This window comes from Gossypium arboreum, chromosome 5 (assembly GCF_025698485.1).
Source record: "Gossypium arboreum isolate Shixiya-1 chromosome 5, ASM2569848v2, whole genome shotgun sequence".
NCBI lineage: Eukaryota > Viridiplantae > Streptophyta > Magnoliopsida > Malvales > Malvaceae > Gossypium > Gossypium arboreum.
Genome location: NC_069074.1, coordinates 29,818,132 through 29,962,310, shown reverse-complemented (window position 1 = coordinate 29,962,310; position 144,179 = coordinate 29,818,132). Strand labels below are relative to the sequence as shown.

General features: G+C 33.1%; 8 protein-coding genes across 21 annotated transcripts; 3 read left to right on the top strand and 5 right to left on the bottom strand.

Moving 5' to 3' along the window:
* The first annotated feature begins 24,510 nt into the window (after positions 1-24,510).
* Positions 24,511-26,068, top strand: LOC108450493 (uncharacterized protein At5g39865-like). Of its 2 annotated transcripts, none has more exons than XM_017748146.2 (2): positions 24,511-25,544; positions 25,677-26,068. In XM_017748146.2, the coding sequence occupies exon 1, from the start codon at positions 24,708-24,710 to the stop codon at positions 25,509-25,511; it is 804 nt and encodes a 267-aa protein (XP_017603635.1). In that variant the 5' UTR covers positions 24,511-24,707; the 3' UTR covers positions 25,512-25,544; positions 25,677-26,068. The 2 variants fall into 2 exon arrangements, with proteins under 2 accessions (XP_017603635.1, XP_017603633.1); XM_017748144.2 differs by having other exon boundaries at positions 25,640-26,068.
* Positions 26,069-66,245: 40,177 nt separating this feature from the next.
* On the bottom strand, positions 66,246-70,980 carry LOC108452091 (probable ADP-ribosylation factor GTPase-activating protein AGD11). Of its 3 annotated transcripts, XM_053027700.1 has the most exons (12): positions 70,789-70,980; positions 70,578-70,655; positions 70,453-70,500; positions 70,247-70,372; positions 69,467-69,580; positions 69,210-69,294; positions 68,470-68,545; positions 67,714-67,877; positions 67,392-67,623; positions 67,053-67,169; positions 66,810-66,905; positions 66,246-66,722 (listed from the first exon to the last, which is right to left on the bottom strand). In XM_053027700.1, the coding sequence occupies exons 4-12, from the start codon at positions 70,317-70,319 to the stop codon at positions 66,441-66,443; spliced, it is 1,239 nt and encodes a 412-aa protein (XP_052883660.1). In that variant the 5' UTR covers positions 70,320-70,372; positions 70,453-70,500; positions 70,578-70,655; positions 70,789-70,980; the 3' UTR covers positions 66,246-66,440. The 3 variants fall into 3 exon arrangements, with proteins under 3 accessions (XP_052883660.1, XP_052883662.1, XP_052883661.1); XM_053027702.1 differs by lacking the exon at positions 66,810-66,905; XM_053027701.1 differs by lacking the exon at positions 70,453-70,500.
* Positions 70,981-74,125: 3,145 nt separating this feature from the next.
* LOC108450447 (uncharacterized) lies at positions 74,126-77,855 on the bottom strand. Of its 3 annotated transcripts, none has more exons than XM_053027471.1 (6): positions 77,435-77,855; positions 76,811-76,872; positions 75,996-76,086; positions 75,505-75,601; positions 74,710-75,420; positions 74,126-74,498 (listed from the first exon to the last, which is right to left on the bottom strand). In XM_053027471.1, the coding sequence occupies exons 1-5, from the start codon at positions 77,647-77,649 to the stop codon at positions 74,719-74,721; spliced, it is 1,167 nt and encodes a 388-aa protein (XP_052883431.1). In that variant the 5' UTR covers positions 77,650-77,855; the 3' UTR covers positions 74,126-74,498; positions 74,710-74,718. The 3 variants fall into 3 exon arrangements, with proteins under 3 accessions (XP_052883431.1, XP_052883430.1, XP_017603566.1); XM_053027470.1 differs by having other exon boundaries at positions 74,717-75,420; XM_017748077.2 differs by having other exon boundaries at positions 74,126-75,420.
* A 2,329-nt stretch (positions 77,856-80,184) lies between these two features.
* LOC108451452 (receptor-like protein EIX1) lies at positions 80,185-81,758 on the bottom strand. The gene is made up of 2 exons (XM_017749140.1): positions 81,364-81,758; positions 80,185-81,262 (listed from the first exon to the last, which is right to left on the bottom strand). The coding sequence occupies exons 1-2, from the start codon at positions 81,756-81,758 to the stop codon at positions 80,185-80,187; spliced, it is 1,473 nt and encodes a 490-aa protein (XP_017604629.1).
* Positions 81,759-82,341: 583 nt separating this feature from the next.
* LOC108453854 (E3 ubiquitin-protein ligase DIS1) lies at positions 82,342-86,365 on the bottom strand. Of its 2 annotated transcripts, none has more exons than XM_017752201.2 (5): positions 85,855-86,365; positions 85,528-85,601; positions 84,480-84,709; positions 83,422-83,808; positions 82,342-82,850 (listed from the first exon to the last, which is right to left on the bottom strand). In XM_017752201.2, exons 3-5 carry the CDS (start codon positions 84,684-84,686, stop codon positions 82,530-82,532), a joined length of 915 nt encoding a protein of 304 aa, XP_017607690.1. In that variant the 5' UTR covers positions 84,687-84,709; positions 85,528-85,601; positions 85,855-86,365; the 3' UTR covers positions 82,342-82,529. The 2 variants fall into 2 exon arrangements, with proteins under 2 accessions (XP_017607690.1, XP_017607691.1); XM_017752202.2 differs by having other exon boundaries at positions 85,535-85,601.
* A 7,961-nt stretch (positions 86,366-94,326) lies between these two features.
* On the top strand, positions 94,327-99,789 carry LOC108453458 (uncharacterized). 5 transcript variants are annotated; one of them, XR_008283084.1, is made up of 11 exons: positions 94,327-94,469; positions 94,565-94,653; positions 94,751-94,905; positions 95,591-95,878; positions 96,105-96,234; positions 96,627-96,734; positions 96,877-96,979; positions 97,057-97,182; positions 98,535-98,705; positions 99,046-99,165; positions 99,356-99,789. XR_008283084.1 is itself a non-coding variant. In XM_017751568.2 (11 exons), exons 2-10 carry the CDS (start codon positions 94,601-94,603, stop codon positions 99,140-99,142), a joined length of 1,254 nt encoding a protein of 417 aa, XP_017607057.1. In that variant the 5' UTR covers positions 94,327-94,469; positions 94,565-94,600; the 3' UTR covers positions 99,143-99,165; positions 99,356-99,789. The 5 variants fall into 5 exon arrangements, 3 of the variants coding, with proteins under 3 accessions (XP_017607057.1, XP_017607056.1, XP_017607058.1); XR_008283085.1 differs by having other exon boundaries at positions 99,345-99,789; XM_017751568.2 differs by having other exon boundaries at positions 98,535-98,728.
* A 9,358-nt stretch (positions 99,790-109,147) lies between these two features.
* Positions 109,148-112,417, top strand: LOC108450598 (probable mediator of RNA polymerase II transcription subunit 26c). 3 transcript variants are annotated; one of them, XM_053027727.1, is made up of 10 exons: positions 109,148-109,632; positions 109,706-110,016; positions 110,102-110,170; positions 110,275-110,357; positions 110,623-110,696; positions 110,945-110,991; positions 111,092-111,125; positions 111,374-111,492; positions 111,949-112,042; positions 112,135-112,417. In XM_053027727.1, exons 2-10 carry the CDS (start codon positions 109,789-109,791, stop codon positions 112,242-112,244), a joined length of 858 nt encoding a protein of 285 aa, XP_052883687.1. In that variant the 5' UTR covers positions 109,148-109,632; positions 109,706-109,788; the 3' UTR covers positions 112,245-112,417. The 3 variants fall into 3 exon arrangements, 2 of the variants coding, with proteins under 2 accessions (XP_052883687.1, XP_017603777.1); XR_001866244.2 differs by having other exon boundaries at positions 109,148-110,016; positions 111,939-112,042; XM_017748288.2 differs by having other exon boundaries at positions 109,148-110,016.
* Positions 112,418-120,314: 7,897 nt separating this feature from the next.
* On the bottom strand, positions 120,315-130,447 carry LOC108453779 (protein LNK2). Of its 2 annotated transcripts, none has more exons than XM_017752073.2 (9): positions 130,052-130,447; positions 126,621-126,963; positions 126,400-126,529; positions 125,572-125,869; positions 125,385-125,474; positions 123,954-124,673; positions 123,718-123,872; positions 120,850-121,229; positions 120,315-120,720 (listed from the first exon to the last, which is right to left on the bottom strand). In XM_017752073.2, exons 1-8 carry the CDS (start codon positions 130,073-130,075, stop codon positions 120,872-120,874), a joined length of 2,118 nt encoding a protein of 705 aa, XP_017607562.1. In that variant the 5' UTR covers positions 130,076-130,447; the 3' UTR covers positions 120,315-120,720; positions 120,850-120,871. The 2 variants fall into 2 exon arrangements, with proteins under 2 accessions (XP_017607562.1, XP_017607563.1); XM_017752074.2 differs by having other exon boundaries at positions 126,400-126,526.
* Between the last annotated feature and the right edge of the window lie 13,732 nt (positions 130,448-144,179).

The following is a 144,179-nucleotide window of genomic DNA, read 5'->3' as shown; positions in this document are numbered from 1 at the left end:
TCCAGCCACCTCTTTTGGAGAAAGAAACAACACTGCTTTTCATCAATACTCTGAAAGCCCCGTTCATCAACCATATGTTGGAAAGAGCTACGAAAAGCTTCTCAAATATAGTAATGTCTGGTGAAATGATTGAAAATGATGTGAGGAATGGGAAAATAGAAGCGGGGAAAAAAGTCAAAAGATTTGCCCCGAGGAAAAAAGAACATGAGGTTAATAATGCAAGCATATATAATAAAGGATATTCCAAACCAGTCACTATAGACTAGCCAAGAGCTATAACTACCAACCATCAGGGCCCCCAAGGTAAGAATCTAACTCAAGGCCAAACATAGAGAGGCTCCAGTTCACACATATCTCAATGACATATAGGGAGCTGTATCAAAGTTTGTTCGATGCATATATGGCATCCCCATTCTACTTAAAACCCATGCAACCTTCATTCCCAAAGTGGTATGATGCGAATGCTCCACGCGAGTACCATGCGGGAATAATGAGACACTCAATTAAAAACTACATCGCATTTAAAAAGTTGATTGAAAGATTCATTAAAATGAGAATTGTAAAGTTCGACGACCCATTAGGACCTAATGTGGCAGGAAATCTGTTACCTATTCATTCTGATAAATGGGTAAATATGATAATTAAGAGAAGAGGTAAGAGAACCAAAATTGATGTGACGGAAGTAAAAACCCTATTGAGATGGGTTTAGAAAAAGATGGTAGAGAGAGGATTAATCGTGCAAGATTTAGAGGAGATACTCAAAGGAGTGAGGAACTACTGTGAGTTCCATGATGAAAAAGGTCATAAGATCCAAGAGTGCATTGAGTTCAGGGCCCTGGTGTAAAATTTTATGGATAATAAAGAAATTGAATTTTATGAAGATGTCAAGGGTTTGGAAGGAGAAGATGTTTATGCTTCAGAGGAAGGATCAATGGAGAAAGTCCATAAGGTCAATCACCCGAAAATGATTATTTCACGACCAATAAGCAATGGCACCAAGGGTCATAATTCAAAGACCCGTAGTTTTTCCCTGCAAGGACAGCAAAAGAGTTCCATAGAATTATGATTTCAACATGAAGATCCTGGGAAAAGAGAACCCGGTTACCACTTTAGAAGAAAACTAGGATGTGAGTTTCTACATGTACAGTGGGAGGCGTTATGATCCATCAAATGCAAGAGCTGAGCCGTTAAAAGGAAAAGCCTTGGCAGTTGAACAAAAGAAAAAGAAGACGGCCAGATTTGAATCACCCGTTAATGAGCCTGTAACTAAGAAAGAGGCTAAAGAATTCTTGAAATTCTTAAAGCATAGCGAGTATAGTGTTGTAGAACAGCTACACAAACAACCAGCTCGTATATCAGTACTAGCCTTACTCTTGAGCTCAGAGACTCATCGTAGCGTGTTGATGAAGGTGTTGAATAAAACTTATGTCGCTAATGATATCGCTATGAACAAGCTGGACCGTCTGGTTAACAACATAAGTGCTGACAACTTCATCTTTTTCATTGATGATGGAAAACCTCCAGGGGGCATGGGATTCACAAAGGCCCTACATATCACTACCCGCTGTAAAGGATATACATTGCCAGAGGTGCTAATAGACAATGGCTCTGCACTGAATGTCTTACCTCTATCCACGCTGAACAGATTACCGGTGGATAGCTCTCACATGAAGACATGCCAAAATTTATGAGAGCATTCGATGGTGCAAAAAGAAGGGTGATAGGAAGGATTGGGATACCCCTTTTGATTGGTTCAAACACGTATGAGGTAAATTTCTTGGTGATATGCATCAAGCTTTCTTATAATTGCTTGTTGGGGAGGTATTGGATTTACTCAGATGGGGCAATATAGTCATTACTGTACTAAAAACTAAAGTTCATAACAAAGGGTTGACTGGCAAAGATAAATGCAGAAGAAGACATTATTGCATCCGTAACCAGTGACACGCAATACACAGAGGCAAACAATGAAGCGATAGAATATTCTTTCTGATCTTTGGAATTTGTGAATGCAACTTTTATCGTTGAAGGGAACAAGGTCCCGATGCCCATAATATCTAAAACTACGAGGATGGACGTACAATTGACAGTTGGAAAATGAGCCTTGTCTGGAATGAGACTCGGGAAATACCTCTAAAAGAGAGTCGAGGTACCAATTCTGATGAAAAAACGAGATCATTTTGACTTGGGATATAAGCCAGATGCGAAGTAAAGGAATAAGGAGCTAGAAAAGACGCAAGAAATGATAAGAGCGCGATTAAATAGGGGAGAGGTCAAATGGGAACCAATGACTTTTCCTCATATATCTAGAACTTTCATGTCAGGAGGAACTATTCACCCTGAACGGAAGATGTCAATAAAAGAAACCGCAAAAGAAATATTGTGAAATCTAAACATCAACGCCACATCTGAATAAGGAATTGAGGGAGAAAATTTATCAGGTATCTGCCCCTATGTACCTGGAAGTGTTCTGAACAATTGGACTACGGAAGAGATTCCTGTAATTTTTAGAGCTAATTCAAAGTAATGTTCAAAACTCGCTTATTGTTCTAAGCCTAGGAGCAATAAGAATCATTTTCTGAAATAGGCTTATGTCCAACATATTTATTTCAATAAAATACATCTTTGCGTATCATCTTGAGCAAATATTCTTTTACTCTTTCCATTTCATTCAAAATCATACCATACAAATAATTATTCTTAGATTCTTTTGTTATTTGGATCTTTTTTCATCCGTATAATAGGTCTCCAAATATCAATGATATGAGCGACGCTGCTACTAATTCAGAGTCTCCTTTTGAGCAAGATATGTGTATAGAGGATTTTCAGGAAGATGATTGAAACTGTAACCTATCTGTTGATTTGTTGAGGATGATAGAACAAGATGAGAAACAAATCCTACCTTACAAAGAGTCAGTGAAAATTGTGAGCTTAGGAGAGGAACAAGAGGTGAAGATTGGAGTTTGCATTGCCACAGAGACAAAGCGAGACCTCATTGAGTTACTCCAAGAATTCAAGGATGTCTTCTAATAAACCGTAAATTATACATATTTTTACCCCATGTTTAATGCATTTTATAGATGATTTCTCATTAGAATTGGTGAATTCGATACTCCTAATGCTTTAATTTCATGTTTTGTACTCAGGAAAGCACCAAGAGTCAAAAGGAGCCAAAAACGAGCCAGAATGGGACAAAACGGACCAAATCGAGAAGATGACACGGCCATAAGCCTTGCCACACGGGCATCTCACACGCTCATGTCTTTTGAGGGTGTCGACCAAGGCTTTCACGATTCACACGGCCTGGCCATTGACCTACACAGCTGTGTGTAATTTAACAGATCGAACACGGTCTGGCAATCACGTCACACGGCCGTGTCACATGGGCGTGTCCCTGTTGAGCCCAAGTTAAGTCCAATTCAAAAAAGGCCACTTTTGAGGGTTTCTAGGCATTCTAAAGCCTATAAATATGCACTAGAGGAGGAGGAAAAAGAGACGGAGAATAGGAGGTAAGGAATTACTCCAAAGAAGCCGATTGATCCATCTTAGAAGCCGAATTCATCATCAAGACTGAAGATCTCTCATCAATTTCCCTTCAGGAGTTTTGGGTTTTCTTTATGTTTTGTATTCTTTATTCTTCTGAGATGTTTTCTTATTTAGTTATGAACTAAACCCCTAAATACCTAAAGGGAATGAAACCTAAGACGAATCTTGTTATTATTTTCTGAATCGTATGATAAATATTTAACTTGTTCTATATTATGTGTTCTTAATTCTTGTTTTGATATCCTAGGATACTGATTTAAGACACACTCTTATTCAGAGGAGGAATAGACCCTATCTAAGAGCACATTTGTCATAATTAAGCGGAGTTGATTGCGCGCCTAGAAATAGGGTGACAAGATTTTGCCGGATTAGGGTGAAACCTAATAAAGGGATCCATAGATCGAGTTAACGCAACCCTAGAATGTTAATTAGAGAAAAGTCTAGGGATTAGACGTTATTAGTCTTGAATAGGGATAATAACATAACTTAGGGATCCCTACGGAACAAGTTGAATGAATAAATCGTCCGATTGGGGGCCAGAATAACAAGTAAAGTCTAGGTGGATTTTTCCTTAGGTATTGTTTTCATTCAATCGATTTTCCCAAAAGCAATTCCCCAATTCTTTTCTCTGTGCGTTCTTAGTTTAATTAGTTAATTAAAACAAAACCTCATTATTTTTAGGCTAGATAATAAAAAGACAACCATTACTAGTACTTTTGGTTCCCTGAGGTACGATATCTCGGTTTTGCCATTACTATACTATTGTTCGATAGGTACGCTTGCCTTTTCATCATGATAATATTTAGTCTAAGTTTGATCTTCATTATAAATATTTATTACTTGTTACGAATCACGCGATCATCTTCGCATGGTCATATCAAGACATACTCGGGTTAAGTACTGATATCATGGTACACTGGCTCCCTATAAAGGAAGAGTGTAAGCCAGTTCAACAGAAGCTCTGAAGGATGAGGTCCGACGTTTTGCTGAAAATAAAAGAGGAGGTCAAGAAACAATTCAATGTTGGTTTCTTACAAGAGGTTAAATACTCAGAATGGGTAGCCAATATCGTCTCAATCCTTAAAAAATATGAGGAAGTACAAATGTACGTAGACTACAGGGATTTGAACAAAGCCAGCTTGAAAGACAATTTCTCATTGCCTCATATTGGCACCTTAGTGGACAACATGACAGGTTATCACTGTTCTCCTTCATGAATGGTTTTTCGGGATACAACTAGATAAAGATGCATCCTAAAGACATGGAGAAGACCACATTCGTAACCATGTGGGGAACATTTTGCTATAAGGTAATGTCATTTAGACTAAAAAATGCAGCAGCAACGTATCCAAGAGCCATGGTAACCTTGTTTCATGACATGATACACAAAGAAATTGAAGTTTATGTTGATGACATGATTGCAAAATCCAAAACCGAAAAGGAGCATGTGCAAGTCTTAAGGAAATTGTTCTTAAGGTTGAGAAAATTTTAGCTAAAGCTCAATCCAGCAAAATGTACCTTCAGGACTAGGTCTAGAAAATTACTAGGATTCGTGGTCAATAAAAAGGGGATTGAGATTGACCCAGATAAAGTCAATGCTATACAGGAGCTACCTCCGCCGCGTACTTAAAAAGAAGTTCGAGGTTTCTTAGGGAGGTTAAATTACAACTCTCGTTTTATTTCACAACTAACGGAGAAATGTGACCCCATATTCTATCTTCTTAATAAACACAATCCAGGTGTATGGGATAGGGAGTGCCAGAAAACTTTTGACAAGGTCAAACATTAATTAATTAATACCCCTGTACTGATGCCACCTAGTCTAAATAAACCACTAATACTGTACTTGGCAGTATTTAGAAATTCCATGGGATGTGTACTTGTTCAACATGATGAGTCAGGAAGAAAAGAAAGAACAATATACTATCTTAGTAAGAAATTCACTGAATGTGAGATAAGATACTCACCAATTGAGAAGTTGTGTTGTGCCTTGACCTAGATACCCCGAAGACTGAGACAGTACATGTTGTACCACACAACTTAGCTTATCTCAAAAATGGACCCTCTAAAGTACATGGAGTAGACTGTTTTGAATGGAAGGATGGCCTAGTAGTAAATTCTACTTTCTGAATTTGATATAGTCTATGTGAATCAGAATGCTATAAAAGGGAGCACAATAGCATATTTTCTAGCCAGTAGAGCTCTAGAAGATTACGAGCCTTTGAACTTTGATTTCCCAAATGAAGATCTAATGTATGTTGTGGCTACTGAAGAAAGCGCTCAAGAAAAACATCCTTGGAAACTAAATTTTGATGGAGCTTCAAATGCTGTAGGTAACGGAATCAGGGCAGTCCTGGTATCCCCAAACGGAGATCATTATCCTTTTACTAGTAAATTGGATTTTAATTGCACGAACAATATGGTAGAATACGAAGCATGCATCATTGGTATCCATGCAGTCATAGAACACAAGATCAAAGTGCTAGAAGTATATGTGGATTCTGCATTAGTGATCTATCAACTCAAAGGTGAATGGGAGACTCGAGACCCTCAATTGACCAATTATCGAAGGTGGTTCTTGAGTTCATTAAAGAGTTTGATGACATCATCTTCTACTGCCTCCCATGAGATGAAAATCAAATGGCTAATGCTCTGGCTACTTTAGCTTCCATGATCAAAGTGAACAAATAAGATGATGTAAAACCTATCCAAATGAGTGTTTGTGAGGCTCCGACTCATTGTTACGACATTGAAAAAGAAGAAAATGATGATCACCCTTGGTACCACGATATACTGCGATATGTGAAGAATCGTTAGTACCCTAATCAAACAGCCAAGAATGATAAAAGGATGTTGAGAATACTAGCCAATGATTATGTCTTGGATGCGAAGATCCTATACAAAAGAAGAAAGGATCAAGTGCTACTAAGATGTGTGGACACTGTTGAGGCTAAGAAAATCCTGGAAGAAATTCATGAGGGTGTTTGCGAGACACATGCTAATGGTTTTACAATGGCTAGGAAAATCATGAGATTCGAGTATTATTGGTCCACCATAGAAGGAGACTGTACTAATTACGCCAAGAGATGCCATAAGTGTCAAATTTATGGAGACAAAATTCATTTGCCTCATTCACCTCTTCATGTTATGACTTCTCCATGGCTTTTCTCTATGTGGGGTATGGATGTCATTGGGCCGATCTCGCCAAAAAATTCTAATGGGCATTGATTCATCTTTGTAGTCATTGATTACTTTATCGAGTGGGTAGAGGCAACTTCATATGCCAACATCACAAAGTTGGCAATCAGCAAATTCTTAAAGAAAGAGATCATATACCAATATGGGATGCCAGAAAAGATTATATCTGACAATGCATTGAATTTGAACAACAGCATGATAGCGAAAATCTGTAGTCAAGTTAAGATCAAACACCACAACTTGTCACCACATTGCCCAAAAATGAATGGTACGGTGGAGGCTGCCAATAAAAACATTAAGAAGTTTATGGGAAAAATGACTGAGACTTATAAAAATTGACATGAAAAGTTACTATTTGCCCTCTACGCCTATCGAACGTCTGTCAGAATCTCTATCGGGGCAACACCTTTCTCTTTGGTTTATAAAATGGAAGTGGTTTTGCTCATTAAAGTCGAGATTTTTTCCCTCTGAGTTTTGTCAGAACTAAAGTTAGATGAAGCAGAATAGATCTAGTCTCGATATGATCAGTTGAACTTGATCAAAGAAAAGAGGCTAAGGGCTATCCGTCTTAGTCAGATGTACCAAAAATGAATGATGCGAACTTACGACAAAAAGATTTGCCCAAGAGAATTCCATGAGGGGGACCTGGTATTGAAAAAGATCATTTCTATACAAAAGGACTTCAGAGGAAAGTGGATGCTAAACTGGGAAGGACCTTATGTGGTAAAGAAGGTATTTTCTAGAGGAGCACTGATTTTGAACGAGATGGATGGTAAGAACCTACCTAATCTTGTGAATTTAAACTCAGTTAATAAATATTTCACTTGAAAAAAAAAAAGGGGAGAGGCCAAGGTAAAAACTCGCAAAGGGCGCATTAAGACCAAAGGGGTTTTGAGTTGAAAATCGGGAAAAGAGCAACTCAAATTTTGATCGAAGATGGGGCATGTGGTGGTCTTATCCCCTCAAAATTAACAAAGAGGAGGAACGCTACATCTTAGGGCATAAAAAAAGTACTCTAGATCTCTTAAACACATATCAAGCTCAAAATGATTCTCAAGAAGTTTGTGCAAAGAAGCTCATGCTGCGATATTTGGGGCACCTAATTTCAACTTACACATTTTGTATTTTAGCAATGTTTGCTATTTTGATTAATTCATTTCGAGATTTTCTCCCAATAAATTTCAATCTTATCTATTGTTATAATATTTTTCAAGCATTTTTACATTGAAATAATGATTAATGTACTAACAATATTCAAGTAAAAGGATTTCTTGCATATTGCTCTTAAAGTTTTCTAAATAGTACAAGGACTTAAAATAGGACCACTAGTCAGAACAAACCAAATCTAAGAGTTGGAAAGCTTTGGGAACGAATAGTTTAAATTATGATTATTTCCTCGAGTATTCTGTCAAAGATACCAGCTGAACAAGAAGGTAAGGTAATGTATCAGTGAAAGAATCTTGATGAATAATGAGCAATGTCAACCTAAGCATTAAAAGGGGATCATTCTCGAAAAATGACATTCTACATTCATGCAAACATCATTTATACATATCTAATTAGGAGTATTTGATTCATCCTGATCATGACATCCTAATCACTAGGCATAAATAGGCCCATGAAATGGATTTTACAGATCATGTTCCTCAGAAAATGGTGTAACAAATCAAAGAAACCTTAAATCCTATGCCCCTGAAGTTGCAGTGGGAAGGATTGAGGTTACAGTGACGAATCTTATCTCCTTAAAGTTGCAATGGAAAAGATTAAATTCATAAATTTTATCTCCCTAAAGTTGCAGTGGAGTAACTACAAATCTCATCTCCCTGAAGTTGCAGTGGAGCAGATGGAAGATAGCAAATCTTATTTCCCTAAAGTTGCAGTGGAATAAATTAAAGCTACAAGTTATAAATCTTATCTCCCTAAAGTTACAGCGAATCAGGTTGAAGATAGCAAATCTTATCTATCTAAAGTTGCAGTAGAGCAGATTAAAGCTATAAATCTTATCTCCCTAAAGTTACAGTGGAGCAGATTGAAGTTACAGATCTTATCTCCCAAAAGTTGTAGTAGAGTAGATCGAAGATAGCAAATCTTATCTCTTTGATGTTGCAGTAGAGCAGATTGAAGCTACTAATCTTATCTCCCTGAAGTTACAGTGGAGTATATTGAAACAACAAGTCCTATACCTCTAAAGTTATAGTGGATCGGATTAAATCTACCATAGCAAGTCTTATCTCCCTGAAGTTGCAGTGGAATAAACTAAAGTTACAAGCTATGAATCTTATCTCGTTGAAGTTGTAGCGGAATAGGTTAAAGATACTAATATCTCTCCGAAAATGCAATAGAGTATATTAAAATTACAATTCCTATACCCCTGAAGTTGTAGTGGGTTAGAATGATGCTACTTGAAGAAGAGGAGTACCAAAAAAGTTAAGATTCTGCGAAACGGGGCAAAATTGGTCATTCTTAAAAGTAATTGCTCCATTCTCGTTACACGGCAACGAGTAAAGAGGGGCAGCTATAATAGCCTATTTTCGCTCGGGCCCTAGAACAATAACCAAAATAAAATATTAATAAATAAAATATTAAAGTCCACAGTCAATTATAAAATATTAGAGCCCAAATTTTCAATGGCCCAATATGGCCCAAAACCAAATCAACCCTAGCCCACAACACATAAACATTTTTATAAAAAAACCTAAACCCTAATCCATGTGAGCCGCACCCCCTCCTCGTGCCTCCGCAGCACACTCGCCACCTGAAGTCTGACGTGCGTCTGTGGCCTTGCACCAAAATGGTAAAGGTCAGCCTTTCATTCTTCCGTTGACTTCGCTAGAGATACCTGCAAAGAAAAAGAAATGAAACAGAGACAGAAGAGCAGCAAAAACAACGAAAGAAAGAAGAAAATATATGTTGTAAATCGAATATAAAAGCCACCACCATCAATATAACATTTTACACACAAGATTAATAAAAAACTGAACTCAAAATTCCAAAAGTTTTTTTTTTATATATATTTTAGTTTCTTACGAATTTATTTGATAAATAAAATATAAAACAAGAAGTAAAAAGGATTGAAGCTTACCTGCCTCTTCGTACCACGCTACCATTGGAGGTTTCCTCCGTTCACAAAAGCCATGGAAGCCCTTTAGGGTTTCGTTCGGGCTTCGTAAAAAAAGGGTACACGAGAGGTTGGAAGGTAGAAAAGGGTGTCAGCCGAAAATTTAGTTTTCTTTTTTATGCTTTCGCCTTTAGATTTAAATCTAGGTTTAAAAAGGGCAAAAAATGGCTATTTTCGGCATTTCTCTGCCACCGGGAACGATGAAGCCTGTTGCCGGCAATCGGTGACCGCCGTGGGACTCGCCGGAACCCTAAGCCGAAGGGGGAGAGGGTTTTGAGAGAAAAGCAAAAGAAAGAAATTTTTTAGAAAATGAGGGTAAAAGTGTTTTTTTTTCTGATTTTTGCTATTTATATAGGGGCCTATACGGCGTCGTTTTGGACTTAAGCATCAGTTGCCAAAACAACGTTGTTTTGCTTAAAACTTGAAATTCGACCTGATTCGCCCAGAGGATCCGCGTGTTTTTAACTAATGGTCTATTTACACGATAGGTCCTTCTACTTTTGAGACTTAATGATCAGGTCCTGTCATTTTTTTATTTTTTTATTTTGCCACGCATTTTTATTTTGTTTCAATTTGGTCATTGGACCGTTTTAAAAGGGAAAACCCTTGAAACGGTGTCGTTTTGACATGACCCGCCTCTGACCAATCCTTCCCCTAGAATCCGCGTGTTTTTGCTAGAAGGGTTATTTGCGCGATAGGTCCTTCTACTTTTCAAACGGTTTGCAATTAGGTCCTAGTCCTTTTTTATTCTTTAGAAATTATACCACATGATATTCGTTTTCTTTAATTTAGTCCTCAGTTTGCTGATCTCCTGGAGAAGGGACGCATGTCCGTAGGATCGGGATAATTACTTATTTGGCCCTCGTTTGTTTTTGTGATTCTCACTTTGGTCCGTTATTTATTTACTTTATCTTAATTTAACCTTTTAATTTGGTTTGGGTTATGATTAAGTCCCTCAATCAGTTTAACTCTATATTTCATTTACTTATTGGCTATATTCAATTTTTTATATTTTCTTTTCACCTAGCCTTTGATTATTTATTTATTTTATTATTTATTATTATTTTGTTTATTCATTTATTTATTACTCCTTTTTACCTTCCTAATAATTTATTTATTTAATTTCAGCCTTTTTCATGGATTTTTATTATTTATTTATTTACCTATTTATTATTATTGCTTTGCTTTTACTTTAAAATTCATATTGTTCATATTTGTACATATTGTCATTATTATCTTTTTTGTGTGCTATTTTAGTATTCCTATTATTATTTTTGGCATCTTCACATCGTGTCTTTTCAATCATGTATTTTTCGTTTATTTTAAGTTATTTTATCGTTTTAAATACACATCGTTTTAAATATTACACTTTTTATTTTTCAAAAAAGGAAAATTTAAAAATAGGCAATGTGTCGTATTTGGAGATTCAAGAAGTCGTACCCAAACTTACGAGGTTTCAATTTTCTCGTTGAACTTAAATGACCGAAAATACTTTTAAAATCAAAATATATGAGATTTAATTAAATAATAAAAAGGCGAGCTTATTTTTCGAGATTTCAAGGTGTTGTATCCTAACTTATGGGATGTGACCTTTTGTTACCTCGAGATAAGATGGCCTTTAACATACGTTTCGATTTATTCAAGTGATTTATAATAAAAGTAACATTAATAGAAAGAGGGGTCGTATTTTAAATTCTTTTCGAGTTTTCAACTTTCGACACTAAAGACATCAAGTAATCAATTAGGTACCAATTTTGGGCGTAACGAGAGCGCTAATCCTTCCTAATGCGTAACCGACTCCCGAACCCATTTTCTGAATTTTTGTAGACCAAAAAAATTGTTTTAATAAATCAAAACTCTTATTAAAACGACCAAATTACAAGATGGCCCGATCACACCTCTTAAAAGTGATTGGTGGCGGCTCTCATTTTCAATTTAAAATAAAAAGTCGATCTTTCAAAAAAAAAAAAGTTTCTGACATTACTAATATACCTTGCCAACATTTCTATATGATACATATTATGATTTTAAACTATACTCTAAAATTTCATGTGATCATCTTATAGTCAAGGGTATTCACCGTTCCAGGTGAAATCTAGATTCAAGTCACACTAATTATGTTTGATGTTTGGACTTTACTTTATTATTATAATTAAAAAAAAAAAACTATACTCTAAAACACATTCCTCATATGTTATTAATTATTTATTCATTATAAATTCTTTGATCTCTTACTTCTACTTTGGTTATTTATTCATTATAAATTCTTTGATCTCTTACTTCTACTTTGGTCCTGTTACATTTGCAAATCTTTTTATTAGATCCACTTTTCTTTAAATATTAATGGTCAAATTATACTTCATGTCTTCAGTTCCATTTTAGTCCTATTGTCATCTTTCACTACTAGTACTATTATCGATGTGACGATGTCGGAATTTTGACAACATTACATTTCAATGTGAGTTCAGAAAGCAACGGTGCCCGATTTGGTGGCCTTCTCAATCGGAGATGGCGGCACTGACAATAGAGAATAACTGTGGCACAGAGCAGTTTAGGTTATTGTTTTGAGAAAAGCTTTTTCCTTTTTCTTTAGTAGGTGAAAAGAATGAAGAGTTAGCAGAAAAATGGTTACTTCAGTCTGTAATTCTTTGCTTAAAAAAGGTGGAAGTGGGGGGTTTTTTTGCCAATAAAAAGAAATTAGTAATTTCTTTGACCTAATTTGCTTTATTTTTATTATCTATCATTGAGATAATGAGATTTGGTTTAGGAAAACGTAACTGGGGGTAGGAGAATAAGCAATTAATGCATTAAAAAAAATCAAATTTAATAATTTCCTCAATTTAGTTAATTTGCTTGCAAAACGGGAGGGGTAGGTGAGGTGTAAACTGATTTGCATGATGAATGTTCAATTTATTTATTCAGTTAATTTCACGACGTTTTGCATGATTAATTTTATTTGGAATTTTCGTTCAACCATTAACTTAGTATTAGTATTGGTATTGTTGTTAAATAAGTAAGAGTAAGTGATAAAAGAAAATCAAAAGTGACAGAAAATTAAAGATGGTTATCGAATTAAGAAAAATTTCAAACGTTATTTTTAAAGGAAAAGAAATGAAACATCTCAAAAACATCTTAGTCGTAAAAAAATATGTAATAAATTCTTAATAAAATAAGGTATTAGACGTCATGAGATACTCAAGAAATTTAAATCAAGAAGTATGACGTGACTTATTAATTTAAGATATGGACTAAATCGTAAAAATATAAAAGTATTGTGGTTATAATGTAAATATTCAAAATTTATGCGGTTAAAATATAAATATGGAAAAATTGAATGACCAAAAGTGAAAATGACCTAAAGGAGGAAAGGACTAAAGTGTAAAATAAATTGGTAAACGGGGACCAAATTGAAAAGGTGGAAAAATAAAAGGGACTAAATTAAAATTTTACCAAAAGTGAGAAATGACACCAAAGTGATTGTTAAGTGATTACAAGGGCAAAATCATCATTTCTCAATCAATATCAATTTCATGAATTCTCATTATAATAATTGTTGAATTTAGATATTGAAATATAATTGATGGAATATTTTATTATAAAATATTTTAATATTTTAATTAACTAAATTAAAGGATATATTTGTATGGAAATATGAAGAAATTCCTTCATACTCTCCATGCTCCAACGTCGCCAGCACCATTATAAAAGGGGAGAAGTTCTCATTTTCTTTGAAAAATTCCATAGGACGCAAATCGGAAAGATAAAGTAGAGATCCTAGAGAATATGTTCCAAAATTTATAAGCAAAAAATTATTATATGGAAATGGAAGTTAAGAAAATTAAAGGAAAAGAGAAGGATAGTGATGAAGTTGAGAAAGAAATGGAAGAGAAGCAAAAGAAAAATTTTTGTCAAAAGAGGTAAGTTTTCATATTAACTTTAATTGTATTTTTATGAGCTGAATTAAATATGTTATGAATAAAATGTATGAGATGTGAATTTTAATTGAAATAGTCGAGATAGAAAGTATTTGATGAAATATGGTATATAGAAACACTAAGTTTTCAAGTGAAAGAGAAGTATATGATTTGTATTATGAGAAGTCTAAATTGAATAGTAATCATAATGATTATGTATGTATAAATGAAAGATAATACAAAAATCACGGAAAAGTAAATATTATCACTAAAATAGTTTCTGGATAGCAACAAGTAGCTTAACTTTAAAAATTCACCAAAAAATGTAGAAGGTGAGTCTAATTCAAGAGAAATAAACAAAAATATTATACGAATTTTGTATAGAAAGATAAATAATATTTAGTAGAGAAGGGTCAGAACTGCCTAACAGCAAAACATGGAAAGATTTGAAGAAAAATTGGTATTAATCTACTTTGAACTAAATTCTGAAATTTTGAGTTAGTTTCAAAAACAACTGGCTAATCTTAATTTTGATTTTTTTAGGTCGAGATAAAAATAATTTAGTGATTGCTATTTAAGTAGACAACTCTGTTAAGAGTATAAGGTAATTAGTGAAAGAATAATTAATATTACATATAGGCATGTTATACTAAAAGCCAAAGATTCTTATATATATACATGTACATATAGGGTTTGGAATGAGAAGGAGGAAGAGGAAAATAATAGAAGATTTGTAATGCTAAGAAGATGTTACAAGTGATGAAATTGCTAATACATAAAAGAAGTTTAAATGAGGTTGTTGGGGCATTAACTGATAATTGTTATATGGTGAATTAATGAAGTTTTAGTTGATAAATTGAAGTATTATATAGATTTAAATTGATTGATACACATGTGGGGGATTATGTGATATTGATCTTAACACGAAAATGAAAAAGTTTTGACTTATTTAATAAAAGAAGACTCAAGGTTGCGACATTGGTTACAAAATGTCGCGACATGAGCAATCAGAAAACTTAGTGTCACAACAACCCCATGATATCGCGACATAATGTATGTATGTAAAAGATGATAATAGAGAATCTTTTAAAAAACAATATTTATATAAATAAAGAAAAGACGAAAATTACAAATTTAGTTGAAATGGATTTTTCCTAAAAATAAAAAGATAAAAACAACATTATTGTTTTAAACTCAACTAATAATTTCAAATTTCAAAAACTAAATGATCAGATAATAAAAATAAAATTTAAAAGAATTTTAAATTTCAAAACCAAATAATAAAAATTGAAAGGAAGTAAAGAGCTGCCGTGGCCTATAAAATGAAGTTATTGATGAAAAATAACAATCAAAAGTGGATTGACTTTTGGTAGAGAAGAAAACAAAGACAATGAGAAAAAGTTTAGTCATTACGTTGTTAGTTTTGGTGTTGTCGACAGCATGTTTGAAGGCTGACGCTGAAGCAGATTGCGGTTGTCATTGTCATTGTTCCTTGTCACAAGAGGCCTATGTTATACCACAAGAAGATAAATCTTGTGTATGTTTGTGCTGTACGCCACCACCAGCCTCGGCTAAACCAGTTTCACCGCCTCAAAACAAACCACAACCACCCCCATCAGTGGCTACACCGAATCTTTCCTCTGAACCAAAACCACAACCATCCCCATCAGTGGCTAAACTGAATCCTCCCTCTGAATCAAAACCACAACCCCCACCAGTGGCTAAACCAAGCTCTCCATCTAGGGAGCCATCGACACCGGCAAAGCCAAGTCCGTCATCGCCCAAATATCCGAATCCTTGGGATTATTGCCACGTACCAAAATGGGCTCCGTATATTGTGAAATATCGTGCACAATGTTGGTGTTCATTGGAGAAATTCAGGGGTTGTTTCACCGAGATTTGGGCAGCAGCATCGAATGATTATATGAATGTGGGTAAACAATGTTGTGAAGCCTTTAAGAAGGTGGATGAAAATTGTCATCGTCTAATGTTCGGTCGAAATAGGTGGTTTGCTTATAAGCTCAGGCAATATTGCTCTCAGTTTTAGTAGAGTTGAAATGATAGGGTTTTTAGATTATTTTAGGCAATCGGTGTAACTAGTTGTAATAAGGTTTCATAGTTTTATGTCATGGACGCATGCGGTTGTCGTGGACATGATATATTGGGTAGCGGTCGACGTATAGAACTGTGTTTAAGCCATTTCAGTTAAATAAATAAAACGAGAAACTTATTGTTCTATATTTGGTTTTTATAACAAAATGCACCATTAATTTTTTAGTTAAATATTAAAATTCAAATAATTACATAAATTTAACGAGCAAAATAAATATTAATTTTTTCACATTTAATTACTTTTAGTCATGTTATTATGATTAAAATTCTTATCAAATTTATCGAAACTGTTTTATCTTTATCTCATTGTATAGAAAATATCTTTGATCATACATGTTAATAGCAATTAACAGCTCAATAATTAAAATATTACAATATATTAATGTAACCGACTAAAATAATATTTTAAATATAAATAAAAAATAACTATTTTAATAGCTTCTACTTGTGTCTAATATAACTACAACATTAGTTTTTGTTTTTGTTTTTCTTTTACTTTTGTTGTAATTGATGAGTTCAGGTAAGTGCTTTTTGGTAACACCCCCTACCCGTATCCATTGCCGGAATAGGGTACAAGGCATTATCGGAGTTTACTGAACATTTTCAGATAATTCTGAGTCATTTATTATTCATATTTTAGAAATAATCATAACGTCTCTCTATTGGGCCCTCGAAGCCCCAAACATACATTAGAAACCAACCGGAATTAAATCGGGATTATAAAAAAAATTTCGTAAAATCTTAAATTTTATTTTCATCTAAGTACTTACTATTTCAATACTCCTTATAATTAAACATGTTACCGTTCAATCAATAGTTTGGCACTTGTCTAAGCATCAAACAACATCACTGTTAGTATACTTGCACACATTTCATCTAAATTCAATATTGATATACTTATTTTCTCTACATATCGCACTTGAGTTTAATAATAGTCTCAACTTACATAATTTCCTTGTATCAACATATCAAAGATAATCATATATGTACATGTCATGAAACATATCATGCTCTTACCATTTCTTCATAAGCATATATCATTCATTTCATTATATCAATATTTCATGCTCCATCATTTCCATATATTTTATGTATATTTATTCGGTAATAGTTTATATCAAACTTGACATAAATTATATTCCATGTACTTATACTTATTTTGTTTATTTATCTTCATAATTATTCCATACAACTATTTTGTACATATATTTCCATATGACCAGTTCTTGTAAACATTTCACACAACCATTTCATATAACCATTCGTCATCTGATAAGTATTACCTGAATATCAATTGTTCAATAGAGGTCATAGCGTCTCCCATCCACGGTCTTATTTATCTTTGACATGATGCCATAGTGTCTTTCAACTATGGTCTTACTCATTCATTTTCTGTCATGTTGCCATGGTATCTTTCAACCATGGTCTTATTCTTTTCATGTCACATTGCCATGGTATCTTTCAACCATGGTCTTATTCATTTCATATCAAGTTGCCATGGTATCTTGCAACTATGGTCTTATTCTTTTCATGTCACGTTGCCATGGTATCTTTCAACCATGGTCTTATTCATTTCATATCATATCACGTTGCCATGGTATCTTTCAACCATGGTCTTACACATTTCATATCAGGTTGCCATGGTATCTTTCAACCATGGTCTTACACATTTCATATCAGAGAGCACACTCCCGCGAACCTCATCCTTACAGTGGAATTACCAGTCCAGGCTAAATCCCCTGTAATATAAACTCATAGAGTATTGTCGGGATTACCAGTCCAGCTAAATCCCCTACAATGACAATTACTCTAATGAGCTTGATCCAATTACATCCAAAGCTAAATTTAGACCCTAATTCGGATTACCCGTCCGGCTAAATCCATTTTACACGTATTCTTCGGGAGGGTTGTATCAGAATAGGATCACCCGTCCGGGCTAGATCCTTTTTACCGTCAATTCCTTTTTACCGTCAATTTTCCTTTCATTCAACCGGGCTTTATTTTCAATTTATATCGAGTATTAGCAATATTTCATCAATTATCATGAATTGAACATTCAAATCATATTTTCATCACATAACCACATATTTCAAGTATTTAAAATACAATTCAAGTTACACAAACTTACCTCATTGCTTGTTTGTGTTTATAATTTCATTAATCCGATATCTTTTATTTTCCACGATCAAGTCTCATTTTTGAGTCGTCCGGATCTTTATAAATAAATTTGATCATCATTTTCATTCATTTCATATTCTAATGCATTTAATTAATGCTTTAGGAAAAATTACCATTTTGCCCCTAAACTTTTAATTAATGACGATTTCATCCTTAGGGTCAGGAAAATAAAATTCTTGCAATTTAATCCTTATTTCTAGATATTATTCTCATACATATTGATAACAATCCATGAATTCTATAAAATATCAGAATTTTCCATAATTTCAACACTTTTCAATTTAATCCCTAAAACATGTTTTCCCCCAATCTTGAACTAAATTAATAATTTCATTCAATTTTGTAATTTAAATAATAAAATAATCCATTTCATGCAATTTGGTTATTTCTGACATTTTTACAAAATTACCCATAAAGTTTTACTTTTATTCAATTTAGTCCCTGAGCCTAAAACATGCAAATTAGCCATGCTAGATGAATATTCATACATATTTTTCCTCCTCCTCCTCTCCATTCCACATCCTTAGTGTATATAACACACTTGTAAGTAACATTATCTATAATTTTTATTATTTACTTTTATGAATATTCAAGCTGTCCGTCTGTGTCATAGTCACTAAATTATTTATAACTCGAGCTACGGAACTCCAAATTAAGATCCGTTAATTTTTCCTGAAACTAGACTCGTATATATTCTTACCATAAAATTTTCAGAATTTTTAGTTTAGCCATTAGGTACATTTTATTCTTTAAATTCACCCCTATTCTGTTGTCTGACAGTTCCGACCCTTCTTCACTAAAAATTAATTATCTCACAGTACAGAACTCGGATAATATTCCCATTGATTTCTCCTGAAAATAGACTCATTATGAATTCTGAAAATATAACTTTAATCCTCTAATTATTTTTATTCAATTTTTGGTGATTTTTCAAATTCAGAACAGGGGAACCCGAATTCATTCTGACCTTGTCTCACAAAATTCATTATATCTCATAATTTACAATTCAATTGCTTACATCGTTTCTTCTATAAGAAACTAGACTCAATAAGCTTTAATTCCATATTTTATTAATCCTATAATTCAATTTCTAAAATTTTTGGTGATTTTTCAAACTTAGACTACTGCTGCTGTCCAAAATAGTCTTGTGCAAAATGTTGATTTTCTACTTTTAATTTCAATTTAATCCTAACTAAATTCACTTACTTTTCTATCTTAATTCATACTTTATTTCTACTCAATTTTAACTAAACTCATATTTAACTATTAAATTTCCAGCATATTTTCCTAATTTCAAAATTTCATCAATTTAGTCCCTACAACATAAAACTTATGAATTAATTTACAATTCAATCCTTATTTTATTTCTAACTTGAATTCCTATCAATCTAACCCCTAGTTCATCTTTTTATTCAACATGAACAATATTTAAAAATCTAATAACTTTCAAAATATTCACTTAATTTCATCAAAACCTTGTCCCAAAACTTCCAAAACATCAAAACTAAGTAAAAAGGACTAAATTGACTTACCTATTTAACTTTCAAGCCTTGAAATCCCGATTTTTCCCTTTTTCCTTCTTTCTTTTTTTCCTTCCTTCGTTCTTTCCCCTGCTCTCTGTTTCGTTTCATCCTTTCTTTCTTTTTCAATTCTTTTTCTTTTTTATTCCTTTTACTTTATATATATATATATATATATATATATATATATATATATATATATATTATATAATAACTTAATAATAGCTATAATAAAATATCTATTTAATATCCAATATCTATTTTACATTTGTATACACATATATTATTACATTTGTCTTTCTTTAATCTATTTATTATATAAATATTTTTACTTAATAATAATATATAATTTAATAATATACTTATATAATAAGTAAATATACATGTATTTTACAAATGTATGTATACTAGTATCACACATGTCACTATACATACCATACAGTTGTCAACTTTTTATTTATTTATCATATAATATTAATTTAATAATAATAAATACATTAATATTTACTTAAATAATAAGCAAATAAATATATGTATTACAAATGTGTGTATTATATTTATTATTCTTGTATTTTATTTTTCCATACACTTGGCACACTTTTGGTTTATTTACTTATTTAGTCCTTTTAATTTTCTTTATTTTATAATTAAACTTTCACACTTCATTCAATTTAATCATTTTATCTAATTATCCTTTATTTAAGCTAATTTGCTTCATTAAACTTTAATTAATCACTCTCTTAACTTCGTAAATATTTTTAATAAATATTTACAAATCTATTTTTAGAAACGGAGACCGAAAATATACTTTTTGATAACTGTAAAAATTGGTCATTATATTTTTTCGTTTTTTTTTCGGTGATACTTACTTATATCAAACATTGAATTTCATTTGTTAAATTAATTAATAATTTAACATTTAATATTTACTTCATTTTATTAAATGTAATCTGTTAAACAATTTAATAATATTTATATGAATTTAAAATATTAATTTAGTTGTTATTATTATTCAACGTTAATAAATGAAAAGTAATACAATTATATTTTAAATAATTTCTCTTGGGTGTATTTCCTATAGTAACGTTTTTTTTTCTTACAAATAAAATCCTTAAAATGTAAAAAAAAATTAATTAGGCCTTTGTATTAAATTCGTACTCAATTAAGTTTTTATCATTAACTAAAATAATAAATTATGGCCTGCAATTAATGTAAAACTGGTTCAACTGCTCAACTCCAAGTCAACCGATTTAATGGTTTTTCCGGATCGATACCCTTATTGATTTTTAGTATTTTTTACAATTTTATTATTTTAAGATTTCTAATGTTATTTTTTTTATTTTAAGCATTTTAACTTTTTTAAAACTTATTAGTTTTTTATACTTTTATAATATTTAAATTTTTCATAATTTTAATAAGTTTATATCAAGGTTTTCAGAACTAAACTGGTGATCAAACCGATCAAGCCACTGGTTTACCAGTTAGACTAATTCATCCAGTTCAATTAAATAAAAGATTAAAAAAAATCAGTTCAATCGTATGATTCCAGGTCAACCGGTCTAATAGCTTTCTTCGGACTGATACCCTTACTAATTTCATTCTAAATGGTCCAACCGGTTGATCTGGTCTAATTTAAATTTTTGCGATTTTTTATATTTTTATAAGTTTATATCAATCTTAATACTCTTTATATTTTTCATTATTTTTATAGAATTTTAATAATTTTTTATAAAATTTTAGATATGTTTTATAATTTTTTATAAATTTTCATTTTTTAATATTTAACAATTTTTATATTTTTTAATATTTTTTATGATAAAAGATTAGATTAAATCAAAAGTGACACATGTCACCATTTTATTAGTTCACCAATTTATTTTAACGGTCAACATGTTCAATGAAAAATTATTAATTGATTATTTTAATTAACAAAATTTTTAACTAAGTGTAATATGAAGACTTAATTGATTTTTTACATTTTTTTAAATTACATATAAACCTTTTTTCAAGGTATTTTGTATCATAACTTAGGCTGAATTACTAGAAAAGGTCCATTTTTTTTTCAAAATAATGGAAATAGGTCACTTTTGTTAAAATTGATAGAAATGGGTTGATTTTACTAAAACGTACCCTGGTGTCATTTTCATGGAAAATCCAAAAAAAGCACATTCAACTGAAAGTACTTTTCCTCGTGTTTTGCCACATCAACACTAAAACTAACAACACCAATTTTATTTTTAGTGTCACCTATTAATGTAAAATTAAAACTTACAAAACAAGCATTTATATAGACCCAAAGTCTCATTTCTTTTTTTTTCTTAAGCAATGGGAGATATGAGATATGTGTATATATAGAGTCATGAATAGATTTGCAGCTTATTCCTAGACGATGTGAAATTGCTTCCTTAAATTGTGATATATAGAGAATGTGTATATATAGACTCATGAATATGTTTAATTATAAAATTAAATTTAATATAATTGTTCAATTTACGATTTCTTTTTCATGAAGACATATGATTATAAAATTTAAGTTGTGATCAATATGTGAATTGATTTTTGTTAAAATACATTCCTTAAGAATCATAAAGTGATTAAATTTATACGATTAATAATAAACTCGATGTCTTTTTTAATGTTTAACTATTGTATTTAAAGTGATTGATTTATATAAAAGTGCAAATTTAAAGTCTATATCTAATATATTAAAGAAACAAAGTTAAAAAAAAAATATATATATATATATATATATATATATATTTTAAAATGAGTATTTAGAATTATTCCACATTGCATACTAGTTAAAATCTATATTTAATATACTCAAAAATAATTTTAAAATTTTTCTAAATATATATTTAAAATAGTTGGGCTTAATTTGAAGATTTATAATTTACTCGAAAAGAGTTGTGATTTAAGGATAATGCTCTTTCTTTTTTCTTGCACAACTTTCAGTTTTATCTTTTATTTGATATGATTTAGAGCTACATGTTGGAAATCAGAGTCCAACACTTGTCACAAAATCTAGAATTGATTTGAATTTTTTATTTAAATATTTTTAAACGATTAAATTTAAAATCGATGGGTTGGCCAATTTAATCATCAATCTAGATGTTACAATATTTGTAAATTTTTTTATTTAGTCACACCAATAAATTTAACAAAATGATTTCAATAATATTAACAATTAGACTTGTATTTTAAATTCAAAAATAGAGAAATTAAATTATTTGGAATAAAATAAAAGGCTTAAATTCCAAACTTATCAAGAATACTGGGATTTCAATCTATTTTAACAAATAATAATAATATGTATGGACGAAAACAAAAATCAAGATTTGTCTCTGCACAAAGATAATAGGGGGTCATACTCTTCCAAATTCTTTAGGATTTGGAACTGCGATACTCAAAAATTGGTGAAAAAAAAGATTTAAATTAAATAATTTTGGTTTTTATCTAAATAAAATAATTATTTAGGCATTGTGGTGGAAGACCCTATTCATGTGTTTATATATACACATAATCTATATATTACAATTTAAATAAGCAATCTAACATTCTCTAAGATTGTAAACTTATTCATGAGTCTATATATACAAATATCTTATATCTCATATTACTTAAGAAAATAAGGGAAATGAGATTTTGGATCTATATAAAAGTTTATTTTGTAAATTTTATTTTCAAGGTGGCACAAAAAATTAGTATTACCATTTTTAGTGCTGAATGACAAAACATGGGAAGAAATACTTCTACTTAAACATAATTTTTAGATTTTTCCTGAAAATAGCATTAATTGAATGCGTTTTAATAAAATTAGCTCATATCTGTCAATTTTAATAAAAGTGGTTTATTTCCCTTATTTTTTTTAAAAATGGTTCTTTTATGATTATTCAGTCCACAACTTTCATGAAGAAAAACAGTATAATTATTTTGAATATCTATACCACTATATATAAGCGCCTTCCACAATCGACACCAACAATGGACACCTGTCAACTATTTTTGACACGAGTATAATGGGTAAATTTGAATTCCAAACCTTTTACTTTTTTAGATTATAAAAATGGTTAAATTTCAATTTTATACTTATATTATTCTCAAATTGAAGATTTAATCTATACATTTTAATTTTGACATAATTTGGTATCTTAATTTTATAATATCATTAGTTTAAATACTTTATTGTAATTAAAATGATTAAATGAATCTTTAAGAATTATTAGCATCGTTAAAATATTTTATTAAATTTAGATACATTGTTATTTTTTATTACATAGATATCAAATGAGTTTTTTATTATTTTAAAATTTCAGACTAATAAATTTAATAAAAAATTAACAATATTATTAAATGAACCTCAAATTTTAAATTAGAAAAGTATACTAATTAAATTTTTATTTTATAAAAATTAAATTTTAAATATCTGAAGAGTATAAAATTTTGAGTAAATTATAACATTTAAAATCTTACTCTATTATTTAATAAATAAATGTATAAGATAAAAAATTGATTTTGTTTGATTGCAAATTTAAATCCGAAACTTGGTTTTATCCTCTGGTTAATGAATAGATTTTTATTAAAAAATTAATTTTTTTCAACGGTTGAGATGTATCCAAAAACTTATCTAATGGTGGCGATAGGCTTTTCTAGAAAATTCCCAAATGACAGACAACCAAAAACCGAGTCATTCAGAAAAGGCGGTGAGTCGGTGGCCGCTGCCGCTTTCTTCATTTTATTTTTAAACTATTAATAATCCGACCTACAATTTATTTAATTAATATTTAAATAATAAAATGGAATTTTGATCAGTCAAGTTTGAAAAAGGAAATTAAGTTGAGATTTTATTTTAAAAATAGTATTGTGTTTTTAATATTGAAAATTAAATATATTAAAATGTTTATAAAAAACAAAAAGGAAACAAATATTCTTGCTTTGATGTTACGTTCGCATAAAGCAAAAGCTCATTCCCACCATTTCCTTCTTTATCTAAAACAACAAAAAGAGAAAAACTGACAAAGAAAATAATAAAAGCAGCCGTTAATTTCCATCCATTCTATTCAAGAAACTGATGTTCCTTTCACTCATTTCCCAAAAGCTTGAATTTTCCGATCTGGGTCGATGGCAGAATTGGACAATAGCAGCACCAGCTCATCATCGGGATCGACGCTCTTCAATCGCTCCTTCACGATGCACGCAAACACAGCTGAACCTGATGCCCCCAAAGTTCATCTTCTTCTCAACAACCCATCGTCTCTTAATCGAGCAGCTTCCATTTCCAAAATTTACAATTCAATCGATTCAGTCAAAGGTAAAGTCAAAAAGCTTTGCAATTTATTCGAGTCCGCGAAATCTTCATTAACCAGTAAAGAACTTTCCCCTAAAGTTGTTTTAAGACCCACGAAATCAATCGGGTATTCATCTTCGTTTTCTTCGAGTTTTAATAACCCATCGATAAGATTACCCGGAACTGAAGATCGGATCGTTGTTTATTTAACTAGTTTACGAGGGATTAGAAGGACTTACGAAGATTGTTATGCTGTTCGGATGATATTTAGAGGGTTTAGAGTTTGGGTTGATGAAAGGGATGTTTCCATGGATTCAGCTTATAAGAAAGAGTTACAAAGCGTTTTGAGAAAGAAGAACCCGAGTTTGCCTCAGGTTTTTATAAAGGGAAAGTATGTTGGTGGTGCTGATGTGATTAAAAGCATGTTTGAAGTTGGGGAATTGGCTAAGATTCTTGAGGATTTTCCAAGGATACAACAGCCTGGGCTTGTTTGTGATTGTTGTGGGGATGTCAGGTTTGTGCCTTGTGGGAATTGTAATGGGAGTCGAAAAGTGTTCGACGAAGACGAAGGGTTTCTTAAGAGATGCTTGGAATGCAATGAAAACGGCTTGATCCGGTGCCCCAATTGCTGTTCTTAACACTTTGATTGCTGCTGCCTGCAGGATGTTAAGGTATATATACATAATGAGCTTGGTTTTTTTTTTTTTTCGATTGCCGAGGTATATCAATGATGGTCTGATGTGTTCTGTATGAACCCTTTCATTAGTATTTAGCTGATGATCGTTTGTTGATGACGAAATTAGCATCACCACGTAATCGAAATGCCGTATTTGGAGATCATGCATTTTTCGGCCACCAGGCAAATCGGGAGAAGATGGCCGGGCTCTGTAAGCTCAACCTTATCGTGTCCTATGGAGTAAGGGAGGTTGTTCCATGCCAGAGCCATACCATAATGCTGCGGTCGGGCGTTTGGGCATTCGATAGTGAAGGAGATCTTTTGGTTCTCCTATCCTATATGTTGCTGTAAATATTTATTTAGTGCTATCTTAATGTAATGCACTTGCGTCTGTTGCAAGTGACTGTGAGAATAGACTAAAATTTATGCTTATAGAGTTATTGTTAGAATTAAGTGACCCAAATTCTTATTTAAATAAAATACGATGGAAAATAAAATAAAAGTAAAATCCATATAGAACTAGACTTCTTTTATTTTATTTTAGAATAAGGTTTTTAAACCTTATTAAACTCCATCTATTTTATATTGATTAGGATAAGGTGTTTCAATCCTACTAGAATATGGCTTTGCAAGCCTATAAATAGACATAGTCTATTCCTCTTGTATTGGAGTAAAAATTTTTCGACATAGTGAATTTTCTTCTCCTCTGCCCGTGGTTTTTTTCCCGAAAGGGTTTCCACGTAAAATTTATGCGTTCTTTATTTTTATTTTTATTTATTTTATTCTATTTTATTTTTCACAAATTGGTATCGAGCTTAGGGTTATTCATCTCGATCACGGTAATGGCGTCTTTGAAGTATGAAATTCATTGTTGGATCGCAACACCGATTTGCGTTGTGGCAAATTAAGATGCAAGCGGTTCTTGCAGATGGATCTAGAGGATGCCCCGCTAGGATAGATAAGATGCCTTCGACATTAATGATGAAGAGAAGAAGCGTAAGGATCGAAAGGCATTAACACAATTATATCTCGCATTTGTCCAACGAAATTTTGCGAGGATGTGATGAAAGAGAAAACCGCATTGCATTATGGAAGAGGCTAGAACAAATATGTATGTCGAAAACTCTAACAAGCAAGTTGCATATGAAGCGGCGTCTTTATGCTCATCGTTTGGAGGAAGGTGCGTCGTACACGAACACTTAATGTTGTTTAAAGAAATTCTCTCAAACTTGGAGGCCATGGAGGTTCAAGATGATAAGGAAGATCTAGGGTTGATTCTACTTTGTTCGTTGCCCCGTCTTATTCAACCTTTAGAGACACGATTTTATATAGCCATGAGTCTCTCACAGTTGATGAGGTTTATGATTCTTTAACCTCGTATGATAAAATGAAGCATCTTGTGGTTAAACCCAACTCTCGGGAGAGGGTCTCATTGTTCGTGGGAGACAAGACCGGAATGTTGATGATGATCGTGGTAGAACACGAGAAGAATCCTCGTGGTAAATCTAAGGGTAGATCGAAATCTTCAAACAGAGGTAAAACTTGCAACTTCGCAAGAAGAAAGGGCACATTAAATCTGAGTGCTATAAGCTACAAAATAAGATTAAAAGGAGGTGCGAATCAAAAGGAAAACAAACGGAAAATTCGGTGAAGGCGATGTTGTAGAAGACTACAATGATGGTGAACTTCTAGTTGCTTCATCAATGATTCTAAAGTAAGCGAGTGGATACTTGATTTAGGCTGCACCTTCCACATGAGTCCCAATCGGGATTGGTTTACAACTTATGAAACGAGATCTGAAGGTGTTGTTTTGATGGGAAATAATGCTTCATGTAAAATCGCAGTGTTGGAACAATTAAAGTTAAGATGTTTGATGGAGTTGTCGAACACTTAGTGACGTGCGGCATGTTCCGAATTGAAAAGAAATTTAATTTCGTTGAGTACTCTTGATTCAAAAGGGTGCGGATACACAAATTGAAAGTGGAGTTTTAAAGATTTCCAAAGGGTCCCTTGTTGTGATGAAAGGGCAAAGAAAGATTGCCAAGTTATATGTTTCTGAGGTTCTCATCATTCTTGGTGATCAATTGCCGCTTCCTCTTCCTTGTCGATGATGATATTACTAAACTTTGGCATATGCGCCTAGGGCATATGAGTGAGAATGGCATGGCGAATTAAGCAAAGAGGACTTCTTAATGGGCAAGGAATTTGCAAACCGAATTTCTGTGAGCACTTGTGTTTTGGGAAGCAAAAGAGAGTTCGATTCACTAGAGGAATCCATAACACGAAGGAAACGTTGGAGTATATCCATTTCGATCCGTGGGGCCGTCGAGTGCCTTCGAGAGGTGGAGCTAATTATATGCTAACCTTTATTGATGATTTTTCCGAGAAAAGTTTGGGCGTTCTTCCCAAGCGTAAAAGCGATGTGTTTTCCACATTTAAGTCTTGGAAAATTATGATTGAAAAAGCAGACGGAAAAGCAGATAAAATACCTCCGCATGCACAATGGCTTAGAGTTCGCTCGATGAGTTTAATAGATTGTGCAAGTCGGAAGGATCATGAGACACTTGACGATTCGTCATACTCCACAACAAAAGCGGCGTTGCGAGCGAATGAACGTAGCGATCATGGAGAAGGTTCGATGTATGTTGTCAAATGCCAACTTACCAAGTCATTTTGGGCGAAGCGACCTCATCTTGCATGTTTTTGATCAACCGATCTCCATCCGTTGCCATTGAGAAAAGACTCCACAAGAGGTATGGTCCGTAATCCCGCTAATTTTTCCGATTTAAAGATTTTTGGGTGTCTGCGTATGCTCATGTTGATAATGGAAAATTGGAACCGAGATCCATTAAATGCGTTTTCTTGGTTATAAAGTGGTGTAAAAGGCTATAAGTTATGGTGTCCTGAAAATAGAAAAGTTGTGATTAGCGAGATGTTGTTTTTGATGAAACCGCTATGCTACCTAACTTATCTCTTAAAGACTCTTCCAATAAAGAAAACCAAAAGCGGTGGAGCATCAGTTAATCTGAATCAACTCCTCAAGCCAAGATACAAAATTGAGAATAGAGTTGCTTCTTCACCGCAATACTCTATCGCCAAAAACAGGACAAGAAGAGAAATTAAACCTCCAAAGAAGTATGCCGAGGTTGATCTAGTTGCTTATGCTTTAAATGTGGTGAAGATATAGATGCGAATCAAGAGCCATTTAATTATTCGAGGCGATTAGTGTGAAGACTCGAAAAGTGGATGTTTGCTATGCAAGAGGAGATGGAATCACTCCACAAAAGCAGAACATGGGATCTTGTAAAACTTCCTAAAGGTAAAAAGGTCATTCGTTGTAAATGGGTGTTTAAAAGAAAGAAGGGACTCGGGAGTTGAAGAACCCGGATATAAAGCAAGGCTTGTTGCAAAGGGTTACTGATCAAATTCCGAGTGGACTTCACAGATGTGTTCTCTCCGGTTGTTAAGCATAGTTCGATTCGAGCTTTGCTTGGTATTGTGGCCATGCATGATTTGGAGCTTGAGCGATTAGATGTAAAAGCGCATTTTGCATGGAGAACTTGAGGAAGATATTTACATGCAACAACCGAGAGGGTTTTATAGTCTCGAAAAAGAGGACTATGTTTGCTTGTTTGAAAAAGTCCCTTTACGGTTTGAAAGCAAATCACCAAGACAAAGGGTACAAGAGGTTTGATTCCTTTATGACTTCTCATGATTTCAAAAGAAGTAGTTTTGACAGTTGTGTCTACTTTAAGAAAAACAGTGATGGTTCTTTTGTGTATCTACTTCTTTATGTTGATGACATGTTGATAGCGAGAAAAGATAAAAGAGAGATAAGAAAGGTTAAAGCCCAACTAAGTGAAGAATTTGAGATGAAAGATTTAGGACCAACAAAGAAGATACTTGGTATGGAGATTCTCGAGATAGAAAAGCAAGTAAATTGTACCTAAGTCGGAAGGGTACATTGAGAAAGTTCTTTGCGGGTTCAATATGCAGAGTGCTAAGCTCGTTAGTACTCCTTTAGCGACCATTTCGGACTTTCATCGGCCTTATCTCCTCAATCGATAATGAGATTGAGTACATGTCACATGTTCCATACTCTAGTGCGAGAGGATCTCTCATGTATGCTATGGTTTGTTCACGCCCGATTTATCATATGCACGATCGGTCAGAGTTAGCGAGATACATGGCGAATCTCGGTAAAGAACACCTGGAAAGCGATTCAATGGATTTTAAGATACTTACGAGGCACTACTAATGTTTGCTTACAGTTTGGAAGAACTAAAGATGGAGTTATAGGGCATGTTGATGCTGATTTTCTTGGAGACCTTGATAGAAGAAGATCTCTCACGAGTTACGTCTTTACAATCGGAGGTTGTGCAATTAGTTGGAAAGCCACTTTGCAAACTACGATCGCTTTGTCTACCCGAAAGTCGAGTACATGGCGATTCTTGAGGCTTGTAAAGAAGCTATTTGGTTGAAGGGACTATTTAGTGAACTCAATGAAGATCTTCAAATCAGACAAGATTTTGTGACAATGAGTGCCATCTTTCTTACAAAAGATCAAATGTTTCATGAGAGAACAAAACACATTGATATTCGGTATCATTTTGTTCGTGATATTATTGCTCGTGGTGATATTGTTGTGAGCAAAATTAGCACTCATGAAAATCCTGCAGATATGATGACTAAGTCACTTCCTATAACCAAGTTTGAGCATTGCTTAGACTTGGTTGGTGTTCATTGTTGAAGTTAAACCCTTAAGGGGTTTTTGGAAGAGGTGAAGAACTTGTTTATTGAAAGTTCGCGATGAAGAACTTGTTCATTGAGAATTTGTGTCAAGGTGGAGATTGTTAGAATTAAGTGACCCAAATTCTTATTTAAATAAAATACGATGGAAAATAAAATAAAAGTAAAATCCATATAGAACTAGACTTCTTTTATTTTATTTTAGAATAAGGTTTTAAACCTTATTAAACTCCATCTATTTTATATTGATTAGGATAAGGTGTTTCAATCCTACTAGAATATGGCTTTGCAAGCCTATAAATAGACATAGTCTATTCCTCTTGTATTGGAGTAAAAATTTTTCGACATAGTGAATTTTCTTCTCCTCTGCCCGTGGTTTTTTTCCCGAAAGGGTTTCCACGTAAAATTTATGTGTTCTTTATTTTTATTTATTTTATTCTATTTTATTTTTCACAGTTATGGTCCTGAATTCACTTTGTAATCGAAGAAACTTGAGTGCCAATATATAAAAATTCATTCGTTGGTACCCATTGTGGCAATGATTTCTGGTTTGTTGTTATCTTAATGGAAGTGTTGACGGTATGCAAAATCTGGTTTGAGTATTGAGTGCATACGTGGTCCCAACTTCTGCAAATGTCAACTATCTACTTTAGAGAATGAATTGAACTGATATCTACTTTGTCCCAATTTCTATCAGGATTTAGAGAGATGTTTTAAATGGTGGATTATTTTAGGTTGTGTTATTCGGATTCAGGTGTAAGTGTCTACTACGAATATGTCCATACCATGTTTAATTAATTATTACTTGAAAGAATAAGAGTGAGGTCAACGTAAATGTTGGCAAATTACAAGTGGATGATGAAGAATGCTATCTCTGTTTTTTTTATTTGTTTAAGAGTCATGAGTTACATGAGTAGTGCTAACTGGATTTCTGCTGGTCAATGATGTATTTTTCTTTAAATTTTAGCTCCACTTTGACTTTAAATTTTGCTGTAAGTCAATTCCAATTAGCTGTTCTAGTTTCCGGTTTTTGATTTTTTTTTTTTTTTTTACTTTTGACTCTTCAATTCTTTGGAAATGCTATCTTTTATAACTTCTTAAAAAATTAAAAAGGGTTAATGTACTACTTGCCTCCAAAATTGTATCTAATTATCACTTTGACACTTAAAAGGATTCTTTTATCAATTTGGTACTTGAAGTTCCCAAATTGTGATATATGTTACCTCCAGCCGTTAACGCATGATGAGGCATGCTCTTAGTGTGCCGCATCATTCAATTCATGTTTTCTCTATAAATTGTCACGTTCAATAATCACCAAGAATGGGTATAAATTGTCACGTTCAATAATCACCAAGAATGGGTGAATTGATGTTTTAAAATTATCAAAAAGAAAAAATCAAAGGAGATTCAAGAATCTTGAAGAAATATTGGGTAGAGGGGAGGGGGTTCGACGGTGGAGAGAAAAAGGAAAAAAAAGTATATTTCTATTATATATATATATATATATATATATATATCTTGTGAGTTGTGTTGATATAAATTTGTGTGTAATACTTTCAATGATAAGAAATTATTCCGACATTAATAATGGTTATAATTTTTTCTCATGTTATATATACACATTAAGAACATTTCGAGACGATATATGAGAATAACACAAACATAGAAATGTTTTATTTGCTTCATCTTCTCTTGTATACATTCATTGTGTGCTGTATTTTCTGTATTAAATTTTTATATTTAAAATTTCAATTTGCAAACACTCATTGCTAGTTTGCTCATCTTCACTTTGTTACAAGAAGCACGCTTAAGGTCTTTGGGGTATAAAACCTTAAATAGATTGTAAAAAGTTTCTAGTTGAGTCACAAAATTTTAGTTAAGTTATAAAAATTAAGAGAAATGTTCTATCTTAGACTTGTGAAAGAAATAAGGTATAATTCAAGTATAGTAAATTGAGAAATTCTTGATTGAAGTATATCAAGGTAGTATAGGTAGACAAATACTACATTAACCCAATAAAAAAATAAAGATATATGTATTGGACAATTTGCACTCAAATACAAGTAAATTAAAATTTTGAAATTACACCTAAATATTGGATGCTTATCACCTAAATTCTTCCCAAATACGAATAACAAATATCCAAAAGGTTAATATTCATATTTGTTGCATTTGGATTTTTTTTAAGGTAAAAACAAGAAGGGTAAATTACACCAACAGTCACCCAACTTTGGGGTAGCTTACAAAACAGTCACCTAGGTTTCATTTCAATTACTCAACTTTTGAAAAGTTACAAAACAGTCATTTTTGTCGTTTTTCGTCATAGATGTCACGGAAAAGTGACATGGCAGGTGACGGCGTCCTTGGTGTCAAAAAATCGTCCAACTGGCCGGTTACTCTTACGTTAACAGCCCTACCAGCATTGTATAAGTTCGAAAAAAGTAGGAATCGACTTTAAAGAAATGAAAGTTTGGAGTCGCTACCAATCCTTTTTGTTTAGGTCTGATCGGGTCACCTTGTGGTCGATCATTTTAATAAAGCATTTTGGTTTATTAAAACAACGTTTTTGGTCTACGAAAAACTAAAAAATGAATTTGGGAGTCGGTTACGCGTGAGGAAGAATTAGCACCCTCGCAACGCCCAAAATTGGTACCAATTGATTATTTAATGCCCTATCGTTGAAAATTTGAAGAAAAAAAATGCTAAAATACGATTCCTTTAAAAATGTGTGAACAATTCGAATTGGATTTTAATATTCACTCGTTCAAAGAAATAAAATACCACATCCAGCACGTTTAAGCGATATGCAATAATATATGATTGTTTAAACAAGGTAAGTGATATGCAAAATAATATATATGTTGGAATGTATCAATGAAATTCCAAAATAAACAAGGTAAGTGATATGCAAAATAATATATATGTCCATTTAGGTAAAATATATACATGAAATTAAGAAAACTTAATATAAATAAAATATATAAACTCCAATAATATATGAAAATATTTGGGGATAAAATGAATATATGTATATATATCAAGGTAGGAAAATAAATATCATATAAATCTCTAAGGTATAGAACTATATAAAAGAATTTTAAAACCAATAAGTCATATAATAAATCAATGAAAAAATATACAAAAGGAAAATAAAACTTAACAATATGTAATTAATTAAAACAAGATAAAAGAAAATAATATACTGAAAAAGATGGATAAGAAATAAATTATAAAGAATATAAAATATGAATTAAAAACTTAATTGAAAAAATAGGTTAAAATCAAAAGGATAATTTGTAAATAAAAAAAACTGTAGGTCTAAAATGCAAGGCGCATAAACTAACGAGGGCTAAAAAAACAAATAAACCAAATGCCTAAAATGAAACATTTAAGCGCGGAATGATTTGTAACGGCACGCAAATTCTAGGGACAATTTAAAAGAGTCAAAAAAACATAAATAGGGCTCAATTGAATGTTAGTGTGAAAGAGGGAGACTAATTGCGCAAATCCCCCATTTATAGCCAAAACACGCGGTCGGGCTAAAAAAACAAATAAACCAAATGCCTAAAATGAAACATTTAAGCGCGGAATGATTTGTAACGGCACGCAAATTCTAGGGACAATTTAAAAGAGTCAAAAAAACATAAATAGGGCTCAATTGAATGTTAGTGTGAAAGAGGGAGACTAATTGCGCAAATCCCCCATTTATAGCCAAAACACGCGGTCAAACTCTCTCCTCCCCCAAATGTTGTTTCATTTTATTACTTAAAACCTGCTTTAAAATTTTTCTTTAAAGAAAACCTTTTAACTTTTGTTTTTTTTTTAAGAAAGAAAACCCTAAATGCCTTGCACATTCTCTCATTTCCCTCACTCTCCCTTTATTCTCCAGCCGAAAGGCTCATTTCAAGCCTCAATCGCTCCCAAAATTTGATCGTGACCAACACAGCAAGGCCCTCCGACGTTGTGAACGCGATATAACTCCGATAAGCACCTCGTTCTCTTTTATATCTCGTATTTGTGTCGAATGAAAAAAGAAAAGTAGAATAAAATTGCAACAAATAATCACTTTTGAAGTATTCTTGGTTGCTTTCTACTGATCTTCGTGTATATTTTGTATTATAATCTGTATTCTGTTTCCCTTGAAAAGAAGGGAAAAAAAAGCCCCATTTACAAATAAAATTTGAAGGCTTTATAGCCAAAATACAAACAGTTTCCTGTTGTTTCTTTGCTCATGTCGCAGGTCACAAAGACGTGGAGGAAGAACAGGCATGGGACGTGCAGAGCGGACGTGTGAGTGGAGTGCGTGAACTGCTGGTGGCTGCATTCCTGTGGCAAATGGAAACTCCAAAAACCTGGGCCTATTGAGCTTGTTTAATTTGGGTCTGTATTTGGGGCCAAAATTATATTTCAGGCTAGCACTTCAAAATTTGTAATGGACTATTTTAATTCATACGGCTTGGGCAAAATTTGGGCCTTACAGCTGCTCCTCTTTGCTCATTATCGTGAAACGAGAATGAAGCAAAGACCACAAAAAGGCTAATTTTGCCCGGTTTTGCCATATCTCGACCTCTTTATGCTCATCTTCTTCAAGTAACCCCATGCCAACCCACTGCATCTTTAGGGGTATAGGAATTGTGTTTTTAATCCCCTCTACATCCTCAGTCTGCTCCATTGCGACTTCAAGGAGATAAAATTTGTAATTTTGAGCCTACTCCACCGCAACTTCAGGGAGATAAGGCTCACTATCTTCGATCTGCTCCGCTACTGCTTAGGGAGATAAGATCTGTAATTTCCAGCCTGTTACCCTACTGCTTAAGGGGTTAAGGCTCACCGTTTTCGATCTGCTCCACTATTGCTTAGGGAGATAAGATCTGTAATTTTTAACCTGTTACCCTACTGCTTAGGGGGTTAAGGCTCACCGTCTTCGATCTGTTCCGCTACTGCTTAGGGAGATAAGATTTGTAATTTTTAACCTGTTACCCTACTGCTTAGGAGGTTAAGGCTCACCGTCTTCGATCTGCTCCACTACTGCTTAGGGAGATAAGATCTGTAATTTTCAGCCTGTTACCCTACTACTTAGGGGGTTAAGGCTCACCGTCTTCGATCTGCTCCCCTACTGCTTAGAGAGATAAGATCTGTAATTTCCAGCCTGTTACCCTACTGCTTAGGGGGTTAAGGCTCACCGTCTTCGATCTGTTCCGCTACTGCTTAGAGAGATAAGATCTGTAATTTTCAGCCTGTTACCCTACTGCTTAAGGGGTTAAGGCTCACCATCTTTGATCTGCTCTACTACTGCTTAGGGAGATAAGATCTGTAATTTTCAGCCTGTTACCCTAATGCTTAGGGGTTTAAGGCTCACCATCTTTGATCTGTTCCCCTACTGCTTAGGGAGATAAGATCTATAATTTCTAGCCTGTTACCCTACTGCTTAGGGGGTTAAGGCTCACCGTCTTTGATCTGCTCCACTACTGCTTAGGGAGATACGATCTGTAATGTTCAGTCTGTTACCCTATTGCTTAAGGGGTTAAGGCTTGAAATTTTCAGTCTACTTCCTTTCTACCTCAAGAAGATAAGACTTGTATCTTCGACCTGCTCTCTTGCTACCTTAGAGAGATAAGGCCGATGGCTAAAATTTGCTTCATAGCTGATACATAAAGATAAGACTCACCATTTCCAATCTGCTCCATAGCCGATACATGGAGATAAGATCTGTAATTTTCAGTCTGCTTCCTTACTATCTCATGAAGATAAGACTTGTATCTTCAACTTGCTCTCTTGCTACCTCAGAGAGATAAGGCCGGTGGCTAAAATCTACTCCATAGCCAATACATAAAGATAAGACTTGCCATTTTTAATCTGCTTCATAGCCGATACATGGAGATAAAGATTTGTAATTTTCAGCCTGTTACCCTACTGCTTAGGGGATTAAGGCTCACCGTCTTCGATCTGCTCCATTACTGCTTAGGGAGATAAAACCTGTGAATTCATCAATGTTGCCACACTGTCCTCTGGAGAACATGCCTTGTAGACTCAGTTTCATATGCCTATGTTTATACTAAATGATTAAGATGCTATGATCAAAATAAATCAGAATGCTCCTAACTAGGTGTGTATGAATGATATTTGTATGTAATGCAAAATGTCGTGAGAATGGTCCTTTTTAATATTTGGGTTGTCATTGCTCTTTCCATCAAGGTTCTGTCACCAATATATTATCCTGTCTTCTCTACTCAGCTAGTATCCTTTTATAGAAAATCATCTTCTTCAATTCATCCCACTACAACTCAGGGGTATAGGATTTGTACCATCTTCTTCAATCAAATGATCTACTACACCTCTCTCTGGGTAACATGACCAGATGCGTATGCAAAATATCAATTTTCTTTTTCGAGCTGATCCCATTTAATGCTTAGGTGAATATTGCTCGTTATTCATCAAGGTTGTATCACCGATGCAACATCTTGTATCTGATACTTTTGAAAAAAATCTAAAGAGATAGTTACAATTTAGACTTCTCTTTCCAGCCCTTAAGTTTGGTAAGTTCTAAACAATAATCTTGTTTCAGGTTCTTGTACCATTTAGAAACTTCCAGAATAATATGCAGAACCCCTTTTGTGAAGGTATTATTAGTCCATTAATCATTATTTCAATGCAAAATGCTTGAAAAAGATCATAATAATGGATAAGAGAGAAAATAATTGGGAGCATAGCTCAAAACAAATATGTTAATCAAAAGATAGCAAACGTAATAATAAGGAAATTTATTGAGACTTATCTTGAAAAGAATAAGGTAATCAAAGATAGCAAATTTAAAATGGGCAAAATGTAAAACTAGATGCCCCAGATATCGCAACTTGAGCTTATTTGTACTAACTTCTTGAGGACCATTTTGAGCTCAATTTGTGTTTAGGGAATCCGGAGTACTTTGTCGATGCCCCAAGACGTAGCATACTTCTTCATTGTTAATTCAGATATAGCAAGACTATTGTATACCCCACTTTGATCCAAATTTGAGCAGCCCTTTTCGGGATTTCAACTCAAATCCCCCTTGGTCTCAAGGCACCCTTTACAGGTTTTCGCCTTAGCCTCTCCTGTTTCCTTTTCTTTTCTTTTTTGTGTTTTTTTTTAAACTATTAACTGTGACTGAATCTGAGTTCACTGAATTGGGCAGGTCCTTGCCATCCATCTCGGACAATATCGATGCTCCTCTAGAACAAGCATTCTGTACTACATAAGGTCCTTCCTAGTTTGGCATCCACTTTCCTCTAAAGTCCTTTTGTATAGAAATGATCTTCTTCAATGTCAGGTCCCCAATTCTCAAGGATGAACCCCCTTTGTCACAAGCCAGCATTATCTGACCGTGACAGATATCCTTCAAATTTGACTGATCATATCAAGATTGGATCCATTCTACCTCATCCAAGTTTTAGTTCTGGCAAACTCGGAGAAAAGAAATAATAGACAAAACACTTCCAAAACTAATGATAAAGGTGTTGCCCCGATGAAGGTCTTAGCCAACGTTTGATAAGTATAGAGGGTAAACGGTAACTTCTTTATGTTAATCTTTACAAGTCTTGGTCACCTTCCACAATCTTTTTTGTTGTTTTTGTTTTTATTTTTTCTTTCTTTTTCTTTCTTTCTTTTTGGTTGCCTTTGTTGCACTGTGATATAGTGTCTAATCTTTGAATAGACTGTAATCTTTTGACATTGTGTAGTTGTATTAGACATGATATTTTCTGATATTACCTTTCGGTACCCTTTTTTATGACTATCGACCTTGTAACATTGGCATATGAAGCGACCTTCACCCTCTTCGTGAAGACATCGACGACTACCAAGATGAGTCGGTGTATATTAGATGAGAATAGCCTGACAACATTTATGTCCCGCATATAGAAAATCTGTGAAGAAATGGAAGTGTCACATAAGTCTTGTCTTCCTCCATTTGGCATTTACGTTATTACTAATACAATCCCCTTATTTGGTGGATTAGCAGTACCCGAACCTCATAATTAGCTTAGCTAACGTAAAATTATTAGCATGTGTCCTTCTAACACCTGTATGGACCTTTTTAGCATCCACAAGTCTTAGTAGCCCAGGCATATCTTGATACGATCATGCGAAAACATCTTTGAATTCTTAAAATAACTCCATGATGTCTCGCTTTGTCTTTGCAGTGATGCTGGCTTCAATCTTTGCCTCTTTCTCTTTTTCTAAGCTCACTGACCACTGACTTTTTGTAGAGTAAGATCTTTTTTTCATCTTGCTCTACCATTCTTAACAAATCAGAAGATAAATTACAATATCTGTCATCCTCAAAGTCTTGAGATCCGCTTAAACACATATCTCACCCTAAAAAGGGAGTCAGTTACAGCGTTGCTCACGTCGTTGATATTTGGGGACCTATTGTAGGTACAAAGGCATATTTCCAAAGAATAAATAATTCTAAAGATGATTATTTGTATGATATGATTATGAATGAAGAATAAAAGAATATTTAAAAGACAGTTCAAAAAACAAAAGAATGTGTACTATGAAATGGAAAAAATGATAGTATATTTGCTTAATAAGATGCATTTTATTGAAATAAAAATTCTAGACACAAGCCTATGTCACAAAAGGATTCTTATTGCCTCTAGGCTTAAAGCAACAAGCGTGTTTTGAATATTACTCTAGATTAGCTCTAAAAATATAGGGATCTCTTCCACAGTCCCATTGTTCAAAGCACTCCCGAGTATGTAAGGATTTGGAAACTTTTATTCCCCGATTCTCTCTTCGGATATGTCATTCAGATTCTCCGATATTCCTTCTTCATAATCTTGACTATTGGGTTTACCCCATTATCATTATGATTGGGTAACGGATTTCTTACGCCAGGTGCATCATCGAATTTCACAACACCCATTTTAATGAGCCTTTCGACTACCCTTTTAAAAGAGGTGCAGTTCTCTATCGAGTGTCCCGTGACTCCTGCATGATATTCACATTGGGCACTTACATCATACCACTTGGGGTATGGGGGTTACAACGGTTTTATGTAAAACGGGGATACAACATGTGCATTGAATAGACTTTTGTACAGCTTCCGATATGTTATTGAATGGGAGTAAACTGGAGCTTCTCCGTGTTTTGCTTTGTATTGAGCTCTTTTCTTGACGAAGCTTGCTGGCCCGTAACCATCGTTCTTGGTTGATTTACCGTGATTAGTTTTGCATAACCCAAGCTCACATTGCTAACCTCGTTTTCTCTCTTTTTCGGGGCTGACCTGCTGGTGCTTTCCCCAGCTTCTATCTTTCCACACTTTATCGTATTCTCTATCATTTCACCGGACATCATTATGTCCATGAAACTCTTAGTTGCACTACCTAACATGTGATTAATGAAGGGTGCTTTCAAAGTATTAATGAAGAGCATGGTCGTTTCTTTTTCCAGCAATGGTGGTTGGACTTGTATAGCAACTTCCCTCCATCTCTGGGCATATTACCTGAAACTTTCACTTGATTTTTTCTCAATATTCTATAACATGATCCTGTCAGGCCCTATGTCCGTCAAATGGTCGTACTGCTTCATGAAGGCCTGTGCTAAGTCCCTCCATGATCTGATTTGGGTGCGATTCAACTGATTGTACCATTTAGCCGTAACCCCAGTCAAACTGTCCTGAAAGCAGTGAACTAACAACTGATCATTGTTGACATGACCAGTCATCCTCCAAAAAACATCGTGATGTGGGCCTCAGGGTAGCTGGTTCCATTGTATTTCTCAAACTCTGACATTTTGAACTTCGGAGGGAGCACTAGATCCGGAACCAAACTTAACTCCTTAGCATCTATTCTGCAATGATAATCAACACTTTCCAACGCCTTGAATTTCTTCTCCAACCATCTGTATCGGTCTTCCAGTTGCTTTGGGAATTCCGCTCTTGCCTTTCCTGCTTCTGCTGCATCATCGAGGTTAGGGTCTATAGGATTTGCCCGATTGTCTTCAAGGTTAGAACACGAGCTCATTGAGACATTTATCAGTGCTGAAGTACCAGTCTGATATTGCGATTTGACATTGACAGACACCCCTTGTGGTGGTACTGGGGTATTTGTTGAGGTGAAACCTGGAGGGTTAGCAAGGATCTCACTGTCATGCTCAGTATTATCCATAGAACTCTTCCCTTTTTCTGGCCTTCCCATTAGTAGTTGAGACAATTGGTTCATCATATTCTTTTGAGTTTCCAGCATATGATCCTTCATATCCTACTGAATCTTGGCCAACTGTTCTTGCATCTGTAATTACAGTTGATCCTGTATTTCCTTCTGCATCTGTTCCAGTTTTTTAACCTTTGATCTATAGCTTTGGTTTTTTTCCGTGTGTAGTATTAAGGTTCCAGGGTAACTATAACATGTTTCCTAATTAATTAGGGTTCTTTTATGAAATTTAATGCACATGATCCGATGTAATGCAAATGCATGAAATGAATGCAAAGAGAAAGAGAGGCATTGATTCTGAATTCAATTCCATTTAAAGAACTTTTCTAGAAAAAAATTTCTTTACATGAAACGGATTACACATGCGGCCTTACCCTCATATTCTAAGCGAAGACACCGGTCAAATTTTGTAAACTTTTAATAGATCACTAGCTCATTTTTGCTTGATTCAGGCCACGGTCCATTGCTCACTCTTCCCCACGATGCTTCGTTAGCTTCTTTAAGGAAGTTGGCGGTTCTCGAATAATCTTTGTCATCTTGAATCCCTGGATAAAGACACAAAGTCGTGTATTCCTCCACGAACTATTAGCTTTCTCTCTCGTTGTGCTTGCTTGGACCATAGTCGAGCGACTGCATTATAATCCAGTTTATCAAGAAATCCGTTTTCCATAAAAAAAAACTCTCCATTTAGGAACCAAACATAAATCAACACCTCTTCTCTATGATGATGCAATGCAATACATTTATAAACAAAACAAAACAAAACATGTTTGCACAAATACATAAATAGCAAATAGAGCACCTACTTAGGTAACTACTAGTGTTTGGAGGCTCTACCTAGAGTGGGCTCTTAAGGCTCGCTATATGTGGCTCGGTTCTAAAAAAAAGGTACTTGAACCAGCAGATTTCCCAATCCTCACCCATTATAGGCTCATACAGATTGAGTTTAGTTCAGGGGAATACATTTCCCTATGACCATGCGAAGGTGAAAACTTCACGAAGATATAGGTACGGATGTATCCTAAAAGCAGTCCACTAGCCCATGCAGAGGTAAAAATCTCACTTAAAAGGTGTGACCACAATAGTCATGCAATGTAATGCAAAAGTATCCTAACAAACACAAGGATCACAAATAAATGCAACAAAAGAATCGTGATTTTCAAATCAGTTTTTCAATTTTCGACAAAAGGACAGAAAATAATCAATTTTATGGCTTGACTCTCTTATTGGTCCCCAGTGGAGTCGCCAAGCTGTCAAAACCATTTTTACGTTTGAAAAAAAATGGGGATCGACTTTAAAAAAATGAAAGTTTGGAGTCGCCACCAATCATTTTTGTTTAGGTGTGATCGGGTCACCCTGTGGTCGATCATTTTAATAAAGTATTTTAGTTTATTAAAACAACGTTTTTGGTCTACGAAAAACAAGAAAATGGATTCGGGAGTCGGTTACGCGTGAGGAAGGATTAGCACCCTCGCAACGCCCAAAATTGGTACCAATTGATTATTTAATGTCCTATCATGTGAAAATTTGAAGAAAAAAATGTTAAAATACGATTCCTTTAAAAATGTATGAACAATTTGAATTGAATTTTAAGATTCACTCGTTCAAAGAAATAAAATACCACATCCAGCACGTTAGGACACGATATTTTAAGCCTTCAAAAACTGAGATTACCTCATAATTTCTAGAACACACAACGAAATCTAAAAAGGGAATCTCGCTATTTGGCCAAACGAAGAAAATTGAAACCCAGCACAATTGAGCACGATTTCTTGAATTTCCAACACGAAACATTGCCTTGTTTTGAGGAATTTCCAAATAAGAAATTATAAAACCGGCTCCAAATTCTTTTTATTTGGTTAGGAATACCATGTGAAAACAATATGTTTAAACCATTTCACAAATACTAATATTAACAGGCTAATGAATTAAAAACAGATTAAAAGAAATTCGAAGCAAAAAATACAAATAACATGTAACAAATTTTGAAACAAGTAAACAAGTGAATGATATGAAGGAAACGCAATTTAGAAATACCAATATACAAAAGGAAAATAAAAACTTAACAATATGTAATTAATTAAAACAAGATAAAATAAAATAATATACGAAAAAGATGGATAATAAATATTATAAAGAATATAAAATATGAATTAAAAACTTAATTGAAAAAATAGGTTAAAATCAAAAGGATAATTTGTTAATAAAAAAAATAGGACTAAAATGCGAGGCGTATAAACTAACGAGGGCTAAAAAATAAAATAAACCAAATGCCCAAAATGAAACATTTAAGCGCGGACTGATTCGTAACTACACGCAAATTCCAGGGACAATTTAAAAGAGTAAAAAAAAGCGTAAATAGGCTCAATTGAATGTTAGTGTGAAAGAGGGGGACTAATTGAGCAAATCCCCTATTCATAGCCAAAACACGATGTCAAACTTTCCCCCCTTCCCAAATGATTTTCATTTTATTACTTAAAACCTATTTTAAAATTTTGCTTTAAAGAAAACCTTTTAACTTTTGTTTTTTTTTTTAAAAAGAAAGAAAACCCTAAATGCCTTGCACATTCTCTCATTTCCCTCACTCTCCCTTTATTCTCTAGCCGAAAGGCTCATTTCAAGCCCTCAACCGCTCCCAAAATCTAATCATGACCAACGGAGCAAGGCCCTCTGACGGCGTGAACGCGATATAACTCCGGTAAGCCCCTCGTTCTCTCTTATATCTCATATTTGTGTCGAATGAAAAAAGAAAAACAGAATAAAATTGCAACAAATAATCACCTTTGAAGTATTCTTGGTTGCTTTATACTGATCTTGGTGTATATTTTGTATTATAATTCGTATTCTGTTTGCCTTGAAAAGAAGGGAAAAAAAAAGCCCCATTTACAAATAAAATTCGAAGGCTTTATAGCCAAAATACAAACGGTTTCCTGTTGTTTCTTTACTCACGTCGCAGGTCACGAAGACTTGGAGGAAGAACGGGCATCGGGCATGCGAGGCGGACGTGCGAGTGGAGTGCGTGAACTACTGGTGTGCTATTGTGGAAACCCAATGATGCGATCGTTGAGAGCACCAAAAATATCCTATCCCTATAAAATAATAAAAATAAAAAAATAAAAAATAATAGTATAAGGGAAGTAGGGTCAAATTCTCAGGAACTTGATTTGCAGAATTGCTTGTTCCTTGAAATCTTGAACAGAATCGTGCCCAAGAAAACCTGCGTACCTGAAAAAAATAAAAAAAAATAGAATTAAAATTTTTGATCTAGAAAAAAATAAAATAAAAACAGAATTAAAAGTTTTGAAATTGCGAAAATTTAAATTAAAATAGTAGCGATAAATAGAGTTGAGAAAAAGCTTCTTATAAAGAGACTCTAGCCTCCGGTTGTCTCGATCCGCCTTGGGTTCAGTATTTAGCTTTTAGGTGATCATTCTCAAACAGAATAAGCTAGTTATAGTGGAAGAGGATGCCTACGACCACCAACTCCAAGAACTTAGACTTACGATTTAGAGGAACTTGACTCTAGCCAACAATCACTTTTGTAGGATCATCTTATGCTAGATCATTACTTCTCAATGGCGAATCCCACGCCATTTTGTCTCTTAGGCTTGACAATCTCTGACGCAGTAAGCTAACGAACCGACTATGCAGCCTTCCCAAAACATACAAAGCGGTCGCCTTTGCACACATTGAAAAGTTCACCTTTTAAGGGACATTGATGGAAGCGTCAGCTTCGTAATGCGGAGAAACAATGAATACTCGTCTAGATAGCTCAATACGAATTCTAAGCCTCATGAACCCTTTTTGGGGAACTTTAACTGTAACGGCCCAAATTTTAGTGGTGTCGGAACAGTGATTCGAGATCACTAAATCTGACAAATGAGTAGAAAATATTATTAATTTAATGAAAATAAGTTAGATGTGAAGTTAGGAAAATGATTGAAATAGTGAATGGTATTTTATAATAAATACTAAATAATTTGGAAGTGAAAACGAGGTATTGAGACCTCGAAATATTAAACCGAGCCATAAATATTTTTATAAATATTTATGGAGTGTTAGTAAGCTATTGTTAAAGTTTCGTCAAGATATTTTAAGGTTTCGGTAGTCAATTGGGTAAAAAGGACTAAATCAAATTAAGTGTAAAATTGTGAAATGTGATTAAATAGCTTTAGTAATAACTAAAAGAGGACTAAATAGGCAATTAAACACCTATTATTGGGCTGGACGGCATGTGTGTGCTGGAAATATTGAAATTAGGTGTGAACAATGGGTAAAATTGGAAAAGAAGTAAAAATTGAATAGTTAAAAATGGAATGTAATTGGAAATCTAGAGATTTCTTCAATTTTCTTCATCCTCTTCAATTAAAAACAGCCATTGAAGAAACCTTAGAGCTGGTTTTTCATATTTTTACTGCAAGTAAGTTCTAATCTTAATTATTTCTTGAGATTTTTGTGTTTTTGGGATTTTTACAACTAGGTCCTATCACCTAATCCATTAGTTTTTGATTTCATGGTTGATTTTGAAAGTTGTCATGAATAAGTGCTGGAAGTTTATGATGATTTAACATGGAATTAAAGCTTTAATTTGTTTATATGTTGATTTTATCAAAAGAATTATAAAGAAAGTGAATATTTGGGGACCTAATTGTAAAAGAGATTAAAATTAGGGTTTTATGTGGAAATTTTAAATCTAAATGGTTGTGAAATAACTTATAATGTCTTGATAAAGTGTTATTTGAGAGGAATTAGCTCAATTGATGAATAAATTAACCAGGGATTAAATTGTAAAAATTAAAAAGTTTGGGGTAACAGTATGATTTCAAAAATTTAAGGGCATAAATTATGAATTAGAATATAATTGAAATAGATGCTAATGAAGGAATGATTTTATAATTATAGATCAAGAAAACGAAGTGAATCGTGGAGAGGAAAAATTATAAGAATAGTCCCTGAATTTCTACGACTTTTGCAAATTAGCCCAGGTAAGTTCATGTGGCTAAATTTTAGTGATCATTTTTATTCTTATGAATTTTATAATGAGTTATACTATATGATTATGATAAAACCATGAGCAATGTAAAAATATGAAATTGAAAAAATGATCATATTGAGTAAAACATCGGATTGAGTACTTTTGTCCAGTGTTAAGCAATATCCGTATAAGACCATAGGATTAAAGTGATACAAGTGATCCGTATAAGACCATAGTTGGGCTATGGTATCGGAGAAAAGTGATAAGTGCTCCCGTGTAAGATCATTTTCAGGAAATGGCATTGGTATGATATATGACTCGTGTAAGACTATGGTTGGGCCATGTCTTCGGAAAGTGAAACGTGATCATGTGTAAGTCCATAGTTTACTATAGCAAGGTAAAGACGAAGTACTCAAATTCCATATAGTTTCTTAATTAGAAAAGAGATGGTAAGCGATAAATGGGCCCAAAAGAATGAAGTTTAAGTGTGAATAATATTGAATAATACTAAATGAAACTGATTTGATTTGTGAATGTCAGGAGAAATTAATGAATTATATATGATATGAATGCTTTACCATTTTTGATAAGTTTACTTTCTAAGTTTATAAACTTACTAAGCTTTTACAAGCTTACTTGATTGTGTTTGATCCGTCTTGTAGATTAACGTGAAAATGGAGGATCGGATCATCACCGAAAATCACACAATCCAAACGTTCTCCGGTAGTTTTTGGGTTATTATCTTTTGATTTATATATCATGTATAAGTATTTGGTTGGATAAAGTTAATGATGGTTAAAGTATGTAAAGGGATAGCATAGATGTATGAAACTTAGTTTAATGGTTAAATAATAGTTTATTAATATAAAATGCATATTCTGGGCATAAATTGGTTGATTGGTTGGTTGTAATTTATGTATAACTGTGTTTAAGTGCAGGTAATGGATGAACAGGTGAGAAAAGTAGCCTAAAACGACCTATTTTCATCCACACGGTAAGCCACGGGCATATGATATGACCGTGTGTCCCCTGTATCCTTAATTGTAAAGTCAGGATAGTATACGGGTAAAAGACACGGCCGTGTGTCTTGGTCGTGTGAAGGACACGGGCTTCAAGCATGGTTATGTGTCAAAATTGTATGAAAATGGATTAAAAATGGTGAAAAATCAGTTTACCACACGGCCTAGCCATATGGGCGTGTGCCTAGGCCGTGTGCACCTTTGATACTTAAGAAATTGCAAGTCAGAATTCTAGACGGGCTAGCCATACGGCCATGGGATCCCACGGGCTGGCCACATGGCCATGTCCAAGGCCACACAGGTGTGTGCCCTTATCTTCAAGGAAAAATTTCCAAAGTTTCCAGTTTAGTTCCGAACCACTTCCAAAGCATATATTGGGCCCCGTAGGCCCATATTAGGGACTTTATGGTGAAGTTTGAGAAGAATTGATTTGGTATGTAAATTTTATGACTCGGTTCTGTATAAATGATGTGTATAAGTCTGGTAATGCCTCGTAACCCTATTCTAGTAACGAAAACGAGTTACATTTAGTGGTATCAGAGTTCAGTTTAGTCGATTCTCGGAATGATCGTGTTGTGTAAAGTGATTAGAAATACATGCCATATAAATATATGATAGTGTGATATGTATGATCCTATCTAACTCCTGATTATAAAGATGTCAGATAGACCAGAACGTACAGAACAAGAAGAATAGGTAAATAGTAGAGTACAGACTTTTGAATAGGGGACCAGTAGTGAAGTTCCGATTTCTTTGATAAGGGAACGAGAACTTAAAGATATGATTTATGGAATTATGAATCAATGGTACAGTGAAACAATGTAAGAAAGAAACTCAGCTCGACAACCTCCTCCCCTACTGCACCACTTGTAGTTCCCTCGGTTGCCCCTCCACCTCCTTCGACAGCTGAATCTAGTAAACGTACTCTGTTGGAAAAGCTCAGCAAACTTAGGGCCGAAGAATTTCGAGGAAGAACAGATGATGATCCTGTCAAAGCTGAGTATCGGTTACAAAATATAATGAGGATTTTTAAACAAATGACATGCTCACCAGATGATTACTTAATATGTGTTGTGTCATTATTGAAAGAAGAAGCTTATAACTGGTGGGAAACAATAGAAGCTGTGGTACCAGCTGAGAAAATCACTTGGGAATTTTTCCAGAATGAATTTAAGAAGAAATATGTTGGTAGAAGATATTTGGATAAGAAGAAAATAGAATTTCTCGACTTACGACAGGGAAATAAGTCAGTGGCTGAATATGAGAGAGAATTTATTTATCTCATCAAATATGCATGAGATATTGTACCCACTGAGGAAGAAATGTGTATCAGATTCGAAGAAGGGCTAAATGTTGAGATCAGAATGATGATAGGGGGCACTGAGATACGAGAATTCGTTACTCTATCAGATCGTGTCAGAAACTTAAAGAAGTATATAATAGAAAGATGCAACGAGATAGAAGGAACAAGGAATCTTTCAAATGCATCTAAGTCATTTTCAGCTTTACCAGCGAAAAAATCTAAAAAAGAATTTAGACGAGCCACTTCAGCACCGGAAAGATCGAGAAAGAATAGATTAAGACTATCTGATTACAGGGCATTTGATAGACCTGCTGTTAGCGTGGGTAGTGTACAAAATACCCAATAGCCTAAATGCCAACATTGTGGAAGAAGTCACCTCGGTGAATTTAGAAGTAAGTTAGGGGCTTGTTATAAATGTGGGTCCACTGATCACTTTATTTGTGACTGCCCCCAACTATAAGTAGAAGAAATGGAACAGAAGGAGAAACAGAAAATTCCACCTCAAAAAGGAAGGCGCTCTGGTCAGAGCAGTGCTACAGGGGCTACCCGTTCAGGTATGAGAGAATCAGCTAATCGATCAGATGTTAGAACACCTGCACGTACCTACACTATTCGAGCGAGAGAAGAGGCGACAGCTTTGGACGTAATTGCTGGTACTTTCTATCTTAATGATGTTACTGTGTATGCATTGGTAGACCCTGGGTCTACACATTCATATATTTGTACCATGTTAGCATCTGAAAAGAATTTATCTATTGAGCCTATTGATTTCGATGTTCAAGTTACTAATCCCTTAGGCCAGTGTGTAATAGTTAATTTAATATGTCGTAATTGTCCACTGAGAATAAAAGGTTGTGAATTCCCTGCTGATTCGATGTTGCTACCCTTTTAGGAATTTGATATTATTTTGGGAATAGATTAGCTAATGAAGCATGATGCAATAATGAACTGTCGTGAAAAACAGATCAGTTTGAAATGTCAAATAGGGGATATGATTTCAGTTGGGTCTAAAAATCTGGGTGATAATATTAGTATTATTTTAGTTTTCTCTGCTCAGATATTGTTACGTAAAGGAAACGAGGCATTCTTGGCCTATATTCTTGATGCTCGAGGTTCCAATTCAAAGTTAGAACAGATGTCAGTAGTTAATAAATTCCCTGATGTGTTTCTTGAGGAGTTGCCAGGTTTACCACCTGATAGAAAAGTAGAATTTGTGATAGATGTGATTTCGGGAACAACTCTCATTTCAGTGACACCGTATAGAATGGCCCCAACTGAATTAAAAGAGCTGAAGACACAGTTACAAGAGTTGTTAGATAAGGGATTCATCAGGCCGAGTATGTCACCTTGGGGAGCACATGTTTTATTTGTGAAGAAGAAAGATGGTTCTTTGAGGTTATGTATTGATTACAGGCAGTTAAATAAAGTAACGGTAAAGAATAAGTATCCCCTGCCTCGTATTGATGATTTATTTGATCAGTTGAAAGGAGCAGCAGTATTTTCAAAGATAAACCTCCAATTCGAATATTATCAATTGAAAGTAAAAGAGTGTGATGTGCCGAAGACTGCTTTTTGAACCGGGCATGGCCATTATGAAATTTTGGTAATACCATTTGGATTAACCAATGCCCCTACTGTATTTATGGACTTAATGAATCGGATCTTCCAACCCTATTTGGACAGATTCGTGGTTGTATTTATTGATGATATATTGATTTACTCAAAGACGAAATCTGAGCATGCTCAGCATTTGAGAACAGTGTTACAAACTTTGCGGGAGAAATAGTTATATGTAAAGTTTAGTAAATGTGAGTTCTGGCTTCACTAGGTTGCATTTTTGGGTCATATTGTGTCAGCTGATGGAATTCGTGTTGATTCGAGTAAAGTAGCGGCAGTGGTGAATTGGAAAGTTCCAAAGAATGTTACTGAAGTACGAAGTTTCTTGGGATTAGCAGGATATTATAGTCGATTTGTCAGAGATTTTTCAATGATTGTTTTACCATTGACCCGGTTGTTACAGAAGAATGTTGAATTTGTATGGTCGGAAGAATGCCAACGAAGTTTTGATCAGTTAAAGAAGATGTTGATAGAAGCACCAGTGTTGACTCAACCGAAATCTAGTGTGCCGTTTGTGGTATACAGTGATGCGTCTCTAAATGGTTTGGGTTGTGTTTTGATGCAGTCGGGTAAAGTAGTAGCATATTCTTCTCGACAACTAAAACCGCACGAGAAGAATTATCCTACACATGATTTGGAATTAGCTGCAATCGTGTTTGCTTTAAAAATATGGAGACACTATTTATATGGTGAGAAGTGTCATGTGTATATTGATCACAAGAGCCTAAAATATCTGATGACACAAAATGAGTTGAATTTGAGACAGAGGCAGTGGTTAGAACTTTTGAAAGATTATGATCTTGTTATTGACTATCATCCGGGGAAAGCGAATGTTGTAGCAGATGCACTTAGCTAGAAATCGTTATTGTTTGCTCTCTGAGCATTAAATACTGAATTATCTGTTAATGAAGATGGTTCTATGTTAGCAGAATTGAAAGCAAAACCTGTATTCTTTCAATGAATTCAAGAGTTGCAAGATGAAGACCGAAATTACTATTGAAACGACAAATGGTCTTGGATAAGTTGAGCTTGGAGTATTCCATGGATGACAGTGGTATGTTATACTATCAAAATAGAATTTATGTTCCAAATAATCCAAATTTGAAGAAAGATATTTTATCAGAAGCTCATAGCAGCATATATTCTATTCATCTGGGAAGTACGAAAATGTATTGCAATTTGAAGAAAATATATTAGTGGCCCGATATGAAACAGGAAATTTGTGAATATGTAGTAAAATGTCTGATTTGTCAACAGGTGAAAGCTGAACATCAGGTACCGACCGGTTTATTACAGCCTATTATGATTTCAGAATGGAAATGGGAACATTTCACGATGGATTTTGTATCCGGGTTACCGGCGACACCGAAAAAGAAAGATTCAATATGGGTGATTATTGATCGGTTAACTAAATCGGCATATTTTATTCCAGTCAGGGCAAACTATTCACTTGAAAAGTTGGCGAAAATATATGTTTCAGAGATAGTGAGATTACATGGGGTGCCAACATCTATTATTTTTGATCGAAATCTGAGGTTTACCTCAAGATTTTGAGGTAAATTACAAGAAGCTTTGGGCACCAAGTTAAACCTCAGCATAGCTTTTCATTCCTAGACAGATGGGCAATCAGAGCGGGTAATTTAGATATTAGAAGATATATTAAGGTGCTGTGTACTTGAATTTGGCGGCAGCTGGGAAAGGTATTTACCTTTAGCTGAATTTACTTATAATAATAGTTATCAGACTAGTATCAAAATGGCCTCGTTTGAAGCTTTATATGGAAAGAAATGTAAAACTCCATTCTATTGGACTGAATTAGGTGAATCAAAGTTAGTGGGAGTAGATTTGATTCGAGAAATAGAGGAAAATGTTCGTATTATACGAGACAGATTAAAAGCTGCTTCTGACCGTTAGAAGTCATATGCAGATTTGAAAAGAAGAGATATAGAGTTTAATGTGGGCGATCGAGTATTTTTTAAAGTGTCACCGTGAAAGAAAGTTTTGCGGTTCAGTAAAAGGGAAAACTGAGCCACGATTATCGGGCCATACAAAATTACTGAAAGAATTGGTCCAATAGCATACAGATTGGCTTTGCCTCCGGAACTTGAAAAGATTCATGATGTGTTTCATGTGTCTATGCTGAGATGATACAGATCAGATCAATCACATGTAATTCTTCATATGGAGATAGAGCTTCAACCGGATATGACTTATTTAGAGGAACCAGTGAAAATTTTGGCACGGGAGATTAAAAAATTAAGAAATAAACGGGTACAGTTAGTTAAAGTACTATGGAATCGTCATGGGTCAGAGGAGGCAACCTGGGAAACGGAGGAATCAATGAGATGACAATATTCGTATTTGTTTTTAGGTACAAAATTTAGAGGACGAAATTTCCTAAAAGGGGGAAGAGTTGTAACGACCCAAATTCCAGTGGTGTCAGAACAGTGATTCGAGATCACTAAATCTGACAAATGAGTAGAAAATATTATTAATTTAATGAAAATAAGTTAGATGTGAAGTTAGGAAAATGATTGAAATAGTGAATAGTATTTTATAATAAATACTAAATAATTTGGAAGTGAAAACGAGGTATTGAGACCTCGAAATATTAAACCGAGCCATAAATATTTTTATAAATATTTATGGAGTGTTAGTAAACTAGTATTAAAGTTTCGTCAAGATATTTTAACGTTTCGGTAGTCAATTGGGTAAAAAGGACTAAATCGGATTAAATGCAAAATTGTGAAATATGATTAAATAGCTTTAGTAATAACTAAAGGAGGACTAAATAGGCAATTAAACACCTATTGTTAGGCTGCATGTGTGTGCCGGAAATATTAAAATTAGGTGTGAACAAGGGGTAAAATTGGAAAAAAAGTAAAAATTGAATAGTTAAAAATGGGATGTAATTGGAAATCTAGAGATTTCTTCAATTTTCTTCATCCTCTTCAATTAAAAACAGCCATTGAAGAAACCTTAGAGCTTGTTTTTCATATTTTTACTGCAAGTAAGTTCTAATCTTAATTATTTCTTGAGATTTTTGTGTTTTTGGGATTTTTCAACTAGGTCCTATCATCTAATCCATTAGTTTTTGATTTCATGGTTGATTTTGAAAGTTGTCATGAATAAGTGCTGGAATTTTATGATGATTTAACATGGAATTAAAGCTATAATTTGTTTATATGTTGATTTTATCAAAAGAATTATAAAGAAAATAAAAATATGAAATTGAAAAAATGATCATATTGAGAAGAAGGCGAACCTTAAAGAGATGCCCTCAAAGTTTATATCAGTGTTAGAAACCCGTTTTCAGAACACCGAGACAGCACTTAAAAATCAACAAGCTTCGATTCAAAGACTCGAAACTCAGATAGGTCAGCATTCCAAACTAATCTCCGAATGACCACAAGGTAGCTTGCCAAGTAACACCGAACCTAACCCAAGGGAACAGCTCAATGCAATTAATATTCAAGATGACAAAGGAGTCGTTGAGCCTGAACTAGAACCGAGGCAAGAAACTGTGGTAAGCAAAGGTCAAGGTGAGGTAAATCAAGATACAAACAAACCAGTAACTGTCGAATATAAACCCAGTGTGCCATACCCTAACGCGACAAGGAAAGACCGTTCAGACGAATAATTCTGTAAATTCCTTAAACTTTTGAAAAAATTACATATTAACTTACCATTTATTGAAGCTCTGTCGTAGATGCCAAATATAATGAAATTTTTAAAAAAGATTTTAGTAAATAAGCGAAAGTTGGACGAAGCGTCGCGTGTGGAGCTAAATGCAGTCTGCTCAGCTATTCTACAAAATAAGCTACCCCACAAATTAAAAGATCCTGGGAGTTTTACAATTCCTTGCTTAATTGGTAGTTTAGATATAAGTCATGCATTAGCTGACTCAGGGGCTAGTATTAACGTCATGCCTTACAAAATATTTAAGCAACTAGGTCTTGGGAAACCTAAACAAACTAGGATGAGCATTCAATTGGCAGATAAAACTATAAGATTTACTAGGGGTATTATTGAAGATGTACTAGTGAAAGTAGATAAGTTCATATTTCTCGTTCATTTCGTTGTTCTAGACATAGAGGAGGATAATAACACCCCTTTGATTTTAGGGAGGCCCTTTTTAGCAACTGCTAAAACAATTATTGATGTTGGCACAAGTGAGCTTACACTTTATGTGGGAGACTAAACGATCACCCTTCAAGCTCGTAATTCCGGCATCACATCGAACATTGAAGGTAATGGTCCACATCAGTCTACTAAAATTGACAATATAACAGAACCTACTTTACAGAAACTGAGTTTCAAAGAAGTTTACGAGTCATGTTCCAGCAATGATAGAGGACACATTCATGAAGAACGAAGGCTACAAATAGAGGAACTAGACGAATGGCGAGCATATAAATCGAGAACACACAATAAACTAAAATTATGCCAGAAAGAGTTCGATACCTCCCTAAATTTACTTAAGGTTGGTGATAAGGTCTTCTTAGCTGCAGCAATCCCCACATTGTCACTACCACACCAAATGAGGAAATCTCTCTTACGGTACTCAGTATTTTTCCATTCAGTACGGTAGAGGTGAGTCACCCTAAGTTCGACTCTTTTAAGGTAAACAATACCTGATTAAAACCTTATTTTGATAAGATTGATAATAGAAATGATGAGTATAAACTCCTTGAGCCACCATGATTATTCAACGGAGAGGTAAGTCGAGCTTAGACTATAAATAAGCACTTCTCGGGAGGCAACCCAAGCACTAACTATATTAACTTCATTCAAAATTTAGTATTCAATATCTAACTTATTAACGGAGCTCTTTTATACGATTTTTCCACAGAGACACGGCCAAGCACACGGGCGTGCTTATGGTCGTGTGAAAATAGGGCAAGAAATCCCTCAACACGGGCTACGATAAAACGCCACGGCTGTCCAACATGGCCGTGGCTGAGCCTGCCAAACCAATACAGGCGTGCGACACACCTGTGGGGAAGACTCGTGGTTGAAACTGAGAAACTAGCACGGCGTTCGACACGCCCGTAGTAAGTGCCCGTGGTCGAACCTGTTAGATAGACACGGGCGTGGGGATTTCATACACAGGCGTGGGAGAAGCGAACAAAGCTAGGCACGACCGTGCGACATGGCTGTATGCCCCATACTCCCAAGACACACGGGCGTGGAATAGTAGCCGGGCATGACCTAAATTGTAAAATTTGAAAAACAAGGGCTCACCTTTAGGGTACACGGGCTTGGCCCTAGGCCATGTGGCCCTTCCCTATTTAAGCAAACCACTATTCATCTTCTTCCCCCTTTCAAAACCCTACCCGAAATCTCCCCTTCTCCACTCCCTAATTCCTATTTCGGCCACTATCCCCCAGATTCTCACTTCCCCAACCCCCAAACCACCCTAAAATTCACCCCCTATATTAATGCTACAGTAGTTTTTGGTACATTATGTCATCATCGAGAGGCAAGAAGGCCGCAGTCCCATCCTCAAAGAGACGTAGGGGACCGGGTTCTTCCTCGGTACATGCTACAGCTGAAGTTCGGCACCTGTTCCTTGAGTTTCTGCACACTTCGCAAGAGGAGCTATTTCAAATACTACGCGAGTGACCCCCCACTACAGGTCGTTGTATCAACTGGGCTGCCGTGGAGCAAGTCTAGCTAGCTGATACCATCCGCGCTCTCCTATCCACAGACCCATGGGAACGGTTCTTCGCTATTACCGAACCCACTTATTTAGAGCTAACTTTAGAACTATGCTCTACTTTTCATCTACAGGTGGTAATGACGAACAATGATGACTGCGGCACCATTCAATTTTGATTAGGCGGTCTAGTTCACGCGATGAGTGTCCCAGAGTTTGGAATCGCTCTGGGACTTTACACCGATGAATTTATGGAGGAAGAGGACATGAATGCATTATTACGCAATATCCACATTTCTCCCTCCTTGTGCTGGAAGGCTTTGGTACCACTCTCTTCCACCTACGACCCCAGCCGCTCGAAGGCCTCAGCTCTCGCCCCTTCTCTACGCTATGTCCATGCCATATTGGCACACACTTTAACCGAGAGGAGAGAGAGCACCGGTATCGTCAACATCCACGACACCTACTATTTATAGTGCATGGCGAATGCACACGTGACCGACTTGGCATATCTCATCACTTTCACCATTCGCCATTAGACCGAGCAGCATCGGAAGGGAGTGATCTCTATAGGCCCCTACATAACGTGCCTCGCCAGACATTTTGGTCTCCTCAACACCGTGGCTCAGTCATCAGCGCTTACATTGATAGGTCAGATGTCCTCATAGGGCTTCACGACTATGTTACACATGAAGATGATCGAGCGCCAACGTGGGACCGATCCTCCTCAGTACCATCTCACTCATGCCATTGACGAGGAGGATCTTGAGGATGTTCCTAATGATGTCCCCCTACAGCACGAGGAGCCTTCTACCGCACCACCTAGGGAGCAACCAGTTCATGCGGCTGCTTCATTGGCACACCTTTCTGACCGATTCGCTCACTTCGAGCAGTATTGCACTACACTGTTCGAGATGATTCACGAGTGAGATCGGCGACGTGATAGACAGATAGATGACATGCAGGCCATGATGCAGCAGCTGTGCCAGCACTTCCACATCGCCGCTCCAACTCCACCACCACCACCTAAGGGCCCCACTGACGAGGATAATTGAATCCTCCTATGTTTTTATTTTTGTTTTTATTTTCATTTCAATTTTATTATTTTCTTTTGAAAGAAATATCTATATTAGTAAATTTTACTTTCTTTATTTTGCTGGTATTTCTACCAAGTAATCCCACTACGCTCTCTTCCACACCCACTCTTAATAAGCTTTTCATGACTCTATAGACTTCCAAGCAAAGCTGCTAGGAATATTTTAAGGAATGAGGAAACCAATAGGGAACAATACCCCACGAGTGCCATGTTCAACAACCCAATTTCTTCATCTAGCAAAGAACAGTGGCATCTACCACTTTCCCCAAACACTCCAGCCTCAGAATCAAGCTTCGCATCCATAAATCAGGGAGCTTCACCTCTTTCTCTATTATGATCTTCTTTATTTTGAATATTCTACCTTTTTACATTGAGGGCAATGTACATCTTAAGTGTAGGAGGGTGAACATGAACATGATGCCTAACTTTTTGCATTATTCTCAAATCCCTGAATTTGGTCTTGTGCTTAAGAGATTTTCTCATAATATTGATAGAATGAATTTTGATTGGTCTATAATTATTGTTGATATGTCATGAATTAGACCATGGGAATTATGTATGATTATTTGATTATAGGACATTAGAAAATCGAACATGATAAGTTGATATTTTGATAACTAAAATTTTTAGATTATTTTCTTGAATTGAGGTATTATCTTGAATTCTTAAGTATACAGGAATGACATCAAAAACCCTAATTTTTGGTGAGATTTTTGATCCTTTTTGAGCATATAGCTTTCTTTCTTACTCACTTCTTTTGTGGTTTGAGTGTGTCAACATTGAACTGTTATTTTAGAACTTGCTTCGATTATACATGTCGAGATCACACGTATGATTTGATATACTGAGATGATAAAGGCACTTATGATTTAACCCATTTACTCCGTAAAAAGCCTTCCCACATAATTAAACCCTTAGTGAACCTCCTTGAGCCTACTAAACCTTTTTATTGATTAACCCTCATCATTAACCCATTAACCTATTATTATTGAAATTCTCTTACTTAATTTGACCCTATTTTATCGAGATTGAATTTAATATTGTTACCTCACTATGTTCACCATTTTTTTACTGAATCATGAAGTATGATTTCTATATTGTATTGACTTGATTTGTTCTAAAAAAAATCAGTATTATTATTATAATTCTCAGCAAGCTAAAGTTGTCATGAAAAAGAGAGCTCATGTAATATAGTTCTAGATTTTTGTTTGTAATTCAGTAATTAAGTTTTTGATAGTCGGGTAACATATTGAAATTACCTCGATTCTAACCTTTTTCTTTTCAGCTTGTATCCATACCCGTAACCTAAACCCCTTTACAACCATGCAAATACCTTTTGATTTGTGTATCATATCATTTACAAGTGATAGAGATTTGATTTTCATGTAAGCCTATGGTAATAACTTCTTATGTTAGACAATCAAGTGCTTAATCTTGAACCTTAAACACTTTGAGTGATTTGAGTGAATCTTTAGTGAGGATGTCATTTCTTGTATATTTAGGACTAAAGTTAATTACTTAGAGGAAGGAGATTACCTATGATTTTATTATCAAAATATTCGATTTAAATTGTTTAAGGCTTTTAATGCCCCTATAGTTGAATTCTCACTGTATGATTTTCTGTGGAATAGTTTGTAACATTATAAATAATGATTATATGATTGAAAGAAATAAATTCTAGTAGTAAATGAGAGTTTTTCTTGAGGACAAGCAAATGATTAAGTGTGGGGGTATTTGATAAATACCAAATCATACATATTTCTACCCCAAATACTTAGCATATTTATGGATGTTTATTACTAGATTTGTGGATTTTGGCGCTTTTAATTTGGTTATTTCATGGTTTGTACTCAGGAAAGCACCAAGAGTCAAAAGGAGCCAAAAACGAGCCAAAAAGAGACAAAACAGACCAAATCGAGAAGATGACACGGCCTAAGCCGTGCCACACAGGTAGCTCACACGCCCGTGTCTTTCGAGGGTGTTGACCAAGGCTTTCACGATTTACACGGCCTGGCCATTGACCCACACGATCGTGTGCAATTTCACGATTCACACGGCTTAGCAATTACGTCACACGGCCGTGGCACACGGGCGTGTCCCTTTTTCAAGAAGTTGTATTTTACACGGAAAATGATACTTAGGAAAGAATAAAGCCAATCCAAAGCCTATATAAACACCCTAAGTATGACTTAGAAAGGGAGCTCCCTCCAGAACTTTTCTGGAGTACAGAGCCATACGCCATGAATTACTTGAAGGAAGCCAGACGATCAATCCCAAAAGCCGGAGCTACTCCAAGACTGAAGATCTCTCTCAGAATTCCTTCAGGGGTTTTAGAGTTTTCTTTATGTTTTTTTATTTTTATTATTTTTGAGATGTACTCTTATTTTATTATGAACTAAACCCCTTAGATACCTAAGGGGGATGAAACCTATGATTGATCTTGTTATTATTATCTGAACTGTATGATAAATACTTGATTTGTTCTTAATTATGTGTTCTTAATACTTGAGTTAATATTACGGATATTGATTCATGATTTGATGTGCTTATGCAGAGGAGAAAAAGTCCCTGTCTAAGAGTAGATTTGGCATAATTAAGCGGAGTTGATCGGACGCCTAGAAATAGGGTTACTAGATTTTGCCGGATTAGGGTGAAACCTAATATGGGAGTCCATAGATCGATTTACTGCTTCCCTAGGGGTTTTAATTAGAAAGAGATTTCAATTAATTAAACTGAGGGTTAGATGTTATTAGTCTCGAAAGAGATAATAATATAGGTTAGGGAGTCTCAAGGATCAAGTTAAGTGAATAAATCGTCTGGTTCAGAGTTAGATAACAAGTGAAATCTAGGTGGATTCCTCCTTGGGTGTTGTCTTTATCAATTGCTTTTCTTCAAGTCTTTTTCCAAATTTTCTCTTTGCTTTAGTTTAATTTGTTAATTATTTTAGTTAATTAGTTTAATAAACAACCCCTCTTTATTTCTAGGTTAAATAATAAAAAGACGGTTATTACTAGTACTTTTGGTTCCCTTGGGTACGATATCCCGGTCTTGCCATTACTATACTATTGTTCGATAGGTGCACTTGTCTTTTCATCGTGATAATAGTTAGTCTAGGTTTGATCTTCATTATAAATATTTATTACTTGTCACGAATCATGCGATCAGCTAGATTTGGGTTCTCGTCAACCCTAGCGTTAAGCACTTCTTCTGGTGAGTCGATTTCTACTTTTTTGCTTTCAAGAGTTTGAGTAGGGTTTTCGTTAACCCTAGACTCAACTTCGTCGTCGACTTCAATTTCTGGTGGTAGGTTACTTTGAGTCCCAACCACTCCTGACTGTTTTTTCTGTAACTTTGTCTCCTTGCGATTAGCTCTTACAGTCTTCTCTATTTCTAAATCAAACGCAAGAATACCTGGAGCAGATCTGGTCATAAGAAACAAAGAAACAAGATTAGTATGTTACCAGTCCCCAGCAACGGCGCCAAATTTTGATGCGATCGTTGAGAGCACCAAAAATATCCTATCCCTATAAAATAAAAAAATAAAAAAATAATAGTATAAGGGAAGTAGGGTCAAATCCTCAAGGATCGGACTTTCACAATTGCTTGTTCCTTAAAATTTTGGACAGAATCTTGGCCAAGAAAACCTGCGTACCTGGAAAAAAAAAAGAATTAAAAGTTTTGATCTGAAAAAAATAAAATAAAAACAGAATTAAAGTTTTTGAAATTTCCAAAATTAAAATTAAAATAGTATAGATAAATAGAGTTGAGAAAAAGCTTCTTATATAGAGATTCCAGCCTCCAATTATCTCAATCTGCCTTGGGTTCAGTCTTCGACTGTTAGGTGATCCTTCTCAAACAAAATAAGCCAGTTACAGTGGAAGAGGATGCCTACGACCACCAGCTCCAAGAATTTAGACTTACGATTTAGAAGAACCTAACTCTAGCCAATAATCACTTCTGTGGAATCATCTTATACTAGATCATCACTTCTCAATGGCGAATCCCATGCCATTTTGTCTCTTAGGCTCGCCAATCTCTGACACAGTAAGCTGATGAACCGACTGTGCAACCTTTCCAAAACATACAAAGCGGCCGCCTTTTCACACGTTGAAAAGATCACCTTTTAAGGGACATGGACGGAAGCGTCAGCCCCGTAATGCCGAGAAAGATGAATACTCGTTGAGAAGGCTAAATACGAATCTTAAGCCTCATGAACCATTTTTTGGGGAACTTTGACAACCTTCGGCTAGATAGATTTAGTGGCTCATGCTTTTTTGGGAAAAAGAAATAAATATAATGGAAATGAAATTTGCATTGGAAAAATATGAAAAGAACAAAAGGCTAAACTTTTTGGGAGAAAGAGTGTTTACAGAAAGATGAGTCAAATTTGTGTCACTCCATCCCCTATTTATAGTACTAGAAAACCTAATCTATTCCTAATTAAATTCTAAAAGATCAATACAAATAATTAAAGATAAATAAAGATAAATGCTAAAATTAAACCTAAATAATAATCCTTAATAATTATCCTAATATAATTGGAATTAAAATTGAGTTTTGTGCTATAAAATCTCTTCTTTTGCATTTTTGCCCCCAAAGTTTTCCACTCTTTGTATTTTCGGCACCATTTCTCTCCTACTTCACATGCTGGCCCAATTTATCTTTAAATTCGTGCTTTTTGCTCCCAAATTTCTTTTTGCCTTCAATTTAGTCCCTACAAGATAAAGAACCATAAATAGCTCAAATTAGTAGGATCATACTCAAAATAAACATATAATTAATACATAAAAATATGTCATTTTAGAATATTATCACCCAGACAAATTAAACACGTCTTGGTCCAATGACAACCCAGGTAAGAGGTTTTTTGGGTGTAAGAAATTTGGCAGTGAATTTTGAAAACCATGTCGATTTTTCAGCTGGTTTGATCCACCATTGACGCCCTGTTCACGAATTGTGCTGTTGGGTTTTCTGAAAAAAGTGAGAACATTGGAGGATGCAATAAGGAGGGAGAGAAGAACCTGGTTTTTGGTGCTTATATTTGTAACTATTTTGTTGTTTTTCAAACCTTAAAAATCAGCTTATGTTGTTGTTGTTAGCATTGAAAACCAACTTATGTTTTGTAATATTGTTGCTGGTATATTGTTGCTTATGTTGGTATGTATGGCTGCTGGCATATTGTTGCTTAACATAGTTTATACATGGTTGCTAGTATACATGGCTAACCAACTCATGTTGTTGTTTACAAACACTTAAATGACTTGAATTGGGATATTTCTGTTGATTACAAATTGTTTTTGTAATATTTTTGTTGCTTATAATAATTAGAAAGAATGTTTAATCTTCATTTTATTTGTATTTCTCAATACTCATATATCAGAAAAAGATAACAAATGAAAAAAAAAACATATGTATTTCTCAATTCTCACACATTTTATTTTTTCAATACTCATATGTTAGAAGAGAAGAGATAACACAAATAGCATGGATCAATGCTCATATATTAAGGCTAAAATGCCAAACTATTTACAAAAGGAATGAGGGGCAAAATATTGCCAAATTTTCCTACAATTCAACACAATTGGACAGATATGAATTATAGGGAAATTTACAAAAAATTTCAATGGCTATATGCCTAAGTTTATCAACAGTAGCAATCAAAGGCAAATTTACAGAAAATTTATCTGCCTAAGTTAACAAATCAGTAGCAGGCAAATTTACACATTTTCAAAAAGTTAACAGAAAAAGGTTTGTTCACAACATCATCAATGGTCTGTCATGGATGACTTTTGAGTAGGAGGCATCCATCTAACGGTGGTTGGTTTTCTCTTGAATGAGAGCTTTTCTCTTAGGCCAACTTGTTGATGAGTTGGGCAGTAGGTAACTGAGTTGGGACAGCCTGTTGAGCTGGGGTACCCTCTTACTGATTTGGGGTAGCCTGTTGCTGAGTTGGGACACCAACTTTATGTCTTTTGACCTACAAGAACAAGAGAAATATGAAAAACAAATTCATAAACAGAAGTATACTATAACTTAACTTAAGGCAAATGACTTACTGGAATGTTTTGGCTAACTTCCTCTTTGCAACTCCTCTTATTGTGGCCTATTCTTTTGCATTTACTGTACCTTATATCCACCCCTCTCTTGCTCAACCTTTCTATTGTTTGTGGTTCATCAGGTTCTTTCCTTCTCACCTTAGTAGGTCTGCCAAGTAGCCTTCTTAGTGTAGGAGGCAGTATTGGAAACATGTTTGACAAAGTGGCCCATTGTTTAGGACCCCTTACTGGACTTATAAAGTTGGAGTAAATTTGAAGCTGGGTTTGCTTGGTGTACAAGTTTGTACATAAGTCTCTAGGAACTCATCTTTTAGATGAATGACAGCCAATGCATGCATGCAAGGGATGCCAGTGAGATCCCAATTCCTACAGGTGTAAGAATTCTCAACTAAGTCCACCACATGTTGGCTGCCAAGACCACATTCAACCCAATACTTGTCCCCACCAGCATGTGATGAAACACACCTAAAAAACAATCAGCATGCTTAGTTAAAAAATAATCTCTAAAACAACATTGTGAGCAATCCCACCAATAATGATACACATACACAACCCTAAAATATAGTCACTACATGCAAATTATAAAAAAAAAATCACTGCATGCATATTAAAATATAATCAACACACTAACAATCAGTATATGCATATTAAAAAACATTCACCAAAATAGCATGTGGCCAGCAACATGAAGTCAAAATAAAGGCATCAGAAAGATTAAAAATGGTAACTTTACCCCAAGGAATCTTTTATATTTACATCCAGCTTTTTCTTGATCTTTGGACACAACATTCCTTTCCATTTGTCAGCTTCTTCTTTCTTCTTGATAATAAGCAACATAATTTTGGTCCTTATTGTTTCCATCATGGTCAGAATAGGTTTCTCTCTTGCTTCCACTATCATCTGTCAGTAAACAACATAAATTATTAGTGAATTGCTAATGATTAGTAAGAAACATAAAACATAGGGGTTTACCTTGTTAAATGATTCAGAAAGATTATTCACCAACATGTCAGAATGGCTCCTAATTGAGAAGTGAGACCTTAACCAGTGAGTAGGGTTCTTTTCCTTCAACCAATCATAAGCATGTTGATTGGTTTTCCTCAGTTCATCCATGGCATCCTCAAATCCCTTGTAGTACTTGTTCTGGCAGCTTTCCAAAGCGAATCTTTCAATTTCTTTGTTCGAAAACTAGCCTTCTTGAAATTGGCATGTAGGTGTCTAACACAGTCTTGTTTCTGCATTAAGAAACAACATACATATTGCTTCTAAAAGTCCCTGCATTAGAAAAAAAATAGTTTAATTCTTTGACAATCCCTAAATAGAAACAACATAAAATAAATAAATAAATGGAGTTTTACCTTTTGTTTGTCAGACATGAAAGATATTTGGTATGAGCTCCTAATTGAGAAGTGAGACCTTGACCAGTGAGTAGGGTTCTTTTCCTTCAACTGATCATAAGCATGTTGATTGGTTTTCCTCAGTTTATCCATGGCATCCTCAAATCCCTTGTAGTACTTGTTCTGGCAGCTTTCCAAAGCGAATCTTTCAATTCCTTTGTTCGAAAACTAGCCTTCTTAAAATTGGCATGTAGGTGTCTAACACAGTGTCTTATTTCTGCATTAGGAAACAACATACATATTGCTTCTAAAAGTCCCTGCAATTAGGAAAAAAATAGTTTAATTCTTTGACAATCCCTAAATAGAATCAACATAAAAAATAAATAAATGGAGTTTTACCTTTTGTTTGTCAGATATGAAAGATATTTGGTACGAGCTTGCAATTTCCAAGTCTATTGCATGCAACTCCAAGAACCAAAGCCATTATGCTTGGTTTTCACTTTCAACAACAGCATATAAAAGATGATAGATGCCATTATTTGCATCTATCCCAACAGCTGCAAGCAAGTAGCCACCATAGTAGCCCTTCAAGGAACATCCATCTAAACCTACTATCCTCCTACAACCAGCCCTATAGCCATCTTTGCATGCCTGCAGACAGACATACATCCTTTGAAACAACCTATTATCCAGATAACAGATTGTTGTTGTTCCCTCATTTTGTGTCCTAACCTCCAACAAATACTCATAAATCTTCTCATATTGAGCCTTATGAGCTCCTTCAATTAATTCTAATGCCCTAAGTTTAGTCTTCCTACATCTAGTTAGTGAGACTATGCAATACAAATCTTTTTTGACATCTTGTTGTAATGATTTCAGAGAATAATCAGGATCAGCAATAAATTTTTCTTTATAATGTTCACCTATCCAAGCCGAGGTTACATTCTTATTTTCATATACTTTAGAACAAGTATAGTTAGGGTTTGAACTTCTAATTTTCCAAGTCTGGTCAGTAGGGTCATTAGGGTTTAGTCTAGAAGCTCATGTGAACCAAGAACATTTTTCACTGCAGACTACCTTTAACCTTTTTAAATCATTTTTGGGAAACTTAATAAAATAACTATTCAATCTCCCATACTGCTTGGCAGCTTCTTTTAGACTGTCTTTAGACTAAAATAACATTCCAACCTTAAGTTTAGGATTACACATGTCATTCTCTAGGTTGAACTCAGGCCAATTTTGGTCATTTGAGTAAGATTCATGTGTATTATCTAACCTTCCAGAATCATCACTATCACACAGTTCATCTACTCCTATACCATCCATGTTTAAACCATCTAAATTAACTCTTATTCTATTAGACACATCACTTTCAGATGCATCACTACTAGACATATCACTACCAGACATGTCTTCTTCATTCTCATTAAGATTGTCATCAATTAAACCTGCCAAACAAAGTACTCATCAAAAAAGGCAAACAACATAGGCAAACACTTTAACCATTTCTGTCAGACAATAACCAATACAAAATACCCAATAATTTAATACAAACACAACCATTTCTGTCATGCACATGGCAGACAACAACCAATACAAAAATAATTTAATACAAATACAACCATTTTTGTCATGCACATGGCATACAATAATAGACAATAACCAGTAAATAAAGAAGGTGAATAACAAATTTTGATTTTGTCACATACAATATAGCAGCTTAGATACAAACAATGGCAGATATACACAATAAACATCAGTTTGACAATGGCATCCATACAATGGCAGATACAAACAATCCATACAATAGCAGTTACAAACAAAAAACATCATGCACATGGCATACAATACACGTTATATGTCATACAAATCGAAATAACCCTAAATTGAAATAACCCTAAATTGAAATCCAAATCGAAATCAAAACCAAAATCTAAATCAAAATCGAGATCGAATTGAAATCAAAATCAAAATCAAAATCAGAATCAGTGAGTCTTTCAAAATTGAAATCAAAAGCGAAATAGAAATCAAAATCAGAATCAGAATCAGAATCGAAATCAAAATTGAAATTGAAATAACAACATTGAAATCCAAAAAATGTAAAACTAAATGCAACAACTTACCCGTTAAAGTGGATGTAACAACACTGGTAGCTTCTCTTCTATTGCCCATTGTCGCTGAGAATAAAAAAATATTGAATCGATTTCTAACCCTAAACCCTTCTTAATAAATTCCTGAATTAGTTTTAACCCTAAAAAAACCCAAATCACAATTAAAAATTTCAGAAATCAATTTTCTTTCCCCTTTCCCAAACCCCCTTAATCCTAATCTATTTCTAACCCTAAAACATTTAGTCCAAAACCCTTCAATTTTTTCCCTAAACCCGCCCCAAACCAAGACCCCCCAGCCGCTTCACCAACATGGCAAGTTAACTTGCCACATCAGTTGATTAACTTGCCACGTCAGCGCTCCCGTTAACCCCCTAACAGAAACTGTTAATCAGTGACTATTTTGTCACTTTTTCATAACATTAGTGACTATTTTGTAACTTTCCAAAAGTTGAGTGACTGAAATGAAACCTAGGTGACTGTTTTGTCAGCTACCCCAGAGTTGGGTGACTGTTGGTGTAATTTACCCAAACAAGAAAATAAGAAGAAGACGTGAGGAAGAAGAAGATGAAGAAGATGACATCTTCTTTTATTTTTTTTTACATAACAAATGTTATTTCGCAGATTAATATGGAAATACTATTACAGAGTTGAAGCCAACTTTCTGGATCTGGTTTTTACATGAATCCATCAATTAGATACCAAATTGTTCATGTACATCACTTCAAATTTTCAAATGGGTTTTTTCCTAATTTACCATCTCAAAATATTTCCGACCGCTATTGAGTAAGCGGAACGCATTCGAGTTCAATCTCTAATGTCCCTCTCTCCACATTTTGTAGCCTAAATGAGATTTCCTGTTTAACTTTCCCATCTGCTAAGTTTATGATACCATCTTTTAGGAAGTTGTTGTCCCTGTTCGCCACGCATTTCCCCAGCTGCATCGATTCTTGAATCTTCGACTTCTCATAGGCTTTTGCTGCTGCGACTAGTGGTTGAATGTCGATCTCCGCATCCCCCATAAAGTCATCGGTCGTGAATGTATCTTTATCGTACACGATCTGCATACAAAACTTGGATATCCTTTTACGAAATCCCAGACAATTAAATTTTACATTTTCCTTTTCCCTTTTAAGAATCAAACTCACCACTCTCAAAGGAGGAATGTTTTCTGGAATCGACAACATTAAGCTTTCATTCCAGACAGGGTTTAGGTTGTTCTTTATGACGCGAGTCTTGACCGACTACAAAATATGGAAATACAATGAACTCGGAATACTACCACGACATGCTGATGAGTCTTTGAAGATCATATCTCCATATTCATACATCTAATAATATCAAAGTAAATTAAAATTATATAAGAATATTAGTGAGAGAAAGAGGCATACTTGATGACCCAAGGCAAGAATAACGTAGGGATCGCTAGAGAGCATATCCCGGACGGCTAGATTGGTGCCTTTCACCACATTCACTTTAATCAGCCCAACAAATTCAACCATACCTGCCTATAAACAGGACATTTATAGAAAAATAAAATAACATTCAGTAACACACTTCAATAATAAAAGTCACTTAGAAAATTTTGTATGTCCTAAATAAATACATTGAAAATTTTTCATATTTATGATATGGATGTCAAAAATGGATATTACAAGCAAAATGAAAAAGTCAAAGCAATGTATACAGGGAATAAGCAACTGACGAAACCAAAAAAACAAAATAGTTACCAATGAGTTGCTCTTCTTACTGATCTTCAGATGATCACTATCTTTTCTTCCCCAGCTGTTTCTAAATCTGTTCCCGATTCGATGTCTGCTTTGTTTCTCACTGTGTTTTTTCTCATTAAGAAGTGGGTAGCCGGGAGGAAGTGGTAACGTAGACGATGGAGTTCGATGATGCGGCTGAAGGCGGCAGCTCGTCTGTTCGCCTTCCAAAAATTGCTGCATCTCATATTTTCTCCTGAGCATGCAAGAAATAGAATACTGAGAAAAAAATAGGATTTGAAAAATTAAAAAATAAAATACGGAAATTTTAATTTGGCATTATTACTTGATGAAATCAGAGCGTTCTTCAATGGATGAATCTGGTCTGGGTTTTTTGAGGTTATTAGGAAGGAAAGCTTCATACTTATTGTTTACAACAATATTGCCTCCCAAATTTACTAGACCATCAACTTGGTCTTCCGTCCATTCATCTAGCTTCACTGATAAAACCTAGCACAATTGCTTATCAAATTAGACAATTAATGGATAAAATGGTATGGATATGATCCTCTTAAAACCATATAAATGCATTGAAAGAACTTGTAAATTTTTGAATATACCCATCTCAAACATATATCTACATCAAACACCTGTCCAAGTAACATAGACTCAGCATGGACGCTTCTATTTGTGTTTGCATGTGTGCATGAGAAAATCAAAGAACTATAATCAAGATACTATACCAAGTATTACGGAAATCAATGATCAAGAAGTGATTGAATAGGATATTTGGCACTACATTGCTTTGATTCATTTTTCCCAAGTATCCGTGTAATCAATATCTTTAGGTTAAATAAGTTCAAGATATATCTCGAAAAACATTAATATTATAATTATTTGACTTCAAGAGTAAATGACAAATGAGGTATTAATTTAACATAGATATACTCAATTTTTTCATATATTCAAGTATCATAACTTTATATTTAAATATGTGTTAAATACAAATACTTAAAAGAAAAAAGAATTGGGGTGACATGGTAATAACATCAGTTACTTAAAAACTTCATTTAAGTGGAGTAAGAGAATCTTAGAACAATACCTTTGATATATGCGATCCAAGGCTTCTATGAACACCAGAGCATTTGATACAAATGAAAACTCCAATACTTAAAGATCTGATATGCAGAAAAGAAGAAGATAGTCAAAAACAAGGGCAATGCAAATTTGATATGGTAAATTTAAGCACCCAATAAAAGGAAAAACTGTGGAAAAGAGGGGAAAATTTATCAATATATTAAACTATATATTCATTTTTTTCCCTTCACAAAAGAAGAAACAAGCAATATCTATGTTACTTGGATTCAGATATCAACGTCGGATATGGATATGCAAATGTGGGGAAGCTTTTTGGACAATGATTTCTTCATACACATATTGGGCATGAGCACAAAATATGAATGTTTCAAGAATGTGTGTACAAACTCACTCCAGAAGCTCAACAAAGAAATGGTTGTCTTTGCTTCGAGTAAATTGTTTATTTGGAAGAAAAGGGGACCATATGTTTTCAGGATTTTGACACCTTGCCTTAGAGGCATAGATTGAGGTATCCGACATAGATATGGAGATATGATCCTCAAACGATTTTTCAAATTTACAGGAAAACTTAAATTCTACTTTTTATTATGCTGATCCTTCAAGAACCCTCCAATATATGAAAACCTTATAAAGGATTAACTATGCTCATATCGAATGCATACTCAAATCTGAAAAACAGAACCTAGAAACGAACAAATTTAGAAAAGAAAACACTGTAATAAGTTGGAAACATGAGATACTTACACCCATTTAGGATCCGGGGATCCGCAATCTGCACAAACACGATTCCCAGTGTCTTCCAACATTCTCTCCAGCCTGGCTTGTGGACCTGTTCAATGAATAATACAAGTTAAAAATGAAGAAAACATTCTAAGTCAAAAGCATCAATGTCATACAATATTCATATCCGACACTAGTACTCAAATCTATGTAATATACTTGTAGCATGTTAGATGGATACGATACTTCAAATATAAAATACGAGTCAAAAGGGATGATACCAAAGGATCTCCATGTTTCTTTTCTGAGAAGCCAAGATGTAGTGTCTGCATCACTAGGTCGATCCCACCGTGGTGTGTCTGAACATAATAGATCGTACAAACAAGACCTTGATCCTACAAATCCAACATAATCAAATTAACCTAACATATTCTTACAAAAAATCAACTTTTGGAAAACATTTAACCTAACTGTAAATTAATGGAAGCACTATCTTGGTACAGGGTTATCATCCTCTAAAAAAATCCTTCTAAATACATGGAAATCTCGAGAAAATTTGAACATACCTATATCGAACACATACCAATATCAAACACCATCAAAATTTTCTAGGTTTCTTTATGTATTTAGAGGATCATTGAAAGTTAGGTTCTCATACACATATATCAAAAAACAAATATCAAAGACGAGTCTTTTAAAAGAAATAGAAGGTCATGACAAAATAACTTTCAGGATGACATAGGAAGTTCAATACAAGATGATAAACAAGCACTTAATCACAAGCTAACAAGTTTGCAATACGTAAAAATATATAAAAAGGACTCTTTCTTAGGTACAACTCGTCAAAATCGATCGAAAATAGCAAATAACCATCAATAGACCAAGGTGATTGATGATTATGTTATTATGGCTCTTTATTTTTTCGAATTATTTGTTTTATATTCATATGCACATGGGTATAATCCTCCAACGAATTTCCAAATACATGAAAATTTATGTTATCGATACATTCATTGCTTTCACATCCTTCTCGTGTATGCCATAATCATTTAAAAAATTACCAGTAGGAGGCGTGGGATCCGATTTTTCGTACTGGGTAGACATCTCCAGCTTCCAAATTGAAGACCTAATCATTAATCATTAATCACTCTTCTTATTTGGATACTCCCAATTGTTAGCTCCTTAATCTGCATTTAAATTACATAAAACATCCATTAAACAAATAAAACAAAAACCCAACAATTTGAATTCAAGAAACAATTCTTACATTCTAAACATCTTAGGTTTTTCATGCGAATGACGAACGAACCATTGCCTACATTGGAATTACATTAGCATTCATTAATTAATAAATAAAACCTAATCATTTGAATTCAGAAAAACAACTCTTACCTTCTAAATATTTTGGGTTCTGAATTAAAAAAATGAGATCATTCGAATGAAGAATGAAACCTTTGACCAAATTCTCCTCTGCATAAAAAATATATTGTTGAACAGTAAAAGGAAAAATTCTAAAGGAAAACAAAATATTCATATTAAAATCAAGAAAAGAAAAAGAATATAAAACTACAGCTAAAAACAAGAATTAAAAAGGTTGTTCTACATTGTTAAGAAAAAAACAAATGTCAAAGGAAGATTTGCAGTGGCATTGGAGAGGATAAGCAACTGGAAAAAGAAAACAACTTTTTCTAATTTGTCATAATTTGTTTAATTACTTTCTTTTTCAATATTTTTATTAAAATAGAATGTGGAGAATAATAGCCTCCAGACGCCAACAATTCTGGGAGTTAATTAAAGCTCGTTGGTTTCTTACCAGACGCCACAAATGCAAGAGAACCTCATTGTTCGACGCGCGTATCTAGCACGTGATTGCACTCGCTCACTTTTGTCTTTTCTATTTTTTAAAAAATTTATGGTACCTTAATTATATTTTCTTACTTAATTGCTTCAAATGAAACCTCCTTTATGGCTTTGAAATATGTTTTTATTTTTGGGATAAGTGAACATTTAGGTACTAAATTTGATATTTTTTCAATTTTATCTCTTTTTTTGTCTGCTTTAATTTTTGAATTTAATTTTTTTAATTTAGTTCATGAATATGACACTTTAAAATTATGTCACATCATCACCTAAATTTTTATTAAAATTTATATTTTTAAGTGATTGTGTAACATAGTATTAAAGCGTTATGTCATCACATGAACTAAAATTTAAAAAAAAGAAATTTAATTTTAAGATTAATATAAACAAAAACAAGTTCAAGGATTAAATTAAAAAATAACAATTTCAAACACTAATATTGCTTTATCCTTTATTTTTAAAAATATATATTTTCTACTTATTGATGATAAGGATTTGTTATAACATTCAAGTTTTATATTTTTTTTCAATTTAGTCCTTAAGTTAGAATATTTAATTTTCTTACAAATTCTTCTTGTTATGTTTTGTTGTACTATAAGATCATATTAGTAGCTGCTTAGACTCTATCGTGTATATTATCTATTGCTTAATTGTCATCTCCTTTAAAAAATCGTTTGTTTTACGCACATGTGCAAACACAATCAGCAATACATGTATGTTGACTAAAATTACTTGAAACTATTTCCCTAAGGTTAAAAGGAAAACAAAAAATGCTTGTTTTGATATATAGTGATTAATGTGGCACGCATAATACTCCTACATTAGATAAAAAGAAATATTTTATTACTTTTATTAATGATTGTTCTAGATATTGTTATGTACATTTATTGCATTCAAAAGATAAAGCGCTTGATAAATTTAAAGTTTATAAATTTGAAGTTGAATTTCAATGTGAATCGTTTATCAAGTGCTTAAAATTGAATAAAGGTGAAGAATACTATAATCTAATTTATTTTGAATACAGTGGGATTATCCATCAACTTTTAGCCCCTTACAAACCACAATAAAAAAAATAGTGTATGTGCAAGAAAAAATAAATTCTTAATTGAAATGGTAAATTTAATGTTATCATATTCAAGTCTTGGATAAGGTTTTTGGAGAGAAGCTATTCTAACAACTTATCACATATTGAATAGAGTTCTTAATGAGAAAACTAAAATAATCCCCTATGAACAATGGAAACCCAACCCTAATTACTTGAAGGCTTGGGGTTATAGAGTTATTGTTAAAGTTCAAACACCTAAAGGTAAGTGAAAGAAGAATTAAATATATATTTCTAGGATATGCACATAATAGTAAGGCATATAGGTTCATGGTAATTGAACCAAATAATTCAATTTTAATTAATGCTGTTATTGAATCTAAGAAATGTTATTTTTATGAAAATAGATTTAATTTTATTTCAAGATAATTACAACAACAATATTTAATTCATTCTTCAAATGAGAACAAGATTCTATTGGAACAAGTTGATAATAATGATGAATTTTATCAAGAATTAATAAGAAGTAAAATGATTAAAATGAAAAATTTTATTATGTTCCTTGTAGAAGGTAAAGGAAAAGTATAGGTAATAAGGTACCTTATTGTTATAATACGGAAGTTAATCTTATTACATTTGAAGAGACAATAAAATCTGAAAATTCTGCTTTTTGAAAAAAAAAAGTTATAAATGATGAGTAGATTCAATAATAGAAAATCAAATTTGGATCTTAATTAATCTTTCACAGGTGTCCAAATCAATAGGTTATAGATCTTCAAAAACAAGATGAAGGTCAATGGAACCATTGGTAAATTTAAAGTGATGTTGGTAGCCAAAAGTTTTACACAAAGGCAAGGTATTCATTACTTTAATACTTATGCTCGTGACAAAAACTCCCCAAAGAGTATGGACCTTTTTTGTGACTGCTTGTTTGGAATAAACTATTGACAAATGAGGAGCGCACACAAAGATGTATGACTATTTTTCCCTTTTGGTGAACAATGTGGAAAGGCAGTGGAATAAAAAATTCATGCTGTGAGAGATTGTGATTTCGCCCAGTTTGTGTGGAGGTCATTAATACCTATGACCAGTTGGAATTCTTTAATTTACATGTTGGGTGTTGGGTACACTAGAATATCTTAAATGAAGGGAATTTAAGCTTTGACGGGGCAAATGGCCAACTTTTTCTCAATTGTGGCCTAATTTCTTTGGAAAAATTGTAATGAATTCATTTTTAATAATGCTAGTAAAAGTAGCCATGAACTTATTGCCTCGACTCTTGCTTGGGCAAAGTCTTTTGGTTTTAGTGATAATATGGAATAGTTGGCCTATTTTTCTAAAACGGAACAAGGGTGGTAGCATCCTGATTTAGGCTAGATCAAGATTAATGTCGATGGATCAATACCAATGAGCAATACCAAAGCAACAATAGGAGGAGCTGTGAGAGGTGCAAATGGGAATTGGTTAACGAGTTTTGCAATGATAATAGGGGTGTCTGATGTATTTCAGATTGAGGCACGAGCAGTTGTTGAAGGGTTGAAGTTGGCTTGGTCAAAGGGTTTCAATCAGGTAAAGGTTAATTGTGATAATGCAATGTTAATAGATACTATTCAAAATGGTTTCGCATCAATTAGTAATATTGCAAAAGTCCAATTAATACATGAATGGTGCACTAAAGATTGAAAAGTAAGGTTTAGATATGTTTTGAGAGACAGTAATACGGTAGCTAATAGTTTGGCCAAGGCAACAGTAAGGAAGTTAAACCAATCAGTTCTTCTCACATATCCACCACAGTATATTACGAGATTAGATTGATGTTAATAATTCACTGCATGAGGAGGCCTCTATCCCCATACATTCCTAGTTTTTAGGCATGTATTTTCTATTTTCTATGAAAAAAATTAATAATTCATATTATATAAATTCTAAAATATTTATTCGTGTATTTCTTTTATTATCATGTTATATTTTTATTATATTATATCCAAATAACCAAGCAATAAAAATCCAAACAGCATAAAAATGAAGAATAAAGAAATGAAAGTAAATAAATTTATATCTTACATTTAAATTGATTACACTAAAATGGTTGCAGTATCAACAACACTCAACTTCTCCACTAAGCACAAATGAGAAGAGAGCCTAAATTACAACAATAAATTTAAGCCTTTTTATACATAAGAAATTACAATCCGCAGTCTAAAAAAAATTATAGAAATCGAAATTCAAACTCAAAACCTATTAAATTCGGGTAGAAATTGCAGCCTGCAACTTCAAACCCTAGACCGGTTAAATGCCACCTTTTACAGTGGTGACATGAACCGACCGAGCTAGTTTATGCTATCACTAAGCCTAAAACGGGGCGGAAAATTCAAATCATCACTGCATTTTTATACAAAAGAAATCGCAGCCTGCAGTTCAAAAATAAAGGAAAGGATTGTAGACATTGAAATTAGAACTCCAGACCAACTAAATGTTACCTTTCTAAAATGACTGCATCAACTAACTCGGCTAAATTTAAGCCACTGTTACTAAGTCTAAAAGGGGTGGAAAATTCAAACCATCGCATAACTTAACAGGTTAACCTAAGACTAGTAATCTATCGTTGTGGGAATAATATACCGCTTACAGTTATAAGTCTTCAATCTGCTCCAGGGAAGAGAAATGTGCATCAACTTTGTTGAGAGTTTCTTGATCAATTTCCATCGATGCGAACAATTTCGGCATTGGATAATTTGCTACTTTTCCAGGAGTTGTGTCGTTCTTTATGTCCTGCTCGTTCAACGTGTCGGGATCTTTAATTTCTGTTGGAGTAGACACTGTGCTTTGATTGTAAAGTTGTGCTTTCATCTCTAGACAAGATTTTATATCCTCTTCATTTCGAGCTTTGTTCAACTTGTCCATGATATCACTTAACATCGAAGATCTCTCGACCCACAAGGGATTTGCCTTCTTCAACCTATTATCAAGTTTATTTTGATCATCTGGATCAGTAGCTCCATTGTTAGGTTCACTTTTCTGAAGCTTTTTTATTCCCTGGTCAACAATTTGCAGTATCCTCTTTCTGGTGTTATCAGATCTCACAGGATTCGATCTTAGTGCCAACTTCAGACCTGAAGTCATTGCCAAGGTCTCGTCTTCCTGTGAAGTGGAGCTAGGCTTAGACTCTTCATCCTCATCAGACCCGTCTTGCATAGGTTTTGTAGAAAAGACTTCCTCAAGTAAACTAACATTCTGCATGTACCGGTCAAAAGCATCGTTTTCAATTTCAATATTTCTGTCCTTGAATTCCTTCAACTTGGAAAACCTCCATTCATTTAAGGCAACAGCATCCTGAAATAGTGCACAGGTTAAGGCTTATAAAGTAATATATCAAGCTTGAACAAGAGTATCTGTTTACAGTAAACAGTACCATACCTTTCTTGTCAGGTGTTTCTTCGTGCGGACCTGCAGATTGTCAAACTGTGCAAAAGCATTGGAAAGTTGCCGAAATGAGGGAACCCTTAAGGGAGTCCTGAACAACATTCATCATGTGAGAAGTCAGCCACAAGTCAAATGACAAACTCAAAAATCAATTTAAAGCTCAGAAAGATAGCGTTGAAAAACTCATGCAGACAATAATGAAGTCAGTAACTCAAAGAGTGAAAAACAGAACACTATGGGGGTCCTGAAGGCTTTACAAGAAACCAAAAACAAGTGAGAAACTACATGCATGCCTAACAAAGTTTGGCAACTATATTCTTCACAGTGGCTGTTTCACATAGAAAGTGACATTGCTTGTAGAGAAATATGCTTCTTCGATTTTGTCCCATTCTTTCAGTTTTGATTGCTAGATACAAGATAGACTTCTATGCCCAAATCAAATATGAAAACTACATGCATATTGTTAGTGGATTTTTTATACTTACGCTTGAGAAGAAGCCTGAGTTGACTTCTGGTCCGATGACGGAGTGCTTGAAGACGGTGTCTTCTCTGGAAAAGCTGAATTTGACTTTAAAACTGAAATTGCAATATAAATCAGAAAGTTAGTTACTTATGATGCTCATTGCTTCATTCCTTGACAATACATATATCCTCTCAACTATCCAGTCTTCAAAAATATTTGCAGCTTCATTTTGCAGACAACGACAACTAATTATGTTGTCAAAAATTTCCCCCTTGATATCAAGTAAAAAGGGGAAACTATATGACCATGCTTTTAGAAATAAGTACAAACCTAAGCTTATCATATTGCTAGCCTTGAATAGGAGATATGGCCATTCCAACAAAATTAAAATGTTTAATCTTGTGACTCAAGGTACATGACCTGACCTATGTTGCTCTGACTTTTTAATTTGCTAGAAGTACTCATATCCAACACTTACACCCACCACATTTCTGGACATAGGTATGCGGATATGACCCTTCAAAGACCCTCTAAATACTTAGAAAAACTTAATGAACATACCCATATCCAACACTCACACTCAAGTCCAATAACATAGCATATGACTACCAAGAAGAATCCTTGTGTCTTTATAATGTGTTCCAAGATAACATCCCTTCTAGCCATCTTCAACATGATTTGTACTTTATATCCACCACCCACAGACCCTAAAACTCTGACTTCTTCCCGATAAGTAATCACAAAATTGGATATCATCCCGTTACCAAAAACATCTGATTTGACAATAACAAAAACGAACTAGTTTTTCAAGTTTCTTGATTGATAATATGTCCATACCATGAATATGGCATGGATTTTGTGCTTTCGAGCAACAACTCTTGCACGAGCGATACGGACACCTGCAGAAATAATTTGAGAAACAAGAGTGATTTGATGGGTAAATTTTAACAGTCATTGGATTGTTGTACACTCTTCCAAAATAAAATGATAATAATAATCGAACAGCTAATTCAAGTAATCCTGTCAACTTCATAAGTTAATTACATAATTATTCAGTAGACAGGTATCAACTATAAGTTATTTGTGGAGATTACATGGTTTACTACTTGCAACTTTTAACCAAACAAAATCCAAATAACAAAATTGACAACCAACCTAAGTAACAAGCATCTAGCTTAGGGAGGTCAAAACAGGTTTTAAATTAAAAAACTTGGAAAATACCAATAAAGTAAGCCAAAACAAAAACAAAAAACGGCACAAGACCAGTACAGTACTATCTATTTTGATCTTGCTGTTTCAATTGATAATATTTCCTAGAATCATTTGTTCTTTTGGGGAGAATTACTAAATTCCAAATTGAAATAAACCTAAATCCCAATTGCCACCAAAAAGAACTCCTAACTAAACAAATTCTTCTTTTTAAAGCATTATATGAAGATAGAAAAAGAGAATTTGGATTACCTGGAGCGAGCAACATTGCCACACTGAATACATTTGGGTTTATTAAGCCCTCGCTGTGTCTTAGGAGGAGTATCCATACGCTGAAACGGTGGAGGAGGAAGAGGCGTCGCTGTTACCCCAGCAGCAGCAGCTGTAGCCGTCGTCGATGTCGACTTGATAGCGGCGGCGGTTGTTTCGCTGATGCTTTTCGTCACGGCTGGCGAAGAGGCCGCCATTTTTGGGCACGTGACTTTCGTTCTTACTGTCTTTGATTCTTGTTTGATGAATCGGATGTGATAGCACGTGACCTCTCCGGAATTAAAATCTTCGGAGAGTTTGGGATTTGGGGAGGAAAATTTGATTTCACAAAATAGGAAAGGGAAATTAGGGATATTTTAAAATTTCATAATATGGGGCTGAGCCTCCACCCATTTTTCCTCATAAAAGAGACCCAAAACAAGCCCAAATTTTTTATTTCGTAAAACCCTTTTTTTTTATTAATATTTAGTTGATTATTTTTTTGTGTGTTAAATTATAAAATAAAAATTAAAAATTAAAAATATGCTCTAAATTGTTATACATTTCATGTATTTGGAATTTAGTTCTCCTGCTTTTCAATTTAAAATTCAAGTTCAATCGTTACTATCATTAAATTTCTTTTATTAAATTCATGAGATATTTTGAAATTAAAAAAAATTCACTTGATTCACATGTAATAATAAAATAAGTTTAAAAATTTTTATCTAGATTTCTAAAATACTCAATTGAACTTATCATGATAAAATCAATTTTTTGTTGGAATAGTCTTAAGAAAAATTGATGTCAGCATTAATATTAACTATTATAAAAAAATATACAGACCAAATTATGACAAAATTATTATATATAGATTAAATCTCAAGTTTCAATATAGTATAAGAGTCAAAACTGAAATTTGACTATAGTCTTATAGTATAAAAAAATGAGAAGCCATGTGTAATCCTCTAAAACACTCATGTATTCAAATTAGATATAATCAATAATGTTTTAATTGAAAATTTACTAATATTAATTTGAACTAATTAATAATATTATAAAAATATAGAGGTTAGAAACTAGGTATAAAGATTAAAGCTTAAAATTTGACATAATAGAAGGACCAAAGTGACATTTAACCATTTGTTTATAATGTTGAAATATAAGACCTATCCACGTGTCGACAAAAGGAAAGTCCGTTAACCTTATATACAATTATTTATATATATGATGATAAAAGAAAAGAGATGTTTAACCTAGATGGAAAAGCAGTCGCAGAGCCTCATTTAAATTTTTTATAATTTATAAAATTTTAAATTAATAATGAAAAAATCACATTTTAATCTTAAATTATAAAAATATAATTTATTAAAATGGTGAAATTGGGACGGTGCGTCTCTACCTCTTAAACATGTTCTGCAATCTTGCCCAATAAGAAGGTGACGTAGAGTGAGTCCTTAATTTGTCCAGGAACTGAAAAAATGCACATCTCCAAGAGCGCTTCTACAGTAAAGCAGTAAAAACTCCCCAGAACCCCATCCAGAATCCAACTCCAATTCCTGAATTCATCTCCATTTTCAAGTTTATTATGATCTGGTTTGATCAGATTCGTATCATCTTCTGTGCATTGCACCGTAATTTGAGACCCGCAAAGTGCCCGATTACCCACAAATGCTGAAGCATCAAAAGTCTGGAGTTTAGTGCTTGATGGGATTCTTCCTGACAAGTTATTATACGACAAGTCCAAGTAACTCAAGAAAGTTAGATCAGCCATGGTGACCGGGATTCTACCTGACAAATGGTTTTCTGACAAATCAAGTGACTCTAATTGTTTCAACTGATTGATGTTGTGAGGGATCAAACCAGTCAAACCATTTCTAGACAAGTTGGGTGCAACCAGTTCAAACAGACTTGTTATCTCATTGGGAATCTCTCCAGTTAATTTGTTGCTTGAAAGATCAATGACTCTGAACGGTCCAAGATATCTTTCATATTCATACTCGTTTCCTTTCTATCTATGATCTAACCCTTGCCTTTTCAACATAGCTGTAGCCTGTACGCCTAAACAAGAAACCGAAAACATACTCGAAAATCCGACCACCACCATAGGTATAAACTCGTTTTTGAGCCATGGCGGTAAGATTGTTTAGGCATGATGGTATTGTTCCAGAGATACTGTTTTGAGATTGGTCCAAGATCTGCATGTGTGCCAGCCGGCAAAAGTTGGCAGGTATCCTTCCATTGAAGTCGTTAGCTTGTAGGCTAAGGAATACCAAAGATGGAAGGTTTTAACCTATCCAGGCTGGTATATTTCCAGACAATCTATTACTGCTTAGGTCCAAAAAGATTTAAGTTACTGCAATCCTTCAAAGATAGAGGTATCTCTCCAGAGAAACTGTTATTGTGTAAATTAAGAGCTTTAAGTGAAAACAGTGATCCCAAAGATGTCGGAATTTCCCCTGAGAAGTTGTTATTATCTAAATTCAGAACTAGAAGTTGAAACAAGCACTCAGAAAGCTCTCCAGACAAAAGGTTGCCAGAAATCTCAAGAAAAGTCAAATACTTACTCGTGATCTTACAAACAGGATCGAGCGATCCGGTGAACCTATTTTTGACAAGATTCAACACATTAATATAAGGTAAGAGTGGCAACGGACCATCAGACATGTTAGAACTCAAGTCCATTTCAGTGATGAACAGAGTGTTGGGTGATAATAGGTCTGACAGAATGCCACTCATCTGGTTATTAGAAAGATTCAAGAAATACAAGTAATGGTGTCTGAAATTCCAGCACCAGAGATATCTAGATGCTGTAAATCATTTTGAGCTTGAAGCCATTTTGGGAAGTATGGCCCCACTTTGCAAAACGATAGAGAAAGATGTCTCAACCGAAAAGGGGCAACCCAGTCACTTCTGAAATTTAGAGTTAAATGGTTCAAAGATAAGTCGAGTGACAGCAATTCGGTGAGATTTTCAAAAAGGGTTTTAGATATGATACCTCCCATGGAATTCCGAGAAGCAAGCAAATGCTTAAGCCTAGACAGGCACTCCAAACTTTCAGTCACTGTCCCGTTGAACCTGTTGTGACTGATATCCAACTCTTCCAAAGACATGAAAGCAGTATTACAGAAATTGGGTAATGGACCAGTAAGTTGGTTGCCATCCAGGACCAAGACAACAAGCTTGGAACAGTTGGAAGAAGCTAGACTAAAGCCTTCTGATAAAGAGCCATTCAATTGATTATGGGAGAGAGAGAGTGTATTTGTCAAGGAAAGAAACCTTGTAAAATCAGGCAATGGACCTTGAAGGCTGTTCCAATCCAAGTTGAAAATCTCCAATGAACTCTCTATGCACGGAGGCAACCGGGGAAACAAGCCAGTCAAGTTGTTACGGGAAGGGTCCAATGTTTTTAAAGTACATATGTTCCCAATAAATCCTTGAATCCCATCTCCAAGTTGATTGTCCGTGAGATAAAGATGTTGAAGGGAAGCCATGTTCCTGAAAATCCCTGGAATTGAGGCTTGGATCAAGTTATTATATTCAAGGTTAAGTTCAGCAAGGTTGCTACTTATATTGGTCAACCATTTCAATGCAGAAGAAGAAGAAAGCCTGTTTCTGGAGAGATTATTGACTCTAATAGGAGATGCAAAAGAACCGTTTAGAGGTTGGGACAATATTGTACCATGAAGGCCACACGACCTCAACTGCAAATTCTCTAGATGAAGAGGGAGCTTATTCACTAATTTCAGCCAACTGTTTTCTCCAACATGGTTGGAACTAAGGTCAAGATATTTTAGAAAAGATAGATGGTAAAGCCAATCAAAGCTTGTAACGCTATAATTATTGCCACGAGATCAAGGAACTCCAATCTTGAAAGATTCCCCAGCTGGTTAAGTATTCTCCGACTTAATCCAGCATTGGCAATGTTTAGGTACCTTAATCTGCTCAAGGAATCATTGAAATCCGGAAACTGACTGCTCCCAAAATCATTATCACTGAGATATAGAAAATTCAAATGCTGAAGTTGAAGCAGTGAAGGATTAATGGTACCTCTCAGCGGTTCATCACTAAAGGAAGGACGAAGATCAAGCTTGGTTCGCTGGTTGCATCCGACACCTTTCCACTGACAACAATCACGAATTCCCCAAGAAGAAAGTAGTCCATGATCATCGACCAGGCTTTGCTTCAACGCCAGTAGAGCTTGTCTCTCCTTGTCTTTGCATAGGATTCTATCTTCTCGTGCACTTAGGTTACAGCCATTAGCAAATTTGATGCGCAAGAATAGCCCAAGAAACAAGACTAGAAGCTGAAACAACCTTCTGGAGCTCATTCTCTTCAGATTCATCAAATTGCTACACAAAAAAAAACATTATGACTCTTTGCTTAATTTTAAGACTTTCATACAAACCAAATCAATTGGGTATATCACCACTCATCAACCGAGACTATATGAGTAGTGAAATTATAGAATCCCATTCCTTTTCACATCATAATAATAAATATTAATACTGTACATAAAATCTAAAACATATAATAAGATTTGAATCTAAAACAACATAATTTTTATAGCCTTTCAATATTTCCATTTCAATTAAAATCTCATTACTTTTATCAATTATATATATTCATTATTTTTCACCCTTATAATCTAGTATAACTTATATACCTAACAGTATGCTTAAGTGTCACTTTCTACATATATATTTTTCAAACTTCAACTCGGGTTACATGTTTTGTTGTTAAAATATTATTTATAAATATTTTATAATTAAATTTAAATTATATTTTTATTATATTATATTAAATTTTAATTTTGGTTCAAGATTCAAATTACCTATTTTATTATTTAAAAATACTTTTATCTGAGCCTTTTTTGTAGGATCCAATAATATTAACATAAGGAATATAGGAAATGGATAAACTAATTGGCATAAAAATATAAAAGCTACATCTTCCAATTATATCCCATACATACTGCATAACGCAAAGAGAGCTTGCCTCCTACAAAACCCCAAACAAATTACATGACTAAATGATACCCAAATCAAACATTCTACTTGCCATCACAACATGACAGATTCAATGGATACTACAGCCCCCATCACTGCTCTTTCCATATCCTTCCTGTCACTCTAAGCTTCAATTCTTTCCGGTCTCCCCCAGAGAAGAACAGAGCCATGTTGCGTTGTATTATGAGACCATCGAAACTGTCACGCACCTTTCTATGACTATCCCTTATGCTTCTTGGCACCCCTTGCCAAATCATCTTTCTCCCATTCCCACCCACTTCGAGGCTGTAGCTATAGTTCTTTGCCTCGTTATCGTCACCCATAAACCGCAAGAATGCTATGTAGACGGGAGAGATTCCGAGCTGGAAGGCTTCAAAATGTAGGCAAAAGTACTGACCAAAGCAACTGAAAACCTAAAATTGTGCAAACAAATCCAACTATTAGTGACATACTTCCTCTCAAAATCCTTTAAATTATAATCCAAAACAACAAAGTTAACTCTATTGAATATCATTGACCAAAAGAAAGAACAATTTATTATTCAAGTAGAAATCAACCAAGTAAGATACTCCAATTTTTTACAGGAAAGTTTTGTTACTTGAGAGTAGGATGCTAGTGTCTGACACGAAAATAAATTTTTGCTAAGCTTTTTCCATGTGCTTGGAGAGTCTTGAGGGTATGGGGACTCCAAGCAACATAGAAACAAAGCCACTTTAATAATTTCAGATCTCCACTGATAAGGTTGTTTTCAATGGTAGAATAATAGGGGAAACCACTGGTATATACGTTATATGATTCTCTAACCATTGTGAACCATATCTTTTATAAATTTCAGATCCCCACTATGATTGTTTTCAATGGTATGTACTTTATAAATTTCCGGTTCTTGAATTTGCATAAACGGTAGAATAATTCCTCTTCTAGAGGGTTAGAGAGAAACCAAAATGTGATTAGAAATGCTGAGCGAGGATAAAGCAATAATACCGTTAGCATCCATGTAGCATTCTCAACTTCATGCGGGTTTGATTTGACATAACGGTGATTGAAAGTGCTCCCATTGTGCATGTCAACTTTGTGATCATCTTTCAGATGGGCCACAAGATAAGGAATATCACCTATGACACTGCATTCTGACCCAGCATAGGGGCAGCTATATGGCCTATAAGAACATTGGGACTCATGTTTTAGCTTACTGTAATACGGATAGATGCCTATGCACCCAAAACTCTGGTATTTGCAGGGAAGCTCAAGAGATGCAGCAACCTTCTCCAACGCAAGACACCTAATATTACCAAGTTCATGTCTGCATGTGGGGCACCGGTTGTGCACCCTTGGCTTGCAACCAGAACACAATGTGTGTCCATTTGAACACTGCATTAAAAATAAAAAAATCAGCAGTTAGTCTACAATGTTCATGTTAATTTCACTATTAAGAGATGCAACAAAATACAATAATACATAATATATTCACAAGCCAATAAAGAGCACAATGATAAAGGAATTTCATTCCATAGTGCAGCTAAGTATACATTACAGCTGAGATGGATGCTCTCATTATCAGAGTGGATTTGGCTCTTCTGACAGAAGAAGTTTCCATTTAGCAGTCCTTCAAAAGGAGCTATTTTAAATATATATATAGAGATTAGGTTCTTGATTGGATCCATCCTAGCCATGGAATGCTAACATGTTTTGTCTTAGCTTCTTGGTTAAAACCATGAGGGCTAGGTAAGTAATGATCAGCAACCAGAAGTAAAACAAGACGAAAAACGTCAAAAGAACTTCAAACGTAAAATATTGAACCTATGTCACCATATTAATGTGTGAGGTTAAATCAATACAGCCGATGGCAAGTGTATGCAGAATAGAATCAACTTGTAAATAGACATTGTTTGCTAAGAAATCCTTAAGATGATTTGTACAAGTAACGTAATTTGAAACTGATATTATGGATAGAAACCGATTCCACAAGACAAAATATAGAATGTGCAAGTAAACAACTTCATGGAAGCAATCACTGGTTATAAGGTTTCATATGATCAAACCTGATGAATTGGAGGGTACATTGCATTTAAGCAAACAGGGCACTCCAGCAGCTCACGAACGCTGCTAGACACAGTCACATTAGGTTTAATAGCAGCTTGAGTAGGATCATTAACGGCTTCGCAATCCATAATGTCGTCATTTTGTGGAGGATCAATAACCTCAGGCTTACTTTGCAAGTCGTCAAAAAATGGATTCACAGATGCCATGATAGTAGCAAAGCACGTCTAAACTGAAAATACAAACAAAAATGCAAGAAATTAGTTAGCATTCTGCTTACTACAAAATGTTTTATACAAATCAAATTCAAAGATCAGTTCATTGTTCCACCCATCATCACTAACCATCATGAAACAATATCAAATACTTAACAAATAATGGGTAAAAAGCATGTTCCTCGCTTAAAAAGGATAATAATGTCACATTTAGATGAAACTAGTGTAGGATCATTCTTAATAACAGTTTAATACAATCCCTTCTACGAAACCAACCTTAGGACAACCGAACACAAAGGTCAATATTGATATTCTTTTAGCAAGTCATTTAAGAATCAACAGCATGAATAAAATTAGTCAGCATATGATTATATGAATCAAACCAGCCCATATTTGATCATTCAGAGTACTAACCAATTCATACAATCTTTTTTCTCCTAACCTGACAAGCAGGGTATCCAAACACAAAGATCAACTGATATTTACCTTTTTAACAAGTCATTAAAGAATCAACAACATGAATATAATTAATCAGCATTTGATTATTTGAATCAAACCAAGCTATGTTAGATCTATCACATTCACATACTAAACATTACATATAATGCTCAATTATATAATTATTTGAATCAAACCTAAAGATCAACAATTACCAAGCCATTTATGAATCAACAACATGAATATAATTAATCAACATTTGATTATTTGAATCAAATCTACCTATTTATCATTCAATAATAATAACTAAGGTTCATCAATGCACATCATCAAAAAACAGTTTCCACTAACAAAAAAACTGATAAAGAATTCAATCATTAAAACAAAGTATTCTTACCACCCACTTTTTAAACCCTCGATGCTTCCCCTTTTTTTTTTCTCTTAAATGTCACCAACCGGTCTGCATTCCACCTTAATTTACCACAAAAATAAACATTCATCAAAAAATCAGATTACAATTTTTTTTCACAAAAAATTCATAATTGTGAAGATCACAGGTTACAAACAATGTAGGTGAAATAATCAAATATCTTCCAAAAAAATCATTACCAAAAACCCTAAAAGAATCAAACAGATCTACAATATTCCAAAAGAGGAAACTTTATAACCAATATACGAAAAATTAATCTAGATACCAAAATACACAAAAAAGAAAATTACACACCTTCAGCTCAAAATCGAAAACCCATTTGAATTAAAAGGAAAAAAAAAAACAAAGAAAGAGGCCCAAGATGAAAACAAAGAAGAAGAAGTAGCAGCAGTAGCAGTAGTTTTTGAAGGAAATGGGCGGAAAAAAAAATATTTTTCCCCCTTAGGGGTGAGTTATGGTGTAATAAATAAGGACATAAATGGAGAATTTCAAATTAAAGAGAGAGGGGGAGCGTGGTGGGGATGCTTGGGAAATGGATTGGAGAGAGAAATTTCTCGAAAAATACAAAAAGAAAGAGAAAAAAGAAGTGTTTGAACTTGTCTGGCTTTTTGGTTTCGATAACTTCTAACGAAAAAAAAAAAACTATTTTTCTCTTTGAATGAATATGGATAAGGAGGCACGCACGCAAACGTGTGCGATTGGGATGAAGGATGTCACCCTTTAACGAACTGGGTTTCCATCATTTTTCTCAAGTCTTAATTTGAACCTTTAAGAACATCTCATCAACTTTCTACAATCAATTAGTCACTCATCTTTCTCTTAAGCAACAAACATCTCCACCGAGCCTTAAAAGTGAAAATAGGTATATTCAATTAGTCATAATTTTGATGTTTCACTACTTTTATATTGATTGTACTTTTTAAATTTCTTATACTTCTACACATAATATGTTTTCACTAGATCACTTTATAATCTATCACAAACCTGAAAGGGACAAGTGTTATATTGGAATACTAATTATACTAGTGTAACGTAGCTTCATTAAGCTTTATGCATCCTCGAGCAACCTTTTGCACTTCCAATGGTTACAAACCATTTGCACCTCTAATGGTTGCACACCACGTAGCACTAGGTGCACCCAATTGCGTCTTCCACTTAACTTGTTTAACTTGCACCCTACTAGAACATATTTTTTTTTATAAATAAGAACGTGTCCCTCTCATTAAAACACACTTTAGACACCACCATATACCTCAAAATACTCTTCTCTCGTTCATTTCTCACACATTAGTCTAAAAAGGATAAGCTCTCTTTCTCGATATTCTTAAGTTTTCTTTACATTCTCTTTATATTTTTATTTGATTATTGACTTGATCATTGAAGTGTGCTTTAAAGGAAAACCTCCAGTACCCTTAACTAAATATTAATCTTGTAGAACCATGGTAAGGGGAGTTGTTATGATCGATATTATCATGATGACTCCACCACTCACCTTCCAATAAGATCCATTTGGTGAGCCCCATCATCGTCGTCACATTCATCACGAATGTCAAACATATTCACAACACTTATTGTTTAGTCGTACTCATTGTCGTAGGCTAAGAACTTTCTCACTCGCAACAATACTATAATGTGAATAAGGACAAATATGCTAGTTGTGAAGCACTGCCAACTCAGTTTAATACAATGTAGGACTCCTTAACCAACAACCAATAAGAAGCAACTTTGGGGACCAAACATAGGGACAGGAGGCATTATCCCCTATGGGAGATCATCTTTCTCTTATCATCATCATATATCACCGATATCTTCAACCTCATTATTGATTTTTCTTTATTACCACGCTCTTTCACTGACTTAAGCATTAGAGAATGTCATTTTCCAAACTCGATCCGTATTAAAGTAAATAGAATTGATGTAACACATTTTTTTAAAAAATGGATTTAATTTAAATTTTTAAAATATTTCAAGTACGATTATAATTACAAACAATAAATATCTAAATCAACTATAATTAAAATCAAGCATTACAAAAAGCATAATCGAACTAATAACCTTATTATAGACAACCGACACATGTTTTAAGCAAAGTGGGAGTTGAACCCAGAATTTCAGCATCCCAAAGCCTCAACATTTACCAACACTGCTAAGATCTGTTTAAAGTTATGCAAATCAAACATCTTTAACTCTTATTTTGAGTAAAAGCAAAACTAATTGAGTTTTAAAAGAAAATATTATTGATTTGAATTTAACTCGGTCAATATTGATAGAGTTGAAAAAATTGAAAATCAGTTCAAATAGTAGTGTTTAATTTGATTTTGAATTGGTTTTATTAGATTCAAATTGATTTTAGTTTAATTATTGCTTAAATATATTTGAAAACCAATCCAAATCGAATCTATGTCAACCCTAATTATTGAGTTCAAGTGTTAGAATTATCAATTGAACTAAATCTAATCTATTACTTTTATCCATCAATATCTAATATATTAATCATTATCATGAAAATGCGTAGAACCCATTTATTAATATGAAAATTAAATATATATTGAATAATAATCGACATGAAGTAATAGAGAGAAGACAAACCCTTAAATTGTTCTACTTAAAGTAGCTTGCAAGGCTAATCTAAAACCTTTTTAATATGAAAACTTTAAACTTGAGTTGAAGAATGAGAATAAGCTCATTTTTATCCGGCTAATCAAGTGTAGAGAAAGAAAAGAAAAAACGCCCGTCTATTAAGGATTGAGTAGGGGGTTGGGCCTTGCTATGGATGACATTGCCGTCCAAAGACGCCCCTCATTTTCCGTCTTTACTCCTTTTAGGCATAATTGCAAAAAAAAACCCTCAATGTTTGGGGGTTTTTGGTTTTGTGCCCTTAACCTTTTTATTTTTTGATTGATACCCTTAACGTTACGATTTTTTAAGAAATCAGCCCAATTTTAACAGTCAACTCACGTTGACCATTAATAAAACTGTAGGTCAACATAATTGCCCATGTGATATGCCACATAAGAGCATGACGTCATAGATGATGTCATCTATTTAAAAAAAAAATTCTCATTTTCTCTCTTGCCAAACACCGCTTTTTTTTCTTCAAAATACATGGTTGCTGCCATTTTTTTCTCTCATGCCAAACACCATTTTTCTTTTTTAAAACATATGGTTGTCTCATTTTATTTACAAGAATCTCATGCACGCACTTACCAAAATTTACAATCCAGGTCAATAAAAAACTCAAATGTCACTACAAAAACTATCCTTACAAAAACCACCACCGCATACTGTTCTTACTTCAATAAAAATTTCCACGCTTTTCTTTTTCTTCTAGATCAACCTATTCAAGAACCCTGCAATGGCCAAACATATTCATTATTTTAACATCATATAACATAATATCTAAGTGAAAATCATAGTATTAAACGAATGTAAGGAAAAAAATAAAAATAATAATAAAAGAAGAAGAAGGCGATAGTGAACAAGTAAAATAGATCATTCTATTGATAATTGTAGCTGTTGAGATAAGATATGAGTTTTTCAAACCTTTAAGATTGGATCTAATTAGCATTTCTTTCGGTATTCAAAAATTTAATATTTCATCAAATCCAATAAGAGAAATTTATAAAAATAAACTATCCACAGCTATATAAAAATAACAAAAAAAACAAATGGGGTGAAAAAGAAAAGGAAAAAAACCAAATAAGAAAATCAAATGCTTACTAAAAGAAGGAGAAAAAATTTAAAAGAAAAACGAAGAGCATGAGACAACTTACAGCTATGAACAAAGGGGGAAGAACAAAGAAAAAACCCCAAAATCCCAAATAGATAAAACAACAGAACCAAATTCAAATTGCTTTAATCCTTAAGCAACTTGAGAATGAGAAAAAAAAGTTGGGAATTCACGATTTGGGAATTTGGGGATTCAATGAAGATTTGAGAGTTTATGGATTTGGAGGTTTATTGAATTTGGGAAATTAGGATTTTTTTGTTTTATGTTTATTAAATTTGTTTTATTTTTTTGCCACGTCAGCATTTTTATTTTAATGTCTGCCACATCATCAGTCAACTGGAATGCCACATAGACCAATTTTTTTGACGGTTGTTGACTAACAGTCAGTTAACAGTTACCGTTTGAACTAAGGTGATGTCTGAAAAATCAGTTATGTTAAGGGCCGATTTCAGAAAATAACAAGGTTAGGGGCATATATCCAAATGCCCCCAAAGTTTGAGGGCTTTTTTTGCAATTATGCCCTCGTTTTATCATATGCTTCCTTTTTTCAAACACCTTCCTACATATGTCAACTGTATGCAAAGTCAAAAGTTATTTATGAAAATCTTATTTCTTTAACGAATTTTAATTGAAATGACAAATGTTTTATGTATAAAATTTTAATAATATTCAGTTTGATTCTTAGATTGTTTTCGTTGTTTTATTATAATAATATTTTAATTTTGTTGATATATTAAATCAACGGATGTAAAGATTAAAATGATATAATTTTGGTCCAAAAGTAGAGAAGAAAAGATCCTCCTTCTTAAAATGTCTGTCGCCCTTAAGTCTATAGGGTTGGATCTCAGGTCAGATTGTTTTTATTATAATTATATAACAAATCTCTCTTTTTTTAATTATTCTTATTTTCTAATTGAATTTATGTTGAATTAATTTGTGTTCTGAATTTCATTAAAAGCATTATAATGGTAGATATTAATGTAATTGTACATATCAATTAAAGGAGCTCAATTATATTGTTAATTTTTTTTAAAAAAGAAGAAGAATAAAAGCAAAACAACATGCAACAATTATAATATTAGTTCAAGATAAATACAAACGTTATTTAAATTAAATTAATAAACATATTTAATAATAGTGATTGTTTGCTTCATATGTTATAAATTTATAGAAATTTTTAAAAATAATATAGTGTTATATTACCTCATCATTATTGAAAATATTATTTGATCACTCTCTAATGTCATTTTGTTTGAATATAACTCAATTTTGTTTCTTTGAAAACCATTGCTTTAATTCTCCATTCTTTTTATATGACTTTGACTTATTAATCCTAAAATTCTCCATTTTTATTGGTAATTTTTCTTAGATGCTACTTTAATAAATATACCTAATTATGGAATGTTATTTATAAAGTTAACTTAAAAATTTAATTGGTATATAGCTTTAATATTAATTAAGTGATAATTAAGATGCTTAAAATTCTATTAAAATAATTACTTTATTTTATATCAATAAAATTAACACAACTTTTTTAAGTGAAAATTTTAACTAATAATTGTAAATTAAATTATAATTATCATATTTTTATTTATATTTTATACTTAGAGTTCTATTCAAGTAATTACTTTATTTTTAAATTAGCAACTTTTTACACTAATAATTCTAAGTTAAATTATAATTATTTTTAAAATTAATCTATTAATAAAGGGCATTCTCATCGGTTCAAAGTTTTTTCAAATTTATGTTTTTATATATATTATAGATTACTTTTTAATTTTTTACAATTTTTTCGATTTTTATGTATTTATTGACATGACAATACCATTCAATTGATGATGTAACATGTATGCCACATGACTGGTCCACAGCATAAAAATGTTATAAAAACTAATTAAAATGTGTAACGGAAGTCAAATTCAAGTATTAAATTAGACCAAAGAATTTAAGTACTAATTTGAACACTGAAACCAAATACATGTACCAAAAAATATATTTACCCTATTCTTTTCTACCATAGAAAAATAATATATGAAGTAGCATACAAAGCCGATCACTTCAATAGCTTCTCTAACGAATCAAATTAAGTATTTCTTATTGGTTTACTGAAAAAATTGGGTTAATAGTTTGTTAGAATTCTATGACTAATGTTTCTAACAAAATTCACCCAAATGCTATCTGCCATCCAAAATTGGGGTAGATTTCATGATAAAATGCTACCAATGCTCTATATGGTTGCGTTGACAGGTAAAAGAACAAAGAATCCCAAGACAAAATCAATGGACTTAAATGCAGTAGGAAAAAAGGAAAGGTGAAGGGTCTAAATGCAGTAGAAAAAAGAGAAAGGAATAAAAGGGAGGTGAAGGATCAATTGCATAAAAACCGAGGCCCTTGAAAAGAGAGAATAATTCCGTCAGACTACATATGAGAACAATAGTTAAGATTCTGTGTTGACATCCTGATAATCAGGATTCAAATTTTGTTGATGTAATTATTTCTCCATTAATCTGTAACTTGATTTTATATCAAAGAGAAGAATTCTTAATATATATATATATATATATATCGATCTTAGGAGATTAATCGCTTATTTAGTACTTTGAATATTAAAATACACTACTTTGATTAATATATTTGTACTTTGAATATTAAAATACATTACTTTGATTAATATACTAACATAATCAATTATAATTTATCTATAAACTTCATTAATTGAGTTTTAGTTTGATTGATATTGACATTATTGTCAGTGTAAAATAACGTGAGTTCGAGTGTGTTAAAATGCATTATTCTCCTATTTAAGGGTCGGGGGAGAGGCTATGAGTACTTTTAAGTATTGTATTAAAAAAAAAAAAACCTTCCTTATGACTTCCTTATGACAAGTGTCCAAGTTAAGGTTTTTTTTAAATTTTTTACATTATAATATAATGGTTTAATTTCAACAATGATCCCTCTATTTGTTTTTTTTGAGATATTTTAGTTTTGGTCCATATATTATACTCAAAATTTAATCTCTATTCTTTAATTTTTGACATAATTTGGTACCTTAACTTTTTACAATGTCATTAGTTAATATAAATATTTTATTCTAATTAAAATCTTGATGTGATTTTTAAGAATAGTTAAAATCGCTAATTTTTTTTAGTTATTTAGGTCAATTACATTGACTTTTTTTGGTCACATGGCTATAAGTGAGGTTTTTTTTGTACACTGATTTATTTGACCTCAAACTTTATAAAAAATCATTTTAGTCATTTATTTAATTTTTCATCCCTTTTAGCCTTTGAACTTGTGTTATTTGTCAAATTATCCTAAAATAGATGGAAAAGTTAATACATATTAATTTTATGACGTGGCATCCATGTTTATGCCACATCAATAATTAATTAAATTTTAAAATTCAAAAATATAAAAATCCAAAAAATAAAATTATTAAAAAGCATAAAGATTATAAAATCATTTAATAATAAAATTATAAAAATATTCTATAATATTTAGAAATTTTAAAACATTTTAATTATTTGTTGGCGTGACATACACGTGTACGACCACGTCAACAAAGTTAACAAATGTTAACTTTTCCGTTCATTTCGGGGTGTTTTGACAAAAAGCACTAATTAAAGAGATAAAATAGGCAAAAATTAAATTAAGAGCTAAAATGACTTTTTGTAAAGTTAGGAGGCTAAATAAGTTATTATGCCTTTTTTTTTTTGTGAAAGAAAAGGAGTTACACCAACTACAATAACCACCCATTGTCTTTTTCTTCTTGTTACAAGACACTTAATTCCTTTGGAGCCTCCTTAAGGATTTGAAGGCTTGTTTTCCAACTCAAGCTAAGTTTAGCAAGACGATTCGCAGCCAAATTTTGAGATCTTGGGATGTGTCTAATCTTCCAATTTCCTTCTGTCTACATGACGCGCTGAGTCCTTTGGAGTACTGCAATCCTAGAATTTTCTAGACTCGGGTTTCTTAAATTCTGGGCAACTTTAAGATTATCGGTTCGAATAATAACTCGTCTGTAGCCTTTGTTAAGCAAGATAAGAACTCCATAAAAAATACGCCTCCCCAATAGCAGCATGTCCTGAACCTCTACCTAAGCCCCATCAGTGGATAAAAAGATCCATGTATCATCCCATTATTCCTTTTTTTTTTTTTTAAATTTCAAGATGTCGCACCAACAAATTTAATAGAAGAATTTTAATGATGTTAACAATTAAACTTAAATTTTAAATTCAAAAAAAATTAAATTCTTAAAAATAAAAATATGAAAACTAAATCCCAAATGTATGAAAAATACAAAAACTTGAAGCGTATCATAATATTTGAATTTAAAAACTATACATTATAACATAATGGTTAAATTTCAACTATGATTACTCAACTTTTTCTTTTTCAGATTATATAACAACAGTCAAGTTTTAGTTTTGGTTATTATATTATGTTTAAATTTAATCAATATACTTTAACTTTTTATACAATTTGCTACACTAATTTTACAATGTCATTAGTTAGTCTAAATACTTTATTTTAATCAAATTATTGACGTGAATTTTATTTAATTATTAAAATTATTAAATTTTGTTAAATTTAATTAATCAAGTCCATTACAATATAAATTTTATGTCAGATAATTACTAAGTGAATATATATATTTTACTTTCAAGACATCACATCGATTAATTTAATAGAAAATGTTAATGTTGTTAGCAACTACATTGAAACTTTTAAATGTAAGAAATAAAGTAACTAAAATTTTAAAAATAAAAGTAATTAATTAAAAAAAGTAAGCGAATGGGACGTATTATATGATTACGAGGACCATAAATTCTATTTTTATTTATATAATTTAATTGAAATGAAAATCGAATTTTGAAAAATAAAAATAAAAATCGAAGCCCAATTCGTTCTATTATGTGGGAGCTGCCTACCAGACCCGTTAAAGACTGTGCTGCGTAACGGATGGCCAGGTCAACCTGGTGAACAAAAACCATTTACATGATCGGATTCGAGTATGGATTCTGGATTTCTGAAAAAGATCCGATAACCCATTGACCCGTTTTTATTTTCATTTATTTTTTAAAGAAAAATAATAATAAAGTTCCCGAACCCAAGCAAAAATAGCTTTACAGTAACAAGCTAAAAGAAACTCCCTCTCCCGCATAAACCCTAATTCTCCGTAAGTGATTAATCCAATCAGCTCTTCTTATCATTTCTTTTAAAATTTTACTTTTTCTAATTTATGAGAATTTATTTTTTTGGAATTTATTGTAGCATTTTGAAGAAGAGAATTTTGCGATTAAAAAAAAAATGCCAGACACGCAGGCTCTCGTCAATGATTTTCTTAACAAGCTTAAAAAACGGTGAAGTATTTCATTTGATTTTCATTTCATATGAATTTAAAAGAAAAGGTTAGATATGAACTTTTTGTTTGTTTGTTTGTTTGGGGTGGTTGGGCAGTAAGATTGAGGGTTCACAAGCAACAGCGAAGCAGACAGCGGAACTGCTTCGGTCAGTGATTTCTCAAACTCGAATGCCTTATACGAACCAGGCTGCTGCTTTGATTCATTCGGTTAAAGCTGTTGGAGAACGATTGATTGCTGCAAATCCTGTCGGTGTGTTTTTTTTTTTCGTTTTGGGTTTAAATTGATTTTTTTATTTATGTTTGAAAGTTAATGGTTTGTATTTGATATCATTTTGGCTTATGCCATTTTTTTTAATTATGAAATTGTTGGCTGACTTTGATTCAGAACACTGGAAACAGTAAATGGTTATTGGAGTATGCATTACAATTGCTGTGTATGTTTGAGGACCCTGTTGTTTTGTGCTTGATTCTGTCCGTCTTTTTAGCTATGGAATGATTATGGGACAGTGTTCTGTATATGCTTGAACTGGAACTTGAATGGAAAATTTTAACCCCCATAATATTTCCTTTGAGTTCTCTTGCATTCTGTTTGCTCCGACTAAAGAAGGCGCAATAAAAAGTGATGTTAAAGTAGAGTTTTTTGAAAAAAGCATTGCCTCAAATTAAAACTATTTCTAATAGCTTAGAATACCTTTATGTTTGAAAATTCTATATAAAATTATCTACTTCTCATTTTTTCAGAATGTAGTTTAGTTAAGTTTCTTTTTTTTTTTTTTTTTTTGGGGGTCTATCTTTTTGTGTTTCTAGAGTGGGGAAGCTGCTTCAAATCTTGGCCAAACATACACTATAACTTTCTCCTAGGGATTGTTGATACTTGATACTTTTGCTCTGGCATTCTGCTTTAAATTGTTAATAGTGCATGCATGTGATGGCAGAGCTTGCTGTGGGTAATGTTGTGAGGCGTGTTTTGCACATTATCAGAGAGGAGGATCTTTCTCTGACAACAGCTGCTATGGCTGGATTGAACTTATCTGCTGAAAGTGATGATGAAGATGACACTGATAGAGACAACCACCCAGCATTATCGGCTGCTGCCATTGCTGCTGCTTCTAGAAGCACTTTACGTCCACCTTCCTTGCAGACATTACTTGAGGATGTGCCTGATTCTGCAGCAGTTCCTCATACATCTTCTTCTGGCGGAGATTCTGAAGGAAAAAGCAAATGTAAACTCTTGCTCAAGACACTTGATCTATCTTCATTCTGATTGATGAGACGAGATTTTAATTTTTCTGATATTCCCTGGGACTATTGTCTCTGGAAGTGGTTAAGTATTGGTTTATGCAAAACTGGCTTCTTGTGGTGATAACTGATAATCATGCGATATTAGATCTTCTAGCGTTAACTGTTATTTATGAGTATTGATACTTAAGGGTACTAATTTCCTTTTAGCTGCTGATAAAAGTTCAAGAAGTCGGAAGCTGAAGCATGATGTCATTGAAGCAGTCAATGAGCTTATTCAAGACATTAGCACTTGCCACGAACTGATTGCTGAGCAAGCAGTAGAGCATATACATCAAAAGTATCTTTTCTGCCTTAAGCTTTTAAATTTTCTTTGGTTCTCCTCAATTTTAAAACACCGTTATTCATTCTTTGAGCAAACTGCAATATTCATATTTGATAGTCTGAGGTGTTATTTGAATTTGCTTTCAGCAAGAGACTCTTGCTGTCTTATCCCTTCCCCCAAAAAAAAAAAAATAAATAAACAAAAGGAAAAAAAAAACCCAACAGTCTATCACGTGCTGAACCATCCTTATCTATGCTGGTCGTTTCTAATCATCATTACTGTTTAAGTTTTCATGACTTATTAACGTTTGAAGCAATTTGGCCTGTGTTCTCATATTGTTTTCTACCTATGATCGTTTCAAACGTCAACTTACCCTTTTACTGATTATATTTAAAACATATTGTCAGTGAGGTGATATTAACTTTAGGCAGTTCAAGAACTGTGTTGGAATTTCTTTGTGCTGCAAAAGAGAAGAAACGATCATTTCGGGTATTTGTTGCTGAAGGTGCTCCAAGGTTTGTACTACTGGCTATTATATTTTGCAAGGCAAAGACATTCCTTTAAGCTGCTGCAATTTTGATATCCTGCCTGTAACAACTTAAGTTTTTGTTTGTTTGTTGTTTTAATTATTTTTTATTATACTTGGCGTTGACTTAGGTATCAGGGGCATCTTCTTGCAAAAGAATTGGTTACAAGAGGTCTACAAACTACTCTGATTACTGACTCTGCAGTTTTCGCCATGATTTCCCGAGTAAACATGGTATATGGTGTTGAGTTCTTCCTAATTGTTGATGGTTTTCTTGTGCTGTTGGAGCTTGATATTCTGTAAACATGAAGGTTATTGTTGGAGCTCATGCGGTCATGGCTAATGGGGGGGTCATAGCACCAGTTGGGCTGAACATGGTTGCCCTTGCTGCTCAGAAGCATGCTGTCCCATTTGTTGTACTTGCTGGCAGTCACAAGGTACTTTGGCATAATAAATGATTTACCACCAAACTTCTTTACATTTTAGTGCAATAATAAGTAAAATCACTATTCTTGTTCACTTCAACTTAGATTAACATTTTGTGTCATTTGTCTCCATGGTGGTATGAATTTCTGATTTTATATGGTTCAACTTTTTTTCCTTAGATGTGATAGCTTGAGGTGTCATGCATGTGAACAATAGGATAGAATTTGAGAGGGCTTTAGTACAAGATAGTACTGCATAAGATTTCAATTGATGTGGCAAGTTAGGACATAGAATACTTATGTACAAGCATGCTTAAGGGTGCAAAAGACAGGGTTGAGCGCATAGAATACTTATGTACAAGCATGCTTAAGGGTGCAAAAGACAGGGTTGAGCGCACCAAGTGTGTTATGTAGCAGTATTATATACCTGGCAAAGTGAGGTAAAGAGGGAATAGCATATGTTGTTTAAAGTGAAAAGGAACATATCCTATATTGGACTCTGAAATTGATGTCTGAGCTACAGAACATTCTTATCAAACATAGAGAAGGGAGAACATGGGTATGTGCAGCCTATGTTACTCAAACTCAGGAATGAGTCAGATATGGGTATATCGCTCACGCAGGTATGTTCATTTCTTTTTCTTCGAGTTTTTCCATATATTTGGACAGTCCTTGGAGGGCCAGACCTCTATACCCATGTCCTTATATGCGTGTGACATGAATGTTAGACACAGGTACTTCAAGAAAATCAAAAATCATTTTGATTTATATCTAGTGGGTCATACATATGGTCTGCTTATGATTTGTTTTAAGCACCTTAGAAAAATGAAAGAGTGGAGTAACATGGTAACAGTGTCCTATACTTGTTAGAAGAAAGCTTCTTTTATTTTTCCAGTTATTGCTACCTCTTGTAAGCCATCCAGGTTTTATCATTTTGAGGTGGTGCTTCTTTTGTTGCATATTAACAATCCGATAAATGTATTTTCTGTGCTGCATCTGCCAGTCAATTCATTTGCAAGCCAGGATGTCGTGACATTTTGTCCGTCTTCAAGATTTTCATCAGATATTGTAAATTCCCTACTTCAAAACCAGACAGAATTTGAGAGTAAACTTTTAATCTAAGTTTGAACGAAAATAATGGAGTGTGATTGTTGAGGTCAAGCTTCATTCCAAAGAAATCAACAAAAACAACTACGTAAGACATGAGGTTGGTCAGAGAAATGGCCAAATAGTTCTAAGGCACACAGATGGTTAATGCTTGCTAATGCTGATATTATAACCTGGTTTCTTTTGTCCCTGTATTCTTTAATTTTACTTTAGCTCCTGATTGTCTATTGTTAATTCATTTGTGGTCTACTTGACAGTTATGCCCCTTGTATCCTCATCACCCGGAAGTGTTGCTGAATGAATTGCGGTCCCCATCTGAGTTGCTAGATTTTGGAGAATTCTCGGATTGCTTGGATTTTGGAAGTGGCATTGGTGCCCCCCTTCTTCATGTCGTCAATCCAACATTTGACTATGTGCCACCGAAGCTTGTTAGTCTCTTTATAACTGATACGTAAGATCATGGAGTTTGAAAGATTTAAACTTCTATCCTTTTCATTCATATTTGTTATTTGGTAACTGTTTCTTAATTTCATTTTAAGTTATCAAATCAATTACTTTTCTGCATTGTGGAGTACTATTGATCCGTTGATATAACATGGGAATGGAATGCAATGCATAGTCCGCTTTTCTGATTTACATTGATCTTAAGGAGAAAAAATATTGCATTTAGTTGGCTCATCTGTTTCAGCCATTTCTAGAAGTTTTGGTTTTCATGGTGCTTGAGTTTTACCTTTCCCTGCTATCACTGATTGCTTTGTGTCTTTACAGCGGAGGGCATAATCCATCATACATGTACCGCCTGATTGCGGATTATTACTCTGCTGATGATCTTGTACTGGAACGAAGAACTGCTTCAGGAAATTAAGTTTATAGTGCCAAGTTATACCGGTAAGAGCCTTTATCTGGTTGTTGTGAGCCAATTGCAGCTCAATTATTAGTTGTGTGCTAATATGCCCCTTGCCTATATTTTAAACTGTAAAAACCAAAATCATGTATTCGAGTAATCGAATATTCAGAATTCATAACAACGACTTCTTAGCTTCAAACTTGATGAAATATTAATGCAGCTCTACTTCAGATTGTTTGTATGTGGAGAAGATATGAATTCAAGTCGGAGATTATGAAAACTAACTGCACTGAGCAATACTATTTCTGGAGGGAACTTCATTATATATCATCAATACAAAGAATTGACTTGGACAAACGCAACGATAGAAAAGTGGGTTTTTGTGATTGTGGAGAGAGATAGGAGTAGGAAGTAGAAGAGAGAGAAATGAAGAGAAGGTCATATATCTTTAATCTTTGTATCGCCATGAAAATTCCTCAACATTCAACTGTATGAAAACTCATGCATGGAACTACTGTTGTATTACTGTTGGCTTGAAACTTGATTGATGATGGTGGTACTGGGGATGCATCTCCCTTTTGCATTTTACCTACCAATTTTCATAAATTTCCAATAAATTTATATACAATAATGGAAGGTCTGCCCATATGGATTGAGCTTTGGAATGGGACTTTTGTGAATTCAATTTTCATATTTATTTTTATTTATATTCAATAATACAAGTAATATATATTATTACGTGAACCAACGGTTCAAGCTTGATTATGATATAATTATCAAATGATTCAAGTTGTCACGTTGATTATATACAGTGGAAATGACTAAAATCGTACTTCGATTTCCATTTTAATGAAGTTAGTATTTCAAGAAAAAAATGGGATTTTAGATAAGTTGTTTAATTTCATATTAAAAAAACTGTTCAAAGTTTAAATAAATATTATTAAGTATATATTTTAAAATGATATGGAACGGTTGAGTAAGCTTAAATTATCCATTTAACTTTACAAAGACAAATTTTAATATTTTATCTACTTATTTCTTTTAATCTTATAATTGCTCATTTATTTAGATTTATACTCAAATTATTATATTGAAACTCTCAAATATTTTGTGAAAATTGTGGATTTAATCATTTTAGTCCTTGTATTTTTAAATTAGTAAATTTTTTTCTTTTTAACTTTTTGAAATTTAAATTTTAGTCTTGACTCAAACAATTAAATTCGCTTGGTTAGATTTAATAACTAGTTATGTACTATAATAGGCAATTTTGGCCTAGGCCCGAAAAAATAATAACCGAAGCCAAAAGATGCAATCAGTCGAAAACAAGCTAAAAATGGCCAAATTGAAAGATAATCATTAAGTTGTGGCCAAATCAAAAAGATGGAAAAAGCTAAGGGGTTATCAAATTTTGTTGACTTGGTAAAAGGCTAAAAATAAAAAGATATTATTTTTATTTTATTTTATTTTATTATTAAATTAGTTAGGCTATTTTTAGTAAACCCCATGTTTATAAATAAGTGTATTTTGTTCTTTGGAAGGGAACGAATTACTAATGGATTACTTTTGGTATTCCTACTTCAATTTGGAATTGGATTATTCTCTCTTTTCCTATTTTCATTAGAATTGAATTATTTTCTTTTCTTTTTCTATTACGTGGGAACTTGTCTATTTCATTTCAATTTCTTTGTTTTTTCTAAATTCGTCCAATTGCTTTTAGCTCTTCTGTTTTTTATTTGTTTTGCAATTAAGTTTTCATTATAATTTTGGCCCTAAAATTTGTTTTGACTACATTTTGGTCTTCCTTGAAGCTGTGTGTTTTGGAGGGTGAGGATTATTTCCCTTTTGGTCCCTCCTTGTTATTCGCACGTTGAAATTGGTCCATTTTCTTTTATTTATCTTTGATTTGCCCCAAAATTTTGCTTTAAGGTTCGATTTAATCCTTTTTTATTTTCTCTATTTTATTGTCAAATTAGCTAATTTAATATATTATTACTATTATTTTTATGTTTCTATTTATATTTATTTTGTTATTCTAATACTATTATTATTTATCTAATTTTATTTATCTATTTATATTTCTACTATTATTATATTTCTATTTATTATATTTTTATTTCTATTTATATACTAATATTATTTTCATTATTATTTTTCTTATATATGTTTTTTACTCTTGTTATTAACATTCTATTTATTTATTTTACATTTTTGTTATTATCTATTTTAACTTTTTATACAACGTTCATTTCAAATTTTACACATTATTTACTTTAATATTTTCATATATTATGTATTTCAAACTTTTTTACACATTATATATTTTGAATTGTTTATATATTATTTTTAAAGAGTTTTATATATTATTTTATCTTGAATGGAAAATAATTTTTTTAAAAAAAATTATTTTATATACTTTAGATCGCTTTTATAATCACCCGCGTTTCAAAGAACCCTCTCAACATAAGGAAATATTTCGTGTTTGGGAGTTCGAGGAATCGTGCCCTATCGTGCTGGGTTTCGATTTTTCGTTCAACTAAAATGCGAAATATCCTTTTGAAATTTCATCCATGTTTTTTTAAAATTAAAACGAGGCAATATTTTGTGTTTGGGGGGTTTGGGAGGTCGTGCCCAATCGTGCTGGGCTTCGATTTTCCATTCGACTAAAATACAAAATATCCTTTTGAAATTTCATCCATGTTTTCTCAAATTAAAATGATGCAATGTTTCGTATTTGGAAATTTGATAAATCGTGCCTAATCGTATTGGGTTTCGATTTATCGTTTGGGCCGAATAGCCAAATATCCTTTTTAAGAGTTTTAAGTGCATGTGTTTTGGAAATCCTGAGATGATCTTGTGTCGAGGTTTCGAAATATTGTATCCAATTGTGCTGGACGTAATATTTTATTCCTTCTAAGCGAGAGAATCTCAATATCCAATTCAAGTTATCCAAATGTTTTTAAAGATTGTATTTTAAAATCTTTTCAAAATTTCAACATTAGGACGCTAATTGATCAATACGGTACCTGTAACACCCCTATCCCGTATCCGTCGCCGGAATAGGTAAAGGGGCATTACCGGACTTGAAACTCATATCCGAACAGTAAAAATTTTGAATTTTTATTTATTTATAAAGAACGTTCCTTTAGGTAAATACTAAAGACAGTCAGGGATACAATTTAACTGCTATAAGTACACATTCAAAAGATGCCATTTTCGCATGGCTTATATACATTAACCAAAATATTCTTCGGCCACTGGTCTATTCTTTACATGCCATAAAATAATTCAAAACATAACAGTAACAAGCAGTGGATAGTGATAGTGTGACTAGTTGCTGACGATCCCCGAGCCTGTAGCTTCCAAATGAGATCTATAAAACAGAGGAAACAAAGTAAACGGAGTAAGCATTACAATGCTTAGTAAGTTTTAAGCAGTGTCAACAGATAACAATCAAATTATAACATAGTTGTTCGTATTTTTATTTCAATCTTCCTTCGGGCATACCATCCCTTTACCGAATATGCCCATCTCATCATATATAATAGGCAGATAAATTCTCACTTGATAGTGATCTCTTATAAACATAGGTACATTACATATTTTCACCTAACTTTCCACATTGACCAAACGCACAATAATCATAGAACAGTCTTATTGCTTTACTCACATATGCATCACATAACGACATTGTGATTTAGTCCAAATCAAGCTTAAATATAATCTCAAAATACATACCTGACCAGCTTAACGCATTAAACGTATTTATTACCAATTGTTACTGTGAAGTCGTATAATCTTATGCTTTACTCGAATCTTCAGCGAAATCTTTAGCTCGAATAGTCCCCACACGTAGTTATCGGGTCTTACCCGGACAAAATCTCCACACGTAGTCATCGGGTCTTACTCGGACATAATCTCCACACGTAGTCATCGGGTCTTACCCGGAATATATTTCCAAGTTTCATGTTACAACATTCACATCGACTGTCATATTTGAAATTCATTTGCCTCATCAAATATCTAATAATACACACCTTTCACATTTGGTCATTTGGCCACAATATACACACATCTCCTACATATTTCACACTAGCCATTCGGCTTTACCACATATACATATCTTTACCACATATACATATCTCATACATATTTCACACTAGCCATTCGGCTTTACCACATATACATATCTCATACATATTTCACATTAGCCATTCGGCTTTACCACATATATACATATCTCATACATATTTCACACTAGCCATTCGGCTTTACCACATATATACATATCTCATACATATTTCACACTAGCCATTCGGCTTTACCACATATACATATCTCATACATATTTCACATTAGCCATCTCATACATATTTCACATTAGCCATTCGGCTTTACCACATATACATATCTCATATATATTTCAGACTAGCCATTCGGCTTTACCACACACATATATATTTATCTTGTACATCATTTTCAGCAATAGCTTATAAGCAACTCAAATAGTTTCATCAATGTTTACAACAAATTCACATATTCACTACAAGCTGTTTTCCTGAGCAATAGTCACTAAATTATTTATAACTGGAGCTACAAAACTCAAAATCAATTGCTGTTAATTTTCCCTGAATATAGACTCATATATCTTTCATCCATAAAATTTTAAGAATTTTAGGTTTGGCCAATCAATACCAGATTTTTCTTAAAGTTTCCCCTGTTTCACTGTTTGACTAATCTGACCACTCTTCACTACGAATCAAATTTCTCATTGTACAGAATTCAAAATATGTTATATTTGATTTAATTTGAAACTAGACTCATTAAGGAGTCTAATAATATAAATTTTATCTTATAAACATTTTTATACAAATTATAATGATTTTCTAAAAACAGAACAGGGGATTTCGGAGTCATTCTAACACTGTCTCACACAACTTTAAATATCTCTTTATAGGAAATTTCTTTGCTTACATGATCTCTTTTATAAGAAACTAGACTAATTAAGCTTTGATTACATATTTTATTCAGCCCATAATTCCACACCAACAATTTATAGTGATTTTCTAAAATCACGTAACTGCTGCTGTCCTAAGCAAATTATTACAATTTGCTCTTAAATTTCCAAGTCCAAACACTTATGAACTTACCATTTGAGTTTAAGACATATCATGGCCACATCATATCTTATTAAATCAACTCATTATGTCCTATTATGATTGAATTTACTCAACTTTTAATCACTTAAAACTTACCTCGGAAGTGGTCGACGACTAGATATCCACGGCTATTCGTTTACTTTCTCTTTTCCCCTATCCGACTTTGATCCTCTAAGCTCTTGAGCTAAATCAAACAATTTACTTCCCAATCAATCACAATCACACGGCATCCATATACAATTTAAAACCATTCTTAACATATTTACTACTCATTTACAAACAAAATACTCATATCACATTTATAAAACTACAAGCCGAATATACCTATGTGTGACCATCCCAATTTAATCGATTTCTTGTTTTATGCACTACCACATATTCACACACACATATATATATATATATATATATATATATATATTATGCCATTTACTCATAAACCCCATTATGCCGAATATTCATTAACCAATAGTCACACACACTACTTATGTACAAAAATTTATCCACCCTAGCCTATAGTTCATTCGGCCATTCATCACTCAACCAAACAAAACTTCATAGCAAACTCCTATGATCAAGCACACACATATACTTACATCCCAATACTCATAACATTCAAAATCACATTTTAAGTAAATTATCTTAAACAATGCCGAATCCTTAAGTGATTAAACATCAAATTTTACTCAATTCCCAAACATATAAACAACATTTATTCATGACATCAAGCATCTTCATTTCAGCTATTACACATATATACACTAGCAATCAAATACTAACATTTGCACTTCACCTTAATAGCTAGCTTAGCAAACCTTAATTTAACATATAATTCATACATATCACATTCCAAGCATTCACTCTATTCTATCACTTAAAATACACACATTACTCAATAACTTCCTAGTTCAAATTCGCAACTACACCAATTCACTAGATGATTTATTATTATTATTGTTCATTTATTCAAACTACTTACAATTTCCTTAAACTATCACAATTAACAACCATTTATCTCTTCCATTTTCTACCATGGCGAATGTTATAACCCAAACCACACATATTGTTCCTCAAGGCCCTTCAATGACCACATTCGCACCTCCTTAAGAACAACCCAATTTCAACCTTCAAGAAAGAAGAAAAATATATGTACTAAGAGCTTCAAACCATCGGGCGAATATCAAACCTCCTAACAATCAAAACTCAAGCCATGGAATGATTAGAACTTGAACTAACCACCTTCTTTATACATAATTTTCCAAGAATTTCAAGGTACTTACCTCTTCCAAATCCTCATCCATGCCGAACATGAAGCAAGAGAACTTCCTTCTTCTTCCTTCCTCAAGTCACGGCAAAATGGGGGAGCAAGGATGAAACAACTTTGGTTTCTCCTCCCACTCCCCTCATATTTTATTATTCTTCCCACAACATATTAACACAAAATGTTTATAATATGTTTTACCCCATAGCATGGCCGGCCACTAGCTCAAATTTTGGGTAATTTGACATGCAAACCCTTCATTTTTATAACATGCATTAATAGGCCACTTTACATTTGCCTAGCACATTTCTAAACTTTCTCACATAAGTCCTATTTAATAAAATTCACTTACAATTAACAAAATTCAAATATGAAATTTTCACACATGCATATATACATATAATAAGCATCAAATATGACGGTTAATTAATTTTATGATTCGGTTTTGTGGTCCCGAAACCACTTCCCGACTAGGGTCACATTAGGGGTGTCACAGTACCAATTTTGGGCGTTGCGAGGGTGCTAATCCTTCCTCGCGCGTAACCGACTCCCGAATCCGTCTTCTAGTTTTTTGTAGACCAAAAACGTTGTTTTAATAAATCAAAATGTTTTATTAAAATGATCGACCACAGGGTGACCCGATCACACCCAAACAAAAAGGATTTGTGGCGACTCCATTTTCGTTTTAGAGTCGACCTCCGTTTTCCAAAATAAAAATGGTTTCGACATGTACTATGCGCACAATTGGAGGTTTTTTAGTCAAAATACTTTTTGAATTTTGAAATTTCAACCTTGATGTAAATAAATCTAGTTAATCTAGTAATTAGATTTTTAGTGAACAATATGTAAAATTAACAAGTTGGTATGGCATTACATATATGATAATATGTTTGGCTCATCAGGTTTTGAAAATAGTAGAACATAACTAAATAAATTTAACAGTTATCATTTAGTGAAAACAGAACTTTTAAATTTGAAAAGTATAAAAATTAAAATGATTAAATTAAAGAAAAGAGATTAAATTCATAACTCACGAAGCATAGGAATTAAAAGAAGAATTTAACCAAAAATTTATAAACAAGTAAAAGCCATTTCCACTACTATTTTACGAAACAATATCACATCATCACGCGCAAAACGCAAACGCGGGACCGAAATCTTTCCTCCACTTTCAAAAGAGGGTGCTGAAACAAAACTAATTATATACATGGTGATATTCATAATCTTATCTCGTAAAGGGCATGAATTTAAAATTTTATAATTAGTTATCCTGAAGAAAAAGAAAGTTAAAAGCATTTATAAATAATTGAAATTATTTTAAAGATTTTCTTTTTGAAAATAGTTATGCTTAGTTTAAACATTGGAATTCTTTTAATTAATGTCTGTATAATTCAATAAAATAAATACGTGACAATAAATAAAACAAAAGTTAGAATTTAATATATCAAATAAGTGTTTAAACTTTGTTACTTTATTTAACTAAGCCTTTATACTTTTAGAACATTCAAATATGTCCTTAATTTTTACTTATATCCAATTCAGCCATTGTTGTGCAAAATATTCTATCATATTTTAAAATATTATTTTGTATTTAAAATAAGTTATATTATTCAATGATATTTTAATTTACTTAATAAAAATAAAAATAAGAATATAATAAGTTTTAAACCTACAAAATTGTATTTGTAAAATCTTGAATTTACCACTCAATCAAAATTTTACTTTGATTTTTTTTTACACTTTAATTTCATTTTGCACACTTTATTTATTTATTATTCTTTTGAATAATCACATTATAAGTGTTGATCATATTTGTTATTTTTGACACAATATCTAGAAGTGCTCATAGCCCACCCCAACTTATAAATAGGATGATAATGCACTTCTGCGCACTTAAGCTCATGTCCTCATGTATTGGCAATAATACCCATGCCAATCGAGTTAAAACTTAATCGGTATTATACACTGTTTATTGCCTCTATCATTTGTATATATCTATATTATTATTATTATTTAAGTAATTGGCTATGTTGGTGCCATGCAATTGGTGGACACCAACTCAGTTAGAAAAATTACAAAAATTTCTTGTAATTAAAATAAGTTACATTATTCTTGGGTATTTTAATCTTTTTACTTTTAAAAAAATCAATAACAAATTTGCATGTGGTTAGAGTTGATCTTATGTTATTAGGATTAATAAAACAATTGTAGTGCATTTAGTATTCTTAATTTGATGTATTTAAATTTTGTTTTAATCACAATTTAAATTACAAGAGGAGAGTAAAGCCCTAACAATAAAGCAACTAGCATGTCTTGAATCCAGACCTCATCAACACTTGATGAGGTGAAAACCTTGACCGTGAGACCAACACGTAGACTTCTATTGTATAGTAATTTTAAATACACTTTTATATTTTAAATACGTAATTTCTATATGTATGTAACGATGAGTTTGTGTGAATGCGTATAAACGCATGTTTGATAATGTAAATGCCATATAATTATGAGTAGCTTCACTGTTATGCATGTATATATGGAGTTATATGTGTTCATACATGTATTAAATTTTGTAGATAGATACCTTGAAATATATATGATGTTTATGTATAGAGTATTAGGTTCCGTGATGTTCTAGTATATGGTGTTGATGCATAGCCATGTATGTGTTGGGATATATTAATATGGTTCCGCATGCTTAGAATTGTCCAAGAATTGAGTAGTTCGTTTCTTTGAATATGATTAAATTTGGACAAAGATTTTTTATATTAAAATCTACCCAATTCAATTTAATTTAAATAATGAAAAATAATTTTAACATTTAAATTTAATTATAAAATATATAAAATAAAAAATAATTTTAATATTTTATTAATTTTTAAATTATAAAATGGACTTTTTGGGTGGATTGAGTTAACTAAAAAATGAGCTTAGATCTCAAATAAAAATTTAAAACCAAGCTTCAGTTGATTCCAATTTATGAACACGATATACGTAACTAAGTTTAGCTGGTCACATTTTATATGTGTATGTTTATTCACATTCTTCATATTACTTAAAGATTTGTTTACTTGGTATTAAAATCGTTTTAAAGGCTTTTTTTTTAATTATTAATATAAATTGTGAATTCATTGCCACGTTGGTGGTTTTAATTAAAAAGGAATGCTTTTTAAGTGAAGTATCTTTCAATATTTTTGCATTAAGTGAAGAATATTTGAAAATATTTTAATTTTAAATAAAATGTGATTTATTCTAGAAAATATATAAATAAATGAATTTTATTTTTTCCGTCACAATTAAATATTAAATTTTTTTAAAAAATTAAGATAACAAACGTTTAACAAGATACTAATATTGGAGTTAAAACTTTGATGATGCAAAATTGAGTGGCAACCCAAATTTTGGTTAGGATTTGAAGGTAATTCATTTTAAAAGATGATTTTGTAAGTGTGTGATGTATAATTACTTAAATTTATAAAAGAGAGTGTAAAAATTAAAATAAAAAGAACAGACACATTTGATTTAATTGCCTGATGTATAATTACTTTAATATTTTTGGATTATTTTCTAATTGTTCCCTAAAAAATACACTAAACTAATTTTGTCCTCCCAATAACCAGAAGCCAGTGTGGTTACATTTCAAAGGAAGATTTCTCATTCCCTCTGATTGTTCATCTCCCAAATCACAACAAGCCAAAAATATCTGAACAGAAAGTGTTGAAATACCAGAGATATCCATTTCAACTTTCTCAATCACAACCAAAAAAACCCAAAAATATTATCTCCTTTTATAACATGTACAAGATGAAATAAAAGAAATTAAGCTCCATTTTTGGGTATAATTCTACCCAAAAAAAAAAAAAAACACAAATATTCCAATTTCATTAACAAAATTAGAAGTTTCAAAACTTTCTTCATTAAGCCAACACAATAACCAAAACCCATTTCATCTTTGACTTCAAAGATTATTATTATTATTATTTTTTGTTTCAGCTGGAATTTTGCAAAATTCAAGCCCTGGGTCATTTTGTTTTTATATCAGATCTGTTTATGTTGAAGCTTCAATCGGATCATTAGTTTATTTTTATTGGATGGTAATGGATTTGGATGATTTCAGATCGGTTCTCGAAACAGCAGGTGTTGATGTGTGGACATTTATTGATACAGCAATCCTGGCAGCTTCTTTAGATTATGGTGAAGAGTTGAAGCAAAGGAGAGATGGGATTGTGGAGAGGCTTTATGCTACTTCCATGGTTAATGGATGTAAAACCTGTGATTTTGGTGAGAGATCAAATGGATATTCAGTTAATAAAGAAGGCAACCTCCATGAAAGTAAAGGTGGGGAAGGACGAAAAGGGTCTCCTTTTAAACCTCAATCCGACAATGAAGATGATGATGTGGACCCTTGTGGAGGCGTGTTTGATGTTGAACAAAAAAGGGTCCTTGAAATTAAGGACCTTCTTGAAGTACCTGATCAGGTCTCTGAATCCCTTTTTTTTTTTGCAATTGTATTGTCGGTTTAATATTTATGGATTTTGATTTGAATTATTGCTTTTTATCCAGTCTGAAGATTCTTTGGTCGATTTGCTTCAAAGCTTGGCGGATATGGATATAACATTTCAAGCTCTCAAGGTAATTTATTAAGTGGAATGAATTTGTTTTCATTCATTTTTTAGTTTCCTTTTTTAGTTTGATTCATCATCATCACCATTGCCATGTTTGGATTCTATCTTCAGGAAACTGATATTGGGAGACATGTGAACAAATTCAGAAAGCATTCATCAAATGATGTTAGGAGATTAGTGAAGCAACTTGTCAGGTTTTAAGCTTCAACTTTTTATTTTGCTAAGTATTTGTGTCCAACACTGGTGTTTGATACAAGGTGCGGAGATATTATCCTCCAAGGACGCTCTAAAACATGTAAAACGTTTAAAAAATTGATTATATTTCGTATCCAACAATGACAGCCGAGTTCGAGTACCATAGCATAGCATATATGTATGAATGTTCTATTAAGTTTGTCCTAGTTTGAAAGACCAGTTCAAGGAAATTCGGTTATATGATTTGGTTCTTTGTTTTTTCAGGAAATGGAAAGATATTGTAGATAAATGGGTAATGGTGAATCAGCCGGGAGAACATGAACCTGCTGCACTTATGGGTAAAATTATATTATCTAAACTGTAACATGAAGAACTGGCATCCATTTCAGACACATTTTTTCACATGGGTATGAAAATATGATTTTCTGAAGATGAACTTATTTATTTTGCATACATACTCATATTCGACAGTCTCAAATTTAGAAAGCATGGATTTTTAGTTTTTGTGAGAATATTTCAAAGGTGAATGTGAATTGACATTTCATCAAGAGTTAAAAATGTAATATGAATATTGTATGAACAACAGATAGAGATTCACCACAGCAAAAGCTTCCTCAAAATGGTGGTCAACAGGTGAAAGAAATTATAATATACATAATATATATGTATATATTTCATGTGAAAGTTGTTTGAAATTATGCTTTTGTCTTTCTAAGATTCTGCTTTGTTACAGGTTCCTGATGATGTCTACTCTCCAAACCTGCATAGTGAGTACAGAATTTGATTTGATATTTGCTTCGATTACTCATTTTTCTTGATAAATTCGTGTTCGATATTTATGTCCAATGCATGGATACGAGAATTAATCTTTAAGAATACATGAAAATGCTTGGAGCATTCTGATCATATTTGTGTTGGACATGTACTTATATATGGCACGAATATTCAATTCCGAATAACATTGTTTTGGTTAATCAGCCTTCTTTTTAATGCGATTTTGGATGACAATTGACAGATGGGAGTCTTGGTTTAAACAAGAATAATTCAGAACCTGAAAGGAAGTTAAAGTCAATCCCTCATCGAAAAGATCCTCCAATTAGACATACTCACTCAACTCCTCCACAAAATGTGCAGGTATTAAATACATGCCAAATTAAAGCATGTAATTGCATTTACATGTCTTGACCATGCTTTGATTGTTTTTGACAAGTATTTTGCCAAATTGAACCGTTTCCACATTGGACACGAGTTTGATACTTAGATACTTATTGATAGAAGCGTGCATGCTTCATAGAATTGCATCATTATGTTGTTGATAGACAGAGAGGTTTGATACCAAATTTATTAGAAGCAAAATACTTTCAAAAGGCACTTTGACATGTATGTTTGTCGAGTTGCCGTTCTGCTATTCTACTTGTCTTTTCATTTTTTTCTGAAGTTCTTGTATCCAATTCACTCGGAATGGAAATGGGGATTTGGTCCTTGAAGAACCCTACAAATATATGAAATGCTTAGGGAAAAATTGAATGTACTCATGTTCGAAACTTACATATGAATCTAAATAACATATTGTTTTGGAGGACTTTGTAGAGACAGAGAGAAGAAAAGGAAAGCAAATTTGACTCTGACAGGCTGGCTTCTGCAAGGAAAAGGCTTCAAGAAAGTTATAAAGAAGCTGAAAATGGTTTGCTTTTCATCACTTGTTCCACAATTTCTTTAAATCTTTGAATCCCTCATTTGGGATTCATACTAAATGTGATTATGTTATTTTTGAAGCCAAAAGGCAAAGAACAGTACAAGTGATGGACATTAATGAGCTACCAAAACCCAAGAACGGTTTCTTTGCAAAAAACAAAGGAAGTGGCTCTCAAGGGAGGCACTGGTGATTTGGGTCATTGAATTTGGCTTTAAAGGCATCACATTTTTGTGTTTTTCTTTCTTCTTCTTCGTGTTTTTCGTTTTCTTTTTGATCATTGTATTAGAATAGGGGCCACTCTTTATAACTATTATAGGTTACCTTTCTATGATAATGGTGATTGGGTGAATAATTTGGCTTAAAGGCATCGCATTTGTACGTTTTTGTTGTTTTTCTAGATCTTTTATAGGTCACCTTTCCATGTTCATGGATGTATGGTGAATTATCTATTGATCATTTGAAATTCTTGAGGGCCATGGTCATCCATAGCCATTCAATTTAGGGATGTCATACTTTTTGTTTATATCCGGATTTTTTGTTTGGCCATGATCATCAGATACATACTAAATTCTTCAAATAAATAATTAAATTAAAAATTACAAACGCATAACCTTAATTATTTAATCTTACTCAACTTTCACATATACATTTTATGTTATAGACTTAGATTTTGTAGATTGGATTCGTCGAATGTGAGTATATATATATATATATATATATATATATATTAAAGAATTTAAGATTATTGATGTCTAATTGAATTTAAGCTAAATTTAAATATCCTAACACTTATTCAAATACCTCATGAATCTAATAGAAGTTTTTCTTTTCTTTTTTAAAGGTGGCAACTAATAAAGATAGTAAAACTTTTAAAATGAGAATCAAAATTATCTTAATCATTAGATCAAAATAAATGGTTCTAAGTTTTAGATTTTGTATTTATTTTACATTATCAAAATAAAACCAACAATATCCAATCTTTTCTTTCTTCTTTTTTTCTTCTTTTCACCATGTAATTAAAGTATTATGGTTGCAGATTTATTTTTCTTTGTGCAGAAAAAAATTGGAATGGGAAGCAAGAAATTAGGTTATTAAGATTAATCAATTTGGTTATTAAGTGTATATTTTTCTTTGATTGAAAAAATTGATCGACCATTTCATTCTAAAACTTTAGGGATTGTTGTCTTAGTTGATTTCAAGTAGGGTAAATTACACCAACAGTCATTCAACTTTGGGATAGCTGACAAAAGAATCACCTAGGTTTCATTTAGTCACTCAATTCTAGAAAAATAACAAAACAGTCACTAACATTATCAAAAAGTGACAAATCAGTCACTTATTAATATTTTTCGTTACTGTCTAACGGGACCGCTGATAGGACAAGTTAACTTGCCACATTGGTGAAGCAATGGAAAGGCCAAGGTTTGACACAGTTTAGGGGAAAAAAATCTGAATAGTTGGGTTGGTTTAAGGTAAAAAAACAGAAATTGATTGTGGTTAAGGGGAGGAGGAAAAGAAAATTGGTTTGAGAAAAAATTAACAAGGATTTGGGTTAGAAATTGATTCGGGAATCGATTAACAAGTTTGGTTTAGGGTTAAAAAATCGATTCAATAATTGATTAACATGGTCTTGGGTTAGAAATCAATTAATATTTTCTGTTTGGGGAGAAAAGAAGACAAAACGAGGAACCTATCAGTGTTTTTAGTTCTCAGCTACAATGGTCAATAGAAGAGAAGCTGCCAATGTTGTTACATCCATTGTAACGGGTAAATTTCTGTATTTAGTTTTTGAATTTTTTGGATTTAGGGTTGTCGAGATTTAAAATTTAAAAAACGTTGCATCCACATAGGGTTATTTCAATTTTGGTCTTATTTGTTATTAACAAGCATCCAGAAAGATTTTGATTTCATTTGTTATTCATATGGGGTTTAGGATCTGCTTATTAAAGTGAATGGCAGATACTGTGTATGGTATGCCATGTGCATGATGCTATGTATGTCATGTTTATTGTTGGTATCAAACTAATGTTGTGCATATATGTCATATACATGTGCATGATGTTGTGTATGTCATGTTTATTATTTGTATCAAACAATATCAAGTTTGGTTATTAAGAGACAAATCTGTTCCTAGTTTCAAATATCAATTGGATTGAATTTGTTCTTTAGATTCTATATTGTATTGGTTATTGTCTACCATTGCCTAGATTTAGGGTTAAAGTGTTTGGTTATTATCTGCCACGTGCATGTTAGAAATGACTGTGTTTGTATTAAATTATTTTTGTATTGATTATTGTTTGTCATGTTGTATTAAAGTGTTTGGCCATTGCCTATATTGTATTAAATTTTTTGGTTGTCGTCTTCCTTTATTGACTGTAAATTTGTTTAGCAGGTTTAATTGATGATAATTTTAATGAGAGTGAATAAGAAATGTTTGATTTTGAGGTGTCTGATAGTGATGTGTCTGTTAATGATGTAATTGATAGTGATGTGTCTAATAGGATAAGGGTTAATCTAGATGGTTTAAACATGGATGATATAGAAGTAGGGGAACTGTGTGATAGTGATGATTCTGGGAGGTTAGATAGTGCACATGGATTTGACTCAAATGGCCAAAATTGGCCTGAGTTCAACCCAGATAATGACATAAGTAATCCTAAACTTCAGGTTGAAATGTTATTTAAGTCCAAAGACAATCTAAAAGAAGCTGTCAAGCAGTATAATAGTTTAAATAGTTATTTTATTAAGTTCCCAAAAAATGATCTAAAGAGGTTAAAGGCAGCCTGCAGTGAAAAACATTTTTGTTTCATATAGGCCTCTAGACTAAACCCTGATGATCAAACTTGGCAAATTAGGAATTCAAACCCTAACCATACTTGCTCTAAAGTCTATAAAAATAAGAATGTAACCTCAGTTTGGATAGGTCAACATTATAAAGAAAAATTCATTGTTGATCCTAGTTATTCTTTGACATCATTGCAACAAGATGTCAAAAGAGATTTCTTTTGCCTTGTCTCACTAACCAAATATAGGAGGGCTAAACTTAGAGCATCAGAATTAATTAAACGAGCTCATAAGGCTCAATATGATAAGATTTATGAATATTTGTTGAAGGTTAGGACCCAAAATAAGGGGACAACAACAATCTGTTATCTAGATAACAAATTGTTCCAAATGATGTATGTCTGTCTGCAAGCATGGAATGATGGATATAGGGTTGGTTGTAGGAGGATAATAGGTTTAGATTGATGTTTCTTGAAGGGCTACTTTGAAGGCTACCTATTGGCAGCTGTTGGGATAGATGCAAATAATGGCATCTATCCTATTGCATATGCTGTTGTCAAAAGTGAAAACCAAGCATCATGGCTCTGGTTCTTGGAGTTGCTCGCACTAGACTTGGAAATTGTCAGCTCATACCAGATATCTTTCATGTCTGACAAAAAAAAGGTAAAACTCCATTTGTCTATTTTGTTTTATATTGTTTTTGTTTAGGGTTTATGGTATGTCAAAGAATTAAACTGTATTTGTTCTATTTGCAGGGACTTTTAGAAGCAATAGATATATTATTTCCTAATGCAAAAACAAGACACTGCGTTAGACATCTACATGCTAATTTCAAGAAAGCTGGTTTCCGAACAAAGGAATTGAAAAATTTGCTTTAGAAAACTGCCATCGCAAGCACTACAAAGGATTTTGAGGATGTCATGGCTGAATTGAAAAATACCAATCAACATGATTATGATTGGCTGAAGGAAAACAACCCTACTCATTGGTCAAGGTCCCGCTTCTCAATTGGTGGATTATCTTTCTGAATACTTTAACAAGGTAAACCCCTATTTTTTTTATGTTACTTACTAATCATTAAGGACATGCAGTTCACTAATTCTTTATGTTGCTTACTGGTAGGTGATATTGGAAGCAAGAGGGAAACCTATTCTGACCATGTTTGAAACAATTAGGACCAATATTATGTTGCTGATTATCAATAAGAAAGAAGAAGCTGATAAAATTAAAGGAATCTTGTGTCCAAAGATCAAGAAAAATTTGGATGTTAATATCAAAGATTGACAAAGATAAATTTACCATTTTTAATATATTGATGCCTTTATTCTGCCTCGTGTATAATTGCTAATGGGGTTGATCACATGTTGTTGGACCAATACATATATGTCTTTATTCTGCCATTTTTAAATATATTTATTCATTATGTATAATTGTTGGTAGGGCTGAACAACTTAATATTATTTTAGTGATTGTTTTTTTGGTGTGTTCCATCACATACTGGTGGGGATAGGTATCAGGTTGAATGTGGTCTAGGCAGTCAGCATGTAGTGAACCTAGTTGAGAATTTCTGCTCCTGCAGGAATTGGGATCTCTCTGGCATCCCTTGCATGCATGCAGTGGTTGTCATTCATCTAAAAGATGAGTTCCCAGAAACCTATGTACAAACTTGGTACACCATGCAAACCCAGCTTGCCATTTACTCCAACTTTATAAGGCCAATAAAGGGTCCTAAGCAATGGGCGTTTGTGCCAAACATGCTGCCAATATTGCCTCTTACACTAAGAAGGCCACCTAACAGACCTACTGAGGTGAGAAGGAAAGAACTTGATGAACCACAAACAATAGAAAGGTTGAGCAAAAGAGGGGTGGAAATGAGGTGCAGTAAATGCAACAAAATAAGCCACAATAAGAGAAGTTGCAAAGCGGAAGTTGGCAAAAACATTCTACTAAGTCACTGCCTTTGCTTCATTATATTACTTAAGTTATGAATTTGTTTGATGGATTTCACTTGTTCCTGTAGGTCAAAAGATACAAAGTTGGTGTTCACAACCAAGTGGTTGCCCTAACTCAGCAACAGTCTACCCCAACATAGTAGGAGGCTGCCCCAACTCAGTTACAAACTGCCCCAACTTACTAAACTCACCAACAAGATGCTGTCCAAGAAAAAAGCTTCGATTCAAGAGGAAACTAACTACTGTTAGATGAATGTCTTCTACTTAAGAGTCATTTGTGATAGACCAATTATGACATTGTGAACAAGACTTTATTTTGTTAACTTTTTGAACTTGTGTAAATTTGTCTATACATGCTACTGATTTATTAACTTAGGCAAATAATTATTATTATTATTATTATTATTATTATTATTATTATTATTATTATTATTATTATTATTGTAAATTTGCCTATGATTGCTATTGTTATCTAAACTTAAGCATATAGTTACTGAAATTTTTTGCAAATTTGTCTACAATTCAAATCTATTCAATTGTATTGAATTGTAGGCAAATTTGGCAATAGTTTGACATTCCTTTTGTAAACAGTTTGGCCTTAAATGCAATTTGGCAATATTTTGCCCTTCCAATATGTTTCTATTTTTGTTTTTCATCTGTTTTATCTCTTCTAACATATGAGCATTGATCCATGCAATGTAAGAAAATAAAAAACAATAACCCAATACTCTTTCAAGTTTTAAAAGAAGATTAAACATTTAGAAATTCAAATGAAATGAAATAACAAATGTGTGAAAATACAAGACCATTAAAATAACCAACTATTCTCCCATTACAATTAGCAAATTTCTACCGTTTACAGGCCATTACATTTAGAACCCAACTCACCATGAATGAATAACAAAACAGTATACCAGTAGCCATATAAGCTGGTTTTCAGTGTTAACAACAACAACATAAGCTCGTTTAAGGTTTAAAAAACAACAATAATATTACAAATACAAGCACCAAAACCCATGTTTTTCTCTCTCTCCTCCTTGCATCCTCCAATGTCCTCACTTTTTTCAAAAGACCCAACAACACAATTTGTGAATGAGACGTCAATGGTGGATCAAACCAAGTGAAAACGACATGGTTTTTGAAACACACTTCCAAACTTATTACACCCAAAAAACCTCTTACCTGGGTTATCATTGGACCAAGACGAGTTTAATTTGACTGGGTTTCCACAATAGCATACTGGAATCACGGTCGACATCTCTATTTTTTCTCCTCATTTTTTTTCTTCTTCTTCTTTCTCTTCTTCTTCTATTGTCTAAACCTTAAATTGGTACTAAAAGGATTATTTAAATTGGCACTAACCGGCCAGTTGAACAGTTAATGACACCATGTAATCCGTCATTTTCCATGTCACTTTATCGTTACGTCTGTAACGGAAAATGGTTAAAATGATTGTTTTGTTATTTTTCTAAAGTTGAGTGACTGAAATGAAACCTAGGTGACTATTTTATCAGTTACCCCAAAGTTGAATGACTATTGGTGTAATTTACCCTTTCAAGTACTTTAAAAATTCAAACATATCACAAGAAAAATAAGGTAAGTTTTAAATTTTTATTCTTGGAATGCTTTGAGTACTTGAAATCAACAAAGAAAAAAATCCCAGAATTTTTAGAATAAAATGGTCGACTGATTTTTTAATCAAGAAAAACACGTAGCTGATACTCAAATTGATTAATTATATACTAATCCTGATCTCCTACTTTTCATTTCAATTTCTTTCCTGAAAAAAAAAAGTAAATTTGAAAGTAAAATTTATCCAAATTTTCATTTAAGACTTTAATTATCTGGTGAAAAAAAAAATTAGATTGAATGTTGATAGTTTTGTTTTAATAAGGTAAAATAAATATAAAATCTAAAATTTAGAACCATCTATTTTGATCTAATAATAAAATAATTTTGCTTCTCATTTTAATGTCACCTCTTTTTAACTTACCTCAATTTAGACCTCAACTTGATTCTTAGGCATTTTGGTTAGGAAGAAAGTAGACTGGGTGCAATGTTTGAATCATGAATTAAATCTAAAACAGAGGTATATGAACTGAATTAATAAATAAAGAATAAAGTAAGAAAATAAATAAAAGATATTTAAAAAGAAACGATGAAAGAATCGCCCCAAGGAAAATTGGCCAAAGATATTTAAACATTGAATATCGTAGCGAAAAGATTGAATTTTATTTACTCCAAAACTCAATGCCAAAAAGCAAAATCATAAAATTGAGATATATTTTCTTTAAAATTGCTAAATATCATAAAAATTATTAAAAAAAGCAAAGAATAATATATAAATTTAAAGAAAAGAAAATTACGAAAATATAATATAAAAATATCATAAAGTGTTAAAAATATAAAAAAATTATAAACTATATGAATTTTTTTTTATTAAAGGCCGAGTTTTCCCATTATGGTTAACAACACAACACAAATTAAAACATAATAAAAACTTCATTTGATCCATCAAACCATTTGTTTTGTTGATCCTTGTTGTGCTTGTCCACTATGAATATCCCCAAAACTTTCACTCCATTCACTAATGTTCTCCCTTCTACTATCATCTCATACCCGTCAATCATTGTAAATATCATTGATGATAGTGTTTTCATGAACAATGTCATTATTTTCAGTTCAATTATTATTATTATTATTTGCAATTTCTATTTATGTAAAGAAATTCTCTAAAAGAAGAATAATGAATAATGAAGAGATAACGTTTTGAGATGCTAAATTAAATTAGTAAGATGGGTTGAGAAGATAAGTGATAATTAATACAATATATAAAATAAAATATAGATTCTTGTATTTTATAACTTTTAAAAAATTTATAAAAAAAACATTATTTTTCGATACAATTTTAATATGACATGTGATGTAAATACTGGAAAAGTTAAGGATTAAAGAGCTGACTTGAAGGGTGAAATTAAATAATTTTTCAGATAAAAATCCGAATACTTTGTAAACTCTTTAAGCTAAAAAACACTTGAAGGGTGAAATTAAATAATTTTTCAGATAAAAATCCGAATACTTTGTAAACTCTTTAAGCTAAAAAACCAGGATCCATATATAGTTTTAAAATTTAACCCATAATGAGGTTTAAAATAATTGATATTTTCATAAATTTTGATATACTAGTAACTTAATAATTTTACCTATGTAATAATCGCAGTTCATATTTATATAAATATTGATACAGAACTTTGGTGGTAGTAATTAATTTGTGAAGATGGTGTACATTTTGAGATCTTTTTCTTTCCTCAAATTTAACCAAAAAAGGTCATCTTCCCTGGTCCAAAGAAGAGGACTGCAGTACTTGATGGTTGGCCTTGCCATTAGCTGGTAACACATTTTGATATAGATACAAAGTAATGAAGAAAACGTCAAATTAAACATTTACGTACCAAGCCAAGACTAGTCTGAATTAGAATCCCATGTAGCATTGGTAAGCACAATACTATGTATGAAGCTTAAAATAGAAATGGCAAATATATGTATCCTCCAAGATTTATTAAATATGTGGTGGCCAAATAACATGGCACGAAAAATATAGCTTAAAACAGGATGTCTACGATGCATCAAATCTATAATGAGCTTCAGATCGTAGGAAATTCGAACTGGGAGTAAGGAAGAATAGAAGTAAAACGACACATATTCAAACATAAATATACGTATCTAGCAAGGTTCAAGATTAGATGACATGACACACATATTCAAGTTGTCTCCAGGGAGTATGTCAGATAAATAATACCAAAATGGAATTCAAAACACAAGCACCTTAGCAGTTTTTGTGTACAGATGCTGATAAAAGATGTCCACAGATTCTTGAAATGATAATGTTTTAAGGCTCCAGGTCGTGTAACTAGGAGGACGCTGATGACTCTGCGATAAAGATTAAATAGATCAACTCAGCTGATAAGAAAAGAAATACCTCTCAAATTACCAGCAAATCCATATAACAGTCCAAAGCATGAATTTCATGCCCATAGAAATATTAAAGGGAGAAATTACCTTTATAAAACAATTCTAGATTTCACTGCGAGGCCTCTACCTCCTCAGGTGCACCGTCTGCAGGTCCATAAGTCGATGCATTCTCAGAAGTATCTATGCAAGGGCTGTTCTTAAATTGCTCCACTGGTTGGGAATCCACCAATGGGGAAGGAACTTTTGACACCTGGTGGGAAAGGTTTTGTTTAACTTGTGATTTGTCTGACACGCAGCCCATTGGCAAACTCATTAAACCAGCAGGTTTGTGTTCAAATGGGAATTTTACAGAAGCAGGCGATTCAGGTGTCTCAGTATGCTTTCCGGACAACTCCAGAGGCCGATGGAAGAGTAAATGAGCAACAGCACGGTCAATTGGATTGGTCTCAGTTTCCGCCTCTGACATCCTGTACCATTATACATTCAAGGAAAACAAAATGAGACTTCGGCTTCCAATTCCATGAAACAAGCATAAAATGCTTAATTAAGGGTTTAAAATGGGCCTTTTAAGTCAGAGAAGGCTGTTGGTCCAGGGAAAGAACCTTGAAAGTTCAGAAGAATGACTTTAAAATGATATAATACCAAATAATTAACACCAACTGAAACCATATTAATACTTTTAAGTTTTGAGTTTATTTGAGGTGACCGGATCATGGAAACTTATGAAGTTTAAGAAGAGAAGCAGATAATCCATAAACACAATGGAGTAATCATGTACATCTTTAACTTACACGAAGAATATCACCCTGGCAGAAGATAACATGAAGTCATTTCCTATGTTGCTCCTACTCTTCATTTCCCTTGAAATACTCGTGTCTGATGCATATTGGGACATGGGAATGGGGATATGATCCTCCAAGGACCCTCCAAATATCTTTAAAAAGTTTAAACATACCCATGCCCGACACTTGCACCCAAATCCAACTACATACATCTTAGCAGACACTAACTAGTAACAGGGAAAAATGGAAATCGAATGTGGACAATAGTTCCCTCCCAAGATACTGTAATGAAATGGGACAGTGTAGATTGATCCTGCTAGACAGAGTTCCATTGCTGTGTTCATTAGGACCTAGAATTCTAATTGTCAAACACTCTAAAAGCATATTCTTTGTTAAGTGTCCGATACTAACATAAATATTGCGGATTTCAGTTTCAACTGGAAATACTCAAAGTTCTACTATGCATAGTTTCATTAATATCAATGGCCTTTTTTAATCTATTTTTTCATCATAGGAAAGTGCAGACAGACATATTGCTATGCCTGACACCCATCTCCATGTCAAAGCATGACACCTTAAGTTATATGCTTCAAGCACAGGCCAAATTCAAAAGTTGACCAAAATTTGAGTTTCTTCCACAAAATAATGTAGCATAGAACATTCAGTATCCCCTGCAAATTCTTCTCATTTGCAAATGAATTTCCTATATTTACGGTCATAATTGACTATTCTTTGACATTTTCATATAGGTATATTAAATCTTATTGGTTGTCGATATGAGCTAGAATGGATCTATTGGGCACTATATTATATTGAATACCATGAGAACACATAAGCAGAACTCTTTGATCAGGTTATCTCATAAGGTGTAAATTATCTCAAACCTAAGCTATTAATCATGACTATGGTCTTGAAGCAAACCGTCAAAAAGGAACTGATACAATTAAAGTCTGATTTAATCATAAGCTACTAACTATGGTTTGATTTTCAATCAAGTAAAAGAGGATAGAAAAGATAAAAAAAATATTAATATGCTCGACTAAAATTGCATGCATACAAAAGGAATCTACTGTTATCCTTCCATGGTTGAATCTCATTTAAAGGAAAAAGTGGAACTGGAGTAATAATTTAAGTGACAAAATGGACATGAAAGAGGTGCTGAGCTCTTCAAAATTTTAGCTGTAAGAGAGATGAAGACAGCATTCATTCTAATGATAGAAACTATGTTTATTTAAAATGTATGAATCAGAAAATTGTCATAAAGCAGGAGAAGAGCAAGATCCTCAGTCCATCAAGCTAGAGGAGAAAAGAAAGGGGGCCTTTTTATTTATAATTTTCATCTTTTCAGAAAGAATACATCCATCAATGGTGGAAACCTTAGTTAATCAAGTGCTATTTAACTTTAGTAGAACCAGTGTAAATTTCAAGACATAGAATAACCTTTCCAAGAACAACCAAAATATGTGAAAATGGAAAATGTAAAGACACTAAAGAAGTGTTTGGTTTCAAGAAATATAGACCATTTTCGCTTTTGTTTTTTTGGAAAATGAAAACACTATATAAAATTTTTATTTTAAAAACGAAAATATATGAAAATTAGAAAAAAATAAATAGTTGTTTTCTTTGTTTTCACTAATAATCTTTATAAATCTGAAAAAGTTGAAAATAAGGGTCTTTTAACTTCAATTTTAATTAATGACTTGTCCCTGATTCAAACCCATATAAAGGCAAAATTTATTCTTTTTCAATAATTTTAAAATATCAAAACTCTTACCCTAGTTTAAATCAATATAAATGTATAAAGTTTTTATTTTATTTTATTTTATTTCTCATGTTTCTTTTAGAACCAAGGTATCCTCCATGCTTGTTTTACAGTCAAGAGAGATTAATCATTTCAGATTTCATGACAGTCCCGCCCAACAATATCATCTCCACAATTCGAACTTGAATTCTCTCCCTTTACAATGTGCCTCATCACTACACAACACTTGTTGAAAAATGGGTTCCAAACATGTTCTCATATTTTATTTTGTTGAAAACATTTTAATTTTATTTGCTAAAAGTGTTTTTCAATTTTCAAAAAATACAAAATGAAAATTATTTTCTAAACTAAACAGAGCCTTAGTTTCACTTTTGAGTTAAATAAAAATGCAATAGCAGAGAGTATACTAACCTGTTATAATTCTTATTTTCTTCTTTCGCAACTTTATTTTCATCCCTGCCACTTTTGTTATTGCAGCTAGTGCCATTAGCATGATGTCTCTGTATTGCGTTTTGAGCCAACCGGTACAAGCTATCTCTTATGCAAAGTCTAATTCTCACATCCAACTGCAAAAGTTGATTTGTTGGTGTCAAATTCCCTATTAGTCAGCAAGGGGGAAAAATACTTTACCAGTAACTTATGCATACCTTTGTGATTATATCTTGTAGCTGATAAAGTACTGTTTCCTCCAGTGAACAGTCATCAATTACAACAGAGACTGTGTTAGAATCATCTTGCTCTCGAGGTGAGGCTGGGTCAAAAGAGGCAGGAACACTATGATCTTCAATATCGGCTCCTCCAATGTGAGGAAATTGATTTTCTTGAGTAGATTTTTGAATGATAGAGTGATTGATACATGGAACTTGATTGGTAAACTGCTGCTGTTGTTTCTGAATGGCAAACAGTGCTTGCATTTGTTGACGCCGCCTCAGCTTTTCTATTTTTTCCTGAGGTGTCATGCTCAAGGGTGTAGCAGCAGCCTTAACTGATCTTTTTACCTGATTTGCCTTACCAGGGGAAACATTATAACAAGAAAGTAAGGGCTGCTGATAAAATTCACCAGACTGGATGTTGGATAAAGCAGGTATTGCAGGACATTGGTTTAAAAGATTCCCATATGTGGAAGGGGCTACAAATGAATTGGAGATGTGTTGGTACTGCAGCGAGTCAGATTCTCGAAGCTGCTTCTGCTGATTTACAACTGAAGTTGGAGAAGATTTTACCATGGAGGTAGCCAACTTATTTTCATATTCAGCCACCGGCTTTCCAGATGGAGTCCAGGTATCATATAAGTCCTGTACCAGTTTTGTCTCACCTATTTCTTCAGTTCGTTTTTGAAATTTCAATAGCTTATTCAACTTGCCTGCCTGCACAGAGAAGTATTAATCCACATTGGCATCTTGAAGACAACACCTAAATTTATGCAACTAAATTAATGCAATAAGGTATTGCCTATTCATAACATCCTCCCTAGGGGTGTGACCGAGCTGAGCCAAACTCAAGCAGTAAAAAAATTGAATTAAGTTATTCTAACAATCTATTAACTATTCTGAATTATATCACATCTACCAAAAGCTAGAATAAAAAACAAAAACATTGCCACAGGGGCTTGAAAGATATTTTTGTTCACCGGAAGGAACATAATCACAGTTACAATGTCAAAAGTTAAATATAACATCATAAATATACAAGGAGAGGCACTTCCGGTTCAGATGGTTTTCATTAGATAAAACTGTTACAGATCTTCCATGGACAAAAAATACCAAGCAAGACGCACTAATTTTCAGGCACCTGATGAATAAATTCGATCCATCTATCTTGTTTATAACTGACAAAACCATTTACTTAGTGTTCTGCGCAGAAATATGCTAGGCCCTCTCTCCCCTCCCTATAGATTGTACAAGAAAGGTTCAATAAGCTTACTCCTATAGTTCTGTAAATGCACAAGGAATGAGACATCATAAAACTGGCAATTCCAAAGACCATGGAAAGCAGTATTTTATCATAAACCTTGAAGAGAAATACCGCAAACCAAAGATAATTTGAAAGATTAAGTATTAAGAGTATGATAGTAATACCTTTTTAGCCAATTCATCAAGGGTCACAACTTTTTCAGCATTGAGATGAGACTTTGATGCACTTCTTTTCCCTGCAGTTTCCACATTTATCTGTGAAAGTCGGAATGATACATTATTACTTCGGTTTGATTGACCATGTTGAAAGCATAACAAAGAATTGATCATATGGCATGTTGATATTTCACACCTGCCCCTCAATTACGGATTTTCTTTTATCTCCAGGAAATTCTTCATTGTGCAGACCATGAGATGTAGAACCACCTGGTTTCCCATAGCTAAGGGCAAATAACTGGTTATCTTGCTCCTCATATTCACTTTTGATTTCCAAAGGCTCAGATGTGCTCTTTAATGCTCCAATCCCTACGCTAGGAGAGTCCAAGGCAGTAGGAAAGGATTTCCCTGGGCTGTCTGTTACCTCTTTAGATGAGGACCATAACTCATAAGCACTACCAAAACTTACATTGCCAAATATTGGGTCATCATTACTGCAAAATCATCACTTGTGAGAATATTGAATCAGATGGATGTCATGATATATGACAAAAGGGGAAATAAGAAAAAGAACATTATGATTGGAGTTCTCTTTTTCCCCCCAGAAGGGGGGGGAGTGCTGTAGAACTCCCAAGTTTTGTTATACCAGTTCGGAGAACTGCTAAAAAATTAAGGGGTACAGCTAAAAACAGTATACAAAATTGGACAACCTGAGTGATCAAACTAGTTCAGGAGTTTCAGGTTCTTTGGTCCCACATTTGAGGTATGAAGAATAACTATAACTTAAGAGCAAATGAAAGTAGAAACTTTTAAAGGGAAATTCCATGAAAATAGAAGGTCATTTATGTGAAGACATGAAGATTGTTAGTTCCATGCTGAGATATCAACTTGTGGTTACTTACTAAGTTCAAAAGGAAACATGAGAACCATACTACTTGCCTGACTGCAGAAATACCAATCTTCCAGACAAGATTGTCAAGACAATGCTTTCATAAGCTACAATTAAGGTATGAATTGTATTTACCTAAAAATTCGATCAAGATCATCAAAACTTCCAATGTTAGCCCAGCTGTAGTCAACTAAATCACCTTGTTCTTTACCTTCACTGGGATTTTGAAAATTTTCAGGATCTTTACCAAGTTCAGCTGTCTCTGCTGTTAAGAAAAGTGGATAATTAGGGTTATAAAGCAATAACAAAGAAATAAATGCTATTGTCTTTAGTCTGAATAACACTAATATTCTTACCATTTTCTGAACTGCATTTAGTTACTTCAACCAAACTGTTAGATACTTCACTACCCATGGAATTCTGATCAGTTTTTGCTGCATTAGATAAAGATAACTCTGGCCACGAACCAATGCCAACTCCTGAGGTGTCAATCCCTCCCTTTGTATTGAAATTGGAACTGCCATCCAACTTTCTTTCACAAAGATCAACTTCATCTCCAGGTTTCTTTTGCTCATCAGGCTTTATGACTGTAGTTGCTTGACTCCATTCCTTCTTACTACAACAGTTTTCACTTCCCTCTTGGTAAGGTACTACAAAGCTATCAGTCTCACCAGAATCATCCCATATTATATTCTTTAGCTGAAAATATATAAACACTCATATCACCATCAAATAAGGTATTATTATATATTTAAGCAGTCAAAATAATTGTATTGAAGGAAAAAGAAACTGAAAAGCTAGCACAAAGCTGAAGCTCCATAGGATTGCCTGGTTAAATCAATGCCTTTTTCATGCTCTCTAACATCAATCAGATACAACAACAATAAATTCCCACAGAAAAACACATAGAAATCATTTAGAACTCTTAAGATACCAGAAGGATACTTTACAGGTTCCTTGAACGAAAATTATGAACAATAATCTTCAAAGTCTCTCACCAACCAAGATAGTTACTTTGTTAACTTTGCGAAGCCTCTTAACGCTCTCTCCCTTTTCTCAGATGTCTAGACTTCATTTAGAGTCCACTAAGTCTTCCTTCAACATGATTTGGTTCCATTGGAATTTTATCCCTCTGGATTCACTCAAAATCCACTAATGCTTAAACATCTCTCTATTCTTGTTTGTAATAGGGTAGGATGTACTAAATAGATCGCTCATTTTTCATTGGGATTTTATCCCTCTTGGTTTAATGTTCTGTGGTTGTATTCCTTTATGGTCTGTTGCTCAGGTGTCATATTCTTATTATCTAATAATAGTTGCCTTTCAAAAAAAAGAAAAAGATTTGGCTCCAAAAATGACTTTCATCTCAAGAATTTTTGCTTTTCCTATGTTACCTAATAATATATAATAATTACTTCAAATCAAATTTCAAAGCATCCTTCCCAAGAATTTAACCTTAGATAACACTAATTTCAAGAAGCATACAAAGTAAAAAGTTGCAAAAATAAAAATGAAGTACCCTACTTTTTGTCCCACTTGGATGTCAAGCTAATGCATTCAAATCATAAGTCAATTGCTTATTGATAGAGCAAACACAGGTCAGGTCATATGTTAACCAGCCATTGTTACCAAGCTTATAATGCTACTTCCCATGCACCTGCAGACAAGTTTTAGACAAGCCCCAGCTGCAAATGGTAAGGAAAGGAATATATTCAAGGATTTTTCTTTGAAAGTTACAATAATTAGCTCACTTACGTATGTAAAAAGTTGTGACTCTCCCAAATGTAAGGCAAAAGAGGAGAAAAAGAAAAAGCAAAGTCTACCTTAGGCTGCAAAAACTAAGAACTAGAAAAGACAAGAAGCAGTCATTTACAGAAGTCTTAACCATATGCTATAAAGAACCATGGATGTCTGCCAATCTAATATGTCAGTCCAATAAAAACCAAGGCAGTGTAATAGAAAGTTAATCTCCCCAGCAATTCATGATTAAGGTGAGATGAAATTTCAGTTAGGAATAAAAGGAATTCTCCATCATATACATACTATCACCCACTCACGATGTATAACAAGTTTCTCATCAAAACACTTGAGAATTAATATGTAATTTTTTAATGAAATTTCTAAAAATCTCAATACTCAATTCTCAGCATCAAAACTCTCCAAATCTATATACTCAATGCTAAACCCCTACGTTACTTGAAACTATAATAATATGGGGTACTATAAAATCATTTTTTTCAAATAAAACCATAATTCTTCGAGTTTGGAAAACAAGTAAAATACTATTATCATTAAAAAACTTCAAAAATCATAAAATTATGTAAAAGAACACAATTAATATTTATAATATAACATAATAGCAATATGGATATTAAAATAATCACCCAAGTAGCTTCTACCCATCTGGTTCAATAGGGCCAACCATAAACATGTGTCCAACCACCCTAGAGGGTTTGGGCAGGCTCCCTCAGTACTTGGGAGCTGAGAACTCTACCTATTAAAGAAAACTTCTCCCATAAACCGTTACGTGGTGTTATCCAACATAAGTTAAATATTGGGTTTTCCTATTGTTTATATTAAAGTTGAGCCCCTCTACCTATTACCAGTTGGCTTTTAGGTTGGATGCTTTAACACAGTACTTGTTATGTTGTTGTAGCTGCCTAACCCATCTGAGGTTCCAGATCAGATTGTCCACAAGAGAAGTGTTAAGTGGTGTTATCCCACATCTGTTAAGTATATTATGTTTCCGCATGTCTTATATGAAAATTTAGGCCCTCCACTTATTGTCCTAGAACCAGTACTGATCAGAATGCATTTGATCACAGCATTCTTTTACTTCATCTAGATTGCAGCTTTTGAGATGCTACGGAAGATAGAATAAACTCTCCATAAACATACACTGTTTACGTAATAGCAAAATAGTTCATGTCCATTCATCCGAACCCGAATAAACTCTTTATAATGAACTGATCTAACACATGATAAAGACCAAAGCTCCACGCTAAGTTAACCCCATAAAACATCCTTCAAAAGAATTTGAGACTAAAGTTATCCTTAGGGTTCTCCAACTCCAGTACATTTACCTTGCTGTCCACATCTCTAATATCAATCTCATTCCCATGTCAAACATAGAAAATTTTCTATACCTAAATCCCAGACTGCTACTTTTTGCTTTCAACTCAAGCAAGAAAAGAGACTGCCTTTTTAAGCAAAAAATTTCTAAGATCCATAGTTTTTCATGACATTATTGATATATGAAAACAACAGGGTTTGAACCCTGATCTTTAGCCAACAAAGGCTTAACCGCTAGGCCAAGAAAGTTTATATTGACTAAAATAAAAGAAAACTAGTTAAATGCATGAGTTGATTATAGTTACTATAATTGATAATTCTGACACAATCTTAATAGAAAACATTTCCTTAAATAGAAATACCAGGAAAAACCTAAACATAATCATTCAGTTATTGTAGTAAAAGTCAACCGGCAAAGCACTGGTTTACTTGGTTCCATCTTTGAACACTCCTGCCCCTCCCGTTATTAAAAAAGTTCCAGTTAAATTATTTCCGAGTACAGTAAATTTAATAGAAAACATCCATGGCAGAGTACATACAGTAAATATAAACAAATATTTTCAATTAAATATATACCAAGTACAAAAAATATTATTAAAGAAGTGTATTTTACTCTTAACAAAATTCCCAGAAATCTAAAGAAAAATACAGAGCAACGAGAAAGAAATCTTATTTTAAAAAGAAAAAAAAAAGAAAAAAAGTTAGATCTAATTACCTCTTCGTCGTTCCAATCAAACATCTCCAAAGAAGCCGCAGCTAATCACGAATCCAGTTCCGAATCCCAATTCAAATGCACGTGACGAAATTGCTCCACACATAGCCAATTTCCACCAAAAAAATATTTTTTAAATACAAAACAAACTACAACGAGAATAAATAAAACATATCCAAATAAATAAAAACCGAATTTTTTTTTTTTAAACTTTCAACAAAGATTAACTTTTTCTTTTATATTTTTCAAAAATCTATTATTTCGAGAGGGGAGATAAAGCAAATGGAAGAGTTTTAAGTATAAACATTAAAGAAACAGAGGCAGAGAGAGAAACTGAAATTAGAAGGAAAAAAAAGAAAGAAGAATTTTGTGTGAGGATGGTGGGACCCAATTGACATGACGTGGCATTATAGTGGCCGAGAAGACGAAACGTGTACAGTGGCGTATCTAAACTTGTGGTTAGGAAATAAGCCGATCTATTGCCAAGTCCTGATTGGGGCAGCCCTCTATTTTAGGGGACAAATTGCATTTGCATCCTTTATAGTCAACATCTTTGCATATACCACCCTATAATTTTCTTTAGTTTCTTAATCGTATTTGGTTTCAACTTCCAGCCTATTTGACATCTATGCTATATTAAAATTCTTAAATAAGTTTATCTCACAAGTTAATTAAATATAAATACAGAAAATATAAAATAAGCCAAATTATAAATTAAAAGTTATTAGTATAGTTATACAAATAATTTAATTTTTAAAAATAAAATAAAAATCAGCCTCTTACTTTTAACCAAAACTAGTGTGAGAGTTGAATTGGGATATTCAAGATTCTAAAGTCTCACACAACCATGGTTTCATTGATAAAATTAGGGAAAACTATACTCAAGGTCATTAAATTATTAGTAAATTTACATTTTGGTTACTTAACTTCAAAAAGTTATAAAATGGTCATTGAACTATTCGAAAGTGTATACCTTAGATTCAAGTTGATCTGATGGTCAGTGTCGAAGATCGAAGAAGAAAGTTGTTTGAATTTTGATTCACAAATTTAAAAAGTTCAAAGTTGTTTCATGAAAAAAGTTGAACTGTAGAAAAAAAAAGAGAAAAAAAGCTTTCGATTGGTGCAGATGATGTGAACAAAGAAGACCATAACAACCTAGTGACTTAAATGAAAATTTTCTAATATTTCAATGATCATTTTATTATTTTTAAATTAAATGATCACAACATAAACTTATTAATAATTTAATAACAATAAATAATGACATTAAGTATAATTTACCAATAAAATTATTTACTTTTATATTATTCTTTATTTATTTCACCCACTTGGTGTGTGTACATTATAACCTTTCGTTGAATTCATAAATATATCTCTTTTCTTTGAAATGGTACTAATTAATCAAACACTAATTTAATAAGAGAAAGTTTACAATTTTTTAAAAGAATATAAACAATTAAAATTTTGTGTCTTTCAATAATTATATATTTAAATTAAATAGTTTAAACTACAAATTTAAAAATCTATATTATTATACTTAAAACCTTTTACTTAATTGGTTTCACGAGACAATCGAACACCAACTTAGTTTAAAATGACTAACAAAATTATTTTTTATAATAAATTATATTATTACGAAAATATTTTTATGTAAAATCAATAAAAACAACAAATTTCGAGACTTGAACATAAAATATTATGGTTTTAAACCTTAACTTTATTATTTCTAGTGATTAAATTGAAAGATTTTGTATCCTTTTTAAGTCTAAATTCAAACCTTAGTGTTAATTATACATGTTATATAATTTTTTCCATTCACCTACCATATAGTCTAATAACGTCTTAAAGTTTTGTATTTGTTACATTGTACAAATTTATACATGAATAATAAATCACCACAATGACAAATGTTAAAAAATCTTAAAAACAAATATAGACAATTATAAAATCTTTAGTACTTAATTAAACTTTTTTTTTTGGTACAATAATGGAGAAACACCTTAAACAATTACTCAAGAATCATATGGGTGTAGGCGACACCCACAACATTAGCTAACATCGAGGACATCTCGTGGCAGTCGATCGTATGCACAACTTTTTGGTTCCAAGTAGCCCATTCTTTGCTAACCAATCAACCACAAAATTTCGTTCTCAAGGGGCATACTCCAACTCTTATAGCTATTCATTTCTTAACGATGCCTGAATGGATTCAACAAGCCCAAAATAAAGGTGAAAATGGCTCACCCTGTTACAGATCATATCCATTGACATAGTTGAATTCGACTAAAAAATGATTCTCCTAATACCTGTTGTCCAAGCAACCCAAATACCATGGTAAATGTCCCATGACTCAACAAGACTAATGCCACAACTCCCACATAAGAAATCTACCAACTAAGTGTCAATAATGTCCCGAATCACACCTCTTGCCTCTACTCTCTCACTCCTATGATCCCAACCGCTATCAACATTAAGTTTATACCAGTTAGTCGACGGTTTAACCCAACTTAAAAGAACAACATGCCTAGTCTGCAATGACTGTTGACCCAAATTAGATTCGACATGTATCTCTGTCAACAATCTAGTCACAGCCTAAGTTTTGAAATGCAAAGTCAAAGAAGAACCCACAAACACCTCTCCATTTCTCCACTTCCAAGCATACCAATACATCGTTGAAAACACCAATAGCCAATACCAATCCCCAAGTCGTAAAGAACGACACTGGTGAGAGTCTCAGGTCCCAATCTTAGGCCAGTTGGCGTGATGAGCTTTCTTTTACGCAAGGTCTAATAACAAGGTTAAAAGCAAAGCAAAGCAATGAAAGATAGAATGGGACTGTCTAAGACCTTGTTACAATTAGAAGCGCATACAAGGAGAAACAAAAAGCAAAATTCATTTTCTTTCTTCAAGAAAGTCAAGAAACCAAATTTTGGTCTAATTTTTCTATTTTGGGTGATTTCAAGAATCAAGAAAATTAAGATTTCAAATCTTGGAATTCTTGGTCCAAGAAACCAAATCTTGAAGCCAGTGCGTGATGGGTTACATGTACGAGGTTATATGAGCCAATTTTTAGATAAAACGAATAACAATTCCAAGTTCTTGAAATTCGGTCTATTGGGATGTCCACAAGCCCATCATGAAGTTTGAAGGACTTAATTGAAAATCAGGCCAAATTGCCTAAGTGGCCCAATTTGTAAACCTTTTAATTTGTCTGTCCAAGGAGCCCAGTTAACCTATTGGTCGAATTTCCTTTCATATTTCCACACTTAGACATTTTTTTTATGTTAATCAGTTAGTTAGTTGATGATTTGCCATGCTTAGTTGGAATACTTATCACATTCCTTAAATTTAAGAGATCAGTTAGGGTTTGGGAGGCTATAAATAGGGCGTTTCCCCTGTTATTTATTCATTCATGCTTCACTTTTGAGTTCATAAAACTCTCTTTAAAGTTTTTTTTTTTTAAATTTCTTTCAAGTTTTCTTTTAGAAAAGTTTTAACAATCTTTTTAAATTGTGGGAATCATTCTTGCCAAGGATTCTTTTTTGGAGAGAAAATTAGAGTCATTTGAAGGGAGTTGTGGATTCATCTTAATTCCAAGGCTTCTTAGGACTTCTACATGCCATCTCTATCTTTTTTTCATGTTTATTCGTTCTTTTCTTTATTTTTCTATTATGTTTTTTTTAATCTAATCTTTATTTTTATTAAATTCCAAGTTTGATTTCATTCAAGAAAGGTGTTCTCCTATCTTTTCTCATCAAAAAACATCCAAAATAGGAGTTCTTTCTTTCTTTCCTTGTGTCGAATTCATATTGCACAAAACAATTTGCTTTTGGCTTAGTTAATCATTCTAACATTTTGTTTGGTGATTTTAATTTTAGCTTTGATTGGGGCCTATCTTAAAGTTCAAGAACGGTTTCTTTTAACTCAAGAAACTCTAATTTCATCATTCTTGAACTTTTTTCCAGCCGCCACTCTCTTCTTTTTAATTCAAGTTTCCTTTTCATTTAATTTTAATTGATTACTAATTTGTTTTCTTTCTCTTGTTTAGATTTCAATTCAATAGCTTTTCCTCTTTCAAGAACATGTCAAAACATCATCAATTGATTGGTTCTTCATTGTTCTTGGCTGGCCAAACTTGATTATTCTATTTTCTCTTGTTTTTATTCGATTTTAGTACTTGATTTCTCAAAATTTTTTAACCGATTATATTTTCTTCGATTCAATTTCCTTGTTCTTGACATATCTAGTATTTCGTTTTATTTGTTGTCCTTATTTTATTTAGATCTAGCTTGGTTAGTTTGCATTTCAAGTTGTGACAAACTCCAACTTTCTTCATTCACCTAAAGCCTTAAGTCAAATTCATGACTTGAACAAACTTGTGGTCCTTTTCCACACGCATCCCTATCAGACACTCAATCAAATTAAAAAACCACCATTCATCTACTGAAAATAAGAAGAATGTGACATCCATATTAGCTCTTAATAGCTTACTCAGAACCTCTATGACAAAAATACAAAAACAGAGGATATGGTTGGTGCTCTCCGAGGCATGACCGCAAAGTGGACAGCTTGCATTAACAGTTAAGCACCTTATCTGTTGATTTACATTCGACAACAACCTATCTCTAAAAGCTAACCATAAAAACATCCTAATCCTTTACAACATTGGAAGCTTCCAAATTGCAGCGACTACCTGAGACATGGATACATTCACAGACATAGACAAAGCATAGGCCATTTTCATAAAATAAAATAAAAACATTTAGCAAACCCCTTTCATATAAGTCTATCATCGTAGGATGAAGAAACTCTAGTTAGGCTATCTTTGATGATAGCCACAACTTTCTCGAGAAGCATTGACTCAAAACACTTGAGAACACTAATAAACATTATCAAAATACTCTCTAACAATCACTTGAGCTAAATTATCGGGGACACCCGTAACACAATGTTTAACTAAATGACTAGTCAGAGTCTATCTATCCCACCAAAACTACGTTTGGCATCCATTATTGACTTTCTAAATTAGACCCTTAGATAATAACTCGTGCCAAGCTAACAAGCTTTTCCACGTAAATGAGTAGTTACTTCGCCTAGGTAATGCCATAAACTTAACTCCATTAATGTATTTTGAGCATAGGACCTGAACCCATAACTTATTCGCTTTATGTAAAAATCGCCACCCTAACTTAGAAAGGAGAACCAAATTCCAATGGCACATAGATTTCATTCCCAAGCCACCCGTAAAGGGTCCTTCAATCCACAAAATGCACATTCCACACCCCCGTAAGAATCTCCTCAATATTTTCTCTAGCTAATCGCACACACAGTTGGTACCAAAGATGTTTGCATTGTGTAAGTAGGCAAGGTATTAAGAAAAAATTTAATAAGCACCTCTTCCCAACTATTGACAATCGATTAACCTTCCAATTGGTAAGCTTAGCTTGCGTTTTCTCCACCAAATACAAATAGGGCTTCTTCGTGACCCTACCATGAAGCAAAGGCACCTAAGTATTTTACCAAATTACTAGTTAACCCAATCCTCACCACACAACTTACCTTTCTTGCAGACTCCCGAGACAAGTTAAGGGAAATATACAACTTGGATTTAACAAGACTAATAGACTGGCTAAACCATTCATTAAACTCCTTCAAGCATTCATGAATAACCTATATTTACTAGTCCTCACTTGAAGAAAACAATATCAAATCATCTGCAAAAAAGATATGTGAAATACATGGCCTTCTTCGACTTGATCAAATTGGCTTCAAACGGCCTTTACTCATATTATCCTAGAATATATGAGAAAGACGCTCTATGCTTTGAACAAACAAATACGGGGAGAAAGAGTTCATTTGTTGCAAACTCCTAGACGGCTAAAAAGAATTAGTCACTTCCTTATTCCACAGAACGCAGAAAGAACTTGAGGTAATACAATTCATGATCAATGAGATGAAAGAACTTTCAAATCAAAATATCCTGTATAAAATCCCAGTTCATCTTATCATACACTTTTTCCAAATCAATTTTCCATTTCATGACCCCTAACTTACCCTTGTTTATTCGCATAAAGTGTTACATCTCTTGAAAAACCACGATATTATCAGTAATCTGATGACCAGAAACAAAGCTACTTTGGTTAGGAGAAACCAACTACAACAACACCAAATTTAGCCTACTAATAATAATATTATAAACAACTTTATACACCATATTGCATAGGCTAATAAGGCACAACTAACTAATATGTTCAGGGACCTTAACCTTTGGGATGAACGTAATAAATGTAGAGTTAATATCCTCCGGCACCACCCCAACCTGAAACGCCTCTTGCACCATACTACAAGCATCTCTCCAACAATATCTCAATTCCCCTAAAAGAACACTTCTTGGAAACCATCCGGGCTCGACACTTTAAAGGCACTAATACTTTTCATAGCATTACAAATTTCACTATCATAATTGTTCTTGTGCAACTCCTCCAAATCCGATCTTAGAATAACTGGGAAGCATACCCCAATATATTTGACCTTTTAGACTTATTCAAGGATTTCATATACGGGTTTTGAAAAAAACTAACCACTAAAATTTTAAAACAACTTGATCAATAACCTAATTACTATCAACATCCATAAGTGTTCGAACTCTTCGACGGCTCCTTTTAACTAGTACTAAATTTTAAAAATACGAGGTATTTCTTTCATTGAAATTCACCCAACGAGTACGAGCTTTCTGAAACTATAATAATTTCTCTCATTTTTGAAAGTCCATATACTCATTTTGTAACTCTTTTTCAAGTTTCTTAAAGTGCGAATTATCAACAATCCCTCCTATCTTGCACACTTTTAAGCCTTATTAAGGAATGGAAACAAGTTGACTAAAGCAAGGGCTTGCACCTTAATACGTAGCAATTCTGTTAGTTAGTTGTTCTGTTAATTAGCAGTTAAGGCAGGTAAGTGTGGTTATAATCTATTAAGTTTCAATTAGAGTATTAGTCAAGAATTTATTGAGATTTATAGTTAGTAGAAGTTCTTGATTGGTTCATTCACTCTCCTCCTGTATATATTCATAAGCTTGATCCTATTAAGATCAAGTGAGCTAAAAATATAAAATAAGCAGATCTTTTCTTCTTTTGGTGTTCTTTGCATATCAAAACATGGTATCAAAGCCAGTGTTTTTCTTGCCTGCGTGAAGAGTGTTTCTGGTTCAAGGAAAGTTAATTTTTTTGTTTGAGTTTCATGGCACTTGAAGTCATCTTTGGAAATGGAGGAAGTTAACATCAATCTTTCTCAAATGTTGCAGAACCAATGGCTGTTGTATGTAGAATAATACAACAGTTTCCAAAACATGAAACTATTAAGCTAAATAAGAATAATTTTCTTCTGAAGCATTAGATCATGCTCATTATTGACGAGTATGGTGTTCAAGATTATGTTTTAGGGACTATCAACGTTCCTCAGTTTTTAGTAGATGGTGATGACAAGTAGTGGACAATCCTGAGTTTTTGTTGCATAAACAACAAGATAAACTATTAGTATCTTGGCTACTCTCCACTATTTGTGATGATATACTAGTCTATATAATGAGTGCTAGTACAAGTTTTGAGATATGGTTTATTATTGAGAAAAGATTTGCCACTCGATCTAGTATGAGGATTTTGAGTTTTAGGCACATGTCGTATTATCAGAAAACGGGGTAATTAACCATAAAAGAGTATATACTCAAGATAAAGAATATATGTGATATTCTTTCTGCAGTGTAACATCCCTAACCCATATATGTCGTTGGAATAGGGTTACAGAGCATTACAAGAGTTTACATTTCAGAACTATCAAAAAATTTAAAATAGTTAATTCATATCATCAATCACAGCAAAACCAATCAATAGCATACATATTATCCCTTATACGAGACCTTGAGGCCCTAAAACACATTAGAAACAAATCGAGACTAAATCAAAAACATATAGAAATTTCAGGGAAAAGATGAAAATTTACCAACTGCAAGGGTCACACAACTGTGTGGCCAGGCCGTGTAAAACCTGACTTGCAACCCTTTGAAAACTACAGGGGACACACGATCGTGCTATCTGGCCGTGTCTCAGACACGGTCTGAGACACACACTCGTGTCTCTGCCGTGTGGACGAAAATAGGCTATTTTGCAAGCAATTTTTCTTACCATTTTCAATTTGTACCTATAATCCCTTTTGCACATATACATAAGCTTTCAAAAGGCACCAAAATCATGCATAATCAAGCCAAACACATATGGTATAATAACATCCAACCAATATGCTCAGAGGCACTTCAAATGACAACATTAAAACATGTACCATGTACTCAATTTGGCTAAAATAATAGATTAACTTTTAACTAAGTTTGCATCATTACACAACATGTAAATCACTTACCAAAACATACCATTTGGTACCAACTGTACCATATAATCTTTAGCATCAAAATACATATATGCTTACTATGACAAAACACCAATTCACAACAAGTTATATGTCATATCTAATATGCACATTCAACTACCTTTCTATCTATCATCATTCAACCATAACAAGTCATATATCAACCATTACAAAGCTACTTATATACACCTCAATATATATATATATATATATATATATATATATCATTTTACCAACACAAGACCAAAATGCAAACTAACCAAATGATCATTTTCACAACCAAAACACATAGGCTAACATTAGCCAAAATACCTATACATACCATTATAACCTTAACCAAGACATCAACATCTACCGATATAATCACTGGATAGTGTGATAAATCTCTGACAAGCTTCCAACTCAATTGAGCTTCAAATAGTCTGAAAAGTAAAGGAAAATAACTACGTAAGTAATGAATGCTTAGTAAGCTCATATAAACTTTAATTATATCTATCTATTTCAAATATGAAATTTATACAATTCAAGAATAATCATATACTGATACCACACAATTTATGAAACCAAATTCAACAATTCACAAATTGAATAATTCCACAGCATTACTTATACCTATCATCCCTAACAAAGTAGGATTTTATAACAAAATTTAAGTCTTTTTCAATTTTCTTCCTTTCGTTTGCATGTCATTACTTTCCATTACATTTACTTTCTTTAGCTTAATTAACATCACCAATTCAACTCATCATTCCCTTTTTCATTACTCATTTCATATGCATAATACACAAGACACAAGTATATCATCAACCATAGTCACAAGCTAGTGCATTTAAACATAGCTCTTTTAGAATTAATCACATGATAAACCATTTCATAAAATTTTGCATAATTTAAACCTTACCACTTTTTTATGAGTACAAGCATATTTGTATTTGAGCACTTACCATTTCAATACGACTTATAAATAAACATAATACCATTCAACCAACAGCTTGGTACTTGCCTAAGTATCAAATAGCAACACATGTTAGCGTACTTGAACATATTTCATATAAATTCAACATTGATAACCTTATTTTCTCAACATGTCACACTTGAGTTTATTACTTGTCTCAACTTACATAATTACCATGTATCAATATATCAAAGATATTCATATATGTACGTGTCATGATACATATCATTATCTTACCGTTTCATTATATACATATATCATCTATTTCAATATATCAATATATCATGTACGGTAATGACCCGAATTTTTCAATTATCGAAAAAGTGCATTTTCGGTCTTTATTTCGAAAAGTGAATTAAGTAAATATTTATTTAAAAATATGTACGAAGTTAAGTGAATAGTTAATTAAAGCTTAATTAAGAGAATTTAGCTTAATTAAGAATAATTAAGTATAAGGATTAAATTGAATAAAGAATAAAGGTTTAATTATAGAATAAAGAAAAGTAAAGGGACTAAATAGGCAAATAAGCCAAAAAGGGTGACAAATGTATGGTTAAAATAAGTTAAATGTGTACAAATAAAATGGTACACATGTATTATACATGTGTATTTACTTATGATATAAGTAAAATAATAATAATTAAAGTTTATTATATTAATATTATTTTATATTAAATAAATAAATAAATAAAAGTTATGACAAGTGTAAGGTGATAAATGAATACATGTGTGTTAATAAATATACACATGTATAAATAATAAATATTATAATAGTTTAATAATAAAAACAAAGAAATAAATGAAATAAAAGAAATGAAAAAGAGAAAAAAAACAAACGAAACAGAGAAGAACAGGGGAGAAAGAAAGGAAGGAAAGAAAGAAAGGGAGAAAAGGGAAAATCAAGGTTTTGAAGCTTTAAACTTTAATAGCTAATGTTGTCTCGGGAAATCTCGGCTAAGCAAAGACAAGACAAAGACAACGGGAGTTAGCTTGGAAACTACGGTTTGTATTTCTATAAACTGAACTTAATAGTTAATTGTTATGTTAATATTTGAATTGCTTGAGAATGGAAATGCTCAGGTAAGAATTATAATATTTTATAATTTATTGAATTTGATTATTAATTGTTGTATCATGATTGATATGTGACAAGTAATTAAAGTATGAAATATTTGAATGTGTGATTATTGGAAAATGAATTAAAAGGTATGTTGTATTAAAATTGAATTACATGTGAATTGGTAAAGAAAGGTATCGAAATGAAGTGAAATTAAATTACGAATGAAATTGAAAATTTGAAAGTTTACTGAATACCCTATTAATAGTGTCAGGCTAGTCGAATATAGCTGGCATGCCATAGGATTGGAAGTGTTCAGGGATATTCTGACTGTGTGTCGATGAGACACTATATGTGTCGACTACTGTGACTGTTCCGGATTCGTTCCGAAGAGGTACTCCGTACCTGACTGTTACTGTTTTGGATTTGTTCCGATGAGGTACTTTGTATACCGTTACTATTACTGTTACTGTTACCCTTACGGTGATTCTGGCTTCGGCCGATGAAACACTGTATATTATCCCCAGTGTGTGGGTTGGATCCGTGTATCCGTCCAGGTCCGAGTCATGTTAATAGGGGCAAATAAAGGTACTGAAGAATTGACTGCTACCGAATACTTGACTGTTACTGAATAAATAATTAACTGATACTAAATAGTAATGATTAAATGATTGTTATTGAAAAATACTGACTGTTATCGATAAACATATTGCTACTGAACAAATAATCATTACTGGATCAAATGACTAAATGTTACTTAAAGAAACTGATAAATTAATCGATACTGAAATATGTTTACTGATATTGAATAACAAACAGAAATATAAGTGTGACATATGAATGGAAAATATTATTGTTGTGAATTAAATAGAAAAGCTAATTAAGTTATTAGATGATGAGGGTTGAATGAATTGTAAAGAAATTATCCATGAAATGAATAAATGAATATTTATGATTATTATAGGACAATAAGTGTATGTTATGTTTTAAATGTTCGAATAATAGAAATACCACTGAGTTCATACTCAGCGTACGGTTTGTTTCCGTGCGTAGGTTAAGTTAAAGCTAGAATGTTGAATCAGCATCCCAGGCTTATCCCAAACTCAATAAGGTAACACATGTTAATTGTTGATAATGGAATGTAGCTAGGCCGTTAAGTTAATGTTTGTAAATGGTAATAAAAGATATAAAGATGTTGAATTATGTATGAAATATGTAAGTTTTGGTGACTAAACCTAAGAAAAATTAATTAGGTTAGTATAATAATGTTAAATTGATATAAATTGTGGTACCACTGAGGGTACATTGGTTGTATGTTTTATTGCTAAAATTGTAAGTCAGATCGAACACGAGCTAGACACACGGGCGTGTGTCATAGCCGTGTCTCCTTAACAGAATGCTCAGGTCTTGGACAAGGGGTAAGCACACGGGCGTGTGATATGACCATGTTAAAAAGTTAGTGTTACACACGGGCTAAGGGTACGGGCGTGTCTTAAGCCACACGGGCGTGTGGTACTATTCAAAGGAAGAAACTTTAAAATTTCACGAAAAATTTTCTAAGCTTTCGATCGAGCCCCAATTTGTTTAGTTGTTCTTATTAAGTACTGTAGACCCACTAAAGCTACATAAAGAAATGTATAATATTGCATTTATTCTTATTTTACGTATAATTGTACTGTATTGACCGGTAATACTCCGTAATCCTGTTCCGGCAACGAGACGGGGTTAGGGGTGTTACATGTACCATCATTTCTATGTATTTCATGTATATACCTGTATTAGTTCGTATCGAACTCATATCGTCTCGTAACAACACATTTCCCATTGAACCACTTAGAATAATATCAGATACACGGGAAATCTTACACACTATGTGCCAACACATGGTTGAAACCATCTCTATCTTATATCTCATATAGATGCTCACTCTCGAGCTATCACTGGGTCTACTCACACAAGCTAACGGTCAAGACGTAACTATACAGTGCTGCTCACACAAGCCAACGAGTAACCCCAACACATACCGTAAAACTCAGCCACTAGTAGAACGTACGGGACCAGCACCCAAAACATGGTAACCCTTATGACATATCATTTGTATCCTAAATATTCCTAAGGTTCAAATAGGACTCGATAGTCGTTGTGCGTCTTTGAATTTCCCTCGTTTCATTATAAGCCAAATTGTATAATATATATATATATATATATATATATATATATATATCAATTCATTTTCAATAAAATTTCATATAATAACATTAAATTTAATAAAAATATACATAGTATAGTTCATAAGAACTTACCTGGCTAAATTGCAGAAATGCCAAAGTTCAGGGGTATTTTTGTAATTTTTTTTCCACGATTTTCCACCCGATCTTGATCAAAATTAATAATTTCATTTAATATATTAATTTAGACATAAAATAATTCATTTCATACAATTTGGTTATTTTTGACATTTTTACAAAATTATCCCTAAAGTTTTACTTTTATTCAATTTGGTCCCTAAACCCAAAACATGCAAATTAACCATTTTTACCCAAAATTGAGCTTATCCAAATGTTCATGGTATCCAAAACAGCCTATTTATCCAACAATTTCACATTAAATCCTTTTACTTTTATTAATTTAACAAATTAGTCCCTAATAAAAAATTCATCAAAATAACTTAACAAAATACTTTTAAATATAAATCAACATTCCAAATTCATCATCTAACATAAAAAAAATCACAAGATTCATTAATGGAAACACTCAAAATCTTTAACAGTTTCAAAATCGAAGGTACGGACTAGCTGTACCTAGTTGTAACGATCTCAAAAATATAAAAATTATTAAAAATGGATGAGAAATGGCTTACCATGCATCATCCGAAAGAAAAACTAAAGCTTGGAGGTTTTAAATTTCCATTTCCATGGTGAAATTCGGTGGGAGAGAAGAAAACACCCTTTTGTCTTTTATGTTTTTATTTTTTTTAACCTTTTATTTTATTTATTAATAAAATAACATATAAAACTTTATAATTAAAAGAAATCAAAGCATCCAACCACCCCACTATCTTTAAAATGGCTAATTTACACAATAAGGCCACTTAATTAATATTCTTTACTCAATTATCACTTTTAAACTAATAGCAATTGATTTTTTTACTTTTACGATTTAGTCCTTTTTGCTTAATTAACTATTGAAACGATAAAATTTTCCAACAAAACTTTAATACCACTTTAATTACACTTGTAAATATTTATAAAAATATCTACGACTCGGCTTATAAAAAATAAGGTCCCGATACCTCAATTTCTAAAACCACTCGACCTTAGGTCATACCACTTGAACTTAATAAATCGCTTATAAAATAAAAATCATAATATCAAAAACCTCTTGAAAATCAAAATTAACTCGTAAATATTAAATATAATATTGACAAACTTACTTTTTCAGATTTGGTGGCCCCGAAACTACTATTTTCGACACCAATGAAAAACGAGCTATTACATGCAGCAGGAAGTCTTATATCTGATCAAGAACAAGAAAACATCATTCTTGCAGGTCTTTCCATTAAACATGAATCTATTAGAGTAGTTGCTTTAGCCACCTCAATTCCTTTTGACCTTCTTGCTGAAATGCTCACCGATTATGAATCGAGACAACTTGAATTTTTGGCCTCTATTTTTATGCAAGCAAACTTGGTTCAACAGAAA

Bases quoted from the DNA above. Each gene is read 5' to 3' on its own strand.
- LOC108450447 (XM_017748077.2), bottom strand. From the start codon at position 77,649: ATGGCGGCCTCTTCGCCAGCCGTGACGAAAAGCATCAGCGAAACAACC. The intron at 76,873-77,434 runs GTAATCCAAATT...TTATTTCTGCAG, and splicing joins GGCAATGTTGCTCGCTCCAG to GTGTCCGTATCGCTCGTGCA. The intron at 76,087-76,810 runs GTATGGACATAT...TTGCAATTTCAG, and splicing joins AAATCCATGCCATATTCATG to TTTTAAAGTCAAATTCAGCT.
- LOC108450598 (XM_017748288.2), top strand. From the start codon at position 109,630: ATGGTAATGGATTTGGATGATTTCAGATCGGTTCTCGAAACAGCAGGT. The intron at 110,358-110,622 runs GTTTTAAGCTTC...TTGTTTTTTCAG, and splicing joins TTAGTGAAGCAACTTGTCAG to GAAATGGAAAGATATTGTAG. The intron at 111,126-111,373 runs GTGAGTACAGAA...GACAATTGACAG, and splicing joins CTACTCTCCAAACCTGCATA to ATGGGAGTCTTGGTTTAAAC.
- LOC108453779 (XM_017752073.2), bottom strand. From the start codon at position 130,075: ATGTTTGATTGGAACGACGAAGAG. The intron at 124,674-125,384 runs GTATTACTATCA...TTCTCTGTGCAG, and splicing joins TTGATGAATTGGCTAAAAAG to GCAGGCAAGTTGAATAAGCT. The intron at 123,873-123,953 runs GTATGCATAAGT...CAACTTTTGCAG, and splicing joins TACAAGATATAATCACAAAG to TTGGATGTGAGAATTAGACT.
- LOC108453458 (XM_017751568.2), top strand. From the start codon at position 94,601: ATGCCAGACACGCAGGCTCTCGTCAATGATTTTCTTAACAAGCTTAAA. The intron at 96,235-96,626 runs GTATCTTTTCTG...ACATATTGTCAG, and splicing joins GTAGAGCATATACATCAAAA to TGAGGTGATATTAACTTTAG. The intron at 98,729-99,045 runs GTAAGATCATGG...GTGTCTTTACAG, and splicing joins AGTCTCTTTATAACTGATAC to CGGAGGGCATAATCCATCAT.
- LOC108452091 (XM_053027700.1), bottom strand. From the start codon at position 70,319: ATGATTAGGTCTTCAATTTGGAAGCTGGAGATGTCTACCCAGTACGAA. The intron at 68,546-69,209 runs GTAAGTATCTCA...TCTGCATATCAG, and splicing joins TCCCCGGATCCTAAATGGGT to ATCTTTAAGTATTGGAGTTT. The intron at 66,723-66,809 runs GTGAGTTTGATT...TTTTGTATGCAG, and splicing joins ACATTCCTCCTTTGAGAGTG to ATCGTGTACGATAAAGATAC.
- LOC108450493 (XM_017748146.2), top strand. From the start codon at position 24,708: ATGGCAGAATTGGACAATAGCAGCACCAGCTCATCATCGGGATCGACG.
- LOC108451452 (XM_017749140.1), bottom strand. From the start codon at position 81,758: ATGAGCTCCAGAAGGTTGTTTCAGCTTCTAGTCTTGTTTCTTGGGCTA. The intron at 81,263-81,363 runs GTACCTAAACAT...CAATAATTATAG, and splicing joins GATTCCTTGAGCAGATTAAG to CGTTACAAGCTTTGATTGGC.
- LOC108453854 (XM_017752201.2), bottom strand. From the start codon at position 84,686: ATGGCATCTGTGAATCCATTTTTTGACGACTTGCAAAGTAAGCCTGAG. The intron at 83,809-84,479 runs GTTTGATCATAT...TTTTTAATGCAG, and splicing joins TGTACCCTCCAATTCATCAG to TGTTCAAATGGACACACATT. The intron at 82,851-83,421 runs GTATTATTGCTT...GCACAATTTTAG, and splicing joins ATGCTACATGGATGCTAACG to GTTTTCAGTTGCTTTGGTCA.